Source organism: Ochotona princeps, chromosome 5 (genome assembly GCF_030435755.1).
Source record: "Ochotona princeps isolate mOchPri1 chromosome 5, mOchPri1.hap1, whole genome shotgun sequence".
NCBI lineage: Eukaryota > Metazoa > Chordata > Mammalia > Lagomorpha > Ochotonidae > Ochotona > Ochotona princeps.
In genome coordinates, this window is record NC_080836.1 from 78182849 (window position 1) to 78327027 (window position 144179).

Consider the following 144179-nt stretch of genomic DNA (forward strand, 5'->3'; position numbering starts at 1 on the left):
TCTTGGTGGAGGTGGTCCACAGGGCACCGCTGCTGTGGCCAGCAGGGAACAGGCCGAGTGGGCTCTGTGCAGCTGTCAGCCAGGATGTCCTGAAAAGAGTGCCCGAGGTGGTTCTGAGCAGGAACCCTTGCCTGAGGTGCTGTTGAGGGGAATCAGCTGAGAGGGTTCCCCTGTGAGCACTGGGCCGTCTTATCACCATCTAGAAGAGCACTGTAGTGGTCATCTCCCAGCCTCTTGGTGGCCCCCGGGATTCACAGCAGTGCCAGCTGTGGCTCAGCCAGCCAGGAGCCCCAGGACATGTAGAGCCTCTCCTGTGATTGTACTCTGTGGGGGTCCCGGGTCCACCTGAACCCTGCATCCAGACTCAGAATGTGGTAGTTGGATATCACAGAGGCCCCAACACTTCTCTAGTCTGTTACCAGTCAGTAGGACTTGGAATGGTAGCAAAGCAATTTTCTAGCCCTTCTGTTGCACAGTGAGAGCTCCAGGGTCAGTGGAGGCTGTAGGCAGCTTTATTCACCAAACCTGTCACCACTGTAGGAAACGCTGCAATATCCCTGGGAGAGCTGGCTGCCCCAGAGCAAGCGGCGGCACTGGCTCACCCTGGCCCGTCTGCTGCATGGCTGCCTCGTGGAGCGTTGAGCCCTGAGGATCTCAAGTGTGTAGGCCTTGCGCATAAAGAGTTGTTCAGGCAGGAGGAACTCAATTGCAGAATGGTCTGGCATAAGTTAATATTCCAATTGTAAAACATATGTGAGTGTGACATTTCATCACTGTATAACGGCCCCAGATATGGAAATTCCTATCAAGACTTCATGTTTGAACTTGTAACTTAAAAGATCGTAACATAGCTTAACTGTTCTGCTTTTTTTTAGGTTTCCCCAGACTTGATTCTAGCTTTACTAACTTGCCTCCAGGCCACATTCCACTCTGTTTTTCTTAAATCATCTTGACATCCCTTGGTGTCTCTCTTTACAGTCCTTAATGTCCTCTGAGCTTTGAACTCCATCCCAGTCCCAGACTAGACTGTATTTGGATGTTAGATTCTTAGCACTGGTAATAACTAGAGAAGTGATTTTGGACTTGTTCCAACTATGAGGGTTTTTTTGTTTGCTGAGAGCGTTCATTGGGTTAATGAGGCAGAGGGTGTTTTGAAATCCAAAAAGGTTCCCCAGCTCATCCCCAGCAGGCACAGCTATGCAAACAGGAGCTGGGCTGCTCGGCAGGAAGGTGTCCTCCCTGCGGGCCCTTGCTGGATGGAAACGTGTCAGACACTTGGGGTTGACCCTGGCAGGCGGCCAGGAGCTGAGTTTTCAGTATTATTATGTGTGTTAAGTGACTCCCGTTTTGCAAATGATCATAAATGGGTTTTCTGCATACCTTTTTTTGCAGGGGAGGGGTTTACAATTTTGGATTCCACAGATTGTTTCAGAAGGATGGTATGTAATGATCATGGGCCAGGCCTGCATTGGAGACTTCGGTGTATGTAATATTTCATAGATTGCATGCTATTAATAGTCTGAGGGTAGTATTTCCTGTTGTGTTTTCCCCTTTATCCTCTTGTACACTAAAAGATGGTGGGTATTAGGAATTCCAAAATAATGCAGAAAGTTTGACATGCTGTTAATATCACAGCAAAGCTGAGAACAGATCTCAAATGTGCCAGTTGACAAGCAGTTTTCCCGTAAGGATGGAATCCGATGGGATGGGAGAAGACGCTTCCCCTTGAAGTTTGTGTTCACTCCCATTTGTTAAAACATTTAAAACAAGTGACTGAATAGCCCCGCCCACCCGCCCCCTTTGGTGGTAACATTCCAAAGCCCATGAAGATAGGAGAATGTGCTGTTCTGTCACCTTTGACCTTATGGCCACGGCAGTAAATTGGAAACAGTGCTAGTGTGTCCGAATCTAGACCTCAGGAATCCAGACGAGTGTGTTCAGAATAAATACAAACCTCCAAGATGGCTTATTCAGTATTTTCTGTTTCTTGGCCTATTTGTCTTCCTCAGACAGGTGCTGTTCTCATTTCCTGTTGCACAAGAAGTTAACTTCGTGTATCCCTGAAGGTTGGGGGGAGCAGACCTCCTCCTCGTCCTCCTTGGCTGTTGTGCTTCCCCTTGGTGGCTGGGCTACACAGCTGTGCTTTCTATGGAGTAAATTAAGATTTTTTTCTGTTTGGGAGGCATCAAAATGGAGATTGTTTTTCATTTTATTTTAGCAGGTGACCTCTCTGCACTAAGAACAATCTTTTTTCCTCTATCTTTTCCATGGGCCTGTTTTCACACCTTACATTTGAAAGGGTTTCATGGAATTGGCAGGTGACTGCTCAGTCTTCGGGAAGAGTGGGCACCTGTTCACTTACGGACTTCACTGGCCAGGAGCTCTTGAGTGGTGTGCAAGTGATTGTTGAGCCCCACCCCCACCCACCTCGAATCTTTTAGAGCAGGTGAGATTTTAGCACTGGGTTGTCTGGTTTGATGATATTTTGTTTCTGAGGAACTGCGGACAGTAACAGAGCACCTGGTCAGAACCCAGTATTCTTCCCTGCACAACTGTCTTAAGTAAACGTGCACTTAAGTTTTCTTTAAAAATAATTCTTGATGTTTTTAGGAATATACTTGAAAAGATATGCCATGTTTGATAAATGCCCTCCAACTATTCAGACTACTTAAAGGACTGTATTAAGTGCAACTTAGTGAAAGTTATCATTTACTCCTTCCAGAACTACTCCAACTTTTGCATAAGGTCTGTGTAGCAAAACTATCCCATGAGTTGAGCAGGAGCGCAGGAAGCAGCCTTCGAGAGCCTTACTGAAGTTATTACATGCAGGCATGGAGCCCATTCATCTTTTAAGTTGGCTTTATGCTGATCTTTGTTCCTATTGAGTATCATAATTCTAAAATTATGAAACTACAGGGCCTAGCTGTGAATAAGTGATCCTTGCTAAATAAGGTTTTTGTAAAAAAAGAAAACAAAACTTATTTTCACATTAAACTGAAACCTCTTTTGCAACTTCAGGATTCTACAGAAAAGCAGTTTTTAATCATATTTCTGTCCATGTACCTTTTTTTTTTTTTTTTTTAAGAAAACGGTTTACAAAAAGGAATGTCAGTTGTGACCTGGCCAGTTGTGCTTTCTAGCTCCCGGGAGAGTTCACTGTCCAAATCATTCAGGAAGGCCGAGGGAGCAGCCGCCAGTCATGTTTCTCTTGTGTGCCATTGAGCCACCTCCAGATGAGTGGGGCAACATTCACTTTTTAATTTTTTAATTGTATTTGGGATTGGTTATTGCTGTGTACTAAAATGACCTAAATAAAAATCCCAGAAAGTATATTTAGATGTCTAGCGAAGTTATTCACATAAGCCACCTTGTCATGCCCACCTCCTCTGTGCGTCTTACCTCTCGGAGCTCCCTCAGTCAGGTAACCGGGATACTGTGGTGTGTGTGAACACTGCCATTCAGGTTTTAAAGGAAGGCTGAGAGGGATTTTTCTCCAACTTCCAAACACGAAAGTTTTAGACATAAGAACAGCCTGGGTTCAGAGACGCTGACTATCTAGTCTTCTGTTGGCCTTTGCTTGGCCCCCTTTGGGTTACTTTGGAATTTACACCTCCAGAGGAAATGTTCTGTGGGTTTCTGGTGGGGTGAAGGTAAGAGCTCTGATTCCATGCTTTTGTCGGCCTGTGCTCACAGTACAGACCCTTCCTCCAGCTTTCACAACCAGAAAGGACTGGCGGATGGTTTCCATGGATGGAAATGGAGTATGCAAGCACACATACCATGACACTGGCAACTCAGTGCATGTTTTGACCCCAGAACACGGAAACAAAGCATCCCTTTTTTTCTGCTACTTTTTACTAGTTGTACTTTATTTGAAGAAAAAACTCCTTAGTGTATCATTTCTGAATCACTAATAAATATTTAGTAGCCTAAGCTCCCCAGTTTGTTGGCATTAACTAAACTATCCTTCAAAGTTAACAAGTAGAACACATCAAACTAGTTTATTCATGTTTACACTTGATTTGTTCTTATTGTACAGTTTATACTTAGGTACCCGAACATAAACAAAATTATAAATGGTGCCGATCCACACACACCCTCCTCAAAGTCCCCGCGTTTGAATGAATTCTATTGTTTGGTGTTTATTATTAGTTAAGGACTGGGCAAGCTGACATAATGCAAACATGTAACCGGAAAACAAACTTAGGCTGACTGTACGACCACTGTCCCAAGTCATTACAATAGTTTACTGACAGGAACTGGCAAGAGTCACTTGAAAAATAACTTCATTCAGCAGAACAAAAACATGGTCAGTAGTACTGAATTTCTCATATATTTCTCTCTCTATTTATATATTGGTATCTGTTAGCTCTGCACAATAGGGAGCAAGGCACATAATGAAATGAGAGCATACATCTATGCGAGGAAAACAGTGGAGCCGAGAAAAACGCGAGCTGCTTCACTGAGCTGCGCACGAGCCTTTGAGCCACGTCCTCTCTGTGACAGAGTCCCAGTTATCTTTCTCATGCTTTAGAAGTCTCCTACACTGTTTATGGCAAAGCTACCACATCCAGGAAGTCAGGGTGAGCCTGGACACTCTTTAAAAAGAACAAACAAAACAATTAGGGCAGGAATGGAGGCAGGAGCAACCCCAGTTAATGTGCAATTTTCCTTTAAAAACAGTAAACAGGGTTTTTACAATGCTTAGCACGAGCTAATAATCTTTTACCTTAAATGTAAGTAAAATCATTTGAAACATTCCAGTCGATGCTTATTTTCTAGGATTATTTACAAGAAAAAAATTCAGGAGCTGGGCAGTCATGATAAATGGCAATTTTTGGTATTAGGTTACAACAAACTTAACAGAGGACAGTCTCCAAAAGGTAGGCTTTGTTTCATTTCATTTTCCCCTTAAGTGCTGTAAACATGCTTTTCCAAAGCCCAGGAAGACGCCAAGCCTTCACTAATCCAGAGCCTGGCGTTGGAAGCCACCGCTGTGACAGTCACTTCTCAACTCAGCTGGGACTGCGCAGTGCCCACAGTCACCGGGCCGAGTCTCTCCTCAGCGTCTTTGGTTAAAAGCAGCCAGCCCGCCGCCCCCACGTCCTAGCAGGAACACTCTCCTTCCTTTGCCTCCATTAGCACCTCAAAGTGTGTGTGTGCGTGTGCATGTTTAATGCTATTCCTCTGAGAGTTCAAGGCACTGGGGATTACAGCAAAGGGTTTCTGTTGAAAACTATTAAAATTAAGCCAGTTAGAATCCTCTCCCCTTCAAATATTATTAAGTACATTTTGCTTATTTAGGAACAGATTCTACAGCTGGATTGCAGATTTCTTTTATAGACAAGGACAGGCAAGAACTAAGCACCTTTTTTTTTGAGTGTCAGACTAAGCAAGGTGCTGAAATGTTCTCACTAGATCTTACGTTCACCTTAAGTCTGTGCCATGTTTAATGTTCTGCCTGAGCGTGTCTGGCTCAGCTCCAGCTTTGTGGGAGGTCACACACTGCACAGGGACCGGGATACCCTGCTTTGTTTATACAACTGATGTAAAGGATACAAAACACAGTGCCAAAAGTTACCTGTAGGCTGAGGGGATTACTGTGGTAGAGAAACAGGCGTCTTCTCAAGTGTTAAGCCCGTGTAATCGCCCATGGTCACCACGCAGTCATACAGGGTCACTGGGGTCAGCCTAACCTTGAATAAAGTCTGAGGGCATCTGTTACGTATCTGTTAGCTCTGAGGGTATTTGCCAAAATCTGATCCTCTACTAAAATGGCAATGGTTTTTTTCACTTAGGAAGAACTACCTTGCTTTTGCAACATCAAACTGCTTTTAGTTGAGCAACAGGTGACAGGAGCCTGCCCTACGCCATCACCTGAAGCACTGCGCAGGCTAACAGCACGCGCCTGCTGGACCAGCGCAGCAGAGTCTGAAGCTTCACCTGGACACACAGTCCCTATTTTCCTCTTCATAGCTGTCACTCTACTGAAACTACTGTAACCCCCAATTTTGTTTCTAGTGACAAGCAGGGCCACAGCAGGTGGCCCAGGATGACCGTGGATGACCGTGGGCGAGCACAGCACCTTGATTTAGCGGGGAGTACTGCAGCCTCGGTGCTGCATACTTTATCTGACATCCTGAGGACAGTCTAGTAACTTTCTCTTGGTTGGGCATATTCCTCACTTTACACATTTCCGGGAACTATTAAAAACATTCTTGATAGTTGTGTGGATAAGTGTATAAACTTTAAGAACACTGAGAATTACAGCCGCTAAGGAAAAGTGTTGGAATTTGAGTAGCAAAAGCCAGGCCACTACAGTGAATTCTGTAGTCTTTTACCACCGAGAACCTGAAGTGAGCTGTTCTATTAACCAAGAGCAGGTTCAGAATTGGTACCAAAACTTTTAAGCATAGAGTGGTCCAATTTCTGAATTATCTCTGGTAAAAATCAGAGGTGTCACTAAGCAGATTGCTAGCTCCAGTAGGCCGCTGCTGGTACTGCTCTCAGCAGCACGAACTGGTCCGCACCATTCACCTGTCACCACAGCCATGCTGGCTGTCCTGCTTTGCTGCTGGGGCCTGCAGCAGCCGGGCAGGGCGGCAGCGACAGAAGGCACAGTGCCGGGGATTTCTGGCAGTGGGTTTTCCAGAGTAGAAAAGTTACAGAAATTCAGATAATTCTGACTGCATCCCAGGTGGCATGGTACAGCAGGCTGGCATCGCGTATCTGAGGGCTGTTTTGGATCCGGCTGCTCTGCTGCTGATCCAGCTCCCTGCTAGGGCACCCGACGAGGCAAGAAGTGATGGTGCAGGTGGGCCACCTAGATGGAGTTCCCGGCCCTCACTTCAACCCGCACAGCCCTGGCACTTGGGGAGTGAACCAGCAACTGGAAGATCTTTGTCTCTGCTTTTCAAACAAAATCTTTCAAAAAAAATTTTTTTTTTATTGGAAAGTCAGATATATAGGGAGGAGAGACGGAGAAGATCTTCCATCGGTTGAGTTCACTCCCCAAGTGGCCTCAATGGCTAAAGCTACGCTGATCTGAAGCCAGGAGCTGCTTCTGGGTCTCCAATGTGGTTGCAGGGTCCCAAGGCTTTGGGCCGTCCTCAACTGCTTTCCCAGGCCACAAGCATGGAGGTAAATGGTAAGCAGGCCACCAGGATTAGAACCAGTGACCATATGGGATCCTGGCATGTGCAAGGCAAGGACTTTAGCCACTCGGCTACTGCGCCAGGCCCAAAAGATCTTAAAACACATACACATACTCCAGCAGCCACCCAAATTACAAACCACTAGGAAGTAAAACATCAGAAGCATAATGTAAGATCTCATTTTGATTTTGGGTTCCGTTTGACATATAATAAAACAGTTCTTTCCATCTCTGCTGAAACAAAGGTACAGCGCACTCCCAGACAAGGCCCGAGACTCCGATTAAGCGTCTCTGGCCCTGCTGTCCCTTTGAGCAGCACTAATGCTCACAGCCTGCCAGCTCTTCCCGGGAAAATGTACCAGAGGCATCAGTTCAGGTGCTGGTCACCAGAATTGGCATAAGCAAGAACTTCCACTGTACCAGAAACTCACATCGTGCGTGAAAGGTGGGGGGCACACGAGTGTTCTCCCCTCAAGGAAAGCTCAGGCTATCTGGCTACACGTGAAGAAAAAGCCCCGCATCAAACTGGTAAGCCCAGATCCCTAGAAGAGAGCTGGATATCTAAGAAGCAGGCTTCATGCTGGCACCCACTCCTACCTTGCAGACACGGGCGACCCCCAGAACCGGGAAGCTGCAGGCAGGCTTTGAGCTCGGCAGTCCACTCAAGGTCACTCGTGCGGCTGCGCGTGTGCAAGTGGACAAGCAGGCATGCTCCAGGTGACCTCCTGAGGGTATCAGCACAGTGCATGACAGTTCTGTGCCCAACCTGAGAGCCTGAGCGAACAGACCCGAAGCAGCAGAGCTTTCAGCGGCCGCCCAGTGGCGTCTCCTGCTCCTCACACACATCTTGCCCAGCAGCTGAGGTGCCACGTGTACCCTGTGGTGGGCTTCCTTGGGCAAGAGTGCCAGGGACTGGCACAACCTGCAACTATTCCCACCCACCAGCCCCTGCCTCTCCGGCATTCCTTTTCCAAAGAGTGATCCTTCACACAGGCACAGGTTTTAGCACCAGCTGTGCCCGTCCCTAGCAGGTGGGGCAGCCAGTTTTTAGTTTCCCGTTTAAGAGCTGCTCCAAGATCGCATTTTATTCCTGTCGGTTTATTACAAGCTGAAAAGACTGCACATTTCTTTCATGTACCAAGGAAAATTCATAGGAAGAAAAAAAAAGAATGAATATGGCATGAAGCAGAGTGTCACTGGTGCCCTGGAGCCCTTGCCTGCCCGCCTGCAGCATCACCCACTGCCCCCAGACAAGCGGGCGCTGTTGTCACAGCATCAGTAACCTGGACAAGCTGGTAACCAGCCTGCAGCCAGCAGAGGGCCTGGTAGCCCTGCAGTTACAGACCTATGGCTGCAGCTGTTACAAATGCCTGTTCTTTAAACCCTGCCAGTCCAATAATGAATCACTTTGTATTACATATTCCACCCCATACCTGTTTGATTAGCAGCTCTTGTACAGAGCCTTCTTTGTAGTCTTTCTTACCTGCTTCTGGAGAGCAACACGGAAAAGCACAGGGATTTCAGAAGGTGACTGTTCTTCCTAATGCTGGGTCACAGATTTGTCTAATTCCTATACCCATTGGCTACAGATTCCTACCCACTGCAACGCCTAGCTAAGGTACACACTGTTAGGACTGCAGCTGGTAACCCCCGGACACGTGAGACACAGCCTAGGAGGGTTACTGTGCATCCAGACGGGGACCATGGCCCGGACCCCGCAGTGCTGCCAGGGAACTGCTGAAGGGCGCGCACTACGCCGGGGATGCAGGCAGCCTCGGCCCGTGGGATCACCTGTAAGCACAACCAACCACACGGGGCTCCCACACTGTGTCCCCATTCTGTGAAGCTGAGTCTTCCTGAATAAAGTGCCCCTTTATGTACACCAATCAAGTGTCAAGTACGTCTAACTTCAGGCAGTGCTGGGGAAAAACACACAAGCCCTGTAGCTACACCAGACTGGTGGCTCTCACAACATGTAACCCTGACTTACAGAACACACGCCATGCACGAGGCTGCACGGACAGACAATGGACAGCAGAAGTAGTTTTTGGTCCAATCCTTATGACAGATCAATGAAATCATCTAGGACAGAACACACCCCCCCCTTTCCATGCCTCTTCAAACCAAAATACACAGAACTCACTTCTCAAACTAGGAGAGAAAAGAAATAAATAGAATCTCTGTGCACGCTCTATATACACATATATGTATACATACATACATACACAGACTATAGTGTGTGTGTACACACACGCACGGCTGGACACTACCTGAATAACATCACAGCAGGAGCCTGTCAACAGCGAAGTCGGGCGCCCAGGTGAGCTCACGGGAGCACTGATGCCAGACGCCCTGGGATGGGGTCCCCGGGCTACCAGTCTCTGGAGAGCTTGGTGTTCTGGTCTCTCTTGGGCGGGGCGGGGGGCGGCCCTCTCCGCAGTGTCGCGTAGCCCGGTATGTGACTGCCCCCGCAGCCCGCCTTCTGTTGCTCGCTCAGCAGCTCGGGGGGCGGCGGGGGCAGCGCCATGTCATCCATGGTGGCTGTGGGTTCTGCTCTGGACACGCGCGAGGACGACAGCGAGCCGTGCCGGGTGATGGACTTCCTCTGCAGTGTCCTGTTGAGGTCCGCCAGGAAGCCAGGCTGCACAGTAAGGCTGGCCTTGGGCGACGTGGGCACTTGGGGGGCAGCTGCGGGAGCCGGCGGGGGCGGCTCCACGGCCTCGGCCTGGGTGAGGCGGGTGCTGTCGTTGCGTTTGGGCCGCGTGGGCGGAGGGGCCTTCTTGACCGATGACTTGGACCACGGCTGTGGCTGGGGGTTGACGACGGCCACTTTGGGGGAGGTACTCCCCGCGAATAACCCAGGGATCTCTATTGGGGGCGGAGGCAGCTCGATTTCAGGGGGTGGCGGTGGGAAGTCGGAGTCGGAGGGAGGAGAAGGAAACTCCACCACGGGGTCCTTGCTGCGCGCACCCGTGGCCGAGGCTCTGGCGGGCGCGCCGCCGGGGTGCAGAGCGCCGGGAAGGTGAACCCCGGCAAGATGGAGTTTGCCCGGCTTTGGGGGCGCTGCTGGAGGCACCCCCGACTCCTTGCCGGGAGGGCCCGGCTCCGCGGCCGAGGCGAACTTGCTGACCAGGCTGTCCACGGAGGGCCGCTTGGGCTCGGCCTGCTCTCCGACAGCGCCGGACTTAATGCTGGAGTTGCGCTGGGGGGTCGGGGGTGGCTTCTTCCCACCGGGGCTGGAGGTCTTACCGGGCTTTTTGCCCGGAGATCCGCTTTTGTCGGGGGTGGGAGAAGCGGCGGGTGGAGGCGGCGGCGTTGGCGCTGGCGGGGGAGGCGGCGGCGGGAACACCAGGCTGCTCTCCGGGGGCGGCGGCGGGAAATCCGGAGACGGGACCGGGGCGGCGCTGGGCTGCCACTTGGGCTTTGCTTTCACAGCAGGAGGGGACTGCGGCCCCGAGGGGGCCTTTCCGGGCTGAGGGTCCGCCGGCGGCGGCGGTGGCGGCGGTGGGAACTGGCTGGCCAGCTGCCTGACCAGCGAGGGCGCGGGCGACAGCGGGGAGGGAGGGGGCTTCCCGCCGAAGCTCTGCTGCTTGGGTAACGTTGGAGGGGGGCCTGGGGCCGGAGGGGTGGGTGGGCAGGGCGGGTGGGGGGCGGGGAAAGGCGGCTGTTTTTTCGCTGGGGGCACTGGGGGCGTCGGGGTAGGTGTTGGGGGCGCGGCTTGCGTGGCAGGGGGTGGCACTGTCTTGGTGCTGTGTGGAGGGATGGTCACCAGGGGCTTGGGGGGCGCTTGAGGAGGGAGGGTCGCTGGCATGACAGGAGCTGGGGGAGGCGTTGGAGGGGCTGCCTGAGCAACGTGTTGGACCTGATGGATCTTCAGTGGAGGAGGTGGGGGGCTGAACTGTGGCAGGGACGGGGGACAGGGGGCCGGCTTGAGCTGGGCCATAGCTGAGCCGGGGGTTGGAGGTGGTGGTGGGGGAGGGGGAGGGGGCACAACTCCACTGGGAGGCACCAGGATCTGGGGCTTGGCTGACTGGGAGGCCAGGGTTTGCAAAGGTTGCATGGCGGGTGGGGGTGGGGGCTTAAACAGGGGCCCTGAATGTTGAGAGGCGTTCTGCAGCCTCGTGATGGTGCTGTACTTGACAAACATCGTGGCTGCAGAGCCAGAGGATGAGGCTGACTGACTGGGGAGTGGTGGAGGAGGCGGGGGCGGAGGAGGGGGCGGAGGAGGGGGCGGGGGTGGGGGAGGAGGCAGAGGGGGGGAAGGCTGAGAAGCAGTGTAGGGGGTCACCATCTTGGGTTGTGGGGATAAAGGGGGCATAAGTGAAGTGTAGGGCCGATTCGCAGACTCCATTCTGGCCTACAGGGTGGGGTGGGGAGGGGTTAGGGAGAGAAACAATACACAGGACAGTTACCAAGGTAAGCTTTGACTGTCTGAAGGCAAAGTAAGGCATCTGAGACATGCAGGACCCGACGTGAGGTTGCTGATCAGAGGGACAGGGTCTGAAGGCTGAAACCTGAGGCCTTGGGCAAGATGCACACGGGGACGTTCTGCTACATCCACAAGCCTCCTAGGAAACGGGCCTGCCTCACCCTCCAGGACAACGTCCTGCTCTAAGCTCCTCCTGGGTCCCTGCTGCCCTCCGGCTGGGGGAGCTGTGACCGCCCCAGTCCACCTTCCAGTCAGGTCGTGAGTGGTCGTGGTCGGGCAGACCAAGGCGCTGGGTTAGGAGCAGGCAGAGCAGAGGCCTCACCAACAGCAAGGACGGTGTGCAGTCACACGGAGACAAACGAGGTCCCTGTCCACCCATGGGGCAGTGATACTCGCATCACCGTGCATGAAAACTGGCAGTGCAAGTACGGGTGGTGGGGGGAGGGCTAGTTTACGTTTGTTTTACTGGAAAACACATAAAGGAATGCTTTGTCAACACTATAGCAGTGGATCGTAAAATACAGAAAAAGCCAGAAGATGAGAGGAAACTAGAGCATGAGAGATCTGGCAGACAGCAGAGCGCTCATCGACCCCAGGTGCCCTGGCACTGCCGAAATGCCCCGTGGTGATGAGGTTCATGCACAACTGTAGTCCAAGGACCTTCAAAGAATGGAAAGGGAGGACCGGTTCTTTCAGGATTTCTGAACAAACTTCAGGGAACCCGAGGAAACCATTTGTTTAAAAAGAGAATGGCATCTGATTAGCAAGGAAAACACTGAGGTTAGTAAACTAGGAGGCTCAGGATGGGGCTAGGCCCGGATGCCCACCAGGACACTCACATTTCCTTAAAGAGACACAGCAAGGTAAAAGCATTAGTCTGTAAGATCCGGTTAAGGGAGTCACCCAGGTTAATGTGTTTCCAGAGAAGAGCCCCTGACCTTAACTTGACCCTGTCTTGGCTGCTTCGGGGGTGCGGACCTTAGCTGTGCTGGCCTTCTCACTTGACACCTGAGCCTGAGGTAATGGGAGAAACAGAGGAGTCAGGACACAACCACACAACAGCGCTGCACCCAGCGGGGCCGCGCATCCCAACTCCGTGCCGCTGGGCGGCACCCCTGCGCACGGAGGGCCCTGTGTGCCTCGGCCTTGGCAGTAACAGGTGTGCAGCTCCATGCTTTAAAGGGCACGGATCTCACCCACAAATACTTTGCTAAGCCAGAGATTTTCTTTAGGCAAAACAATGAGTAAACCAGCTTCTCCAAGTATGTCCTTGGAATATTGGCTCCATCCCACCTGATTCCACGGGAGGAGAGGGAGACAGCTAGCTGTCTGAAGTCCTGAGTATCAGGCAGTTGAAATGCCAGCCCTGTGAGAACTGAGGTCATCAGAAGCAATTCTCAGATACTCGCTTCTGAATGAACCGCAACTGAGGGCTCTCCAGCCTCTGCAGGCCCAGGCCAATCAACCTCTGCAGAATGAAAGGACACATTTATTTAATAAAGAAGTTTAAGTGTCCCTTCCATTCTCATTTGTTAATGTATCTGTATAAGTGACTTGGACCAAAAGTATTTGTATAAGTGACTTGGACTTGGACCAATCAAGACAATTACTGGGGAGAAGAAATCACCCTACCAGGCCAGGGGTGCTCTTGCATAATGCAATGGCGACTGCGGCCAGGACAGACAGCGTTTCTCAAGAAACAGATTAAAGCTCAGCTTATTTTGTTGCAAAAAAAAAAAAAGGAAAGAAAGAAATGCATACATAGAAGGGGTCTTTCAAAGTTTTAAGATAAAACTGGATATTATGAAAAAATGTAATTTCAAATATTTTTGCAACAAAATAAACTACCTTTTAATTCTGTTTTGCATGAACCTGAAGACTCACTGCACTGAACCAATGACTGCCATTTCTCAATGAGCCTCAGAAAGCTGGAGCTGTCACACAGCAATACAGTCCTACACTAATTACCTTCATCCTTCAACGTCACTGAAGTTCTGGATTCCAACATAGTAAGTGTTCTGATTTGAATTTAGTTTTTTCCATACAACATACCGAAAACCCATCAAAAGGGATGTAATGCCACAAAAAAGATAAAAGGAAGAATATGTCTGAATAAATTAAAGTAATTATGAATAAAAATTTAGGCAGCTTCTCCAGTGCGTATTTAGGTCACTGGCACTACCCATCTAAATAAGGGAGTTAGGCTTGCTAGAGAGAGCTCAGGGCATTTGGGTCCACAGGCAAAGGTTCACTTCCCAGGGGAAGTCAGCTCAGCAGGCCTCTCACACATTTCACTGAGAAAACTTAAGGTTTAACTGAAATGGATTCAAAAACAAAACAAAGAAAGAAGAAGGTAGCCAATTAAATGCTGGATGTGTAATGTGCCAGGTCTGTCTAGGTGAAGAAAAGACAGGCTACCTTGCTGGACTCCTCCAGCTGCGTGCCCCGCTTCCAGGCCTCGGAGAAGATGGAGCTCACAGTGCTCTGCGACCGCACGTGTCCTGCGGGCTGCGTGTCAGAGACTCCACTGTCCGACTGGTTGGAGTGGTTTGACTGCGACTCTGTGGACAAGAGTTTTCAAAAATATAATGGAGTCTGTCAGCATTCTAACAGTATGAATACAGACGTGCAGCGCTCTTACCAAGGACAAATGCCATTTACAACAATAACAGACTCATTTTACTCAATACATTCCTGATCAACACAGCCAGTATTTTCCACTAGAAAATGACAAACCTCAGATGCTTTTTACATAGTTCACCACAAAAGGCTGACAGTTACAATAAAGGAGTCACTTTACTGGTATCCTGTTGCACAAAATAACTTCTAACAAGTTAGGAAATTTATGAACCATCAATGGAGGAGGAAATGTTTTCAATCGCAAGGCTTTGGGCCGTCCTCGACTGCTTTCCCAGGCCACAAGCACAGAGCTGAGAGAAGTGGGGCCGTTGGGATTAGAACCAGCACCCATATGGATCGCAGCACGTTCAAGGCGAGGACTTTAGCCGGGCCCCTGATTTACACTGAGTCTGCCCCACACTTCATCCCAGGATATGAATGATGCTCTAATGGGAAAAGGCATTATTCCACTTTATAAAAATGGGGACATACTTTAGTTGGTAATTGCCATGTATGTGTACAGATTTTCTCAATCTCTGTCCCTTCAATTTCTTTTTCTACAACCCCGCTTATGGGAAGAGGGTGCAGCAGTTAAGAGGGTGCCGGAAGCCCAGGTGCTGCCCTGGGGGGCCTTGGTCCAAGTTAATGGCTCCACTCCCAGGTCCAGCCTCCTGCTCAGGTGCTCTCCACCTGGGAGACCTGCACGGAGCCTGCTTAAGAGCCCCGCAGTGGATAGAACTCGGGTATGTATGCAAGTATACACTAAGCTGGGTATCTACACTGTACCCCAACTCTTCTCTGAATGCTCAAGATCATGTGCCCGCTAACAAGTAACAACTTTAAAAAGCATCTACTAACTACAATTTAGAAATTGGGAATGGCTTCAAGACCTGAAATGACCAGGCGTGCTCTTAGTCTCTGTGGTGACTTTTGTAAGGTTAAAGTGAAGTGATGCTGCCAAGCATGTGAACTACCTGGGATGCTGGAGGAACTGGATCCTGATTTGATGCTGGAGCTGGATAAGGAAGTCCAGTCATAAGCAGACTCCGTCCTCTTCAGGGCTTCTTGATAGTTCACGTACAGCTGTTTCCCATACTAAAGTGAGGACAGGCAACAATAATTACAGTTGAACTCCACTAGGTAGGTGTGCCACAGAGGGATCAAGTGTGAGGAGGGGACACTGTGCTTGCAGACCGCAAAACATTTTTTATAAGTTATTTTTATTGGAAAGCATTTTTAAATCAATAAATAATAACCTACTTTCATTTTTGCCATTTTGGGAAGTTAACAACACTTGATTCTGATTAGGTTTGTTAAACTTTTTTTTCACCCCAAATTCTTTATCCTCAACTATTCTGGATATTGCACCCCATTGGGTTGGTGAATGATAACTGTTCCAAGTAGTTAATTGAAAAAATTATTTCTCTCTGGCTAAACTTTGTGCAGCACCTCCCTCAAAGAAAAAGAAATCATTATGATGTTATTCAAGCTTTTATCAATAGTATTATTCCACAGATAGTACTGAAGGTTTAATCCTATTACCGAGAAAATCAGACGGCAAACATGAAACTTAGAAAACCAGGCATAATCAGGAAAATTATTACAATAAGCAAAACCTTATCACTAAACATATCTTGGTTCATCAATGAACCAAAAGGAAACTGACCTTGGCAATGCGAATGCCATTGACCCACTGATGCAGTGTTCTCATGTCATCACAGCACAGGTATTTGATATACTGAGATTTCTTCTGGATCTGTGGGTGCTACAGGAGTAAAAGCAAAGTCCAACTAAATCCTTTGGAGAACAAAAGGAAAAAACAGTATCTATCAAAGCTTAATATAACCCTAAAAGGGATTGGGATTGTGGTCTAACAGGTTAAGCTACCACCTCAATGCCAGCAATTCCATATGCTGAACTTTCCAGCTTCCTGCTAATGTGCCAAGGAAAGCAGCAAAGGATGGCCCAAGTCCTTGGGCCCCTGCGGTACGCAGGAGGCCCCAAAGAAGCTCCTGGATCCTGCTCCTAGCCCCAACCACTGCAATCATCTGGGGAGTAAAGCAATGAACGCGAAGGCCTTTTTCTATCTTTCCTCCCCTCTCTTTGCAACTCATTTTTAAAACAGAACCCTTAAATACATACATGCCGTGACAAATCTGTACAGTTTCTTGAGTAATTTTATAAAGTGAACAAGACAGAAATATGTTAAAATTTAGGTCACAACATCCAAGTTACCTTCACATCATGGAAAATCCCTAAATATTCCTTCTGCATTTTAAAGAAAACAAAGTTTATTCCAGTGGATAGTCAGTAGAATTCTCAATCCCTAACACTACAAAAGAGAATGTTTGGTTTTGCTCTGAAAACTCTAGATGAGACAAGATTTTCGGTAAAGTTTCCATGCTTCCTTGGAGCTGAATGACTGGAGCCCGTGGCCACACACACACACGGGCGTGGCTCTACAGTACCCGCTCACTGCCAAACAGCAGGACCACAGCCGGTGCTCTCAGGGGAACAAGCAGCTTCTCAACGGCATCATCTTATTTATTCCAGAATCTACTGTGCTTTTCAGGTGAGGCTCACTTGATCATGGCTACAAAATTCATGTATTAAGAACCAATTTTAGGGTTTCCCCTTGTCCAGTTTTCCGCTGCAAGCATAAAGCTGAGGTGGTTGATTCATCTACTCCATTTTCCATCTTTTTTTGATTAATGCTTTGATTCCTCCATTTTGTTCAGGGGAATCCCCCTTAAACCCTAAGACGGACTATGTCAATCAGTGGACTCTGCACCAGCCTCATCATACCTGGACTGTTGCTGATGATATGTTGGTGCTTCTAATTGATCGAGGTGACGCTCTGCTGGCTCTGCCTACAAACCTGAGAGGGCCTCCCTAAGAGGCGGTTGAACTTGAACTGGACAAGTGGGATGCTGGACTCTGTATGGTGTAAACTTTTAATTAGGGAATCTCAACGGAACTTGAGCTGTGGTTATGCATCAAGGTGAAGGAATTCATGATGGGGGAAGGGTTTGGGGTGAAGGGGGGGGAATCCCAGTACCTATGAAATTGTGTCATGTAATGCAATGTAATTAATGAATAAATGAATATTTAAAAAAATAATAATAAATATATAAAAAAAAAAGAAAAAAAAAAAGAAAAAAAAAAAAAAAAAAAAAAGAACCAATTTTAGGTATTTTAACTTGATGGGGCCTCAACCTTAGGAAGGAAAACACACTTGATTCTCGGTAATGACATGATCACTTCTCTTCTCCCTCTCAAAATTTCTTAGATGGATTTGTTCTACCTGGAACAATTCTTCATTATGTTCAATTATTTTTAAAAAGGAAACTTTAGGGCCCAATGTGTTGACCTAGTGGCTAAAGTCCTTGCCTTGAAAACACCAGGATCCCATATGGGCGCCGGTTCTAATACCTGCAGCCCCGCTTCCCATCCAGCTCCCTGCTTGTGGCCTGGGGAAGCAGTCCAGGACAGCCCAAAGTCTTGGGACCCTGCACCTGCGTGGGAGACCCAGGTGAAGCTCCTGGCTGCTGGCTTCGGATTGGCTCAGCTCCAGCCATTGCGGCCCCTTGGGGAGTGAATCATCAGATTGAAGATCTTCCTCTCTGTCTCTCCTCCTCTCTGTATATCTGACTTTGCAATAAAAAAATAAAATAAATCTTTAAAAAAACACGCTTTAAGAGAATTTAGTTTTCCCAAAACTTTACAACCACATTCTGTTGTTGTGGAAGTCCTAAATGTTCTCAATGCAGCAGGATTAGATGGTCACCAACAGAAGTGAGTAATCACAGATCTCTCACCCTGGTCTATAGTGAGATGGAAAATGTAGCTGCGTTGTCCTGTTCATAGCCTTACAGAGCTCAGCTCTTGTAATAATATCAAAACCATGATCAAAGTCTCACAGAATAGGTCACTAACGAGATCAACAAGTCAATACCGACTAGCTCTCTCTCTTGACAATATAAAGGTCTGCTAGTGGAGTATGTTCTTTGTTCATATAATAAATCTAAATCATCTCAATATAATAAACCAGTGTAGCAATCTTCAAAGGGCACAGGAGTCTAGGGACAGCAGTATGCACCTCTTGATCCAAACAGGAAGGGGATTTTTGCATCACTAAATTTATTCAACAGTTATTCAATATTCTGTGAACATTTTGTCATTTTTATTTAAAGTGGCATTTATTGATCACTTACTCTGTATCAGACACTATTTGCAATATTCCAGTTCCCTCAGACTCCATGAAAATCCTCTGGGTTACATGGTATTATCTCTAGATTCTGAGAAGCAAGGCGTAGGACAGTACTTCAAGTTGCTCTCAATAAGTCAGAGAACTGGGATTTGAAACTAGGCAATTTCACTCGCAGGCTCCCAAACTTTACTATTCAACTGCTGTAGTACTTTCTCTTTCCCTACAATATTACACTACCAGCTCCAAAATCATTCAAGGTCTCAGAGCAAGCATGGAGGAGACCTGCACTGCTGGCCTCCAGAAGCCCAACATTTAGATTCTTAAAAATCCCAACAAGAATATTTAGTAACCCTTTGATTACTTTTGTGCACTCAGGCTACTTTTCTGTGTTTATGTGAAACACTAGTTTTGACAGGAACTCCTGTCACAAAGGCAGTGCTCTGCAGCCATAGTCCAAGAAGGGACAAGTGAGTGTATTCACACCTGTTACCTGATACATAGAATTTGGAAATCAGTTTTCACAACTGGCATACAAAAGCTAAAAGAAAGAACTAGTTATCCCACCCTGTTTCTTCTGTGGTTATTATACACAGCAATCTCTGTTACAAACTGCACTTTGCATTTCATTTTAGGAGTGAGGGTTGTTGTACAGTGTGTAAAGCAGCTACCGGCAATGTTGGAATCCCATACAAGTGCCAGTTCAAGTCCCAGCTGCTCCACTTCCAGTGCAGCTCCCTGAATGTGCCCGGGAAATCAGTGCACAATGACTTAAACACTTTGACCCCTCCCACTCACTTTGGAGACTTGGCTGGAGTTCCAGATTCCTTCAGCCTGACCCAGTCCTGGCTGTGCATTCCTTTGGCAAATGATCCTGCGAATGGGCATCTCTGTCTCTCTCACCATCTATAACTCTGCCTTTCAAATATATAAATCTCCATAAGCGTTCACACTCCATTGCTTAGTGTAAATTACTTTCCATTTTTACCTACTATGTTAACATAAATTATTTTACAAATGAGGTATTAAGAAGCTCCTTTCCACACTGGTGGGCTTGAGTTCCAGGCCTGGATACTCCTTCTATTTCAGCCTTCAAGTGACAGCTCAAGTACTTGGGTCCCTCGCACCTACAAAGGAGACCTGAGCTCAATCCTGGCTTTGGTATGTCCTAACCCTGGCTGGCAGACATATTGGGAATGAATCTATTAAAACATATAAACAAACTGGGCCACTACTGCAGTGCAGCACATTTGGCCTCCACCTGCAGCATCAGTGCCCAGTTATGGTTGCTGGTTCAAGTTCCAGCTTCTCCACCTCTGATCCAACTCCCTGCTAATGTGCCTGGAAAGCAGCAGAAGATGGCCTAAGTCCTTAGGTCCCTGCACCCATGTGGGAGACCTGGGAGAAGCTCCAGACCCCTAGTTTAAGACCTGCCCAGCTTCAGCCACTGTGGCCACATGGCAGAGTGAACCAGTAGATGGAAGATCTCTTTCTGTGTCTCTCCTTTCTGTGTAAATCTGTTTCTCAAACCAAAACAAACAGATAAAAAATTTTAAAAGAATACAAACGATTTAAACAAAAAGAGAGAAAAAGGCAAAGACACAAAGATACAGAGATCCCCCATCTGCTGGCTCAATCCTCACATGCCTGCAGCAGCTGGGGCAGAGCCGGCTCTGAGCTGGGAGCCTGGGGACCTGCAGCTCGACACGGGGCTCACACATAGGTGGCGGGAACTTGAGCCATGACTGCTTCCTCCCAGAAGTCACTGCGAGTCAGGCAATCAGGACGTTCCAGGAAGCTGGAGCCAGACTGTGTATCAAACCAGGTGCTTTGATGTGGAATGTGTGTGTCTTAACAGCTAGGCGACACATTCACCTGCCCCTATTTTCTTTTATACCAAAATAAACATATTTTAATCTTATTATTCTATAAACTTTCAACAATATTCTCATGAAATTACATAATTCTCCCACTAATGCTTTGATTATTAATCTTTTAGAAACTGCATTTTCTAGATTTACCCTCTGCAAATTTGTATATTTCTCCAATCCTGGATTTCACTGGAAAGACTCAGAGAAAAAAAGATGTCATTTTTTTTTGGTGTTTTGTTTACTTATATGAAAGGCAAAGGGGGACAGACAAGGTCTCCCATCTTCTAGTTCCTTCCACAAACACCTGCAACTGCCAGGGTGGGCAAGTCAAGCTCAGGGGCCAGGAGCTGGATCAGATGCTCCTGGGTGGGTGGCATCACTAGTTGCTTCCCACGTTGTGAGAGAGAACTCAGGACTCAGGAGCGAGCGGGCATTGGGAAGCAACACTGTTAGCAACAAGACATCAGAGTCCGTCCCCAGCCACGCCTTTACATCCTCACGTGTGTGAGGCTCTGGGTGGAAGGATCCATCTACTTGAGCTTCTGAATCTGGGAACAGGGACAGACTCGAGACCAATTTGTCTTCGTGCTTTTAGTGCAGGCCCATTATCTGAAGGCTCTTTAGTAAGTGGTAGTTCTTATTTCTACCATTTGTATCCAGCAGTATGTTTCCAATTTAATACACCGAATATTCCTCATTTTAAAAAAATACAAGCTTACCTTTACTAAAAGCAAATATGAATTACACAAAATATTACAAAAGAAAAAAAAATCCTTGCGTAAAAAATATTCTTAATGTAAGAATTCTACAGGCTGAAAAACAGATTAAATAGCAGCTTGGCTTGCTGGTTAAGATACCAGGAAGGAAGCTTGCGTCTCCACCCCAGTGCCTGGCCCAATACCCAGCTCTCATTCCAAAACCCAGCTTGCTGCTAATGGAAATCCGGGGCAGGGGTGTAAGTCACATAGCAGGGCTTCTGTGAAAGCCTCCAAGGCGAGGATTAGTGGGCAGCTTCTAGGAAACAATTCCTTCTCAGCAGAAAAGACAATCACACAGAGCAATCCCTTTCCGACTGGTTTTAGTGTGATGCCAGAGCTACAGGAGTTTCTTTGGGAGGTGAGCATCCCTTGCACTGAGAGAACAGGACAGGGAAAGATGGAAGGAAGCTGGGTTCTCAAGGACAACACAGAGCCCCCGAAGTGACTCTTGTTACGAGGTCCCTGGCTTCAGATTGGCTCAGCTCCAGCTGTGGTGCCGTATGGGGAGGGAACCAGCGTCTGGAAGATCTTTCTCTTTGTCCTTCCTTCTCTTCATAAATCCGATCTGCCTGTCAATAAACAAAACTATCTTCTAGGCCTGCTAAAACAGTTTTGATGCCTCTTCACGATGTACTATTCTTTGTCCAACCCATTATACGATTGACTCTAGCCTCTTTACTGGGCCTTCGTTTTCCTGCAGGGCTCCTGAGCTATGTAAGAGCTACATCACACTTTTCTCCTTGCACTCTGGAACCTTATCAGGACGGAGGTTGTGTTTTTCATCTTCCAAAACATTTTCCTTATTAAAGATTAAAATGTAAATATACTAGTACACATCATAATAGAGAAAACGCTCTCACATATCACATAATCTCTTAGAAAATTTAACAATACATTTGTGAGACACACGAATACTAAGCAAGCAATATCTCAGAAAAGTAATCTTGATATCACAGTCTTAGAGACTCCCAGGGAAATTGGACTTTGTTTTAGACACTTGGGAGATTAAGCAACTCCATACTGACTTTTTAGAAGGCATTTGCTCCTAAGGGTGGAGATGCGGCAGTGGGTAAGTGAATTCAAATGTGATTACATAGGCATCTAGACCTAGTCATTATCAAGGGCTAAGATGGAGCCAATAAAAAATATTATCTCAATAATTTCCCTGAGTTCGTGTATGCTGTCTTTACCAACATTCCCACAGATTCACTAAAAATATGCTTGAAGTTATCAGTTCTTTTCAAAAGAACAGAAATAGTAACTGTGAGAAGCTCGCAAGCCTGGATGAAGGAGAAGAAAACAGTGTGCCCCATACAGTTCAGAGAGGCCATGACCATGCCTGAGTTCTCACGGTTTGCTGCCAGAAGATGAGACCAGGCTCTGGATGCTGGGTGCCCTGATGGTCCTGCTCAGTAAGGACACAAGGGGAAACAAAGCTGTTCCACAGCTGGCTCTAAGTTTTCCTAAAGTAAGCCTGCTTTTAAAAATGAGTCTCAAATTCATAATCAAACACATTTTACAGATATGACTCCAAGCGTGCACCCCAGCGACCATCCCTTGTTAACATTAACCTAATTAAAGGCGCACTGGCTTGAGACTGGCTGTGACAGCACACCCTGCTTCTTCTTATCATCCTTCACTCTTCCTTTTGAAACCTAGAGTACAGCAAAAATAGCAGATTTGGGAGAGTCCTAAACTATTGTAAAATTGTAGTAAATTGTTCTCCATCTACCACCAATTAAAATTCCTAAAAAGAGACTTATATTTACCTTCAGCACCAAACAGTAGTCTGTAGGCGCTTTGTACTTGCTCCGGTAGTCCTGGCCATAGTAAACATTGACGTGATCCAGCTGGAGAAAGCACACCAGCTCGCGAGAGACCTGTGACAAAACACCCGAGAGGCTGAGTGGACAAGGGACAAGCAAGCAGGTGTCCTACCTGCTAGCCATTTCTAGCTGACTACCAAAACTATGCTAGGCAGAAATGACTGCTACTTAACATGTTCTTTCGTTAGCCTGGAATGTAGCTACAAAGGCAATCCATTTCCCTGTCTTGTCACTCAAGAGAGAACACTGACTTGTTTGTAAATATGGGAAAGTATATTAACTGTGAAAGAGTAGAGTCAACCTCTGCAAAAACAAACAAAAAACAAGAAAATAGCCAAGTCAGTCCCTAAAATGCAAGTACAGGGATGCTCAACATAAACAATATTCTGCATGTTCTATATGAGTCGAACCAGTTAATAACCTAGATTCAACCTGCCAGCATAGAGACGTCAAGCTAAAGGCAGGCAGCGTAACAAAGAGGCTCCACAGCCAGGCACCTCCACACACCTTTGCTTTTCCTTTGGGGACATAGTAGATGCCAGATGCTCGCAGGAGAAAATAACGTTTTTTCCAGGACTTCTTGCCATCATCTTTCAACCACAGAACTCCTTCAATCTCTGGTACAGTTACAGAGCTTCCACAGAAACATTCCTAAAATAACAAGATGATTTTGGAAACACACAAATCTTGGATTTGCAGAAAAGAATTAACGTGTACCCCTACAAAATGGCTGGCTCTATAACAAGATTAGTAAGGATGGCATCAGGTTTATTTTACCTTAGACAAAACTTTCCATCCTAAATAGGAATTCATTTTAGAACTACTAAAGCAATACTAAAATGTTAAGTAAAATGCTTGTCTTAAGTGTAATAATGAATTCCTACCTAAAAACTTAATGTAATGAAGAAAAACTAACTTGAACATCACCGAGCATGATATAAATTAATTATGTGTAAACCAGTTATCAAACTTATCAAGAATCAGGGTTAATAAAGTATTAAACCTTATTTTTCTGCAAATTAAAAATATATTTACATTCACCATTAAGTTGAGTAGGAATATATTTTAAAATAAAGCTGAGTAGGGGCCCAGTGCCATGGCCTAGTGGCTAAAGTCCTTGCCTTGAACACACCGGGATCCCATATGGGCGCCGGTTCTAATCCCGACAGTTCCACTTCCCATCTAGCTCCCTGCTTGTGGCCTGGGAAAGCAGTTGAGGACGGCCCAAAGCTTTGGGACCCTGCACCCACGTGGGAAACCCGGAAGAGGTTCCAGGTTCCTGGCTTTGGATTGGCACAGCACCGGCTGTTGCCGCCACTTGGGGAGTGAATCATCAGACAGAAGATCTTCCTCTCTGTCTCTCCTCCTCTTTGTATATCTGACTTTGTAATAATAAATAAATAATTCTTTAAAAAAAAAATAAAGCTGAGTAAATGACTCATGCCGAGTAAATGATTAGCAAATTTTAAAAAACTTATGCAATGCCAAGATAGAGGACATTTATTTTTAAAATATTTAATACAAGAGTGAAAGGAATGTAAATATTTGAAAATTTGAATTCCATCCCTATGCTTAGTCTAACGAGTATTTTTACTTAAGTGTAGCTGCCGTCACTGGAAAACTAAGTGCTGGTCATTTCCCGAACTACCTGTTGTCAAATAAGAGTCTTTTCAGATGTTTCTTTATTAAAAATTAGCAAAAGCAAAAAGTGCAATTGTGTTAAATTTATTTTAAAAATAAGAGTATCAAATAATGGTCATTATTAAAAAAATTTTTTTTGAATAATTTAAGGATAAGGTTTGAAGTATCTGTAAACAGGTAGGACCCATTCGAATTGCCCTTTGTGTGGGCATGTAAAAGCAATACAACCAAATCCTTCATCAACTAGCTGTTTTTCCCACTCAGCAGCCCCTTTGTTGGCTGCTAGGCTTGGTAAAAATACTAGTTTTTTAAAACATTCTTCAGTGGCTTAATGTGGTCATACAGTTAATTTCTTCCTCACGGTATCAAAGACAAGAGGTGTCTCTCCCTTACAACTGGGACTCTACACAGCACTGACACACCCGACTGCAATAGGTACTGGATATTTTAGTTTTATAAGAATACAGATGAGGGGATCATACCTCCAATAGCACCTCTTTGTTTCTGTCTGCCATCTCAACAGTCTCCTTTTTCCCCAGAAGATAGTTCTGGAAAAACAATGAAAGTTAAATACTGGTATGATTCTTTAAGTTGACTGCTGCCAATCCCGAGTGAGAACATTCTTTTGACAAGTTCCATCATCACAACATGCTTGACTCCAGCCTTCTCCTTGTCTACCCATTTGCCATGAATTGTTCCATAAACTTCCCTCTCGCAAATCCCCAAATGCTGACACATATGCTCTGAGATACCTAATGAAAGCTGTATTTAAAGGAGCTGGAAGGTTTACAATTTACTGAGTACAACAAATAAGGTCAATTAGCTTAAAATGTGGTGGACTTAACAGATGCAGAAAATTTATGTTCTAGGGTTTGGATTCTCTGAGGCTATAATGATCTTATTTGCTCGATTCAACTGATGTATAAAATCTGTTAGTATAATTATCTTAATTGTTCAAAACATAAAATTTGTTGCTACAATAATTATGTAGGTTTCACCAACATAACCAGGAAAAACATGTGCCACAATTAAGCCACATGAAAAATAACTACTCCATATCTTTAGCACTGCTTTTCTTTCTTAAGAGTACTTTTTTCCTGTGGAATTCTTTTTTCTTCCCTTACTCCCCGGGAAATACCAACTCAAACACTATTCTGGAATATGGAACAATACTAAACAAATTGAGGTAACATACCCTAGAATGCGAAGCCACTTACAATCAAGGTTACTGTGACTTTTTTAATCTCTGGGGGGGCAATCAAAGTGACTGCTGAACAAAGGGACTGGAGCGGTCAAGCATTTTGCTTTACTGAAATGTGAAACTCAGCAGACCAGCATGTGGCTTCAACATACTGCAACATTACAGGGCAGAGAAAATGAGCCGCTCCTGTTGCCACAAAGCGACGCTCTGTCCGCCGCTGCCAGACTGACCCCGGGCCGCGTAGCTACCCCTGTGCAGCAGGAGGCTCCTGCAAGCTCTGCAGCTATTATACGCCAATCAGGTGGCTGCCTATCTCTTCATTCTATCAACCTGGCAGTTACAGACTAAAAGACGACACACATTTAAAGATCCTGAGCTCTGTAAGTTATTCAGTCTTACCTGTGGGTTTTTGAAAAGTGCGTATTTTTCTATACGTTCCATAAATATAAGTTTGTTTTGGCTATCTCTTGTCCAGTTAAGAAGATTTTCAACCAGGTTTTCATGGTCTTCGAAGATTCTCTCTGGCTCAAAATGAGACATCAGTATTTTGTCAGTATTTATTAAAAGTGTATGGAGGACATGAAACCTTATGGGGTAATTCCCATTACAACCACAGAATCCTGACACTTGGGCCCTTGGCCCTCAGGTGATTAGGAAACACGTCCCAGTGATGTGAAGTGATTCTAGCAAGGCCACACCAAGTGACAGGGAGGAATGAGGGCTAGACTAGAGTCTTGTCACTTGCAGGGCATCTTCAGGCTTTAGCCTACTCTCATTTCACCTCCTCCCGCTCCAGTAAGATTTATTTATTTTTATTTGAAGGGCAGAGTTACACAGAGAAAATGAGAAGCAGAGAGAGATCTTCCATCCTCTGGTTCACTCTCCAGATGGCTATAGTAGCAGGAGGTTAGCCATTCCAAAGCCAGAAGCTTCTTCTGGGTCTCCCAAATGAATGCAGGGACCTAAGGATTTGAATTTTCCTAAGCACATCAGCCAAAAGCTGAATTGGAAACACAGCAGCCAAGACTCAAACCTGCACCCTTATGGGATGCCAGCACTGGAAGTGGAGGCTTAACTTACTATGCCACCGTGCTGGTCCCTCATTCCACCCGCAAAGATAAAGCACATCAGCTATGTTTTATACATCATGGCATTAAGTATTTCCAATGGTATGTAGTTCTGGGCATTTAGGACATTTCCACAACTGCTATGCTTTGATTCATAAGTGTGGTTTAATTTTAAACACAGAAATATTGTCTAATTTCTGAATTCAAAGAACATATTTTATATATTAAATATACATTGTTCTAGATACTAGTTCCTTAAAAATGCTCTTATGAAGACTTCAGTACAAATGAAAATAAACCTAAAAGTCTTCAATAAATCTGTCAATCTATGCAATTCTTATAAAGGAACAAATAGTTTTCTTAAAAACAAAACAAACTTTGTTTTAACGATTATGAAAGCTGAGGTGAACTAGACATATCAAAGAACTACAATAATTGAGAAAAAAATAAAATCATGCCTCAAAATGCTTTTATCATCATAAAAATTACTGGACTCTCATGGACATTAAAGCAATGCTGTTACTGACCCATTTGTAGCTCAGACACAGTCTCCACCAGTGACCAGTCTAAACTGTAGCCGCAGTGAGATTTATCCATCAGGTTGTCCAACACCTGTCTCACCGTCTGCCTCTCATCCACCATCATGGTTTTAGAACTGTCATCAGACATGTGGACTCTGATCACCAGCTGCCAACAGGCGAAAAGGAAATTAAGATACAAACTAAAATCTGTCCTCAAGAAAAGCAATCTTCCATTATTATTTAATATACTGACATGTTTTAAATTAAAAGGTAAAATACAAAGAAAGACAAGGTAAAAAAAATTAGATACCAAATAACCTAACTAAATAAAAGCCTTTTAAATTCTAACAACAGGTAATATCATAATTATTAAAACAATTTGGTCCTATTCTTTCAGGAGAATTTAGAGTATTTCTTAAAAGTGCATTTTACCCACAAGAAATACTCCAAGTAAAAAAAAATTATTACCAGAAATAAATACACTTTCAGCTCCCCACATCTTGCAGGTATGTCATATAAAGAAAATTCTTAACAAATCCCTAAAACGATTATGACCTTCCCCCGCAAACCAAACACAAAACCAAGACCCCACAACTCGCCTTCTTCACTTGTGCCTCTTTAATTTTCTCGAGGGCGACTCGGATCTTCTCCGCTTTCACCTTCGCTGCCTGTTCTTCCTGTGAACACAAACCATTCCAGGCATATCAGTGCTAAGGCAATGGGAATACCTGAGGAGTCTTTTTCATTCTTAAGGATGTTTCCAGCATGGAATTTTATTATAACTTCACATACTTGATACAGAGCACATTTTTGAAATAACTCAGTTTATAAAGAATACACACTGTAAGGAAAGAACATTTTGTATAAGGATATAGACAACTTACACTAGAATGTTTTGCAATACAATCAAATTCTGTAAATCTGATTCTGTCAACTCGAAGCAGACAGACGTCAGGTTTGGGGGCAGGGAAAACCTGAGCTGCCCTCTGAGGGCCTGTTGACTTGTCACGCCTGAAGGGTCGCTCAGTCTTGCCTAAATGACCCCTTCCCCGCCAGGAAGGAACGGGCAAGTGCTTGCACACTGTAGCATCGCTATAGAAAGTATTAACAGTAAGAACAAAACACAGCCTCCTTCTTTGCACTATTTGAAAGTCCTCAATAAATAAAAATTGTAGAATGTTCTCATTAGCATAATGTAAGAGGCTGTCCTGAATGTCTAAATTTGCACCGCTTTCAAAAAACTATAATTGTCTCCTTGTCCACGAGCTTAAACTTCTATTAATTCATAAAATTTTTAAATGCTAAATGCAATTTTCAATAATGTAATTTCTAGTAACAGATTATGAACGATGAAAAACTAAAAATACAGTTAAGCATTTGGCTTTCTGTATAACAGCAAATAGTATTTTAACAGCAGTACTTACCTGTAATTTCCAGCAATAGGCCATAACATATACTGTAGCACTAAACTCCAATTGAAAACAAAAATGACATTAAGTAATCCTTTGTTTACGAAGAAATATTTTCTATTTCTAAGTCACTGAATATTCTAGAAAAGGTCTAAGAAAAATATAAAGGGCCATCTTACATATCGCTTTATTTAATGGCTTTCAAAAACAAGACCAGCTTCACACTTGTCTTCCCCAGCTCACGGCAATCCCAGTGTTCACTACCCTGTGGGACACTGAGGAAAACACTGGCTTGGAAGGCACTGGGCTGGTCTGCAAGAAACCTGATCCCTTTCAGTGAAAGCAGCTACCAAATTAACACAAAGAGCACAGTCCGGAAATACTACCTGAAAACACAATTAGCAGAGAACAAGACATGTTATTTTAAGAGAAAGCAAGACTTCCTTACACAAATGAACAAATGGCAGAATTATAACACGTTGATTACATTTTAACCTAACACATCTTTTTCTTCCGAACAGCAGGTTATAAATGAATCTTAGAGAAACAAAATTTCTTTCTCTATTAAAGAGAGAATTCACCTGTACGTGTTTGCAAATTTCACTTCCCTGTCCCTAAGAACTGATTTTTAAGACTGATTAGGAAAAAAGGAATTAACGCTTTGTGTATTTGAAATATAAACATGAGCTCCTCAACGGACAAATTCTTTAAAATATTACAATTAATTTGTAGACATAAGAATGTCTTCAAAGCTGAGAACATCTTTAAGAAAGGGAATATTCAAGAGAATGAAAGGACAAGTCAGAATTTCTGAGAAAAATATTCATACAGGATGTCTCTGATAAAGGACTTATCTAAAACGTACAAAGAACTCTGAAAACTCAAGAAAATGAACAGCTCAATTGGGAAGAAAGGCAAAAGACCCAGATACTTCAGCAAAGAAAACATACAGGTAGCAAATAAGTACATGAAAAGAGGTTCCACATTATCTGCCACAAGGGAAACTGCAAATTACAACAGATGGCAACAACCACCAAGCACCTATCAGAATGGCCACATTCCAAACTCTGACATCCTCACCAAGTGCTGGTTAGGGCAAGGACAATAGGACCTCATCCATCACCGGTAACAATGCAAAATGGCAAACTCACTTGGGCAGTTTCTTAGAAAACTGACCATCCTCTTACCATATGTTCCAATAACTGTTCTCCTTGACTCAAAGGAACAGAAAACTCAGGTCCACACAAAAACCTGTGCACAGATGTTTGCAGCACCTTTATTCATAATTCATAATTTCCAAAACTTGGATCAGACACACTGTAGTTCATTCTGACAGTAGGACATAATTTGACATTAAAAAGAGGGAAGTTATCAAGACACAAAAAGATAGAGGGAAACTTCGAATACATATTACCAAGTCAAAGAAACTAATCTAAACAAGCTACACACTTACTTCTAAGTATATGATACTTTGGAAAGATCAAAGCCATGGAGACAGTAAAATGCTAGTAGTTAAAAAATTAACATCAGCTGCCAGTTGTACACTGCAGTAGTATATACACATCGGTATTTGTAAAATGCCAATACCAGGGGAGAACTCCAACGTAAATTATGGACTGTGGGCGGTAATGCCATGTGGGGGCAGTGTGAATGAGTACAGCAAATGCGGGTACCACTGTGGTGCAGCATGTCCACAGCAGAACGTTATGTGTTTTGGATGTTCACACTGGGGAAAGGGTATGTGTGTGTGCCTTGAAATTAGAAAGGGTCTAAAAAATACTTATTTAAAAAATAGAATATTAAAATCTTTACATTTTGATATTGCTTAAATACAAAAATAGCATTTCATGCTTCTATTTAAATTTATCAAATACAATGGAATATAATCAGTGCTAATTTTTAAGCATTGATACAAACTTTCTATTATAGTGTTAGCTTAAATTGAAATATTTTCTACCCCACAGGCTGGAAAAAAGGACTAAATAAACCAGAGCCAGGAACAAGCAGCTAACATATTAAACAAATTATATTGTCCAACCATCAATCAGAAATAATTTTTACACCAAGCATCTATTTGGGGCTATTTTAACAATTTCAAATTTAGCTGTCAGATTTACTTACAATGTTCCTTTAATGCGTACATAAATTGACCTGTTGAAACTTCATCAAACTCAAATTTAAGAACTAATTCCTTAATTTCAACATTGGGAAATTTTAGTTTATTCTCTCCAAGTTTATTACAGAGATAATCCTTACTAGAAACTTTTTGAGGAGCCAACTGACCATGGAGCTTTTGGAGCAAAACTAGAAATGAAAATACTTCATCAGACTCCAGGGTTTACGATATTTAATGCTTCCTCTAGGCGGTAAGATCTTCTGTGGCAGACTCTATTTCCATCTGCTTTGTATGGTTAGGCCACAACCATGTCTTTTAACCTGAACTTGGAGAAAAAAAGTCTTAGCTTACAGAACACTGTGCAATATGTGAACAATCAATCAATCTTTGTTGATGGACTTAGATGATACACTTAGAAGACTTCCAACAGTTTATAACAGCAAGGTGTATTTATGTTTAGTGTTTGTAGTCCAGGTTTAATACAAAGGACAAAACTTTCCTTAGCTCATATTCTGCTGAAACATGCCTTTTGCCCTATTTTTTTTTTTCAATTGGAAAGTCAGATATACAGAGAGGAAGAGAGACAGAGAGGAAGATCTTCAGTCTGCTGATTCATTCCCAAGCAGCCACAATGGCCAGAGCCACGCTGATCCAAAGTCAGGAGCCTGGAGCCTCTTCTGAGTCTCCCACAGGAGTGCAGGGTCCAAAGACTTTGGGCTGTCCTCAACTGCTTTCCCAGGCATCAAGCAGGGAGCTGGATGGGGAATGGGGCTGCTGGGATTAGAACCGGCTCCCAAATGGGATCCTGGCACGTGCAAGGTGAGGATTTGTGCTGCTAGGCTACTGTGCCGGGCCTCTGCCCTATATATTTCAACTATCTTTCTTCACAACTTTCCTAAACATGAATAAAAGATATCTCACACATAGGAAATTTAAATTTTCTTCCTCCCTTTTAAGATTTTAATTTATTAGGCAGATACACAGAAAGAGGAAACACAGAAAAAAGATCTTCCGTCTGCTGATTGACTTGCCATGTGGCCACAAGTGCTGGAGCTGAGCTGATCCAAAGCCAGGAGCCAGGAACCTCCTCAAGCCTTCTGTGCGGGTGGAGGGTCCCAAGGTTTTGGGTCTTCCTTTGACTGCTTTACGTGCAGAACCACAAGCAGGGAGCTGGACAGGAAGTGGGGCAGCCAGGACATGAAATGGCACCCATATGGGATGCTAGCACCTGTAAGGTGAGGACTTTAGCTGCTAGCCTACCACGCTGGGTCTCCCTTTCTCTTAACACAGCAAGAGACAACCTGTTTGCTACTGAAAAACTCCAGTGTGGCTATCAACTACCATCAAATGTCAAGTCTCCTCAAATTTACATAAAGGACAAAAACTGAGTGAAGATCGTATGATTAAATGAAAGCCAACACTGTGGTTACAAAATGTTAGAACACTCCGTAGTGTAAAGTCAGACCACGTGTATTTTGAGAACGTTACCAGTTGCTAAGAGACGGTTAATGAATTCCTTCCACTGAGAAATTAAGTCTCTGAGTTCAGAACAAAGTCAATTGATATTAAAAGGCTAACAGTGGTCAACAGTTTCTTCAGCATCTAGTTTATTTCATTGATGCAGCAGGTTTAAAAGGTTGTGTGAAATAAGCAATTCAAAGATAACTTGGGCTGATAAACAGTTTAGTATCTATGAAACACTATTTTATAATGCAACTCAAAGTCAAATAACTAGCTTCTTTCTCCTGAAGAAGCCATGAAATTGAGACTTTAATTTCCAACAGCACAAAGCCAGTATTATTATGAAATTCACTGTACAAAACGAAGTGCAGAAAGCCTTTTACCTTTCCAAGCCCATGTAGATGGCTGCCGGCTGACCGCCTGCTCCTCCTGCTATAATGTGCAGCTTATTTGTGCTTAAAGGTTATAGCTTAAACTTCTGGAGTATAAGTGAATACAACTGCTTGTCAAAAATAAAGGACATTTAGTCATGTTAGCAGTAATTTAATAAGTTCTCTGAAGGAAAAAAGGGGGAGGGCAGGTCACAATTAGAGCAATTCTTCAACTTTGATAGTCACTAAATGACCATTCTATCATTTGGCAGGTGTGTGCAGTCTATGTGCCAGGCTTGTCTATTTGCAGGAATAAAGTTTAGCCTTCCATGGAACTCAGATGTATTTAGCAAGAGAGATAAGACATAAAGGAACGGATATGTGTCATCCATGACAGAGCTACAGGAGGAAGGGTAAAAGAGGGACATCGCTGTGTCACGTGAACTCTCCAGGTCAAAGGAACTCTGCAGAACAGCACCAGAGATAAAAGGGCATCAGACCAGCTGTCTGGACTTTGCCCACTGATGGTACACTGTTCTGGTGCTACTGCCACTCAAAGAGGAAACTGCACGATATGGTTTATGCAGAGGCTCCTGGGTCAGAACTCTACATGCGATGTTATTTCACTTGCAGTAGAACAGAGATAACTGGATTAATGATAGAAGAAGACCCACTCTCTTTGCTGATCAGGCCTGACGCACAGTACTCCTGGGCTCACTCTATTGGGTACTAACTAATGATTATTACAGGGTCTCAACATGTGAGAGGGCAGGCCCCACTATGTTCACCAGAGGCCTCGGTGCTGCGTTAGGAACCATGGCACCAGGCTCTTCAGTAAGGAAAGCCAGAGTGAACTGCATTCCCATCTTAAATTCCAAATAGCCAGGTACTCTGATGGAAAGAGAACGGACATCAGCTCACCTAAGAGGCGCCATGGCTTGACTTGCTCAGGAATTGTTCCCTCTCCTCCCACTTCACTATTTAGCTACTCTTCACACTGCTGCTCAAATTTCTGGTTGTGTATAAGCAGGGCAACATACAGGAAGTAGTTAACAGCAGATGATGGAAGAAGATAAGCTGTAGCAGCCATTGCTCATTGTCAATGGAACTAATTCTTGGGCAGATGAGAAGCTCCTGATTGTACTGACCCTAACCTTACCTGACAGCTCTCTCTGCGGCAGAGCAAGCAACTTTCCCTCGTGACTGTCGTATTCTTGCGACTGTAAGCACTCACCTGCCTGCAGAAACTGCTCAGAAAACTGGGTTGAACTGGTGAATTAAGTCATTCTTTTCAGTAGGTTTACACCGCATTTAAAGAAAATGTGCTTTTGCATGGCTTGAATGATGTGACCGCTGCCTACTGCTCCAAATCAAGACAGCTGCACCTTCCCTCAACCACATGGCCGTTTCCAGCTCCTCCCCTCACTCCCTCTGCTTCCAGCTTCTTCTAATCCCACAGGCAAGGGAAATGGACGGCTACCCCTCCCCTCCATCTGCCCCACTCCTTCACCCTGATTCCTTCCTCCCACTGGGCATGGTTCAAAGGGTTTTCTCACACTTGCTTGTCAATGTTTATCATCCATTTTCATAAGCAAACAGTTCCCGAGAATGAGAAACACGCACAGTTTATAGGATGTATCTCAGCACAGAGCACAGTATACAGTTCAATAAATATTGCTGAATAGCTCAGCAAAGGAAATGGGAAGATGTGAACCAATCTGAGAGGAGTGTACAAAGTTATGAAGGGGTAACTTAGTATTTCAGTAACAGCCTTTATCAAGGTGGTGGCAATGGGAATAAAATGAATTGGCAAACTCAATAAACCCTGAAGTCTAAGAAAGGTTTCCCTGAACTGGAGACAGTCAAGGAGAGGAAAGGTGCCAAGGATGGCGAGAGGGCTCAATCTGGAGTCAGAGAGGATGGCAGCAGCCTGCACGGGAGCAGAAATGTCAGGGGAGAAGACTGACCTCTGTTCATATCGTGGGGCCTCAAGGAGAGTGTGGGTAAGGAAGCCAAACATGTCTGGGGTTTAAGGTGGTAGTAACATGCTGATGATCTTCCAGAAAACCCCTAGCAGCTATCAGTGGAGGGAGTTGATACAGAACAGAAGCTATGATGTACGAGTTAAAGGTGTGAGGTGTGGACTCCAGGAAAACAATACAGAGACACAGAACTGCTGCTGTTGTTACAAAGTACACAGCTAGACTGCTTGCTTAGCCTTCTGTACTTCCCTGGTGGGAACTCAGGCAAGAGAACAGTGTCTGTCCTTTCAGCTGTTCCTTGTAGAGATTTTAATTTCCTACATTCATCTTCTTTCCTAAATTTGACAAGGTTAGGAAAAAATGAATTTAAAAATACCTTCTTAGACACAGTAATAATAACTTCAAGGCATTTTCTATGGTATTATCCATTACTTGCCAGAAACCATATACAAGCGTGACATTCTTGAATTTACTATTACAGTACTTAAAGAAGATAATGCAACATAGACACATAGACTTGATAGTAGACAGAAACATATTCAATTCTCTGCCCTATTATTTCCCAATTAAAGGTGGCCATACTGAAAGATTTTAGGCTGATGTAAAATACCAGCCATATGAACACCCAGCCGGATGGATGGAAAACACTCGATGAAGTGAAAGGTAAAAGCTGCAGCTTTCCCTTATAGTTTGACAAAGTTGGCATAAATCAAGATTCTGTTTATACAGGTAAATGTTTTAATTAAATGAGATGATAATATAAACACAAATTAGAAAGCAAAGTTTGCTCAGGAAACTCACAGTATGGATTAAAGACTAGAAGTCAAACGTAAAGCATTTTTTTTACAATATAATAAATGTACAACATAATTAAGATTCTACTGCATTAAAGTTTAAAAACTAGTGAACACTACTGAAAATATTTTCCATTCTCAATATTGTCTGCTAATCATTAAGATCAGTAGGTGATTACCCTAGGCAAAAGAAAAAGTACCTCTATTAAGGACAAAGGTGCTAAGAAAGCAATAACCAGACAGTGCAATCAAAAAACAGAAATCATACTCTACCTATAAGGCAGTAAATAGTTACATGCATGTGCAAAGGAGGATCACCTTGGTCAGCAAATGAGAAGGCTTTCCTGCAATGTTTCTCAGAAGAAGGGAGGTTTCCCTGTCCAGATAGGAATGCTTGTGAGGAGAGAGAGAGAAACAAAACAAAACAAAAGGCAATAACAGAAGTCAGTGTAGGCTTAATGTGCTTATAAAACAAACAAAGTAAGAATGATACTCTACAATTAATCTCGTGAATTTTTCTTAAGCTAAATGAAGTATGCCCACGAAGAAAATTTAGAAAGAAAAGAAAAGGAGGGTTGAGGGAGAGCTGCCATCTATCCACAGATATCCTGGGTACTACCTGGACTCGCAGACACCACGGAGGTGCTTGGTCTGGTAGGTAGTGCTCCTAGGCACCACGCACATAGCATAAATATGCCAGAGACCGAAGATTAATCACACATCCTTTCTCGTGCTAAAGCTTTTCTCTTGTTACAGAGCTAGCATTTTCTGATGAGAACAGAGTAAGACTATATCACTTAAAAAAAAAAAAAAACCTTCTGCAAGTTATTTCTGGTCAATTCAGTGATAGTCACCCATAAATATTTTGCCTGACATACAAATTCACATAGTATATGTGAATACTAACAGCACTATGGTGCACACTAAAGAACTCACACAATAAATCAACTGAACAAAATAGTAAATACAAGTCACATATGGTCACTGTCATTTTCATTCTTACTGACTTTTCAGTAACGAGTTTTAGGGTAAAAGTTTATGTCATTCATTTTATTTATCCTCAAACTACAGCTGCTTTGATGTCTGTAGTTTAGATTTGCGTATCCCTAAATAATACTGATCTGCCATTTTATAAACACTATGTAGTTACTAGTCATTACTTAAAGCAATGTGTAGAATAGCTTACAGAAAATGTAGTATTTAATAAAATTATATCAAGTTGTTTATATAACCAAAAATTCAGAAAGAAGCATGCAAACAAATATGCAGCAGCATTCTCTCAGAAAAGCTTAAGGGGTCGGGGAGGGGTGACATCCCAGCTCAGAGTGCCAAGATCTGAGTCCTGGCTCAGCTTCCCTCTGCACCTTCCTGCTAACGCATGTCATGGAAGCTTTGGGTGATTGCCCAGGCACAACTGGTGATTGCCCTTTGGGTGACTGCCCTGCCACAAACCGATTTTACTTCCCAGGTTTTGCCTACCCCAGCCCGAGTTATTACAGTCCTTTAAGAGCAAAACAGTGGATGGGAAAGCACTTTCATATAAAAGTTTTTAAATTTCTTAAAAAGGTATGTGGTCATAAATGATAAAACACACCATTTCAAGAGTAGAAACATCAGAAGTAAATATGAATTTAATCTTTGCTCAGATTACTATGCTGAATTTACTATAGCGATTTCATCGCCTACAAGTATACCCAATTCCCTCATCTCCTCTGCAAAAACAAAACAGACATCTATCAAGATATGCATTAACAAAGTTTTGTTTTGTTTTGCTTTTTTAAAGACAAAAACAGGAAACCATCACTAAGTCCTTGATTACCTAGATGGTACAGCCTCTTAAAGACAAGGCTCTTCCATCTACTTCAGGGAAACAGAAATGCCTGAAAACTCAACTTAGTTTGCAGCTAATGAGAAAATCCTAACAAAGAATAAAAAGCACAACCAGAAAGAACAACTATGATTTTCATTGCTTCTACTCCCATTTGTGTTTTTGCCGTTTACCTGTAATAGGGAAAAACGTATTCCCACAAAATTACTACATAAAACATAAAACAGATATTTCAAAAACTAATTTCTTATAATCTACTGCTAAGTATCTTACTCATAATACTTATAATTTCTGGGGAAAAAATCTCCATATGAATAGACTATCTATGTCCAGATAATTACTTTCAAATTTTAGGCAATGAAATGTGTCCACGCCATTAAAGCAAAAGTATGATTAGAAAATGTAATTTCAAACACTAAATTAAAAGTTTAAAAGTTCATATGATTTATTCAAACTCTTATCACGTCAAGACTTCTATTAGAAAATGTATAACTTGATTAGTGAGAGGCAATAATATTTAACTATTGGTTTAAAGATTCAGAATACCTCCATTTCCAAATGCAAAATTTAAATAGATTAAAATGAAAACAGGTAATTATTATGTTTGGGGGTCTCCCAAATATGCCACACCTAAAAGAGGAGACCACCAACAATGGCTAAACATGATGGTAAATGACACTGTGGTTGGTAAATGACATAGCTGTTCACTGCACTGGCAGGCAGGGGAATCAGGTCTTCATGTTCCTTTCAATAGTTGGTAGCATTAATAAATATCTGCAACTAGAAGCAGTAAATGCTTCCCTTTCAACAATTATCTATCTTACCCCCACTGATACTGTTCAGATAATAATCTTGCAATTTCCTGATCTTTTGAAAGAAATGGCAGAGGGAAGGGACACTGGCTGCTGGAGAAGGATGCAGGAGGCATGAGGGGTACATCAGCATTCCAGCCTTGCCACAAGCTATTTAGGCAACCAAAGTGCAGCTTCACAAAAAGGGTCCTTCTTGTATCCTATATCTTGGTTACCACTATAAACAGAGTCAGGGGCTTATTTTTAATCCATTTTACTATTTTACTTTCTTGTTTTTTTCCCTCTTCAATTTATTCAACTAGTTAGTGGGTTCCTACTTTGAGCCTGGACTCGAAGCTGGGCACCAGCAAGGCAAGGCCACCGTGGCAGGTGTTCCCTTCCCTCACAGCATCTAGAGTTCTTGAGACAGAAACAGACCAACTGGAAACTACAATGGTAGGGAAACTAGCAGGTGGTGGGGACTTCCAATTCTGGCGGATGAGTAGAGGCTGCTGTTGAGTAGGACAGGAAGATGGGAGTAGAGAAAGGAAGGAACATTTGAAGCCAGCTGTTCCACAGGAGGGCAGTGCCCTCACTGAGGCATTTCAGAAAACAGTGAGGATGTTTGGGGTGCCAGGATGACGTGAAAGGGAGAGTTACTGGTATATATTGGTAAGCAAGCGAGAAACAGTTGCCTGGCAGACATAAAAAAGAAAAAGAAAAAAACACTATAGAACAACAAATCCTCATATCCCATTTGATTTTTAAGTGCTTGTACATAGAAAATCATAAAGATGGGAAATCTTATTTGGAACCTAACTCAAATTTACCTGTGAAAACAAGTTATTTTAAGTAATTTTAATATTTGGTATATGACCCTGTAAAATAAACTGAAGTGTATAACTTTGATTCAGAATTTACAAAGACTATTTCAGAATGTGGCAAAATTACGTCACTAAAGGAAACCTAGCTTTAAGTAAAAGTGGCCGGTGGCTTTAAGTAAGCTGAACAACGATCTGGTGGTTGAGATAGTAGTGAAGCTCACATGTCCCACAATGGAGCCTGGGTTTGATGCAGCTGCAGTGCCTGGCTTCCTGCTGGTAACATTCTGGGGGAGGGAGTGCAGTAGTGATATCTCAATGCTTGATTGCCTGCCACCCATGTGGGAAATCGGGATTAAGCCCCTTGGTTGGGCTACAGTCCCCAGCCAGGCTACTGAGTACCTGGGGAGATAACCAGTGCAAGGGTGAAAAATCAAGTATGGAAATCATTTCATCAGCACCTCATCCCAGACTGTAACACTGGCAATGATTTTGTCACTACTGTTGTAAATGATACTCATCTCACTTGCAAGAATTCTGTACTTTCCCATTTTCTCTACTTGGAAAAGTGTCTTAGTATGTTATCCCCAAAGATTTCCCTTTTCCTCCAATGGCACACAGGTACGCTATGAATGTCACTCACAAAAGACTTCCAATTATGGGGTCAATTGTTTCTGCTTTTTCCTGTACTGCTTGTAAAAAAAGAAAACCGTTCATCTTCTCACATATCTTAAATTCAATGCTGACTCTAAGACGGTATATGGGTTTTTATTAAAAGGGCTTGCCTTTGCATAGAGGTAGCCAAGTATTTCCATACTTACAAACTTCATTATACTCTTCAGTTATTTTTCCTTAATATTTATTGTCAGAATATTTCATTTGTTTGATTAAAAACAAGTGGCAGGCAGATTATTTGTGAATTTCATTTGGAATAAAATGATCTTATAGATTATTTGTTAGATAAAGGAATCTTGGGTCTGGAGAGAATTAAGAACTGCTTGAGCAGAAGAAACAGATGACAATGCAAGGATTATCGATTCAGTGAGACTGGCAGGAATGCTGGAACTAGAAGCGAGCTTTTACAAGTAGTTTTCATTCTTTGTGATAAACTTATTAGTGAGTTAAGAAATCAACTGACTGGGTTACTGCTAGTATTTTCAGTGTGTTTAATGGATAGGAAGGAAGGGAGGGACCGTGAGAGGAAACATGATTCAGGGATTCAGGCTTTGCTTTATTTTATGTTAACAGAGGACTCTGAGGCAGCACTGCCCAAGGGAAGCATATCATAGGCCACAGATGTTAACTTAAAATTTAACAGTAGCCACACTTATTTTAAAAAGCAGAACATTGAAATATTTATATTTACTTAACCAAAAAAAATCTAAAACATTAGGATTTTAACAATCAAAATATATTGAGATAGATTAATTTTTATACTAAATCTTTGAAATCCAAGGTGTATTATCTTTAGAGCACATTTCAATTCAGATTAACTTAATAGCCATTGTGGTAAGTGGCCTCCACATCAGAGCAGCTCTGATATATCAGGATCTGTTAACCATGGACCAGAAAATATATTTCTTGAATAGGGAAATTAAGTTTTCAGGTAAGTATCAGTGTAGGAATTATTCCACTTAATATCCCCTTCTGAAGAATGGCCAGATCTGCTAACATCATACTAATTTCAGAATAAAAAGGAAAGCAAACACATGGTTTCAGGTTCCAAAACAAAAATTCTCTGTATCAGATATACCACCACCTACATAATCTTACCACGTGTGTTCATATTCTATGGCACCACATCAGAGTTGCTTGTCTCTGCTTTTTCTTTTTTTGGTGGGGGCTGTTCACTTTTCATTTAAAATACCAAGACTGTAGGACCAAGTTTCATCACTGGAATCTAATGAATACATTTTTTTTCCCCTGATAATTAAGTAGTCTCAAGATAGGTTTACAGAACTTACAGGTGTCAGCTCAGCCTGTTCTTCTGTGAAGTCAGTATGACGCTTGGCCTGCTTGCTGGGACATCTCAGAGAAATAGCATGCTGTGAAAATGCAGGAAGGAAGAAAATGATAGGTAAAGGAGGTGAGAAGGGGGTTTTCATCATGCAGGAAGAGAAAAAGATCGCTGAAATGAAATAAAAATAGGAATGAAAAATGGCATGCAATTTTCTTTCATTTATGTAAAAATCAGAAAGGTAAGAACTAGATGATCCTAACCTTGATAATTTCAAGATAACTTCTCTCTACTTGCAAACAGTGGAGCTCTATGGGAGAACAATGCAGAAACCCTGTGTCCAAAACGAGTCCACGCTGAGGGAATCTCAACCTTCCACAATGTTTGGCAGTACTCTTAATATTTCCTCTCACTTCACTAACAGTCATTCCTCAAAGTCTGCTCTAGATTCTCCAAGGCCTGGCTTTTCTTTTCTCATCTTCATATAACTACATATTCCCCTCTAGACTAAGAAAATTACATACATCTGTCATGCTGAACCATATCATTGAAATATACCCCATAACTATCCCCATATTCTCACCTTGCCCTACATGCCCCCCTTCCAAAGCTAAGCACTTCCAATAATCCACTCATTCTCACTTTACTAACTGCGTATCTGCCACTCAACTAGGCAAGGCCACTGGCAGTAGGGGAACACAGAGAAACAGTGACTTCTTCTGAATACATTCCTCCTGTTAAATTACTGTTTGCCCCTCTCTGCTGGTATCTAAGTTCATGCCATAGTGTACATCGTCAGTTTCCCTGCCACTCATTTACCACTTAGATCCCTGCAATCTTTAATTCCAAAGGCTACATCCTTTTGAGTGGAAATGCATTCTGTAATTCCTTCTCAAAGTCATCACTGATCTTTTAACCAGAAAGTCTTTCTTCTTTTCTATCACAGTATTCACTACACTATACTGAAATTTTATCTTTAAAATCATCTCAACCATTCACTGAATTATAACCTCTTGAGGACACTTGTGTCATTCATATTCTATCTGTCATTGTCCACTGCAGTGCTCAGCCACTCAGATATTCTTAAAATACAGAAATGAATTTCTCCTTGGCCTTCAAGGGACATGAGCGGCCAGTCAAGGCTATTCTTACTTTTTCCTTCCTACTATCTTATTAAATACATTCCAGAGTACTGTCCAATATCACATTAAAATGAGGCCTATTAAATTTATGTTGCCAATACCCTCACTCTCAGCAAGTAGACACTGAAATATTAAGGAGTAAAAGGGTCAGATAAGCACAACTGTTGAGGAGGAAAATGCATATACAGAAAGAATTAAAGTGGCAAAATGTTAAAAATTGTGAAAATGGTTAATTAATGTCATGAATTATTTGTACTATTCTTCCAAGTTTTTATAACTTTGATATTATTTCAAAATAAAGAGTCTAAAAACTATAAATTTCCTCCAGGTTCAATCTTCTACAGACCCTTAATGTTTCCAAAAGCTTTTTGGTCAAATTTTCAAAACACCAAAATCCAAAGCATTCAACAATAGACAACTGGCTGGGTACCACGTGAAACAGTATAAAAGAATGCTATAAAGTTTTAAAAACTTAATATTATAACCAAAATGGATGTATGTACAAAAAGCAAAAGAAAGCAACATAAAAAAGCACACACATAAACGATTGAAAATATCTGTAGTTGGGCCTGGTGCAAACGACTCAGCTGGTTAATCCTCTCCCTAGGAGTGCCAGGATCTTATATGGGCATTCATGTCCAGCTGCTCCACTTCCATCCAGCCCCGTGTGTGGCCTGGGAAGGCTGCAGAAGACTCACAGCCTTGGGACCCTGCACCCACGTGGGAGACCTGGAGGAAACTCTCGATTCTTGGCTCCTGGCTCTAGCCACTGTGACCACTTGGGCAGTGAACCAGTGAATGGAGGATTTTTCTCTCGGTCTCTCCTTCTCTCTGTAAATTTGCCTTTTCAATAAAAAGGATGATAAGCCTTTAAATATATATGTATATATATTGTCACATTAGCAAAGATAAAGAGACTAAGGAATACAAGTTCATTTAATGTTAATTAAATCATGTTTCCGGGAAATATGTAAGCATCCCTAACAAAAATTTTTATCTGCCCCAAGTGTGGTTTTTACATACTCTTTATTACTACCATAAATGGACAAAGTGGTGCCTAAAGACATATAAAAAAATGAATTTGAGAGTGAATTCTCCAAATAAATTTTGCTCTAGGCTTTCTCAGTTCTAAATACTTTCATTTGTTTATTAAACTGTCCTTCAATCTTTCAAAAACTCTTTGCAAACCTCTGTAATTAAGTTATCGATCACCACTTACATTACACTGGTTGATGTGCCAAAATGAAGTATGACTTACCACCAAAGCCCATGGGTTGGGAATGGAGAGGGCACATATTGAAAAACATTGATCTGAATATAGGAACCAAACCATTATCAATAAATGTTTGCGTGCCAAAATAGTGGTTACAAATAAAACACTTCCTTATGAAAAGTAACCTTTTAAACAAAAACTAGAAAGTAGTAGTAGAGATTTATTACCATCCAGTGTTCAGTAAAATCTTAATTTATGTACTTTAGAGCTAGCTTGGAGCTGTTAAATATTCAAAAATATACGAAACCACCACAAGATGGGGATGTTAGTGCAGAAGTCGTTGCTGGTTTTATTTATCTTTCTTCCCTGAGCTATGCACTACTACTTTGGGATCTAACTCGAAACAGTTGGTCAATCTACCTGACTCTCCCTAAACATCAACAATTTAATGTGATGGAACAAGCTGTAAACCAGATGTTCAAGTTCTGAGTCAACCATTTAGTAACTTTCTGCCCAAACCCCAAGGCACTGTGGCAGAGTCGCCATGAGACAGCATGTAAAGCCCAGTGCCAACCCCATCACAGCATAAGCAATTAAGATACTAGTTGATGTTTTCCATTTTCCCCTTTTTCCTTTATTCCGCTCCTTATGAGCTATTACATTTGTGTAGTCAGTAACTACTTGAATGTCTTTCATATTTTTAAGTATATTACTTTTTAAAAAGATTTATTTTTACTGGAAAGGCAGATTTACAGAGAAAAGGAGAAACAGAGAGAAAGATTTCCCATTTGCTGGTTCATTTCCCAAATGGCCACAATGGCTGGAGTTGAGCCAACCTGAACCCAGGAGCTTCTTCCAGGTCTCCAAAGTGGTTGGAATGTCCCACACCTTTGGGCCAACCTCCAGTTTTTCCGAGGCCACAAGCAAGAGGTGCATCAGAAATGAAGCAGCCAGACATGAACTGGTGCTTGCAGGTGGAGGATTAACCTATTGAGCTACTGTGCCAGCCCCCAAAATAATTAATTTTGAATGGATGAACATAATATTTCTTATCAGTAAAAAAGAGGTCCTTTATAAACCATCCCTAGTCCCTGATCAAATCCCAAACAAAATAGGCCTACAGCCAAATCAAGATGTTTTTGGCTTCTGCTGAGAAAGGTAACCAATTTCTAAGAAATAGAGAAAGATTTCTAGCACCCAGTTGTTACATGTGAATAAACCTCAGTGAAAAATGAAGCCATTAGAATTTTAAAAGAAATGTAGTTACAATAACTGGGAAATCAGTAATACTCCCAAACATTCAGGTATGCAAGACTCTGAAGTTTCAGAAAGCCCTAGACACTTCGTTGCTTCAGCACAGAAGGGTTTTGCTTGCAAGAATAATGAGAGGCTTGGCTGCCACTCGTGGCCTACTCCCACACTACATGCTACAAGAAGCAAAACTGCTGTATGACCCTCTTAATATCTTGACTTTTTTGCACAAATTTACTTTGAAATAGTTCTGGCAGGTAAAGAAAATGAAGGGATTGCTCTGAAGCTATAATATGCCTGTTACATACCATAAGTTTAACAGTATGTCCATTAAAAGCTTCATTTAAAAATCTTTTACTTATGAAGAAAGCTACAAATGTTTCAAGTTGTAATAACTCAGCTATCATTTTTTTCTGCATAATATTCATAACGCAATTAAAATTGTCTTAAGATGCAGAAAAATCTTTTGAGTCTGTGATTACAGTGACAATTTTATGTTCAACTATTTTTAAAATAAAAATGATCTTTAATTGAAAGGAATTCCTGTACTTTAAATTCCAATAGAAAAATACAAAAAAATACAAAACCACATTTTAGCCAGTAAATTCTGCATGAAATTATAATGTAATTGCTAATTAACTTTGCAAACTGTTATATTACTGAATAAAGTATTTGGTCAATGAGTTAACACAAATAAAAGTACCATAATGACATATAAACCAGCTATAACATGCATTTCGTCTTGGTTGAGGAATAAAAAACCTTTACTAGAATTTTTTTCAACTACACAAACAATTTTAAAAACCCCACAAATGGAACATAGTGCGGTAGCCTAATGGCTAAAGTCCTCGCCTTGCATGTGCCAGGATCCAAATGGACTCTGGTTCATCACCCGGCTGCTCCACTTCCCATCCAGTGCCATGCTTGTGACCTGGGAAAGCCGTGGAAGATGGCCCAAAGTCTTAAGACACTGCACTCATGTGGGAGTACTGGAGGAAGCTCTTGGCTTCTAGCTGCAGCTGCTTAGGGAGTGAACTGGTGTATGGAAGATCTTTCTCTCTGTATTTTCTTCTCTCTTTAAATCTGACTTTACAATAAAAATTAGTAAATCTTTAAAAATATAAAACAAAACACCTCACAAATGATCACTATTGCTGCTGGGCTTCAGTGCACTACTGTCTGAAATCATTCTACAAATAATTTTATATACTGTAGAATGGATTTTATGGAGAATGGTTTTATGTTCAAAATTATTTAACGTTTGGGAAATGATCACTTAATACTAGCTACACTTAAAGATTTGAATGAAAACTGGGAAGCAAATGTGCTTTTTGGAATCCAAATACAGATTTCATAGTTATTTGGTCAACTTAATTTCTTTAGTCTTGGCTTCTGCAGAATAATACACCTAATCAAAGGAACAACAGAAGGCTTTTACATGAGACATTGTATGTTGGTGCTTGAACAGACAGTATCCTGACGAAAGGCAGGAAATACAGGCAAACTGCTTCTGATGGCAAGTCATCCTAAATTATGTTTGGTACAAGGAAGGATAACCCATGGTATTACTCTAATGAGGGGCAGTTTGAATATCCACATTAGCAACAGGAAGCAGCATTAACTTCAAACTGAATTTTCCCATATTTGTCTTACCAACCTCTAGCAGAACTATGCCATTCTGTGTTTTTCTGAAACAGGTGCAACCACTGCCTCCTGAGAAACCAGCTATGGAAAAACCACAGTTCCACTACTGAAGTCTTTCACATGTTGCCAACCACCATCCCGAAAAAAGCAACTGCTGTCCAAGTCAGAGTGCAGACTTCAAAGATAAAGACAATGAATTCAACACATGTGTACACTTCTTTGTTCAAATGTCTGAGTGCTTCTTGTTGGCTAAGTATTGTTCTATGTGTTAAAGGTACATCAGGAATCAAAGAAATGAAAAAACTCCCCTTCTTGATAAAGTTTCTATTTAAGTTGGATAAGATAACAAACAAAAACATAATAAATAGCATGTTAAATGGTAATTAGAGCAGAAAAGAGGGATTTAAACACACACACACAGAGGACGGAAGAAAAGGAGTTCAATTTTTTCAACAGCAAAGAAGGACTCCTTGGAATATGAAGCTTGAGTGAATCGCAAAGGTGGTAAGCGGGTACCTTGCAGGTAACTGGACAGGGCATCCACGAAAAGATTCAGACGCAGGCTCTCATTGCTGCCAAACATGGCAAGGCAAGGAAGGGAGGGAAGAAAAACCGAGGGAGTCAGAAGCAATGGGAAAGCAGGTCAGGTATGGTTCTCCAAGACTACTCTAAGAGCTGATCTTTCACCAAGATTGCCATAGCTTTAGTGTGGATAACAGACTGTAAAGGGGAGGGTGGGTCCAGGCAGGACCAGTTTGGTGGCTACTGCAAAAATCTAGATCAAGACGGTGGTGGCTTGGTGGCAGTGAAAACCTGAGCTGTCCGTTGGACATCCAAATGAAGACAATGATTACACATACCTGGAGCTCAGGGGACAAAAAGCTGGATAAAGATACTCATGTTTCCTAAAACTGTGAGTGTATGACACTGGTATTTTCATCTTTATCAGCAACTGTCTTCAGAAGATGCCACACGGCGTGCTACACCTGCCTGTGTGCTGACAGTAACTGACAGATGCCACCTGATTTTAGGGTGTTGGTTCTCAACCTTGGCAGTGTTTGGGGCTGCGTGGGCTGTCCTCAAGGGTGTTCTAGAGCACTTCCGGCCTCTATCCTCTGGCTGCCAACTGCACTCTCCCATCACACCACAATGCTGTTCCTCTACATAAACCCTGGGGTACAAAATAGCTCTGAGTTGTAAACCACTGTTTAATAGGGAACATAAAGGGCTTAGGGGAAGCAAATGTGTCTTAAGTACAGGAAATAAGGCATTATATTTTGGCAGTGCTTAACGATGAGACCACAAAGATGAGGCATATGTGAAAAGATAATGACAAAATTTCAGACACCAGACAGCATATAATTATTTGAGTGTTAACTAACTTAGCATACCCAAGAAAAGTTGAGTGCTGGGCCCAGAGTGATGGCTCAGTAGCTAAGTCTTAATCTGATATGCCTAGGATGCCATATGGGTGATAGTTCATGTCCTGACTGTTCCACTTCCCACCCAGCTCCCTGCTTATGGTCTGGGAAAGCAGTGGAGGATAGAACAAAGCCTTGGGACCCTGGACTCACATGGAAGACTTGGAAGAAGTTCCTGGCTCTTGGCTTCAGATTGGCTCAGCTCCAGCCACTGCAGCCACTTGGGGAGTAAACCAGTGAATGGAAGATCTTTCTGTCTCTCCTTTTCCCTGTAAATCTGCCTTTCCAATAAAGAAAAGATTTTTATTTTTTTAAATCAGCAAATTCAGGAGTCCTACCTTTACATGTCCCTTAACAGTGCTCCTGTTCAGAGGGGTAGTCACTCAAAGGACTTAACAGAGCTGCCTGGCATGAGGCTCACTAAATTCCACAGAAAGACAAAGACAGCATGTGGGCATATTAGCTATACAGCTGCCATTTCCAAGGAAGTCCATGCATCTCTTCAGGGGCATTGCTGGGAACCCCACATGACCACCAGAGCTCCTTTTAGGGAAAGAAATTATGTGGAGAGACATGTGCAGGCTATGCACAGGCAGGAACTGCCTTCGTTTTAAGCAAACTTTATGTAAGGAAGGAATTAGTGTTACATTGTAACAGCTTGCGGTAAATCCCAGGGACCCTCAACAGACAAGTTCACATTCATTTCAAGAGTTACACTGTATACTATGAGATCAAGCTGTTTTCTCCTAGTATTCAATGGTTCCTGATGGACAGTCTTTCTTGTTCATACAAACTCACAGATCAGGAGTAAATTTTACAATAAAAAAATTACTTACAGATATGCTGTATTTTTAATCCAGCATGTTTTCATGAAAAGAATGCCAGGAAATGAAAACTTGACAAAAAAGGGCTCCAGCAAGCTGTCAACATTTTCTGCCTGGAACAGTGAGCATCTAATGGAGAAGGAGTCGCAGCTAGAGGCGACCACCGAGTGCACAGAGGCCAGGTGAGGAGCTGAATGCGTGGGACACCTCCTCCACGACAGAAAGTCAGCTCACAATGTCAACAGTGCCGACGCTTGAGAAATTCCAACCTAGGATTGGATGAAAACCCAAACACTAAACACTGATGACCACGTCCCACACTGACCCATCTTTCTCAAACGGGCTGCTAAGACCACTACTGGTAACCAAGCTCCAGTTCTCTCTGCAGATGTGAAGGATCTTCCCTGAAGAAGCTCATTAGCATCAGAGAAAAGCCCTAACAGTAATATTCATATTTGCTTCTCCAATATTTCATATATTTGTATGAAAGGCAGAGGAACAGAGAGCCATCTACTGGTTCATTCCCCAAAATGATTCTATAGCAAGGTCTAGACCAGGCTGATACCAGGAACCAGAGCTCCATCGTGGTCTCCCACATGGAAGGCAAGAGCTTAAGAACCCGGCCATCTTCCCCTGCCTTCCAGGTACAGCAGCAGAAAGCTGGCTTGGAAGGGGAATAGCCAGTACTTGAACTGGCACTCCAATATGGGATACCAGCTTCAAGGATGGTAGCAATAGCCCTCTCAGAACAATATTATGGAGCACCTAAACAGAAAAGAATTTTAAGATAAAATTAACACCATTTTATTTTAACCAAATGATACATTTAATAACCTGGAGGAAAGTTGATAGAGTTGAAATAATGATAAATACACAAAAAAATGAATCTTTTTTTAAACTGATGATAATATCCTAGGAAAACAAGATGATGTCCCCAAAAGGAAATACAGTACAAGTCTAGCAGAAAATTCCAAACATACAGCCACCCTCACACTGAAGACTAACTCAATCAAAATATACTGAGGGTGAGGCAACAGCAGGGGAGAAGGGTGGGGGAACCACTGCAAGACAGAAACAGTCTATTGACCAGAGTCAGAAGTCATCAAGTGGGGGAAAAAATAAACAGTTACATGAGCATGGGTTTAACGATCTGGAGATAAATGCCAGAAGAATCAGCTGATGAGTAGAAAATACTTCACCTGTGGGAGAATACAACCCCTGCCGGGGACAGGCAAGTATTTTTGTAAAGGAGTTTCACAGAACTATTAATACCATGCATAAGAAGTTGAAAATATCCTCCTTTTTAGAAGACTTATTCACTTATTTATTTTAGGCAGAGCAGGTGTAAACAACAGATGAAGAGATCACCCATCTGTTAGTTCACTCCCCACATGGCCACAAGGGCCAGAGCCGGGCCAGGCAGCCGCCAGGAGTTTGATCCAGATCCTTCATACGGGTGGCACTCAGGCCATCCTCTGCTGCTTTTTCAGGAGTTGGATCAGAGGTGGAGCAGCTGAGACTAGATCCAGTGCCCATGTGGGGTGCTGGCATCATGAGTGGAGGCTTTAACCATTGTGCCACAACCCTGGCCCCTAAAATATTCTTTAAGTTGAATCTGATTTTAAGGATAATTTGATATATGGGTTTGAGAGCTATTAACCATATCATAGCTTTGTATAGTTTGAACCAGAACATACTAGACTCAGAAAAGTACTAAAGCAAGTTCTAGGTTTGTTAAAACACACCTCTGAGTAAGGAAAAAGCAGATAGACACGAGTCCTTTCCTTGCTTTATTTCTTGTTTACTTACCACACCATAGATTTTCACAATAAACGACATCCCTGAATGCTGATAGCCTTGCACACGGAATTGCTAGATACTACCAGAGTGTGTTTGTGGAGAAAATATATTCTATTATACTTGTCCTCAAATTTTTAAAACTTTTAAGACAAGCATATTTTTACAAAGACAGACACACACACCTAAAGATGAAAACATCCTTAGTGAGGTGTTTATAATCTGTCCTTAGGTATCTTAACCTAACTCAAAACAATCTGACTGGAAAAAAGTAGTATCATCGTGCAAAACAAGATCAAGAAAATATCTCCTATAAAATCTCACTTATTTATCTCAGCAGATAAATCTAAAAGACAAAAAAAAATGGCATACTCCAGAAATCTGTTTTAACTTTAAAACAGATTTATCATAAAGTAGAAAAATTTCACTGAAACAAAAAAACCTGAAGGTTTATTACTTTTAATTCTCGACCACCCTTACGGAAGGCAGACTGAGCACTACTAACTCGACTTTTCTAATGAGAAAGTCATGTTCAGAGAGGAAGAATAATTCCAAGTTTCATCAGCAGTGAGCAGTAATGAGAAGACCTTGAGTCAAGTTTTCTGCTTCCAATCAGGTAGTTCTTTTCAGTACACACACTGACCCTGACAATAAAGCAGCAAAGCCCGAAAGCTACCATCTCAACGGATGGCAATGGCAACATGAGTGCTTGCAGGTTTTACCTTACAACAAGTACACATGAAAAAGTCACTATTAGCTTACTGAATCGCTTTGCAAATCACATTTCAATCTTTAAAATAATGTGAAACAACCAGTATTAACTAATTCAAGGATTTCCAAACAGTCATAAGAAGAAACTAAATTTCTTCTGAATCATCTTTATGGCATCTCTGTATCTTGTAACATATTCCTTCTGAAGTCTGATTGCAAAACTTAGCTCAGAAATCTCCTTGAAAACATTTAAATGTAGAAAAACTAAGAAAATTAATTAAAACTATCTTTACTACTATTTTACTACTGAAATACCACAGGAAGAAAGTGCCATCAATTTACCTCAGTGATGGGTTGCCCCTGAGGAGTCAAATCCAGTTCCTGAGGGCGTGTTACTTTCTCAATATCCAGAGAGTCCATGCTGGAGGCTGCAGAGGTGATGCTTGACCGGGAGGAGTTGCTAACAGAGCGCACGTCAGCGTCGCTCACGGTGCCCGCCGAGGCGGTTCTCCGGTGCTGACCGGTGACAAGGGGCTTGGAATCTTCCAGAGCAGACTGCTGTGCAGCCTCATCCATGCTGAGGGAGGCCTGTTCTAACTGTGCAGTGATGTCATCTAGGGAGTAGTTAGCTTGAGCAGGTTTGGTTATCCTATTAGATGAGGAAGACGATACTTTCAAAGTGCCATGTTTTGAGGCATGGCAGCCAGCAGGTAGTTTCTGAGTAGCCTTTGTTTCCGTGATTGGACGCTTGCTATTTCCTGAACCAATGCTGCTGAGCTCCTGCTCAATAGAGCAGAGGTCGGCCATCAGGGCGTCCAGGTCCACAGTCTCTCCCTGATTAAGAGCTTCTGCAATGGACAACACAGGTGATGGGGCCAGAGCACACAGGTGAGCACATACAGATTCTATTACAAATCAGTTACTGCACCAAGCAAAAGAAATCATCTCACTGGGCTTTAAAAAACTGAACTAGGTATTGGAGGTAAATAATCCATCTTTTCAGTTTTGTGGCAATCAGAGGAGAATAAAATGAATTCAAAGACAAAAAATGCTTCCAAAATCCCACACTGTTCCATGGCTTTTACCAACTCCTGGGAAATTTTTTCACCAGAGACTTCAGTATATCTAAAGATACATTTAGTATATAGGTTAGTATAATAAGCGAGCTTGTGGAGACAACATGAAAAGAGCTGAGGGCTTAAAAACAGAAGTGAAAGGTCTAAAAAGTTATAGCCTACAACGTCAGTTCCAATTACCTTAGAAATAATTAAAGGCCAAAGAGGCCGATTTCACTGAACCTTCAAAATCCAGCTTAAAAACAACAGTGCCATTAAGTTTGCTATGGGGTTCCATCTAAGTATATACTTTGTCAATTACTAAATTGACCAGGAAATTATTTTAATTACGTTACAGTTTGCGTTTTTTCTGTGATAATATAAAGTAGTAACATTTAGACAAATTAAAAAACATAAGAACTCAGGTCTAAGTTTTTGTAAAATTTGCAACTTTAGCTACATTCTTCCTATATAACATTAAGAATATTATTTTATATTTTATTTCCAGGAACACCTTACCATTCAAGTTATATATGGAGAAGCGATAAGAAAAATTGGCCATGTTTGTTTCTTGGCGAAGAGGAGATCTTTTCACAGGCTGTATGGGCTTATCAGAGTCCAAACTCTTCAAAAAAAGAAAATTTAATATGCAACATTACATTCAGGTTCTGATTATATGAAAAGATGAATAAAATCTGCTTTATGATAATGTGAACTACCACACAGTAATAAATAAAACCAAAGTTCTTAAGTAACAAGCCTTAACGAAAAATATAACTGATGTTCACGTTATTTTTATAATTATTTCAATTCTTAGATATAGTCTTAATTTTATTTTTATTTATTTCAGAAGCAGGCAGACAGAGCTTTTATCCAGTGGTTCACTTGGTGAATATCCACCTCAGCTAGGGCCAGACCAGACTAAACGCAGGAGCTGGAAACTCACTCCAGTCTCCCACGTGGGGCAGAAACCCAAACTACTTAAGCCATGCACTGCTTCCCAGGGTGTTCACCAGCAGCAAGCTAGACTTGGAGTAAGAACCAGGACTCAAACCCTACTTCCTGGAGAAGGGATGCAGGTGATCCAAACAGGGTCTGAACGGCTAGACTAAGCGCTCACGCCTGCATGTTTACCTTCAAACCCCTGAGATTTGAGACATCACAGCTTGGAGCAATGATCTTCTGAAACACATTAAGTACACTGACCTCATCTGTCATAAATCCACTAGAAAATCAGCTTAGCATGTAATAGGGACATGCGAGACAAGAAACAGGAAGCGTGCAGAGTTCTGTCATCTTCCCTCAAGCACACTGGCTTCTGGTTCATCACGGTCTCATTGGCATCAAGGATTCCCAGACAAGGGCAAGTAGGAACTCAGTTTTCATCCTCTCAGACCCAAGACACATCAAAGATGAAATACCCCTGGTTCTTTTCAAACTCCATCAAGGTGAAGGAAGACTGTAATTCAGTTGCAGGGCCTGAGACAAAACTACAGTTATTCTGCACTGTGGTTACTGTTGCTCATAAGTGATCACATTACCTTTTTGAATAGTATTTTCTCCCCCAAACCCTCTACCTCTTTAGCAGTAAGGAAAAAAAGATATTTAAAACAGAGGAGTTTAGAGCAAGTGGAAAGAAAATTGTTATTGCTTATTTTATAGTCGCAAATATTAAATTGACCTCTTCAAACTTTAATGTGTACCTTAAATAAGTATGAAGCAAGCTTCAACTCTGAGAATGAGTGCCAGATTTTATATTTGTAGAACTATGGTTTTACAGTAGAAGGCTATCTTTTTATCATTTATTTCAAAGTAAGATGAATTCATAGTGTTCACCCATTTCTACAGCTATCAAATGAGGCACATCTATAACCTCTTCATCACCTCTTTTTTTTTTCAAAGTTTCATCCAGCAATTTCTTTTAACCTGAAACCTAATTCTTTTGCAGCAATTTAAGACCTAACTCTTCTCAGAGTAGAGAAACACAGCATAAGAAGTAGGCAAGGTTTCCTGTGAAATAATTTGAATGTATTTGAGTATACACTGAAAGTCATTTAGCAGCTCAAACAAGAATATTTATTATGATGGTTTTCTCTGTCTATGACACTAGACTAGGGCAATAAGGGAAATAAGGAGGAATACTCTTTAGGTCAAGAAATTGGTAATCCGGGGCTAGCGATATGTCTACGTGTGAAGCTGACACCTGAGAAACCAGCCTGCTTTATCCTGCTGCTCTGAGTTCTGGCTGCCGTATTTCTGATCCAGCTGCTGGTAACATGCCTCGCCCCTGCACCCATGGGAGACCCAAACCAAGTTCCTGGCTTTAGTCAGGCCCAGCTCTGGCCAATGCAACTATCTGAAGAGTGAACCAGTGGATGGAATCATTCAATCAATCTCTCCCCTCTCTACTCTGCCACTAAAATATACAAAATACATTTTATTTAAAAAAAAATTGAAAATCTAGCAGAGTAGCTCTTAATTTTTTTGGAACGTCACCAAGAATTTCATTTAAAAACAATGCCAACACTATGAATCCTATCTGGAGATACATGCAAAACTTTACAAACTACTTCAGAAGATGCACTAACTGCTGAAAATTTTAAGTCTGATTCAATACAAAGCTAAAAATAGCATTAATATTGAAACATGAACAGATGACACTGTAGTGAATGAACTAAAGCAATGAAGTTAACAAACTTATATTTAGCCACTAACATAGTATATCAAATTACTTCTTGAAAAAATTTAAATATTAAAAAGAACATATTGCTGGGGTCAGCACAGAGGCATAGCACACTAATCCTCTGCCTGCAGTGCTGGAATCCCATATGGGCACCGGTTCGTGTCCCAGCTGCTGCACTTCCCATCCAGTTCCCTGCTTATGGCCTGGAAAAGCAGAGGAGGATGGCCCAAGTACTTGAGTTTACTGTGCTCCCACAGAAGACCCAGAAAAAACTCCTGGCTCCTGACTTGAGATTGGATCGGCTCAGCTCCGGCTGCTGTGGCTACTGGGGAAGGTACCAGTGGATAGAAGATATCTCTGTGAATTTGCCTTTCAAATAAAAATACCATGCTGGGACAGGCATTGTGGTGCAGAGGCGGAGCTGGCATATCCCACGTTTTGAATTCCAGTCACTTTGTTTCTGATTCAGTTCCCAAATGATGTGTCAAGGAAAAGTAGCCAAAGATGGTTCCAAATCCTGGGCTCCTGCCACCCACGTGAGACCCAAATAGAGTCCCAGGCTCCTGGCTTCAGACTGTCCCAGCTGCAGCTTTTACAGCCAAATCTGCCTGTATAATTCTGCCTTTCAAATAAGATAAATCTTAAACAATTTTTTTTTACTGTAACACATTGATATTAAGCATATTATATAATTGGGGTTTTTTTTTTTTTTTCACCCAAACTAGATTCACATAGTGAAAACAGCCACAGTATTAGCTTGGGAGTCAACTTTTTGGAGAAAGACTATTCATGTTTATCTCGGGCTATTTGAAATAGAAGGAAGAATACAAGGTATCAAGCCAGTGGAAATGCCACCTGCAGTGGAGCAGGGTGGAACTGAACTCCATCCACAGAGGCTGGAGGCACACTTACCTGCCTTTTCTCTTTACGGCACCACCCAACCCTCAAATGGACAATGAAATCAAATGGTCAAGGGCACCCCACATGTCAGCACATTCTTCATGGACTATCATTTTCTATTTCTCCTGCATTACTTCCTCTTTCTTCCTCAGTTATTATCTCTATGCCACAATTACAACTTTTTTTAATCAAGACTTAAACGGGGACAAGGCATTTGGCCTAGTGGTCAAGATGCTCACATCTCATACTGGTGTGTCTGGGTTCAAAACCTGGTTCTTTTGAATCATTCACTTATCAAGTACTCGCAAGGACAGAGTTTACAGCCAGGCCAAAGCAATGAGCTGAGAAATGTAAAAATTCTGGGATCAAAGAGCAGAAAATATCTAGAAGTGAGGAAAAATATTTACGTTGTAAAATGTATTCAAATTTACTATGTTATAGAATAGAATTTGCTGAAATTTTGTTTTAAATTTTAAAGCTAGCAATCTCAAAAATATGATACAGATTATAACTAACCGCACTGGAGAAATAGAATCTTATTAAAAAAAACCTGTAGAACAAAATAAACAAAAAACACTCTATATTGTGTTCTACAGTAACTACTCATTTAATCTTCTATCTAATTCCTTATGCAAGCATGACTGCCAAGTTTCTAAGCACCACCTCTTACCTGAGTGAGCTTGTCCAGTTCCCCAAGCCAGGCTCCAAACATTTTATCCAAGTCCTGATCTTCCTTGTCACTGTCTTCTTCAGCACCATGGTCAATTTCTTCATCGGACAGCTGCTCCATCTGAAATACAGACACGTGCAGAATGAGCAGTTAGAGGTTTAACTGAAAAAAAAATTCATTCAATGTTCTGATACACACTGCAACTTTCTGGAGTCAAGTGTTCAAAACTGGAAACAATATTGTAAAAGAAAACTAGAAGCCACAGTGTATGGTGAGTAGAGACAGATACAAGTCTCAAATTTTTAGGAAATTGTGAAGTGAAGCAAATTATGCCCAGAGCCAAGAATAACAAAAAATTATAAAACATTTTCAATTGGCAGAGAATACAACCACAATTCATTCTCTCTACTAAAAATCCTGTAATACTCCAATAGCACAAAGAAACAATTTTAGAAGATGTTAAGACAGGTTATTCTGCTTATTCTGTAAAAACAGACATAAATATGTATCCTAGAAAAATTTAAGTTAAAACAAAGTTTCTAATATTCAGTCTATTGAGTAAGTTTCTCCTTTTGTTTCCATCGTACTTTCAATCTCACTTACCTTCTTCCTCATGTCCTCATCAGGTTCAAGCACAAAACAGAACTAAAAACTTTCTAACTTTTACACACAATTTTTCATATGGGGTGACCTTTCAAACATAAAGGAGGTATTTCCTTTCTCCACGTGAATGTGACATGAACCTTGTACATTGTTCTGTGATGAGAGGAAAAGATTACACAAAATAGAATGAGATCAAGGACTCGATTAATTTCATTAAAATATTTTAATAGTACCTGCTCTAGAAAATTCAAATAAAGCTTAGCGCTGCTTAATTCAGCATACTGCAAATTCATTTGATCACAAACCTTTTCGTTCAACCTTAGGTAACATTGATTAATTTTCTCAAGAACATGAGGAATGTAACCTTATGTTACATTCTATTCACTTACATTTCTAAAATATGTATTTTGTTCCAACAGATCCAGGGAATGTTTGGAATATAACCTATACATTATTTTTAAACAATTTCCCAGGATTTACAGTCCATGTGGTTTCCTATTACAAAAGATGTCATGGGCCTGGCATGATAGCCTAGTAGCTAAAGTCATCACCCTGCATGTGCCCATGTGCCAGGATTCCATATGTGTGCCAGTTCCTGTCCCAGCTGCTCTACTTCCCACTCAGCTCCCTGCTTGTGGCCTGGGAAAACAGTGCAGGACAGCCCAAAGCCTTGGGACCCTGCATCCACGTGGGAGGCCCCAGAAGAGGTTCTAGGCTCCTGGATTCAAATGTGCTCAGCTTTGAACTTGGGGAGTGGCCACTTGGGGAGTGAACCAGCAGACAGAAGATCTTCTTTTCTCTCCTCCTCTCTGTAAATCTGCTTTCCCAATAAAAATTAATATTAAAAAGAAAAAGATGCCCCTGATCTCCTAACAATCTGATGGAAGGGCAGGCGTGTGGAGTCACTGAGACACCTGAATCTCCTACAGAGTGTCTAAGTCATGAGGTCTGGCTGCTCTGCTTCCAATTCGACCTCCTGCTGATGTGCACCCTGGAGGCAGCAGGTGATGGTTCCAGCACTGTGTCCCTGCCACCCTTGTCAGAGACCTAGACTGAGGTCCAAAATACTGATTTAGGTCTGGCCTGGCTCAGGTTGCTGGAGCATCTGGGGAATGAACTAGTGGGTGGAAGATCTCTGTCTTCAAACAAAATAGAAATTAAAAGTTTACAGAAGAAACTGAAGGATGGTAAGAGAGAGAAGTCATCCCCCTAATGCCTACCACAGCACGAGCTGGGCCAAGCCAAGGCTGGAGCGGAACTCCATCTGAATCTCCCACTGGGGTGGCAGAGTCCCCAGACACTGAGCCATTACGCACTACTTCTCATGATGTGCTAGTAGGAAGCAGGACTGGCATGGGAGGAGCTAGGACTTGAACCGGCACTCTGACATGGGATGTGGACACCCTAAGCAGTAGCCACACCCACTGACCAAGATGCCTACCCACACACTTATTTTAAATTCCATTTTCCCAATCATTTCTTGAAGTACTTTGGCACTTTTGTTACAGTTTAAATGTGTCTCCTCTAAAATTCTGGTGCTACAGCTTGACAGTGCTAACGGGAGGCCTTCAGGCGGTGATAAAGGCAATGTGGGTTCCTTCTGTATTAGCAGGATTAAAACTCAGGAAACAGGCTAAGGGCAGCAATGGCTAGCTTGCTCTTCTGCCCTTCTGCCACGTGAGGGCAGCGTTTCTCACCTAGCGAGAAGATCCCCCACTAGATGCCAAAAGCAGTTGTCTTGTTCTGAGACTTCCCAACTTTCAGAATTGTATGAAAATTTATTTCTATTCTTTCTAAATTATGTCATCCCTGAAGTTTTGTTTTTAGAGATTTATTCATTTTATTACAGCCAGATATACACAGAGGAGGAGAGAGAGAGGAAGATCTTCCGTCCAATGATTCACTCCCCAAGTGACTGCAATGGGCCGATGCGCACAGATCTGAAGCAGGGAACCAGGAACCTCTTCCGGGTCTCCCACGCGGGTGCAGTGTCCCAATGCATTGGGCCGTCCTCAACTGCTTTCCCAGGCCACAAGCAGGGAGCTGGATGGGAAGTGGAGCTGCCGGGATTAGAACCGGCACCCATATGGGATCCAGGGCTTTCAAGGCGAGGACTTTAGCCACCGGCCCGTCTCTGAAGTTTTGTTGCAACGTCACAAAACTAAGACAAAATCTTACAACTCCAAAGCAGCAATCAATAAAACCTAACCTCTGTAATCCTTAAAGGGCATAGAATATTTAAGGAATCTAATTACCTGATGAGGCATCATGAAATTCAATTTCAAAACTTATTTACTACATATATTTTACAGAAAAAGTCAAATATTGTTGCAAAATCAAACATCTTGGTTCTAAGGACACTGAAAATCACAGCATTTATGTTGGTGGTCATAGGCAGCTAATTCAAGTCCTAAGCTTGAAAGCCACCCCCCTCATCTATGTGGACCTTTGAAAGACCCACCTGTGACACTCACACATCCTCACGTGGAACCTGAGCGGGGGCAGTGTTGCACTGTTGCATAACATCGCCCCTTAAAAGTCCCATAGAGGCCCACAATGGGGAGGGGCTTTCTCTTGGCTGAGTGACCTGCTTGCTCTCTGGCTTCCCCTGGACAGACTCCAGGGACAGGTAGTCCCTGAGCATGGCCCCTGTATGTCTGTGTTCCTCACCCTTTGTTCACTACTTTGGTGATTTAGTGAACATGTTAATGCTAAGATGCTTTGTATTTCTAATTTGTGGACTTTCAAGAGTTCCAGGAGAGGTGAGGCCTAGCAATAATGGAACGTGGACAGAGAAGCCATTAAGAAGTGAATGTTTACAGCTTTGTAAGTATGTCCAACTTGTTCGTTGCATGTCTCTTAGGATAATTTATATTGCTGAGTCTAATGGACAGACCTCATGGTAATGACCACTTGTTCCTCTCAGCGCTTCTATTCAGAGTGGATTGCCATGCTCACTTGTCATCTGGTAATTTCTATTGGATCCTGCTATCACCAAGCTTGGTAATAAAGACTCCTTAATACGCCCTAGACTTGTCTGGTGTGATCTCTCTCAAACGCTCAACAGAAATTACATGCTTAAGTCTTGTTACTGGGAAGCAATACAGCTCACTAGCATCCCTATTATAAACTGATGACCTCCAATGCTTAATCTTGCATCACCTTAATCATGCAAAAAAACAGGTATTCTACCCGGGCAAACAGAAAATGGATCTAGCAATTCTAATTTGTAAAAATGACTCTTACAGAAATTTGTTTGTTAAAATTGTGACAGTACTATTTCTAAGATTTTTTTACTCATTACCATATAACATCAATCTCCATAGAAACCTGGTATAGTATATCTGAACTAATTGCTTAACTCCCAAATAATAACTACAGCTTGGACAAAATTTAGGAGCAGCAGTATACATATTCTTCCAAACAAAGGTCAACAAGCAACAGACGCTGGAATAAAAGTCTAACTTCTCTCCCCTACCAATCATCAAAATGAAAAACACTGAAACAGCTCAGAAGCTCAAACCTTTTAGGAAGAATTCTGCTTTAAGATAATGATATTTATGCTAGTTACATTATCTCCAAGTACATTTCAACAACTGTGCCTGCTTTTGGCAGAACCACAGCCATAGCAACTTTAATGAATGTTTCAGGCAGTGACACGCAAAGCACTATATTTATGGCAACCAATTTTGCACAGTAAAATGCTCTCCTGACAGAGGACTGTCCAGGTGACTTACCATGTGGAACATCTGATTTATGCACAGTGTATACAGTGTGAGCAAGTTACAATGAAAGAGGACAGGGCAAGAACAGTAGTTGCAGTCCCCTATGAAGCAAAAACTGTGATGTCGGCCAATATTTTCATCCCGTTTTATAAATGAGGAAAGCAGGTTGTAGTGAATATTAGATGTTCTGACGCACGGAGGGGACAGTACTACGGGTCCCCTGTGCAAACACTGGCACTGATTTTAGACAAGGCTGAAGTCCACATACAACTTCACTTCAATAAAAATTCACATTGAAAAGAAAAGGGATTAAATTAGCCTGTACTTTTTTCTGAACATACCATATTTGCCTATGAGGAAAATTACATACGTACATAGAGACTTACACACAATACAGATATACACGTGGGAAAGTGAAACAAGAAAAATAATTTTACAAAGCAAATATACAATAGTTCAAAATTACTGCAATCACAGAGTCAAACAGAACCACATACTCCATCAGTCTAGCACCTTCAGTGTATTTTACTATTACTCGAACAAGCTGTTTGGGCTACAAATTTCGTTAAATATTTTAACTAACAGTTTTGCTTTTAGCTGGACTACACAGAGCATGAAATAGATGGAAATTGTGAGGTAACTACTGAACATTTACCACTCCACTTTTGCCATTTTTTCCTTAATCTGTTGCCACATGGATTATCCTGTCCCCTCCCCCCACCAAGAAAAAACCTAAACACATTCAAGAGATTTTTCCACAAAAATGTAGGTCCTATGTCATTTCTCAATGAATTTATACTTTAGGAGTAGGCATTTAGCAGAGGGATTAGTTACGCCACTCCTTGCTCCAGCTACCCTCCCAATTCTTGCTTCCTGACAGCATCAAAGAAGGTTCAAATACTTAGGTCCCTGTGACCAAATGGGAGCACCAGACTTAGCCCCTGGTTCCTGACTTGAGGTTGGTGCCATCCTAGCAATTGCAGACCTTTGAGCAGTAAACCAACAGATAAGCAAGCTCACTCTTCCTTTGGAGTAAATTAGCAAAAAATCATTCAGAGAACTTCATTCAAGCTAGCATATGACCTCTATCATAGTGCCTGAGTTTGATTCCCCATTCTGGCTCCTGATCCAGCTTTCCTGCCCATGAAATCCCTGGAGGGAAGCTGCAATGGCTCAAATTATTGGGATCCTGCCTCCCATACAAGAGACCTGAATTGCAGTACTGGCTTCTGGCGTCAGCCTCAACCCACCTCTGCCGTTGCAAGAAGTGAACTAGTGGATGAGGAAGCTTGCGTGTGTTCTCGTCCTCTCCCAAAATAGTAAAATTTAAAAATTAACACATAGTTTCTATTTTCTGGAAGCTGGTATTAATGATATTTTATCTGACACCCCATACAGCATCAATTCTACTTTATTACCCATGTTAAATGGGGAGCCACAGGAAGCTTTATTTAGAAAGGTTTCCTTCAATCTAGACACTAGTCAGAAGATATAGCAAGGCAATTAATTCTTGTTTTTGCTCACCAATTCTTTGACATCTATAACTCTTCCATTGTAAAATTCAGCTGTATTATATACAAACTAAATTACAATTTTAAACTAGACTGCAATTTTAAACATCAAGTTTATTTATATAATTCCCAATCGGAAACAGTGACACTGGGAAACTGTTAATTGTCCATCCAAGAGAAAAGTTCAAGAAAATTAAAAAAAAAACCTTACAAATATGCATTTAAAATGGGTAATTTCTAATATAATTTCCTTGAATGATATCCAAACAGGCTTTAGCAAACCATAACACATAACAAATTCTATCATTCTCTGATTATTAGATTAGGTACTTTGGTACATGCAGGACAAATTATGTCCTGAAAGATTAAACATACCCTACCCTAAGTGAGAAGGTTTTCACTCCCAAGTGCAGACTTCCTGAAGATAGAATGAAATCCAAAGTCACCCCGAGTGAGTCTAGCTTTCAGCAACCTGGTTCCCAACCTCCCCTGCTCCTCCTGTCTTCTGACTACTCTGTCCTAAATGCTCCAACCTCCAGCCTTCACAAGCAAGTTCTCTGCCTGAAACTCTTCCAGACACTTCTGTGGCTTACTCTCTTGGTTCATTTAGGGTTCTGGCCCGGAACCCTCCCTCTCCGTCCTTTGTATAAACTTCTTATCATTGAACTTATCACCATCTATCACACTGTCTCTTCTCTACTAGAGAAGGAAAGCTCCACAGTGAACAATCTGGTTTTCTGTTACATTTACAATGCTTGGAAAGATGCTCCCCCCACCTTTTTTTTTTTTTTAACAGCAGGGTCACTTAATATCCACTGAATGAATAGCCAACTGTAGTCATACACAGAAGTGTGTGTGTATATATAAAAGATGTAAGATTTTTAAAAAGGTCCCTAAAGAGCCAACTGAAGCCAAGGGGCACAGACACTCAAATAATGAAAGGTTGCAATGAACATTAAACAGAGTGCTATTCTTTAGGGTCAGGTGCTTCCTGAGGAACTCCATTCAATCTCGCACTATTTGAGACAGTTCTACTTATTTATAGAAGAAGTTGGCTAACAGAGATTATGTAACTTTTACAAAGGCACACATCTAGTAAACAGCAGTGTTAGAATTTAAACCTGTGTGTATGACTTACCTGACTACTGGCTCTGAAACTGTCTTTGGAGGAGGTGCTTTCTGTGACTGCCATGGGCACAGATGTTTGAGAAGAGTACACTAAAACTCTCACTTTATTCAATCAATATTTACTGAGCAGCTCTTACTGGAGGCACTATTCTACCCGTTGAAAGTAGAGCAGTGAAATAAGCTAGCTAAAGTGCCTTTCCTAGTGGCTTCTTACCCTGTTGGCATGAAGAGTGAAGAGAGGCAGCTGTAGAAGCTCTAGGGGAAGACCGAGCAAAGGAAACCAAACTAAGACCAAGGTGCACTCAACAGAAACACTGTGCTGAGGCCAGAGTCCAATGACCTAGTCAGAGTGGCAGAATCTACAGTCACAGATACAGAGAGGGAACAGAGCCTCTACTGCCTGATCAGCTTCATTAAAAAAAAAGAATCAGTACAATGGCACCAATGCTTTTGAAAAAGTTTTATTGAAAAAGAAAACAAAAAAGTTCAATTGCTCTCTGAACTGACAGTAGGGTGGAAGCAGAATGCTTACTGAGTAAACATGAGTCAGGCACTTTTCCTAGTTTTTAAAAATATTTATTTAATTTTATTGTAAGTCAGATTTCCAGAGAGAAGGAGAGACAGAAAGATCTTTCATTCGCTGGTTCACTCCCCAAGTGGCTGCAATGGCTGGAGCTGAGCCAATCTGAAGTCAGAAGCTAGGAGCCTCTTACAGGCCTCTCATGCAGGTGCAGGATTCCAAGGCTTTGGGCCATCCTCTGCTGCTTTCCCAGGCCACAAGCAGGGAGCTGGATGGGAAGTACAGCAGTTGGGACACAAACAGTGCTGCCAGGGCTGCAAGGCAGAAGATTAGCTAGTTCAGCTGTCATGCTGGAATCTTCTGTCTACTCACTCCCAAATGCCCCAACAGTCAGGGCTGTACAAGGTCAAAGGCAGAAATCAGTCTGGGTCTCCCATATGGGTGTCAGGGAACAAAGAACTGGAGCCTTTATCTGATGCTTCCCCTAGGATTAGGATCCCTTAGAACTAAAAACCCATGCGCTCTGATAAGGGATAGTCAGATTTAGCAGAGCCTTAACAACTAAGCTAAACGCTTCACCCATTTATCCAAATTTTAAGTTGCACTCTAAGTCTAGCCTTCCATCAAGAGAAACTAATTCAACAGGAATAACATTGCTTCACTATGGCATACTAAACAGTTTTATTACATGCAGCGGAACTTGACTATGTGCTTACACTGCTGGTTAAAGAGCGGCAAGAAAATCATGACATTTAGCCACGATGACGTATTTACAACTGATCTCTTTACATGCCTTTAACGATGAGGAAAAAATTGCTTTTGTAAAAGTTAAATATTCAGTATTTAAAAACTGTGTGAACACTCTCGGAATATATGAAAGTGGAGGTACTGTAGGAGCATTTCTCTGGGGTTAGCACACTCAATGTTCTAAATAGGCAAGAGAAGATACGATTTCATTTAGCGTTTATGCTATATCTGTTGTCGCAGATAATGAGGAATGGAGCTGAATGTTACACCTTCTGTCCTAAAAGAACACATAACCTAGCAGGAAGGGGGCAGACAAGGAACCGGATGAGGCACCACTTGCTAAGCACTGTCACAGAGACAGGTGAAGTAGCTACAGCTCAACTCAACTTAAAGACATGGAAGAGTAGTAATGCTTGGGCAGATGCACGTGTGATAAGCAAGAGACGAGAGGTTGTTTCAGGCAGCGCACAGCACGCGCTCGGATGGTAAGGCATGAGAGAGTAAGACTGGGTGGCTTAGCATCTCCGAAGCACAGAATGTGAGAAATACACTCAGAAAAAAATGAGGCTAGAAAGGAAAGACTACATTATCAGCCACACTAAATTTGAACTCCATGTTATAGGGTACTATCTTTTCACCTGTGATCTGTTCATGACTTACACATTTTTTAAATCTTTAGTTTTTAACAGATTCAACATAGATAGTTCAAACACAGTTGTCAGAATATAATGATATTCCCTAAAGTAAGTTTTAAAATGGCTTGCCCAAAAACTACTGAATACTAATGTCAAGGAAGTAGGCTTCTTTTTTTAAGATCTGTTTCTTTTTATTGGAAAGATATTTACAGAGAGAAGTAGAGACAGAAAGATCTTTCATCCACTGGTTCATTCCCCAAGTGTCCACAATGGCCAGAGTTGAGCCGATCTGAACCCAGGGGCTTCTTCCTGGTCTCTGATGCAAGTGCAGGGTTCCAAGGCTTTGGACCATCTTCTACTGCTTTCCCACGCCACAAGCAGGGAGCTGCAAGGGGAAGTGGAGCATCTGGGACATGAACCAGCACCCATATGGGACTCCAGCGGATGCAAGGTGAGGATTTAGTCACTAGGCTATTGCTCTGGGCCCAGAAGTGGACATTCTTCCCAAGGTTTTCCCAGATATGGTTATGATCAAATTTTCAACAACCAAACAATAAGCAATTGTGTTATAAGTAGTAGGAGGACCTACAAGACAATAATACAGTTCTGTGTAACTATATATGATTAAAGGCAGAACTATCAAGAATAGCACTCCCTTAAAATCATAGAGGTTAGGCAGCATCAGGATCTCACAAAGAACACACCCCAAACACTCCTCCCTCCATGACGATGGCCCTGAGTTTCTTTTCACGGCTGTTCATTTAAAAGTAAATTTTAGTTCATTTCCAGTTATTTCAGTGGCTTTCCCACAAAAAATGGTTTTTAGAAACTCCATCTACCCTGCTGTAATCTGATAAGCAATTCTAAAGAAAAAGACACTTGCCAGGAACGTTCAAGGGGTACCCCCAACTGTGTAAGATGCAACTGTTTTAAAATAAAGACTAGAGGAAGGAAATCTAAGTCAGACAAAAGAAACAATAAGGCAAAACAACTGGGTTAAATTTAGTAAAGCACAAAAAGAGGAAGAGGGACTATCATAAGCAGGGAGGAAGTCAGAACAGAGGGAAAAAGAGAGGAGGAGGAAGCAGAGCCAAAGAGAACTGGGGGGATGGTGGACCACTGGGGACACCAACCCCCTGCTCTCTGGACCTACAAAGGCATTATTCTAACACAGGAGCTTTGGTCCTATTGTTAATCAAGAGCCAGTTTAAAACCACCCAAATGGGAACATAAATAGTTACATACATTCTAAACCTGAATTTCATAAATGTTCACAAAATCAAGACATTAGTCATGTTGTGGATATAGCAACATGTTCTTCAGGTTTTCAGCTTTTAATTGGTAAAAAAAAGCACACCCTCAGCACCTTTTTTTTTTTAAAGACACTAGAAGCTTTTATTATAGTTCTAATTTTTACTTTCATTTTTAGTTGAAAGGTAGAGAGGAAGCAAGATAGACACAGATGGATCTTCCATCTAGTGATGGAGCTCAAAATGCCCACAACAGCCGGCGTTGGGCCAAAGCCAAGAACCAACAAAGCATTCCACATCTCCTACTGTGGGGACCAAGTACTGGGGCCATGACAGGCTGCATCCTCGCGTGTGCATTAATAGGAAGCCAGAATCAGAAGCAGAACTGGGATTTGAATCTAGGCATGCCAACACAGGATGTGGCATCCCAAACTCTGTCTTAACCACTGAACCAAACACCTGCCCTATTTCTAATTTTTAATTACCATGCACATAGATTCTTTCCCTGGTGAACTTTTCCACTGTTTTGTTCAGAGGAAATTCTTTTCCATCCACAGATCAGATAAACATATAAATAATATAAATGTTTCTTTTTTTAGGTAATTATTAAACTGTACATAAGTTTGGTTTGATGGGAATCTCAACTGGTTTTTCTATAAATTTAAAATTTTCAGTATGTCTTTTTTATTTAAATGTTATTTGCTTGTTTCTTGGGAAAGTAGCAGAGGATGACCCCAAGCTTTGGAACCCTGCACCGCCATGGGAGACCCTTAAGAGGCACCTGCCTTTGGATTGGCTCAGCTCTGGCTGTTGTGGTCAACTGAAGAGTGAACCAGCAGATGGAAGAGCCTTTTCTCTCTCTCTCTTTCTCTTCATAAATCTTTCCAATAAAAATAAACAAATCTTTAAGAAAAAAAAAAAAAAGAAAAAGACAGGAATTTCAGGGGCCTTTGCCGATAAACTCAACAGGTGCAACACCAGCACTTCACATGGGCACCGGCTCTGTCCAGCTGCTCCGCTTCGAACCAGCTCTCTGCTCCTGTCTGGGCTCTTGCCACCCATGTAGGAGACCTGGATGAAGTGCCTGGTTTCAGTTTAGCTGTTGGTGGCCTTTTGGAAGTGAACCAGTGGATAAAAAATTCTGTCTCTTTAACTTTGACATTCAAATAAGTAAATAAGAAATGATTTTGGGGGGAGGTTTTTTTTTTTTTTTTTTAACAGAATGATGAAGTCTATTTTAAGGAGAGTCAGCGGGCCCGGTGGCGTGGCCTAGTGGCTAAAGTTCTCGCCTTGAACGCCCAGGAATCGCATATGGGCGCCGGTTCTAATCCCGGCAGCTCCACTTCCCATCCAGCTCCCTGATTGTGGCCTGGGAGGGTAGTCGAGGACGGCCCAAAGCTTTGGGACCCTGCACCCGTGTGGGAGACCTGGAAGAAGTCCCAGGCTCCTGGCTTCAGACCAGCGCAGCACCGGCCGTTGCAGCTCACTTGGGGAGTGAATCATTGGATGGAAGATCTTCCTCTGTCTCTCCTCCTCTCTGTATATCTGACTTTGTAATAAAAATAAATAAATCTTTAAAAAAAAAAAAGGAGAGTCAGCATTTCTTTATTTACTTTGGATTTTCATAATTCTTAATCTCTTGCACTTCAAACAGGAACTTATCTAAAGTAGGAAAAAGAGTTCAATGATCTGGAAATAAATTCCTAACATTCTGAAAAATAAAAAGTTTTAATGATCCATCTTCTTCCTATTACACAATATACTATGAGCCATTATCTGAAAATAGACAACTAAAAACTGAAACAAAAACACTAAAATTCAATTGTTTATATTTCATCTTTTTCATAGAATTTCAAGAGCTGTAAAAAAGCAAGTTTCTGCTATTCTGAGCCAACTGGTATGTAGCAACTTGTAACAGCAGCCCTAGCAGACTCAGTGTGTGTGTGTGTGTGTGTGTGTGTGTGTGTGTGTAAGCACATTCTTTCTTCTGAAGAAATGGGGTTTTTGTGACTGCTTCCAGACACCCTGCTCCACACCACAAACCTTTTCTGCCCCATTATGCATCTATGTGTAGCTACCTTTACAGACACATGACACTGTGCATGTACTCTATTTATTAATTAGTTAATTAATTAATTATATTAGAAAGTCTTAGAGAGGGAAGGGAATACAAAGATCTTCCATCTGCTGGTTCATTCCCCAAACGGTCACAACGGCCAGAGTTGAGCCTATCTGAGGCCAGGAGTTTCCTCTGGGTCCCCGACATTGTGGGGGTGACTTACCTTGTCCGATGCTTTCCCAGGCTACAAGCAGGCAGCTGGATGGGAGGTGAAGCAGGTGGAACACAACCTGGCACACCCATGTGGGATGCTGGCGCTTGCAGATGGAGGATAATTCCATCACGGCATGACGCAGGCCCTTGTGCATGTAATGGGCTCTCTAGCTGAAAGGGCTCCAACTTCCTTCTAAGGTAGGAGAAACTGTCTTAAAACTCCAGAAGCCTCATAGGGGCTCAGTGGCACCATTATTTTTACCTACTTTTACCCTCAAACTGTACCAGACCACCAAACACACAAGAAATCTGATCCTCAGGGCAACTTACGCCTTGAGGGCAAAGGGAGTTCAGGAAGGTGAAGCCTGGCATTTAGAGAGCTATTTGGATCAATTCTGAGTTAGCTGTATGAACAAAGTTTCACATGGATGGAGGCAAAAGGAGGGACAGAAACAAAGATGCAAGATTTGTGCACCTGTGTTTATAGCACCTCCACTGAGAGTCCAGCAGTGTGACACTCCTGTAACAACTGGCACTTAGTGCCCAAATTCTGTTCACATCCTGTCACAAAATGCTGAACCAATGGCCTCTGTCACCTGGAGAGAGGAGTCAGCCCGAAGGGGTGTTCAGAAGCCTAATTGGTGACAGTCTGAAAATCAAGATACAATATGGTGGAAGTATAAAATAAAATCCATGAATCCACACAAACGTAAGCAAAATTATGTGAGTAAGAAAGTTCCACAGGTAGCAAAACAAAACAACACTATATAGTGTAATTTAAAAAACTGGGCAACTGGGGCCCAGCACTGTAACCTAGCAGCTAAAGTCCTTGCCTTGATCATGAGGGAACATATACGGGCACCAGTTCGTGTCCCAGGAGGCCCACTTCCCATTCCTGCTTGTGGCATGGAAAAGCAGTTGAGGACGGCCCAAAGCCTTGGGACTCTGGCACCCATGTGGGAGACCTGGAGGAGGCTCCTGGCTCCTGGCTCCTGGCTCCTGACTTTCGATCAGCTCAGATCTGGTCGTGGCAGTCACTTGGGAAGTGAATCATTGGACGGAAGATCTTCCTCTGTCTCTCCTCCTCTCTGTAAATCTGAATTTCCAGTAAAAATTAAATAAATCTTTAAATAAATAAGTGTATACAATTACAGAATAGAACAAAGTCATTACGAATTGAGAGCAGGAGCTGATGCGGTGGGGTAGCAGGCTCAGCCTTCAGCCTTCGATGACAGCATCCCATGTGCACACTGGTTCGTGTCCTAGCTGCTCTGCTTCTGATCTGGCTCCCTGCTAATGTGCTGGGAAAGCAGTGGAGAGCAGCACTTGGGCTCTTAAACTCACATGAGAGACCCAGAGGAAGCTCGCAGCCCCTGGCTTCGGCTTGGTCCTGTCCCAGCCATTGAGGCTATTTGGAAAATGAACCAAAGATGGAAGAGTTATCTTTCTCTTCTCTCTCTCTGTAACTCTACCTTTCAAATAAATTTAAATATATATATATTTAATATATAAAGGCAAATATATATATATATATATAATAAATATATATGTATTTAAAGGCAAACAGGAGATGGTAAAGACATCAACAGATTGAAGCTCTTGGCACATTTCTAGAAGATAGTAACAGCTGGAATCAAACAGACGTACCAGAGCAGCGGTGACTATGGCTCAGAGCATGTATTTTTACTCAACATTTACTCAATGAATACACACTTAGTATACACTCTGGTGCTACTTATTTACTGTTCTAGGAGCCTGGGACACAGCTCTATGTATGAAAAATGAGGAAACAGATTAACACTGAATTTACATTCCAGTCAAGGGAAAAATCCATTAAGCAAGTCAACAAAATCAGATCGGGGCAAGCACAGTATAACTGAGAGTTTCAAGGAGACTGACCTGGTAGCTAGCTGCGTTGTGTTTAATGAACAGGTAAGATCTCTAGCAGTGATGTTGAAGCTGAGACATGAATGACAAGCAGGAATCAAGCACATAAAGATCAGAGAGAAGTGCATTTCGGGTAGAGGGCTCAAGCTCGGGGGGCACAGAACAGAAGATGGGTTCGATGGGAAGAGATGAGTGAGCGGTAACAAGATTAGGTTGGTGGTCAAGTGCCAAATCATACAAGGTTTTCAAACCAAGAAACAGTTTGCATTTTATTCTAAAATGCCCCACTGATGTTAGCCAGGAAATCACAAAAGGCTGTGCTGAGATGGGGAAGGGGGCGATTCCGTGCAGAATGGCTGCTGGTGCTCGCCACTCTGATATCTAGACAGTTTAAGTATGTTAGCAAAACTGGAAGAAAGGAAGAAAAAAAAAAAAACAACAAACTTCTCAACTCTGGGTGGCAAACTCAAACACCTTCAGCAATGAGCCAGTCATTATAAATACTGGTGGCAGCCAGATGTATACCAATAAGGAGTGGTGGGGCCCAAGAACTGTGAAGTCGAGCTAAAAAGAACAGAAGCTCATTTGGGGACATACAGAGTGGAGCAAGTTGTGTAGCCCTGTGACTACACTAACTTCCATTCAATTAAACACTTTTGAAAGGAAAAATGTTATGCATTATATCCCAACTAAAAACAAAAACATTTAAGTCTTCTACTAGGTAAGCAAAAGAAGAGTTTATACCACTTTTTCTTTTTTTTTAAAGATTTATTTATTTTTATTAGAAAGGCGGGTATACAGAGAGGAGGAGAGACAGAGGAAGATCCTCCGTCCAACGGTTTATTCCCCAATGACTGCAACAGCTGGAGCATAGCCGATCTGAAGCCAGGAGCCAGGAGTTCTTCCGGGTCTCCCACGCGGGTGCAGGGTCCCAAGGCCCTGGGCCGTCCTCAACTGCTTTCCCAGGACACAAGCAGAGAGCTGGATGGGAAGCAGGGCTGCCGAGATTAGAACCGGCGCCCATATGGGATGCTGGCACGTGCAAGGTGAGGACTTTAACCACCACACTGTTGCGCCAGGCCCTATACCACTTTTTCTTAGAGGCCCGTGAACTTTGTAACTCTATGGCATTTATACCTAATCAGCTTTGTAGGTGGTGGTTACTCATGTACTTGCCTTATCACCCTCCACACCCTACTAAGATCCAAGCTCCAGCAATACAGAGATCATACGGTTCTCATTTTAACCCTGGCGTAATTAGCACAGTTTCACATACATTCTTGATCTGATATGATCCATCTTTTTTTTTTGTATTAAATATTCCAGTATGAGTTAGCTTGAAGCTGGGGCCAGCATTGTGGCTATAGATTAGCCCAGCTTCAGCTGTCGTGACCATGTGGCGAATAAACAAGGCGGATGGAAGGCCTCTCTGCCTCCCTCTTTCTCTCTGCAACTGTCTTTTTTTTTTTTTTTAAAGATTTATTTTATTTTATTACAAAGTCAGATATACTGAGAGGAGGAGAGATAGAGAGGAAGTGGAGCTGCCGGGATTAGAACCAGCGGCCATATGGGATCAAGGCGAGGACCTTAGCCACTAGGCCACGCTGCCGAGCCCTCTGCAACTGTCTTTTAAATAAATACATCTTAAAATTAAAAAAATGATAGCTCAAACTAAAGTTACATTTCGGAGGGAAGGGAGGAAGTGGGAGTAGCCAGCTGACCTGGATTTAAATAAACATAATTTAAAGAGATGGACACATTTTAAAATAAATTTCTCTTATAGAAGAATGGTTTAGAAAATCAGAAAACTCTACAAAGCACTTTAAGGCCATGTGTTTCCAGACACAGGAGTTGCTAACTCTCCAAGGCAGGCATTGGGCAGTGGTTGAGGGACTGCTTTGGGACATTCCAGGTCTGAGAGCCCACGTTCAAACCCAACTTGAGCTCCTGACTCCCTCAGTTTGGAACCTGCTACCCACACAGGAGACCCAGATGGAGCTCTGGCTCCCAGCTCCAATGTAGGTCAGCCCTGAGTGTTTTAGGAACTGAAATATCAGCTGAAGATAATCCTCCATCTATCTCTCTTTCTCTCCCTTCCTCCCTCTAAAATACAACTGACAAAACAAAAACAAAGAAAGAAAGAAAGGACTATTAGTAAGGTTCTTACATCCGATAGAATTCTAATTCAAATTAGTTTTAAGCAAAGATATTAAAATTCAAAGTATGAGAAAGCCTATCAGAACATTTGTTATTTCTTCTCTCCACTTCCTCACTTTCTTTTCCTTCCAAAATTCCCTAATTCCTGCTCTACAAGCTCTTTTGCATCTCCATGGTTTTGGATTCATATTCTCTCCCATCATCCCCCATTTCTGTCTCTCCCCACCCAAAGTTCTACTCCCAATTCTGGCATATAAAAAACCAAAGCCCACTGTTTCTGAAGACGATGTTAAACATCAGCCACAGGGTCCACACTGTGGCCTAGTAGATTAAGCTATCACCTAGAGTACCTGAATCCTACACGGGCCCCAGTTAATGACCCACTTCCAATCGAGCTCCCTACTAATGTGCCTGGGAAAAGCAGCGGAAGATAGCCCAAGTACTGGGTTTCCTGCACCCATGTGGGAGACCTGGAGGACTTATAAGAAGCTTCTGGCTTCCACCGTTCCTGCTGGGTCAGGAGGTGAACTGAGTAGGGCTGGCTCATGGACTCCCTGGTATGCGCAAAATCTGGCATTGGGAGAGGTTCTGAAGGAGGAGCCTGGACAACTCCTCTGGCAGGACACAGACCCGGCAGGTAAGCACAAGAAGCATGATAGGAAACAGCCCAGAACAGGCATGAAAAGTTTCCCACTGGCTTACATTTGGCATGGGTCAGGGACAGACCAGGCTGAATCAGTTCACGTCAGCCACTGGCAAATCCGAACACCAGAACAGAGTGTGGGTCGAGCCGGGTTCAGTCATGACAAAAACCAGTGCACAATACGGAATGCTAAGGTAAGGTTGCCTGTACCGGATGTGACCGCAGCAACCAACCAGCACCTGTGAGAACCAGGAAGGGAGGGGGAAGAGCTGGCAGGGGGAATAAGTGGGAGTTCCCTTGCTGGACAGCTACACCCACTGGTGAGCATGAGCTGGGATGGGGCAGACCAGACTAAGTAGGGCTACAACATCTGTGGGCCTCATGTGGCCTAGATTAGGGAAAAGCCAGGATGGGCTGATTGTTCCTACTGGTGCAAACAAAATTAGAGTGGGTGAGGGTTGTTTGGGCTTAGCCAAAGCATCAGCTGGCAGAAGCTGGCACTGGGGGCTAATTCTGTCAAGTCAACCCACAGAACTACCTGGAGAGTGCATAATCGGGGAGTGGGAGAGGCCTGGGAGGGAAATAGTGGGCTCCTCCCTCTTGGGTTACCACTTCCCCCTCAACGGGAGGGCATGAAAACTAGGACAGGGGCTGGGATGGCTAGACAGAGAGACACCCAACAGCATCTGTGTGGGCTGCATAGTGGAGCTGGTTAGATGGAACTAAGCTTTAATACCCATTGACATGTACGAGAGCCGAATGGGGTGTGGGACAGACTGGACTAGTCTGCTACACATACTGGCAAACCAGGGGAGGGGGCGGGCCTGGTGGGGGTTATTGTGGGTCGCCCCGACTAGGCTGCAGCTCCCACTGCTTTATGCGAGGGTCGAGTATGTGCTGGGCAGAACCAGGCTGGACTGCAACACCCATTGGTTCCAGTGGAAGTCGGGGCTGAAAACAGAACCAACCCAGCAATTTGCAACCACCAGCTGATCGGGGTGATGGACTGTGCCGGGCCCTGTGCTTGCTAGAACATACAAGAATCTGGTCTGGGAACACCTCAGACAAAGTTTCTTTGGGGATCCCCCCAGTCGAAATGCTGGACTCAGAACCCTAACCAAGAAAAGACAGAAGACAGAACAGGTCAATCAACCACTTCAGCTATATGTTGGTAGCAAAATACTGGGCAAATGGACACTGTATGATGGACTATGTTAATCAGTAGATTCTTCAAAGAGCTCATCGTGCCTGGAGTGGCGAGACTGGCAGCGATTCATAACTGGTGAACTATCAAAACCACCTGAGCAAGAACCTCAGAGCATGCCCTACATCCAGGACCTGGGGGGGGAGGGAAACTGGGTCGGGCTTCTCCCTCAATATCCCCCTTTAAACATGAAGGAAACAATATGGAAATAATAGTCTTACCCACTTTCCTATAGCCCTTGAACCTTTTTACCCTAGTTAACCATGTAAAGATTGTCAAAAATATAATAAAATAAATAAATAAATAAATAAATAAATAAATAAATAAATAAATAAAGCTTCTGGCTTCAGCCTGGCCTGGTGCTGGTCATTGCGTCTATTTAGGCAGTGAACCAGAGGATGAAGAGTGCTATCTCTTTTCTCTATATATAACTCTGCCTTTCAAACAAAGACATAAACACTTTTTTTTCTGAAAAGAATTAGCTAGAATTCTAAATAGATACTCAAGGTTAGGGAGAAATTAACTTGCTAGAAAATAAATCCCATGGGCCCGGTGGCGTGGCCTAGCAGCTAAAGTCCTCAGCTTGAACGCGCCTGGGATCCCATATGGATGCCGGTTCGTATCCCGGCAGCTCCACTTCCCATCCATCTCCCTGCTTGTGGCCTGGGAAAGCAGTCGAGGACGGCCCAAGGCTTTGGGACCCTGCACCCGTGTGGGAGACCTAGAGGAAGTTCCTGGCTCCTGGCTCCGGATTGGCGCAGCACCGGCCTTTGCACTCACTTGGGGAGTAAATCATCGGACGGAAGATCTTCCTCTCTGTCTCTCCTCCTATGTGTATATCTGACTTTGTAATAAAAATAAATCTTAAAAAAAGAAAAAAGAAAAGAAATCCCACATCCAGTAGTCCTCTTCTACCCTTTCATGTTTCGGTCCTTTATTGAAATCCAACCAGAGATGAATTGTCGTGCTGGACATAAACCATACAGAAATGGAACCAGGTAAAATTTAACAATCCAGATTGTTTTGAATAAAAGAACAGAGTCTAAATAAAGCTATTGAAATTTCCAAATGAGTTTTCCGAGTGTTTAAATAATACATGCTGAACAAGAAATCTCAAATAAGTGAATCATTAATTTTTATGTTCTATCTGATTTCATCAGGTGAGTGTTGTGGAGTAGCAGATAAAGCAATGCTGGCATCACATACGGGTATCATATTGTGTCTTGGCTACTCCACTTCCTACCCATCTCCCTGCTAATGACCTTGAGAATGAAGTAGAAGACAGCCCAAGTGTTTGGGTTCCTGTCACCCAGTTGGGAGAAAAGATGAAGTTCGGGATTTGGTTTGGCCCAGGGATGGTCACTGCAGACATCAAGGAAACCGGTGGATGGAAGATTTCTCTCCTTCTCTCTTTCAAAATGTACAAACCATTTTTTCTTTTTGAAGGAAAAAAACAAAACAAAACAAAACAAAAAAAAAAGACCATCATTGCCTTAAGGAGAGGTTCAGCTCAAGGAAAGTGTCTACAAGAGCTCTTCATCTTCAACTACCAAGGATCAAACAGGGGGCCATGAAATGTAAGTATCTTGCTCTGCCACTAACTGGTGGAACTGTGAGCTATTTAAATCCTTAGCTTTCCTGTGCATGATCAAAAAACAAAAGGATAGAAAAACATGATCTAGTTGATTCCAGAGGCCTCTGCCAGCCCTAACTCATTCTTGTCGGAAGTTCTACTGCTTAATTACTGATATCACACTAAATTCCTGCCAATTTGTAAACCTTCTCTCACTAACTTTAGTTCCAGAGTAAAGGTGTCTGTGGCCTGGTACATTCACAGTTACTGCTCAAGGGAGGAGACACTTAGGCAGCGGCCTTCCCACTTTCTTCAGAGTCTGAATTCTCAACCACAGCTGCCTGTGATACGCCCTGGTTCAGTCTCAGCAAGAGTCTAGACCTTGTTGAGTATACTTTACTTCTATTTAATTTGATGCTTTTAGTTTTTTTTTCTCCTGTTTTTTTGTTTTACTCTCAGAGGAATCCAGTCACAGACTGGGAGCCCACTAAAGAGAGCTAGCTGGGAGACCAGTGTAGCAGCACAACAGACTAATCCAGTTGGTGCCCCAGCTGCTCCACTTCTGATCAAACTCTTTGCTTACAGAGTAGGAAAGCAGCAAAGGATGGCTCAAGTCCTTCAGGGCCTGTCCTTGCATGGAAGACCTATAGGATGCTCTTGGCTCCTGGCTTTGGATCAGCTAAGCTGCAATCGTTATGGCCATTTGGGGAGTAAACCAGCGGATAGAAGATCTCTGTCTCTATCCTCTCTCTGTAAAATCTGCCTTTCAAATGAAAGTAAACAAAACCTTAAAAAAAAAAAAAAAAAAAGAGCTACCTGGAACTCTCAGGGCCACTTTTTGTCAGACAAAGAACCTGTACTGTTCTCCCCTCAATCCACAGAACACAGGTGTTCTGCCATCTTGAAAGAGAAGTCACTGTCTGAATCCATGATGCCCTAGGGAAGAGAACCTCCACAGGTTCCCACCTCTGGGGCCCCCAAGATACTCCCACCACACCAGCAAAGACGAAGACAATCTAGCAGAGCAAGGGTGACAACAGCACCCTAGCCCACACAGAATTCTGCACTAGGCATGAGAGACGGGAACAGACAGCAGCAGCTTCCTCACTGTGGGACCCTAGATGTAGCAGGTCCTGTTCCCACAGCAAGTACATCCACTGCTGCTACTGGGACCTGGGTGCGGAGACTTCCACGATCCTGGCCTGACTGCTCACGAGTGTTGCTCAGCACTGTGCAGAGTGCCTGGTTTGCTCTGAGAGCCAGCAGCACTGTCACACCTCTTGCTCTCTGGGAGCAGGCAGGGTACTGTGGAATTGCTGGCACAGGATCTGAGCAACATAATTCTGCTACTCTGTCCTAATACTGGATATAGCAGAAAGTACAGGGAGCCTTATACTATGGTTGTAAAGTAGGGGGAGAAAGATAGCTTAACTGAATTGACACCTGTAGACATATCTTTAGGAAAAAGGCTTTTAGCACACATACACACAGTTAATGAAGGTGACTGATACAGACAATGGATCCATCACATGAACAAATATAAGTATAGAAACACAGTATGAAAAAGCAAGAGAAAAAAGTCAGTATAATGAAATCAACACATGATACGAAAAAGAAACTCAACAAGGAGTTAGAGATCTTAAAAAAAGAAAAAAGAATGAACAAAAAAGAAATCCTGGCAATAATGAACTCAATTAAGACAAATTAAAAATACAGTCCAAAGGGTCTGGCATTGTAGCATAACAGGTAAATCCACTGCCTGTTTCACCAGCATCCCACATGGGTTCCAGAGGGAGATCTGACTGCTTTACATTCGATCTAGCTTCCTGCCAATGTACCTTGGAAAGTGGGGGAGATGGTTCAAATGCATGGGCTCCTGCACCCATGAAAAAGACCGAGAAAAAGCTCCTGGTCCCTGGCTTCAACCTGGACAAGCTCCAGTCATTGTGACTATTTAAGGAATGACCCAGTGGATGGAAGATATCTCTCTTCTTCTCTCTCAGTAACTCAGTCTTTCAAATAAATCATATTTTATATATAAATGTACATATATGTAAATGTGTATCTATATATCAGCAACAGATTAAAGTAGAGCAAAATATATCTGAAATGAAGAAAGATCTTGTGAAATAATCTCACTCAAACAAAAAAATATTAGTAGAAGAATAAAGACAGTCTCTAAAGTACTGTGGCACCATTGAATGAACAAAAACTCCAATGCTGGGAATCCTTGAGGGAGAAGAGAGAAGTAAAGGTATAGAAAACCTCATCACTGGAATGAGTGATAACTTCCCCACTGTGCAAAAAGATATGGACCTGGAACTAGATTGGACTATAAGATGTTGGACTCTATGTTTAGTTTATGCTGCAAAGAGGGAATCTCAACTGTACTTGATCAGTGGATATGCAACAAGGTGGAATATTCCACATGGGGGGAGGGTGGGGGGAGGGGTAGGGTGATTCCCAGTTCCAACAAAACTGTATCACATAATACAATGTAATCAATGAATTAAAAAAAATATATATATATATATAAAAAGATATGGAACTCAATGTATACGAAGCTCACAGAACCGTAAGTAGATACACGCAGAAAAGACCCTCACCATGACACATTATGGTCAAACTCTGAAAAGTACAACACAGAGAGAACACTCAAATATGTAAGACAGGAATGACAACTCACGTTGTCATACAAGACATTCTTCCAACAGAAATCTAAGAAGCCAGCAGGGAATGGAATAATGTATTCCAAATTCAGGGGGGAAAAGTGCCAACCAATAATACTATACCCAGCAAAACTATCCTTCATAAACAAAGGTGAAATAAAGACTTTGTGAGATAAGAAGAAAAAAAATTTCGCACCACCAGATTTACTTTATAAAAGATGCTTAAAGGAGTCTCAGGTAAAGAAGCAAAGAAAAAAATTACTACCAACATAAAAACAGAAGAATAAAATCAAGCAGAAAAAGAGTGAAAGATATGCAGAATAAAGAAAAAACAGTAATAGGTCTAAATTCCTATCAATTACAACTTCGAATGCAAATGGATTAGATTCTCAAAGGCCTAAAGACTAGTTTAATGGATAAAACCAGATCCAGGGCCCAGTGTGGTGGCCTAGCGGCTGAAGTTCTCACCTTGCACATCCAGGATCCCATACGGGTGCTGGTTCATGTACTGGCTGCTACACTTCCCATCCTGATCCTTGCTTGTGGTCCAAAGCCTTGGGATCCTGCACCCACGTGGGAGACCCAGAAGAAACTCCTGGCTCCTGGTTTTGGATCAGCTCAGATCTGGCCTTTACAGCCTCTTGGAGAGTGAATCAGTGGACGGTAGATTTTTCTGTCTCTCCTCCTCTCTGTATATCTGACTTTTCAATAAAAATAAAAATCTTTAAAACCAGACCCAACAATATATGGCTTTAGAAGACTCTCACTTCATCACTAAAGACACGCACAGACTGAAGGGGACACTGTGACTCAATAGGTTGCACCTCTACTTGGGACACCTGTATCCCACATCTTAGTCCTGCCGCAAGTTCAACTACTTGACTACTTCCAATTCACTTCTTGTTAATGTGCCTGGGAAGGCAATGAACGATAGCTCAAGCATATCAGTTCCTATTATCCATGAGGGAGACCTAGATGCGGTTCTGTGATCTTGATTTCATTCTGGTTCAACACTGGTTGTGGAAGGTATGTGAGGAGTAAATTAGTGGAGAGAAAGTCTCTAACTACTTCCCCGTCACTCAGCCTTTAAGTAAACAAATATTTAAAGAAAAAAGACAGACTGAACATGAAGATGGAAAAAAGATGTCCCATGTAAGTGGAAACCAAAAGCAAGCACAATTAGACTTATATCAGATAAAAGCAAGCAGGAGTAGATACACTTAACTCAGACAAAAATAGACTTTAAGACAAAGCGAAACACCCAAAGAAGGTTATTATATGAAGATCAATTCAGAAACCAGCATTGCGGCACAGTCAGTTGAACTACAGCTGGTATCCCATATGAGTGCTGGTTCAACTTACAGCTATTCCACTTTTAAGCCAGCTCACTGATAAAGTGCCAGGGAAAGCAGAAGATAATATTCCAGGTACTGCAGTTCCTGCTACCTACCTGTGTGGGAGACCCAGATAGAGTTCCAGGCTCCTGGCTTTGGCCTGACTCATTCCCAGCTGCTGTAGCAATTTTGGCAATCAATCAGTGGATAGAAAATTTTTCTCTTTCCCCTAACTCTACCTTTCAAACCAGCAAATCTTTTCTTAAAAAATCAATTCAAGAAGATCTAATGGTTTTAAGTATACATACACCTAATGCTAGAGCACCTGATTTGTAAAATATTAATGAGAGAAATAGACACCAATATAAAACTCCACTTTCTTCAAAGAACAAATCAACCAAAAAATTCCACATTAAAACAGCAGACTACGCTGTAGATCCAACTGATCTAATCAAAATGTAGGGAAAATTCCATGTAATGACAGAATGCACTTTTTTAGATGAATATACAGAATATTCTCTAGAACAAAGCCTGAAATATCACAATATTTGATTTCAAGACATACTACAGAGCTACAGTAACCAAAAACACATGGCACTGGTACTAAAAACAATACCAATGAAACAGAAGAGAGATTTCAAAAATGAGTCCACACCTATGACAAAGTGATTCTCAACAAAGGAGTCAGAAAAAATACACTGAAGTCAGTCTCTCCAATAATACTAGAACACTTGAAACACTTGCAGATGACTAAAACTAATCCCCCTCATTCTATACAAATTAACTCAAAATGGATTAAACATCTAAATGTAAGATTCAAAATCCTGAAATCATCAGGAGAAAACAAACTTTGAGATGTCCCAATACACTAACCTTTTGGATATGATCAAAAGGCATTGGCAACAAGAGCAAAATTAGACAAAATGGGATTATACCAAACCAAGAAGTTCCTGCATAGCAAAGGAAACAAAAGCAGGACAGGTTACAGAATGGGGAAAACATAAGCAAACTGTGTATTTGGCAAATATATTAGAATACAAGAAACTAAAAAAGCAAAAACATGTAATAAAACAAAAAAATCAGTTGAGAAGCAAGCAAGCAATCTGGAGAGCATTTCTTCAAAAGAAGAAATGCAAAAGAGCAACAAATACATGAAAATGCTCACTATCACAAGCCACTGGGGAAAGGCAGATCAAATGAACTCCAGCTAGAAGAGACAAAAAACAGGCTGGCCAGGCTTGCCACGCTGAAGAGACAAAAGCAGACACCTTAGACACTTATAGTGAGGATGGAAATTAGCAGACATTATGAAGAACAGTGTGGAAATTTCTCAAATATAGACCTATCATATGACCCAGCTATCCCATCTCTGGGGATATAGCCAAAAGAAACTGGGCCCAGTACCATAGCCTAGAGGCTGTCTTCCCTTGCAAGTGCCAGGATCCCATATGGGTGCTGGTTCATTTACCAGCTGTTACGCTTCCCATCCAGGTTCCTGCTTGTGGCCTGGGAAAGCAGTCGATGAGGGGCCAAAGCCTTGGGACCCTGCACCCATGTAGGAAACCAGAGAAAAACTCCTGGCTCCTGGTTTCCGATCAGCTCAGATCTGGCCATTACAGCCTCTTGGAGAGTGAATCAGAGGATGGAAGATCTTTCTGTGTCTCCTCTCTGTAGATCTGACTTTCCAATAGAAATAAATAAATCTTAAAACAAAACAAAACAAAAACACCTGTAATCAATAGTTTAGAATTCAGGGGGAAAAAACCAGAGTGGGGATGTAAGCAAACAGAGCTTGCTTTTCAGTTCATGTTCCCAGAAAACTCATCTTGCACAACTGTGTGCAAAAGAGGACAAAACACCAAAAGTCCATCTGAAATCAGCAGAATTTGGACTACACATTGTATCAAGATGTATATTCCAAGTGTGAAGGGGCCTCCTGTTCTGTCTTTTCTGCATCCTGGCCATATCGCAATCCTAGCTATAAAATCCCTGGCAAACTGCTAGTCAGGGAGGTAATTTCTTCACGGAACTACACCATCCTATTGTCTCCTTTACTGCCATACCCTATTGTCTACTGACACAGGTAAATAAAGCTTTCCTCTGAGAAAATCCCAATGGAGGCAAATTATCTGGCAAAATGTCAAGCAAATGGATACCTTGTGTCAATTAAAATGAAATCACTAAATCATGGCTGTATCTGTACGCCCTTGTTTATTACAACATTAGCTAACATACAGAATCAACCTAAGTGTTCATCAACCAATGAATGGATAAAGAGTGTTGTATAAATACACAATAAAACATGTGACTATGGAAAAAGAATGAAATCCTAACAGCTACTACAAAGCAGACCTGGAAGTGGTCGAGGGAAATAAGCCAAACACAGAAACACAAATACTATGTGTTCTTTTTCCCATACAGAAGTTAAAAATAAAAAGTCAATATGAAATTAGAATAGTGGTAACTAGATACTAGCAAGGGTGGAGGCAGGGAGATTGGATTAAGGATGCCAAAACACTATTAGAAGTTTTAGGTCTGGTGCTGTGAAACACGATGGAACTACAGGTTACCATAATATACTGCATAACAAAGAACTAGAGAGGAGCTCCTGGGCTCCCGACATGAAAAGTGGGGAGGTAGGATGCTGTTTGGATCAACCTACGCTGTACACATTTGCTGAAATACCGCACTGAGCCCACCACAGTGTTCAGGTAATAAAAAATATTCTCTAAGAAAAATTTTAAACACTAAGGATAAAATGGACTTTTTTAACAAATGAGGGAATTTGATGTCTACACAGCTGTCTTTCAATAAATGTTAAACATAGTTCATTAGAGAAAAACAAAATTATACAGACAGGTAAGACACTCAGGTTTATATGAAGAGCATCAAAGATCGTTCCGGACACCCCTCAAAACAAATAACCAAACAAACAAAATATCTAGAATAGACAGACAAGGAACAACAAGGAAAGCTTAGAATCAGACAGGAAACGGTCAGCATGGATTCACTTATACCTTACTAGATTGGACACAAACATTAGTTACTCCTCACTAGGGTACTGAGGATTTCTCCGCACACCCCTCCTAAAACTGTTCTGCACCTAAGCTGTTGACATATGTCTTGTTATAATTATAAGCCAGTCTAGACTACCCCAAAAAAAAGCCAGGTTCAGCAAAATTATGCTTCAATGCTATAAAATGCTAAATATTATAATGAAAATAGAAACAGGACAGCTGAACAGTAATCTATAGCCATTTTAAGATGTACAGAACCCGGTTGTATATAAACTAAAATTGAAATGTCAATGAAGTAGTCACAGGATGTGGTTAAGAACTTGCATTTTTTTTAACACATTGGTTACTCAATACTATGTCAATTCCATAACGTTATAAATTGTTGCTGATGTTATGTTGGGGCTTTTAATTGATCGGGATGATACTCTGCTGGCTCTACCTTCAGACCAGAGAAGGTCTCCCCAGCAAGCCGTTGAACTTATCTGGACAATAAGATGCTGGACTCTATGCTTGGTATATGCTTGCAATGAAAGAATTTCAACTGAACTTGAACTGTGGTAATGCAACAAGGTGGAGGAATCTACCATGGGGGGAGGGGTTTGGGGGGTGGTGGGGGTAATCCCAGTACTTATAAAACTGTCACATAATGCAATGTAATTAATAAAAAAAAAGAGGGAATAAGTGAAGGTGTAATAAAACTTTCACTTTTCTGACCCTGAAGAGGCCCAACAGTGTTCAAAATAACAGCAACAATACATACAATCACATATGCTTAAATACACATACATACACCCACATGTGCCTTGTATGTTCTTAGAACAGATAAGTATTCTGAATGACAGCAACGACCCAAGGGACAGGAGGAATTAGAATTGTCATTATTATTATTTTGAAAGTCAGTTACAGAGAAAGGAGAGCTAGAGACCTACATTTGCTGGTTCACTCTCCCAAATGTCTACCATGGCCAGAACTGAGCAAGTCGCAAGCCAGGAGACTGGGGCTTCCCCCAGGTCTGCCATGTGAGTGCAAGGGTGCAAGGGTCCAAGGACCAAGGCCATCCTTTCCCCTTTCCTAGATCCTAAGCAGGGAGCTAGACTGTAAGTAGAGCAGCTGGGAGGAACTCCAATCAGCTCCCTTATGAGATGTCACTGCCCACTACACCATGGTGCTGGTCCCAGGACTGTTCTTTTAAGGTACTCAACATTGTACCTTGGGCCCGGCAGCGTAGCCTAGCAGCTAAAGTCCTCGCCTTGAACGCCCCGGGATCCCATATGGGTGCTGGTTCTAATCCCGGCAGCTCCACTTCCCATCCATCTCCCTGCTTGTGGCCTGGGAAAGCAGTTGAGGACGGCCCAAGGCTTTGGGACCCTGCACCCGTGTGGGAGACCTAGAGGAAGTTCCTGGCTCCTGGCTCCGGATTGGCGCAGCACCGGCCGTTGCGGTCACTTGGGGAGTGAAACATCGGATGGAAGATCTTCCTCTCTGTCTCTCCTCCTCTCTGTATATCCAACTTTGTAATAAAAATAAATAAATCTTTAAAAACAAAACAAAACAAACAAAAAAAACATTGTACCTGTACAGTGTTATTGTGTTATCTGAAGGTTAAGGATAACTATGAATGTACACTGAAAATAGTATACAAAATGCTCAGTAAAAACCATAAAAAGGGGGCTGGCATCATGGAACATCAGGTTAAGCCACTGCCTGTAATGGCAGCATCCCATATTAAAGTGCGGGTTCCAATCCCAATGGCTCTGCTTCCAATTTAGCTCCCTATTAATGTGCCCAGCAAAGCAGTAAAAAAAAAATCAACTAATTGAACACTCACCACCCAAATTCCTGTCTTGTAGCTCCTGCTCATCCAGTCCTGGCAGGTCATGCTGGTCACTTGAGGAGTAAACTAGCAAATAAAAATCACTCTCCATGTCCTGCTCTCTGTCACCCTACCTTTCAAATAACTAAAAGTAAATCTTAACAAAAGAGCTCAACGTTTATAATCTTTAAAATGTGAGGCGGAAGACAAGGGACAGAGAGAACCATATACTGGCCCTCTCTTTGTGATTGGATTAAAAAAAGATTAGCTGGTAAGTGCAAATGATTTAAGACTAGAAATTACTTACTCTGGTAATATGGGATGTATCATTTATTTGTATATTTTTAATCCTATTTTTCAAAAAAAATGTCTCCCCTCTGTGAATAATGAAAAACATTTAAAATTTAAATTAGCACCATGGGGCCTGGCATGATGGCTCAATGACTAAATCCTCACCTTGCAAGCGCTGGCACCCCATATGGGCCCCAGCTCATGTCTCAGCTGGTCCATGTCCTGTCCAGCTCCCTGCCTGTAGCCTGGTAAAGCAGTACAAGATTACCCAAAGCCTTGGGAGCTTGCACCCTTATGGGAGAACCAGAAGAAGCTCCTGGTTTCAGATCAGCTCATCTCCGGCTGTGGATGGCCATTTGGGGAGTGAACCAGATCTTTTTTTTCTAAATGAGCTGCCTGCTAGTGTGCACCTGGGAGACTGGAGGTAATGAATGGGTCAAGTACCGCAGTCCCTGCTGTCCATGTAAGAGTTCATGGCTCTTAGTGATGACCTGATCCATCCTCCACAATTTCAGACATTTGGTCTGAACCAGAACACAGAGCAGACATCTCTCTCTCCCTCTCTGATATTCAAATAAAATGAAATAAATTTAAATATGTTCCCAAAATAAAGTTCACAGAAAGTAAAGGCAGCTAGGTGTTCTGTTAACCAAGCACTAATCTAACTTACCTACAAAGATGTCACGACCTTTGGAGCTAATGCATTTTAGGCAATTCTCCACTATCTAAATCTACAACCAGAATGTTAACATTTCTAACAGGACAATGTTATCCTACTGTGGAATAAATAAAGACAACTGAGTTTTTATTCAAACTCTTTTAAAAGCTTCAGTTTCTGAAGGACATGACCATTTACAGTATCATTTCCACAAATTAAAAATGCTAAAGAATGCCTTACCCTAACAACTATACTTTCAGAAATGAAGAATGCTATATATCCAACATACTCAATACACATTTTTTAAATGCCTCAAACAGACGAAGTATTAAGTGAGATTAAAAACAGGGGTTGGGGAGGATGTGGAGCAGAGGGAACACCTTGGAAAAGACTCAGTCCAAACCATCATTGAGAGCCATCTGGAGACCACAAATTTTTCAGATCCAATAGTACCACTTCTAACTGTCCAATTAGGAGATAAGCATCATAAGAAATATAAAATGATGTTTCCTGTGGAATCCTATCTCACTGTCTGAAAAAGGGAAATGGAAAATTATTCTGATAAAAAGAATGAACTGGAACTGTGAGAATCAACACAGAAATACCAATCACATAGCAGAGCAAAAACTGCAAATTTTTAAAAAGCATTGTTTGTATAAAATGTAAAAGCAGAGAACACTAACCAGTAAAATTTTATGCATACACACATGTATCAAACATACTAAAACATGTATGAGAACATAAATTACCTGGGGAAGGATCTCTCCTTAAACAAAATTATTTGAAGTAAAACGCAAACAACTGATTATTACTGCTTGTGAACTTGTACATGCCTACCATATTTCTATATGTTGGTTTAAACTATTTCAAGATTTAAACAAATTATTTTTAAAAAATTCAAAACATGCACAGATTGACTACAAGTATGCTCAAAGCCAAATATTAGTTTAAATCAAATATGCCAAACTGAGTTGTGCATAACATGAACTATGCAAATTTGCATAAATATACACTAGTCAATAACAAAATTTTAATTCTAGTGGGAATTTAGCGCAGCAGTTTAAGTTCCTGGAATGAGTATGGGCTATTCTGCTTATGTTCCAGCTTCCTGCTAATGTAAATCCCAGGAGGTATCAGATAATGGTTCAAGTAGTTGGGTCCTTGCCACCCACAACCCAGATGGGAGTTCCAGTCCCCTGGCTTTAGCCTTGTCCAACGGTGCCTGCTGTGGGCACTGGAGCAAGGAGTTAGCAGATGGAAGATCACACAGACACACACACAGACAGACATACACACATTCTCTCTCTCTCTCTCTCTCTCTCTCTCTCTCTCTCGATATATATATATATATGCCCTTAAAAAGAAAAGAAACTAAATTTAAAACATTTTAACTGTTGGGGTGGGTGAGGTGCTGTAACACCAAGGCTCAGCCTGCAGCATGAGTAATCCATATGGCGCTGGTTCATGTCTCAGCTGTTCCACCTCCAACCCAGCTCTCTGTGGCCTGGGAAGGAGTGCAGGCCGGTTCAGATCCTCAGGCCTGCACCAATGTGGGAGGCCCACAGGAAACTGCTGGCTTCTGGCTTCAGATCAGCCCCTCTCTGGCTGTTGCAGCCATTTGGGGAGTAACCCAGAGAAAGGAAGATCTCTGTCTCTTCCCTGTAACACCACTTTTCCAATAAAGATAAATAAATCTTTAAAACATTTTAACTTAGTATTTCTGTGTGCTAAATAATCTCTGCTTATTTTCTTCTTTAAACATGCCTCTGTGATGTATATCTCCACTGACATTACTAGTGAAAAAAAAAAGAAGCAAACTACAAAATGTCAAAACAAAATCCTCTGGTATACATACATGCCCCAATGAGAATGACAGAATGCTATTTATTTCTGATCCTAAAAATACTGGCTCATAGAAATAAAGATAGAATGGTGCCAATAATCCTACAACTTCACATTTCTAAAAGTGTCCATTTCAGTCTCTTCTATTTCTAGCCCTGTCACATCAGGATAGATGGTCCCTTTATGCATTAGATAACATTACCAAATAGAAAACTTCCATAGCAAGTCTTATACCATATCATAATGTATCTGTAAACAATTTTATGGCTGTAAGAGATGACAGAAATAAGACAGCATATAATATTTCTACAACACTTTTTATGACAAATGAAAAATACAAAACATTGCTGAAACTAAAACTCTAAAGAAAAATGGACAGACTGGACTAGAAGATGCAAAATTATTGTTATTTCTCCCTCTACCTGAACCAAGTATTTGATGTGATCATAACCAATAACCCAGCAGGTTTTTTTAAAGTCAAAATTTACAAGTTGATTCTAAAACTTATATGGAAAAGCAAATATCCTAATAGAGTGGAAGACTTCATTCTATTTGACTTTAAGATTCACTGTGAGGCTAAATGATTGAGGCAATGTAGACAAACAAAAAGAAAAGGGAATTACATCGATGTAACAATATGGGAAGTCCAGGAACAGATCCATGATTCAATGATTTTCAACAAGGATATCAAACTAGTTAACGAGAAAGTGTCTTTGAGCCAGGGAACGAAGTGCTGGGTTTGGTGTGGGGGGAACAAATACTCCTGTACCACACCATAAACAAAACTTGGTTCATGGCTCAAAAATTTGAAATGCTGCGGCTAAAATGATAAAGTTCCTAGGAGAAAATATTCTTTTCAATTTTGTGGTAGGTAATTTATTGATATAAAAAAACAAATTAACCTTCGATGGTAATTGTGATAATAGCCAATATAAAACTTCTGTTTAAAGGACATTGTTAATAAATTAGGCAATCCAGATTGAGAACATGTTCATTCAAATATACGATAAAGGACTTATTTATATAATATATAAGGAATTGATGAAACCAAACAGAAGATACGCAACTTATTTTTTTTTTTATATATATTTATTATTTAACTTCAGTAATTACATTGTATTATGTGACACAATTACATAGATACTTGGGTTCTCCTTATTTTTTAAAAGATTTATTTATTTTTGTTGGAAAGGCAGATTTACAAAGAGACGGAGAGACAGAAAGATCTGTCTTCAGGTTCATTCCCCAAGTGGCCGCCGTACAGCTGAAGCTGAGCTGATCCGGAGCCAGGAGTCAGGAGCCTCCTTTGGGTCTCCTACACGGGTGCAGGATCCCAAGGTTTTGGGCCGTCCTCTACTGCTTTCCCAAGCCACAAGCAGAGATCTGGAAGGGAAGTGAGTAGCCGAGATCCTATATACACGCAAGGTGAGGACTTCTACTCACTGAGCTCTCACAATTTTTAAGAGACAAAAAAAGGTCTCCAAAATGACTACTGGTGACATAAAGTCACTCAAGTCTTGGTAAAAATCAAAGAAACACAAATGATACCATTATACATTCATTACAAGGGCCAGAATGAAGAGTAGCAAGACCAAGTGAAAGGATGTGGAGCAGCTGTTACATAATGTTACTTAGAACACACACAAAAAAATGATGCAACTTTGGTAAGATCTGCCCACTTAAAAGTTAAAAATACACTCACTGTATAACTCTGTTGTCCTCACAGCTATTTAATCAAGAGAAATAAAAATGTGTTGACAAATATCCTAACAGCTTTATGTGTAGAAGCCAAAAATCTAAACAACTGGGGCCAGTGCTGAGGCACAGCCAGTCACACCGCTGCCTGCAGTGCAGACATCTCCCACGGCAGGCAGCTCCACCCAGCGTGCTCCATTTCTGATCCTAACGCAATCGGGAAAGCATTGGGAAGTCCAGAGGAAGCTTCAGGCTCCTGCCTTTGGCCTGATGCAGCCCTGGTCGTTGCAGCCATTTGGGGAATAAACCAGCAGATGGAAGACCTGTCTCTTATCTGTGTTTTCATCCTCTCTTTGTACCTTTGCCTTTCCAATTACTAAAATCTTTAAAAACAAAAATCCTCAACATCCTAAGTGTCTATCAAAGGTGAATGGATAAGTGTGGGATATACTCACACACGTCCTGGGACGCCACTCAGCAGTAAAAAGAAACTAATCCAAGTAACATTAAAAAAAATTTAAAAGAATCATTATTTTGCATGAAAATAATTGAGATCTGTGGCACAGGACACTGAGAACACTGATTCCATTCATATGAATTCCAGAAAATGTGAACCAATCAATAATGACAGGTTACAGGAAACAAGAGTTAGAGGGACAAACTCTAACTGAGCTAGATGCAAAAGCATCTACCTCAAAGTACTAAAAAACTACTTAAAAAAATAAGCAAGCCAAAAAGAAAACTTTAGAGTGGACTAGAAGTCAAGGTAGCAGGAAGGCCAGTGCCAGGGTAGTGAGTTAAGGTGCTGTACGGGCGCTGGTTCATGTCCTGGCTGTTCCACTTCTGATCCAGGTCCCTCCTAAAGACCTGGAAAAGGGAGATGAAATGCCTGTGCCCTTGCCACCTGCGTGGCCAACCAGCTAATGCTCTTGGCTTTGGTTTGGCCAGGAGCTGGCCAGTGCATCCAGCTGGAGAGAGAACCAGTGTACAGAAGGGCTCTCACACTCTTTTTGAATCTCCTTCTTTGACTTTCAAGATAAACAAATAAATCTTTAAAAAGTCAAGGTAATTGACTACTCAATTAGGATGCTAGGAAACAGAAGCCAATTATGAGGGAGGTTTCTGGCATGTCAGTAATTTTCTATGTTTTATCTGTGCTGGTTACATGTAAGAGCTGAACAAACTCAGGCATACTCTTTTGAATGTATATTCTTCAAACAAAGGTTTTAAAAGTTTGAAGGTCTAGCTATAGCGTTTGGCAATTCCTTCATCCAACAGAAACAAACGAAAATTGCACAGAAAGATATAAACAAAAATGCTTGGGGCCAGCATTTTGGTGTTGAAGTCAAGTCACCACCTGTGATGCTGGCATGCCCTCTGGGTGCCGGCTTATGTCCTGGCTACTCCATTTCCAGTCCAGCTCTCTGCTAACAGCCTGGGAAAAAGCAGCGGATGATGGCCCAATTATCTGGGCCCCTCCTGTCCACATGGGAGATACAGATGAAGTGTCTGGCTTCTTGCTTCAGCCTTATCACTGCCTCTCCCTGCAGCCACCTGGGAAGTGAACCAGCAAATGGAAGATCCCAGTTTCTCCCTCTTAATATAAAACTCATTCAAATAAACAAACAAATCTTAAAAAAAAAAAACCAAAAGTGCAAGCCATTTTCTTCCAAGCAATCCCAAACTGAAAGCAGCCCTGTGGTCCATCAAAAGAAAATTAGATAAAAAATCTAGGGTATGTGCACATATTTGCAACTGAGTATTAGCAAATATATAGTATAATACAACTGAGTATTACCCAGCAAGAAAAATGAACTACAGATACATACAACACAGATGAATCTAAAAACATCATACTGAGTGCAAGAAACCAGAGACAAAAATGTAAAAGGCTATGATTCAATTACCAGGTGTAACTTAACAGTGACGAAGAAACGGTCAGTGCACTGGCCTCAGGAATGGGGAGAAGAAACAGAAAAGGTGGGACAAGGTAAAGGGGTCACAACACATGTTTTATATTTTGCTGTGTGCACTGAAAAAATATTCTATGGACACAGAAAATGTATGTCTCCTGAATATTAATGAATTACTATATTAAATGTTAAATGGGTGCTTAAGATTTATATTTTTTTAATTGGAAAGGCAAATTTAAAGAGAGAAAGAGAGAAAGAGCTTTCATCCACTGGTTCACTCCCCAAGTGGCCGCCAATGGTCAGAGTTGAGCTGATCCAAAGCCAGGAGCTCTTCCGGGTCTCCCACGCAGGTGCAGGATCTAAGGCTTTGGGCCATCTTCAACTGCCTTTCCAGGCCACAAACAGGGAGCTGGATGGGAAATGGAGCAGCTGGGACATGAATCCCACATGGGATCCTGGCGCATGCCAGCTGAGGACTATAGCCAGTAGGCTACTGCACCAAGCCCTAATGGGTACTTTTGATTCACTGTGAACAGTTCCTGAAAGCATACTGCAAAGTACAAATTTAGGCTTCTGAAATAAACCTATAAATACAACTGTGGTGAACAGTGAGATTTTAAAGTCTCATCTCACTTAAATGTATCTACTTTTCTTCCACTACCATTACTTTCCAATTCAAGAGTGAATTAGACTGTCTTGTCACAGGTGCTTCGTTTTTAAGACACCTTCATGTGAGGCTTGTGTGAGCTATGAGATGGAACTTCATATGAAAGGCTCACTACTAACCGGAGATTTAAGACTTCCAAAATAGAGGTGATCCTACCCCAGAAGTATGACTAATGGGGTAAAAGAATATTGTATTGGAAGTTCTATTTGTATTTAATTTTTATCTTAGTATGTACATGTATTTTAAGTATTATATTTATCTTTAACATACAAAATGGCATTGGTATCTTCCTTGTAGCCATCTCTCAATCACACAAACAACAAAATCCAAAGTCCTGTACTAAGTAAATTCTGAATACTCTGAAAGAATGTAACACTGGCAAGGACTGTTTTAAATAATGAAACTACCTGTTTCGAAAGCTGCTATAATAAACTGACATTTCAGGGTCCAAACCCAGGGGTCCTTAACTCTTGTCTTGAGCAGTCAGAACACAAACTGGCACCCATACGGAACTCATGCTTGAAGGGAGAGGATTAGCCAAATAAGCCACACTGCCAGCCCAAGACATAATTCTCCATTGTGACAGCTGTCTTCATAGAAATAACACTCAATGGGGAAGCCATGTCCTGTAGTCCTTCATCAAACAGCTGCTTTGACCTCTAGAAAGCTGAGAGTAAGCTTTCAGGGCCGGCACTGCAACACATCAGGTTAGGCCACTGCCTGCAATGCCAGCATCCCATATGGGTGCCGGTTCCAGTTCTGCCTGTTCCACTTCTGTTCCAGCTTCCTTCTAACGTGCTGGTCAGGCAGCATAGCATGGCCTGAGTGCTTGGGCTTCTGACACCCATGTGGGAGTACTGCATTTTCAGCTTTGGCTTGGTCTAGTTATTACTGTTATGACCATTTAGTGGGAATGAAACAGGAGATGGAGTATAATCTCTTTCCTCATCTGTTTTTCAGATATATCAATGTCTTAAAAAAAAAAAGGGTAAGCCAAAAATTGAAAACATAATTATGCTGCAATAAAAGAGCAATGGAGCAAGACTAGAGTTAAGTCTTACAGAATATTCTTGACAAGGCTGAAGAACAACCTTTCTACTAAGAGGCAAACAGACATGCTGGTCGTCTCATACGGCAAAGTATATAAAAAGAACCACCCAATTTAAAGACGAAGGAAACAATTATCTTTTATAAAAACACCAGAATGGCAAATCTGCCACTGACAACAAGTGGCTGTAATGGTATGCTATCTAGCTACGGTTCTTAAAAACAAAAACATGGGAGCTTGGGCTGGCGTGTGGTAGAGCACATTAAGCAGCTGCCTCACTTGGCAACCTATGTGTGTCCCCAAGCGTCCAGGCTGTTCCTTGTGATCCAGCTTCATACTAACATACCTAGCAAAGCAGCACAAACCCAGATGGAGTACCAGGTTCCTGGCTTGGGTTCAGCCATTTGAGGTGTGAACCAGAAGGAAGATGATCTCTTTCTGTGTCTCCCTTCCTAACACTTTGCCTTTCAAATAAATCTTGATTTTTTTTTTTTTTCTTTTAGCAACATGGTTGCCAGCATTGTAGCTCTTTAAGCAACTGCCTGCAATATCAGCATCCCATATCCAGAGTGACATTTCAAGTCCCGGCTGCTTGAGTTCCTATCCCACTCCCTGCTAATGCATCTGGGGAAGCAGAAGATGGCCCAAGAGACCCTGATGGAGCCTGGCTCCTGGCTTCAGCCTGGTCCAGTCCCAGCCTTTGTAACCATTTGAGGAGGTAAACCAACAGAGGGAAGGTCTCTGTTTCTATCACTGTGCCTCAAATAAATAAAATCTTCTAAATAAACAAATGCATAAAAATAAAAACATGGTTTGTCTATCAATACCTTAAAGGTAAAGGAGACACTTTAAAACTTAGTAAGAAAAATCACTACATTCCGAAAAAAATAAATACAGTGGGACTCCTTGAAATAGAAATCTAACACACAAAACCCCTTTCTAATGTTCTGAATACTTATGACAGTTTCAATATACTTTGAATTTATTTATTAAAAACAACTAAGTGTGAGTAGGTGTTTAACCTCGGAGGTAAGCCATGAGTGAGAAAGCTCTCCACCCCGTATCTGGGTACCTGGAGTCTGATGCCTGGCTCTGGACTTCAGCTTCCTGCTAATGCAGACTCTTGAAGCCAGTGGCAATTGCGCAAGCAAACAGGTTTCAATGATCCATATGGAAGACCTCAACCAAGTTCTTGCGTCTGACTTAACCCAGCCTCCATCAGTGTGGGAATCTGAGGAGTGGGTCAGCAAATGGAAACTTTCCTTCTCTTCCATGCCTCTTAAGTAAACAAAAATGAAAAGGAAACAACAAATGCTGGCTAACGTGTGTGCTTTGCTAATAGGAATATAAAATGTTCCAGCTGGCGTGGGAAGCATGATGCCAGGAGCAGGCATTAGGCCTAGTGGTTAAGAGGAAGGCCTGGACCCTCACACCCCACAACGAAGTCCCTGGATTCAAGTTCCAGCTCAGCTCCCAATTCCAGCCACCTGCTAAGAAGCACCCCTGAGAAGCAGCAGGTGATGGTGCCAAGACTTGCATTCCTGCTGCTCACAGCTTAGAGCTTGGTCTGACCCAATCCAGCCACTAGGGGTGTTGGGGGAGTTAACCAGCATTAGACAGCTCTATTTCACAAATAAAAATTTTTTTTAAAAAAGATTTTTTAGAGAGAAAACAATGTAGCAATTTAAAAAAAAAAAAAGGTTAATCTAGAATTAACACATGATCCAGAGGCTCTAACCCAAACCAATGAAAGCAGGGATTCACATTCAAATGTACATCCAATTTAAAGATGAGCTAAACATGTACTTTATACAAAAAGACCAAAGTGGCAAGTTTGCCAATTTTCTTTGATGACAGGTGGCTGTGGTGGTATGCTATTATTCACAATAGCCAAAAGATAGAGACAATCTAAATTTCCATTCAGTATTAGAATGAAAATTTGATACATGGTACAACATGGATAAATCCGGAAGACATTATGCTAAGTGATATTAGCCAGACCAAGAACATTAGACAAATTCATCTACATGAAAGCACCTAATGTAGGCAAATTCAGAGACAGAAAGTACAAGTTTTTACTAAGGGTTAAGGGGAGGAGAGGAGAGAAGTTATTGTTTAATGGGCAGAATCAGTTTGGGATGATGAAAAAGTTTTGGAGATGGATAACACGATTGCACAACAGTGTGAATGTCCTAATGTCGCTGAAAACAAAATTAACCACTTAATTTGCCACTGGAAGAACACCAGTCACTTAAAAATGAAATTTGACGTTATGCGCATTTTACCAGAAAAATTTAAGAAGCAGAGATGCATTGTTTATTTCACTAAAGTGGCAATGTGGAAAGGTGGTTAAGAATATAACCCTAAGAGCCCAGCACAGTGGCCTAGCAGCTAAAGTCCTTGCCTTACAAGTTCCTGTCCTGGCCGCTCCACTTCCCATCCAGTTCCCTGCTCGTGGCCTGGGAGCGCAGTCAAGGTTGGTCCAAAGCCTTGGGATCCTGCGCCCACGTGACAGACTGGGAACAAGCTTCTGGCCTTAGATCAGATCAGCTCTAGTCGCTGTGGTCACTTGGAGAGTGAACCAGTGGATGGAAGACCTTCCTGTAAATCTTTCCAAAAAATTAAAAAAAAAAAATACAATCCTAAGCATTAGGTTGTATAGTTTCAAACCCTGCTGGCCACACAACAGCTCTGCTGTCTCTGGCAGCACTGGCTGCTCATTTTCTCAAATAACAGAACTTATTTCAGAGGGTTATGGTGATGATTAAATATTACACAAGAGGTGTCTAAAAAATGCACAGTCTCCTAGAGATTTAAGTCAAACATCAACAGCACCACTTGAAGCTTCTCAAATCCAATGAACTGTGGTTTGAAAACCAGCACTCTAATACAAACTTATTTCACGGGAAAAGAATTAAAGGATCAAGGTAAGTTATTTGCCTGAGTTTTTCCTAAAACAAGGGTCTGAAGCTAGCAACACTAATGTTGACATCCATCTATGTCCCTACCAAGGCAAGGAAAGCCATGACTGTACAATGTGCACCCAAGAATCATTAACCGTGACAGTTACCCACAAGGCTAATGAAGAAGCACTTATTTCTGAGGTAAGAAAAGCCATCAGTGGTTTAAAAAGACTTCTTCAGAAAAAAAACTGGTTTAAAAAGACTTCTTCAGAAAAAAAAGTATTGAATGTTCGTGGAACTACAGCCAACTTGAGCCCACTACATAACTCCTTCCAGCCAGTCACCACAGAATCTCAGGGAGACCTCTGCGTTTGAAAAAAAAAAAAATTAGCTCCTGCTTCCCCAAGATAGAGCTACCATTCCTCACAAGGAAACAGCTACAACTAATTCTCCATTAACGACAGCAGTAACCCAAATAACACAAAATGGTTAGCCCCACCCCCAATCATGTATTAAGCTTTGCAGGCAGTTTTTGTACTTACTTGAATAAGGCTGTATCTGGTTTCTGGGAAACACACGACACAAAAAGCAAACAGAGAGGCAATATTTGAAGGTCAGTCTCAACAAGAGCTAGAAAGCTCTGAGCGTCTCTATTCCGCCCTTCCTCCAGTGGTCTCCCTCCGCGTGGAGCGTCTTCCTCCTCCCCACCCGCTCCCGCCCACATCCCGCAAGGCTCCACTCGGAAGCCCAGGCGGTTTCCCTGAATCTGCACCCTCCTCCCCCGGCCCTGCCCATCGGCAGGTCAATCCGGAATCAACCTTTCCTCTTCCTGTGCTCCTCCAGTCTACACCTGCACCTCAACATTTACACGGCCGACTACACCTTCACTTCCTCGCCCTCCTCCAAGACAACCTCCATACAGCAGCAGGGAAGCCAGCAAAAGGAATTAACATTTGTTAAACACCTCCCAGCCGGGCCAGGTGCTCCGCGTTTTGCATACATTTTATCTTCGTGAACCTAACTGACAACCACCTGGGGAAGTAAACAGGTGGGGCGAGTCCTATTTCGCGGCCGGCGATCTACCGCAGAGGTCACTAGCTTATCCAACCTCCCCTAGCCGGCCAAATGGCTAGGCTCCCGGGACGTCACTTTCCCAGGCCGGGAAACAGCTCCTCCCACCACTCCAGGCTGGAGGTTGGCTCCCCCAAACCTACTGCACGGACTAGGTATTCACAGATGTCTGCTGAATTTAATATTCCCACCCGTTAACAGCCCGATCACGACTCATCGCCAGCCCCCTACCTTTCCCCTGGTTTTGCATACAGACAGCTCTCTTTCCACATTACCATGATAAATGCTGCAGAGACGGAGCGAAGGACCTTTTCGCTCTCCCACACTTGCCCCGATGGCTCTTCCCACGGAATACAAGAAATACACACCCGCAAAAACACGTGCAACATTCACACCACCCTTCCAAAAGAGCTCTCATTTCCCACTCAGCCACGTCTTCAGCAGTGTCCAGCTCACACCGTGGGGCCACCCTAAGGCACTGTCTGAATGAGAAAACCCCATCTTGAAGGCATCCTACCTGACACGACTGCCCTGCCCCCTCCTGCCCTGTGTGTGCGCGCGCACACACACACACACACACACACACACACACACACACACACCCCGCTCACCAAGAATGGCAGTTTGGATTTCCGGCGGGAATGTGCAAGAAAAACGAGCCGGGGCTCAAAAGCCGGGCAGTAATTACTTCGCCTCCTTCATTAGAAGGAAGAAGCAGCAGGCGCGCCCCGCCTTTCTAAATCTCTGCGCTGAAACCAGCTGTGAAAGATGGGGCGGAGGGGCGCTCAGCAATCCCAGCCAGCCGACCTCGGTGCCTAGATTCTGCGGCTGGCCGGGAGGAAGACTCCCTCTCTTCCTCCTCCCGGCCCGGGGCCACTGCCCCCGGCGCCGGGTCCGAGGAGCCCCACCGCACCCCTTCCGAGGCGGCCCCCTCTCCCTCATTGTCTCTCTCTCCGTGGCGGCTCCCAGGGGCGCAGGGTGCAGCCCAGGCCCCGCCGACCCCCGACCCACCCACCGGCCGGCTGCCTCGCCGGGCGCGGTCCAGCTGGCCCCGGCCCCCGACGCGAGCCCGGCAGCGACCCCGCCCCGGGACTGCGGCCGCCCGCACCGTGTCCGGATGGTGGGGCCCGGGGACCGGGAAAAAAATGGAGGCGGGAGCCGGAGAACTGCTTCACCGCCCGCGTCCGCCCGCCTTCCCTTTCCCGCGGCCGCGAGGGCGAGGTGGAGTACTCACCGCGGCTGCCGCTCGGCCCTCCGGCGCTCCCCGGCTACCGTGGGCGGCCCCGGGCAGGACACCCGCCGCTCGCGCTCCTCCAGCCTCCGCCCCAGACGCGGCGCTCCTTTCCCCGGAGGCGCAGCGAATGCCGGCAGCTCCCGCGCCGTGCGCTCCGTGACTGACTGACAGACCGCCTGACGGACTGACCGGCCCACGGCGACGGCGGCAGCGGCGGGGCCGGCGGGCGGCCGCAGGCGGGGCGGGGGCGGGCCGGCCGCAGCGCCCCACGGCGGCCGGAGCGAGCGTGGCCGCCGCCGCCGCCGGCCGAGACGCAGAAGGCGGCGCTGAGGGCCGGGCGGCCGGAGGGCGGACCCACTCGCGCCGGGCCGCGGGCGCCCTCCCCCGCGCCTCCGCCCCGCCGACGACCACTCACTTCCGGCTCAGGCGGCTCCGCCCGGCCCCGGCCCGAGCCCCCAGAGCCCGCGGCCGCCCGGCTCTGCCCTCTTTCTCTCTCTTCCCCTTGGGGGCGCCGGAGCGGCCGCACCCAGCCGGGGCGGTCCTCGGGAACCCCGCCTTTCCTCCGCTCGTCCCTGAGAACCGCCTCCGGGAATGAGTGAATCAGAGAATGAATGAGTGGGGAGGAAAATCCCGGTGCGGCCCCACCCCCTGCTCGCCGCTCCTTGGGAGCCTGCCGGGGGGCCTGTGTCCGAGGGCGCTGGGAGTCGCCGAGGCTCTGGGAGTCGCCAGGGCTCGAGCCGCCTCGCTGCAGAGCTGCCGGCTTCCCCTCCTCCGACGCCACCCATGCCTCAGAGGTGCTCTCGGGGCACCTGCGGGGGTCGTTGTCGCTGGAATCTCTGTGATGCCTTTCTCTAGGAAACCCCGTTTCGGCCCAAAACTGCAGTTTCATGCAGTGTGTTACTGATGGGAAGCTTTTGGAAACGGATCATTTCACTACTGTGGAACTTCGAAACCTTTCTGCCTTGTGTTCTGGATTTCTGAGTAGAAATTTTCTAGGGGTAGATACTGGCATTTTCCTGATCAAGGTCTAAATTTCTTAGATCCTCATGTTTTGGTGCAGGCTTGACTTACACCTTTAGATTTTAACCCACGTCCTTATTCTGACCTTCACCTAAACGTGATCAAAGGAAGGGGAGGAAAATGGAATTGAACCATTATTGCTTAGCTACGTGCAACTTGGTGGACAACATTAAAACAACTGACACATTGGAAATGCAATGTGGAACTGGTTGCAATGAACATCCCTATTTTCTGCCTTCCCATCTGCTTGCTGGGAGTTTTCAGTGTCATGAGTTTTCACAAATAAAGAATTGACTATACATTTCTAAAATCTTAGCTCCCTTTCCAAGAACCGGAATGCGCATTTCCCTGTCCTGGGGCCAAATCCTGGCTTGGTTAATTGCATTCTTACTTCCTGATATTCTTGAGGACTTTCAAGTGGTTTGAGTCTTTTTTGCACAATCTCTTTCAACGTGGTATTTAGAACCTCACACAATACACTTACTGGCTGTAGCTCACCCTAGGGGATATAGCTATACTTCCGAAACATAAAAACACTTTTGTTCTTGAAGTTTTCTTGGTGTTTCAGTCATCTGTAAAGTCGTACTATTCCTTCTTAGTGTGGCTGACCAACTCCTAGCTCCTTCTCTTCCTTTCTTGTGGAACTCATTTGTTGCCTCTCATTAATTTATTTCAGTAAGCTGTGATCTTTCCTAAAAAATGTAATACAATGTATTTATTGGCCTGCCTGCCACAGTATCTGGCATGGTAACTAACTTTGCACAATAAATATGTATCAGTGCTTTTTAAAAAGTGATGATATCGTCCCAATCTGTCTCAACCTCATCTTCCTTTGGACCAGGTCCATTGAGACTAGAAATTTCTGGGTGGTAAGCTTAATATGTAACTATTGTTATCAAGTGCTAACACCAGTCTGTGTGACACCTTACAAACAAGAATCTCACTTCATGGAAACCTCCTTTAAAAAGTAGACCTGTAGGGGCTAGCAATTTGGCTCAGTTGGCTAAACCACCTCCAAGAACCGGCATCCCATATAGGCGCTGGTTCATGTCCCAGCTGCTCCACTTCCCATTCAGCTCCCTGCTTGTGGCCTGGAAAAGCAGTAGAGGCTGGCCCAAGTCCTGCACCCACATGGCTTTGGATGGCTCAGCTCCAAGCCGTTTTTGGTCATTTGGAGTATGATCCAGGGGCTAGAAGATCTTTCTCTCTGTCTCTCCTCTCTCTGTATATCTGTATTTCCAAGAAAAAAAATTCATATATATATGATTATATATATATATAAAGTAGACCTGTTGTACTTCTTAGATTGCTCTTGGTCAACTCTGCCACCTCTAGGTGCTTAGGTCTGTCCAGACTAATCAGAAGAAAAAGAGGAACTTTCAGCTGCTGAGAAAAGTAAGCAGGCTCCTTTAAGATGATTCATTTGTTTGCTCAGAGCTGATGGCCATCTAAGGCCTAGGGATACACAAGATAAGAAGGACCTGGCACAATTCTTCCTGCCTTCAAAGAACATTCAATCGCCATGAGAATGTTAAGTCTGTTCCCAGGTCAATAGGGAAATCGTTCAAGTAGTGGGGAGAGCTACCAAGATGAAGGGAGGAGCAGGCATTCCAAACAGAGCAACAAATCTTGGGAGGCCCCAACAGCATGATGACATAGCAGCCTAGCATATAAATTCATTCTGTCTGCACAGGTATAGGACAGAGGCAGAACAAAGGGTGGGAAGGACCTCTTTAACAAAACAGCTTGTGGGCTAACCTAAGAAGTTTGAACTTGACACTTGGGGTATGATAATAATTAGAAAGATTTTAGGAAAAGGTATTTGGTGCCACTATTAAGATGGCTCTGCAGATACTGGCATCCCCATGTTTATAGAGTAGGGTTCAAGTCCCAGATTGGTTCTCTATTCCAGCTTCCTAAGAATGCAAACTCTGAGATGCAGCAAGTGCTGGCTCCCACATGGGAGACTCAGACTGAGTTTCCAGCACTTGGTTCTAGCCTGGCCCAACCCTGCTATTGCTGGTATTTGAGGAATGAATCAATGGATGGGATGAGATTTTACTCTCCCTTCCCCTCACCCTGCCTAGAGCTTTTCAAGCAAATAAATAACTTTTAAAGCGGGTCTTTAAAATACTTTAGCCTCAAAACAAGTGGATTTGTGTTTTGGAGAGCAGACTGGAGGAAGAAAAATTAGGATGAGCAGGTGAAATATGCTGCCAGTTTGAGTATGAACAGAGGCAGTAGAATGGGAAGAAGGGACTGACAGGTGGGAGCCATGTTAAGGAAGTGGAATCTACAGGATTGGATGTAGCAGGGAGTGTAAGAAGAGATAGTTGGTATGACCTACAGGATTCTGGTGTGGAGGATTGGATTCAGATTTGGTGGTGACTGCTGAATGAAGAAGGAATTGGTTTCAGGGAACTGGCCAGATAGTATAGGAAGAATAGCGCCTTAGATCTAGATGTGTCAAAGGAGCTTAGTCCAGCATTTCCCAAAGTTTGTTCCACAGAATTCCAGTTACATAGGATTTTAGCAGGTTGATTCAAAAAATGTTTTACACTTCCTTTAATCGCTTAAGTAAGAAATGTTAGGTTAAATAAAATTCGGCGGGTTTCCAAAGTGAACAGGCTTTTGGTGGTTTGAATGTGATAATGTACACTATGAATTTCTGAGGTTGATATTTTATCTAGCACTTCCCAAATGTACTAAACTATGAAATCCCTTTTTCCAGTGGAACAACTCATAAGACATGTGTTCCATAGAACACACATTGGGAAATGCTGATCTAAACCATATATTTGGGTGAGAGTAGAAAATTACAGCCCCAACATCTGAAGTGACTTACCTAAAGTTACATAGGTACTATTGGCAGGTACTAGACTAGAATCTACACCTTCTGACCCCAGTCACATTCTCTTTCTACTATAGATAAGAGTCATGAAATATACCTTTTTGAATGAGGTTTCAAATCAGTAATTTTTAAAGCTGTACTACCAATAATTGCTTCTTTAGGTAAAAGATTTCTACATTAGAAAAATTGACTCAATTATTACCTGGATATAAGCTTTCTGATAATTCTGTGCAGAATTCATTGGCTTATCTGACTAAATAGGACTTTTATCCAGTCATCCCTGAGGTTTCTTTAATTAGAATAAACTTTCAGAAATGGATGGAAACATTGACATTCTCCCCAGAAATGTCATTGTTGATTTTTATTTCTCTTTCACACTAAAGAAAATGTTCAGAGCTATGAAAATCCACACCAGATTTTGTCTCCTTCTTTGTCACAATTCTCCTAGTTCTGACGACTCTAATAGCTAATAAGCCAGAGGGTTCTCTTATCCTACATTCATAGCCCTAATCCCCAGAGGAGAAGTTTCAGTACTTCCTATTCTTAGAAAAATGAGACAAACTGTTTGTTCTCAAGAGAGGTCTTGGGACTCTGGTACAATTTGCATTTTAAGAATAGCATCATCTATGCCGTGTGAAACTGGCTATCAGTGTTATAATTTATGTTGCAAAAACTCATAAAACATTTGCTATATTTCTGGTTTATATTCACTTTTAATAGACAGATCAGGGACTATCATATGTTGACTGAATAATTGGTTAGACATTTCCAGTAGTTACAAATTATGGAGAAAAAAATTAACTATAGATTAATTTCTCAAAACCATTTCTTCAGTATCCACTGTGTCCTCAACCTGTCTAGACTTACTAAAGGAATATAAGAAATAGTCTCTAGTCTTTAAAATGATACTACCCATTGGTAGCAAAAATGGAAAGAAACAGGTACTAACACACCCTGCAGGTGGAAATATACATTCTTACAGTGCAGTTTGACATTAAAAGGACAAAACATTATCTCTGATATTGTGGGGGGGGAAAGCAAATAAGTAGAAATTCCATAAATGTCTACATATTAGAGTTTCACTTAGAAACAGATGAATTATAAAATAATATTTATTGGTAAGGGAAGTTTTCAGATTATGTAAATTAATAAAATAAACAATTCATACAGTGTGATCTCATGAGAAGACATTGTGTATAGGGAAAAGCTGGAAGAAAATAGAAGACCCAGTGTTTATTACTGAATGGTATGATTAGAATACTTCATCATTAATAGTGGATTTGTATTCTTTCATTTGCAAGAATGAGTAAGTCAACCTTTATGATGGTAAATCTCTTTAAAAATGCTAAGGCAGCAACACAAAACATGTACTACTTCATAGAAAAGTAAAGCTAATTTTAACTTAAAAGATGACCTTCACATTCAAAGCTTCTGGTTCATGAGACAGGAACATATGAAATTATCAGAGAGTAACTGAATCCTAACCTCTAACACAGACTATAAGTATAATAAGAGTAAATCAAAGAGAGAATTCAAGTGGGATCCAAGTAGGTTCAATGACTTCATGGAAGGAACAAGAGTCAGCTGGCACTCAGAAGCTGAATGAAAGGAGGAGGAACAGAACCGGGGTAGAAACGTAGGGTAATTTCCTTGAGGTGAGGATTTCACATGGCTCATGCTGCCAACATCCGCCTCAGTGTACAAAGCCACGGCGCACTGTTTGATACTGACTACAATGTGTTTCTCTTCCTTCCATATATGTGGGATTTATGCTTCAATAAAATATGCAATAGGTGGAGTACCACATATCTTTTATTATCTGTTAAAAGTTAATCTGTTAAAAGTTTCTTTGGTGTAGCCTTTTGTAGGAGTCATTATTTATTGACAAAAATCTGTAGAACTGGACATTCCCAGATGTTTACTTAGGACGAATAGAAACTATTATGCAAGAGCAGTTATCACAGCGACCTAAACTCTCGTGAATGCTCTGACGTCTGTGTCAGACCACAAATGAATTTAGCCAATCAGAACTCAGTGACTCTCTTGATTATGCACATGTTAGAGTGCTATTTTAAAGCCAGCTTGGCATGTGATAACTAAATTGCTAGTAATAATATTAGCCACACATATTAAAGTTGCTTTAATTTATTAGAAAGAGACTCTCCAAATCCCCTCTACAGCCAGGGCTGGGCTAGGTCAAAGCCGGGAACTGAGGAATTCAATAGGGTCCCCTACTCGTGTGGCGAGGAACCAGGTATTTGAACCATTAGCTGCTGCCTCACAGGGCACACATTAGCAAGAAGCTTAGCCACAAATACCATTTGAAAGAGTGGATGATTTGTGTTTAGTGCCTAATAATAAAGTGAAAAGTTTATGGCCATTTCAAAAATGTCTGCAACGGGAAGGGAGGGGTGGAGCATGAATTTCCACCAAGTATTCTTGTAGTGCAGGGTATTGCTGGGTCTAGAGTTGCCTCTATAAAGAGGGGGGACCATTCTAGATGGGAAGATGGCATAGCAGACACTGGGGAACATTGTTTCACTCAAGCCAAAGAGGAAGGTTAAGTAACAGTGAAATGGAAGGAAGACAAATTATTAGGACCTTTGGAGTTCAAGCAAAAGGCTTGGGAAGTGGTGCAGTAGGGTAAATGATCAAGATCATATTTGAATGTGTCAGTCACTTCCCCAGATCAAAGCCTGTCATTCTGTCTGGAATGCGCTTTTCTCCTTCTTGGCCTCTACTCATTACAGTTCATCTCTCTCTTTATAGCTGGTTTCCCTAGATTCCTCTGTTTGTTGCATCCTAATACTTGCACAATAGTATAAGAACTTTCTGTGCCTGTGCTTGATTCCACCGAAGATCGAAAGTTCTTCAAAAGGCAGAGACATAGTTTACTCCAGCACCTGTCATGATGTCGGGAACAGAAAAATTCAGCAATCATTGGCAAATAAAAGCATGGTGAAAGACAGAAAAGGAAAGATTGGGAAGCTGGTTGTATTAATCCAGGCATGAAGTGTTGAGCAATGAGAAGGGAGAGAAACTAAATTATATTTGGAAAAACTGACAGGCACAGGGAACAGAGTGGACAAGGGCAAGAAGGAATAGAAAAATCCCTGACCTTAGGATTCCTAGAGTGGAAGAATGCTGAATGTGGAGAACTGATATCATTGCTAAGTCAACAGACAGATATTGAGTTCTTGTCAAATTCAAGCCATTATCCAATAATGTGGAGCCATAAGGAAGAATTAGAGCCTTTCAGTATCCTACAAAGTAAAGTCTGTCAGCCAAAAAGGAAGCTTAGGGCACGAGTCTGTTTGGGACAAGTTGCATGTGAAGTGATCGTGGGACATTCTATCAAGGGACTTGATTTTTAGGATACTTGAAATAAGTAATTGGATGATCATCAAGGTCAAGTACTGTGCCTTTTATATTGTTGAATATCTAGTCTGTATCCTCTGACATAATGCCTCGTATATAGTAGATTGCTATATTATTTTCCCACAGATACCATTACAAAATAACACAGAGAGAGGTGCTTAAACAACACAAATGTGTTTTCTCACAGTTCAGAAGCCTGGAGGTCCAAGTTCAAAGTGTTCACAAACTGTGTTCTATCATCTACTGCTTAAGATGGATATCAGTCATATTGGTCTAGGACCAATCTAACCGTTCATATTTTAACTTAAATATGTTATCGGAGAACTTACAGCAAAATAAAGTCACATTCTGAAATACTAAAAGTTACGATTTCAGCAAATGAATTTTTGGGGAACAGCATTCAATCTTTAATAGTTGTTCAGTAGGGCCTGGAATGATAGCCTAGTGGCTGAGGTCCTTGCCTAGCTTGCGCCATGATCCCATGTGGGCACTGGTTCTGGTCCCAGCTGCCCCGCTTTCCATCCAGCTCCCTGCTTGTGGCCTGGGAAGGCAGTAGAGGACAACTCAAAGTCTTGAGACCCTGCACCCACGTGGAAGACCCAGAAAAGGCTCTGGGCTCCTGGCTTTGAATGGGCACAGCTCAGCCATTGTGGCTGCTTGGGGAGTGAATCAGAGGATGGAGGATCTTCCACTCTGTCTCTCCTCCTCTCTGTATATCTGAGTTTCCAATAAAAATAAATAAATCTTTCAAAAAATAGTTGTTCAATAAATATATTTTGAGGAGACTTCAGTCATAGTGGGAAATCAGGGCTGAATAAGAAAATACACACATTCATACATATGGAGGCATACATGTGCATACACTGGCCATCAGGGCTGTGGACACATGTAAATATATTTCTAAATTATTTCTTATAAATTACCTATTGATATTAAATATATTACATATTTGACAATGTTTCACGCTATGTTTAGTGTGTCATTCATTAACAATGTGTAATTCAGTGTACTGTGCGGAGTGGCAGCAAACATGGTGCGGTAATGCGCTTTTTTCATCAACCCCACTATATAATGAATCCACCTGTGATTCTTTGCTTCAAATAATCTGTGTCCCAGATGTTCATTAAATATGTGTGCATACTGTATCTCAAATGAATTCATCAAGGGAGTTTAATTTATGAAAAACCAAACTATCATCTAGGGGTGGGTGTTTGACATAGTAGCTGACTCCGGTTTGGTTATCTGCATCCCCTATTCAAGTACCTGGATTTGAGGCTCATCTCTGTTCCACATTCCAGCTGCCTTCTAATATGTACCCTGAGAGGCAGCAGTGATGACCCAAGTATCTGGGTTCCTGCCATTCACATAGGATTGAGTTCCATCTTCCAGCTTATGGCCCTAGCTCAATCTCAGCCACTGTAGACATCTGCAGAGTGAACCAGTGGATAGTTTTCCCTCTATCTGGCCCTCTACTTCTCTCATACATGAATCAATTTTTGAAAACAAAGAAAAAATCTTGTTATCATTTTGAAAATGCATAGCATGAAATATCATGCATAGTATGATTTTTATATAATTGAAAATAAAAAAACCTAAATCCACAAGCATGCATGATGTATAAATATATCTATTGTGTTAATTTACTATTTCTAGAGTAACAAATTATCCTAAACTTACTTAAAACAACACAAAGTTATTGCAGTTCTATACTCAGATGTCTAATATTGGTGTCAGTGGGCTAAAATCAAGGTATTGTCAGAGCTGAGTTCTTTCTGGAGGCTCGGGAGGAGAACCCGCATCTTTGCTTTTCCAGCTTCTAGTAGCGTTCTCTGGCTTATAGCCACATCTTCCATATTCAATGCAAGCAGCAGGGCATGTTTCAATTTCTTTCTGGCTCAGACTCTTCTGCCTTCTTCTTATACTGTGATTACAAAAGACCCATCTGAATAATTCAGAATAATTGTTGTGGTTTGAAGGTAATCCTCCAGATTCTTCTTTGGAAACTTAATCCCCAATGCAATGTTGGGAGGTGGGGCTGAAGGCTTCGTGTCTAGGTCATGAGCGGCTTATGATCATGAGTAATGACATTCTAAAATCGGCTGCCAATGTAGTAGGTGTTTTACCTAACCAGTAGGATGTCATGTCCCATCCTGGAGTATTAGGTTCAATCCCAGTTTCTAGTTCCTAATTCCAGCTTTCCTGCTAATGCACTCCTTGGGAAACCATAATGACTCAAGTAATTAAATCCATGACCCTTCTGTGGCAGACTTGGATGAATTCTGGCTCCGGGCTTTGGGTTCACCCAGCCACAGCCATGGTGGGCTTTTGGGAAGTTAACTAGCAGATGGCAGTTCTCTCTCTCCCTCTTTCTCTCTCTCTCTCCCCCTTCCCCCTTTCTCTCTCAAATAAATTGTTTGGAAAAAAAAAATCTTACAGACACTCTTCTGCTGTCTGCCCTTCTGCCTTCCTCCTTGTGATGATGCAGCAGAGGCCCTCACCAGGGACCAGCAGCTTGAAATAGGACTTTCTAGCTTCTAGAACTATGAACCGTCACATTTCTTTCCATTAGAGTTTACCCAGCCTGAGACTTTCTATCATGACGGCATAAAACAGACCAAGACAGCATTCTTTCCAGCTCAAGATCCTTAACTTAATAATCACAACCCCAAATCTACTTTTGCTACAAACAGCAGCATATCCATATTTTCCAAGAATTAGGATATGGATATCTTTGTGTATGGGTGTCTGGGCAGGAAAGAGGGCATTAGTCTATCGCAGACAAATACATAAACACAAACAGATAAAATTGAAAGGAAGTATATTAAAAAAAAAGGATCCATTATCTCGAGCTTACAGATTTTTGGTGTTTTAAGGTTTATTCTTTGTGGTTGATCAATAGTTCCATTTTCAAAATGATTTTTTTCCTTTTTTCACTTTATGATTACTGTCATACTCCATGTTATTTAATAATAACATCCCTGTTTTCTAGAAAAAAAAATGCATCGTATAGATATGTATAATGTCTGCCAATTAAGTGAATATTGAAAATTGTTAAGCATGGTTAAGATATATTTTTTTACAGATTTATTTTTTTTTTATTGGAAAGTCAAATCTATAGAGAGAGGAAGAGAGACAGAGAGGAAGATCTTGCATCCAATGATCCACTCCCCAAGCAACCGCAATGGCTGGTGCTGCGCCGATCCAAAGCCAGGAGCCAGGAGCTCTTCCAGGTCTCCCACGCGGGTGCAGGGTCCCAAGGCTTTGGGCCGTCCTTGACTGCCTTCCCAGACCACAAGCAGAGAGCTGGATGGGAAGTGGAGCAGCCTAGACATGAACCAGGGCCCATATGTGTTCCTGGTGTAGGCAAGGTGAAGACTTTAGCCACTAGGCTACCGTGCTAGGCCTGGTTAAGATATTTATTTTTTTAAGAAGCCAAACTGATTTTGCATTAGTTTGGCTTTCACAGAGAATGCTAATGAGAACAATTCCATGCATGCTACCATAAGGGCATCTACTCTTTCATTTCCTCTGTTCTGTCTTCCTCTCTTCTGCAGACAGCATGTTTCTTTCAAAGTTAGTCTCTCCTGCCAGCCCAGCCCCCAGCAGCAGTGGAGCTCTAAGTGCTGCTGCCAATCTCAGCACTGCTTTGCTGGTCACAGAGGACAGGGTGTGACCTGTGCTGGGATAACCAGAGCCACTCCAGCATTCCCCCCTCCCCCCGCCCCGCTCCCCACCCTTTTTCTTCCTCTCAACTGCAATTGAGAGAAAAATCTGTTTTTTTTTTTTTTGCTACGGCATTCAGGAAACAAACCAGAAAATGTCAGTGACCATGATTGCAGTGTCACAGAAAACAGCAGAGCAACGTAAGGTGAGGAAAACGGGGCGGGGGAGCAGGGAGAATCCTAGTGGTGTCTGTATCCTTGACTTTGGGTGTCTGATGACCAGTTCTACTCCTCTCCTTCCATCCATTGGGACATATAAATCAATAGATTCCTCTTCTGTGGAGTAGACAGTTTCCATCATTCGCACTATTTGGATTCGGGTTAAAATAGCTAGAAAATTTTCTAAGCCTGCCACAAATCCCTATTGCCTGTAACTCAAATTAACTCCTCTGACTGGCTGCAAAGCTGTTCACGAGCACCATCTTTCTCTGCCTCCACATCACTCCAGCTGGTTTCTCATCTTCTCTTACTCAGCTGACGGAGCTCACTTTTTTGGCGTTGCTCTATCAATTCTCATTGTCTGGACAATCTCCCCGCCCATTCCTGCCCATCCAAATCCTGGCTGACCTTCCCAGCCACTTCCAGTTCACCTCCATAAAGCATTCTCAAATCAGAAAGTGAAAGCTTCCTTCTCTAAACATTTATAATATGCAAGGCCTACACTATGTATTCCATGCCCATATCCACCTCTGCATGGTCTGAGATCATTCCAAATAAATTGCAGTCACCATGTGCTCAAAGAACTGTTCATGCAAGTTAATTGTCAATTTAATTCATGCATTTGATCTTTTTGCTGGGTAAAACTCAGAAATGCTAGGGTACAGTCATGTACACAAAAACGCACATTGTGAATATGTTTAAGTGGTCATGATGGTCATTGTGAATACTTCTAATTTATAAATAGCCTGTTACATCGGAGAATAGCATCAGGATGTTACATTGCCATACAGATTTTCCCATCCTTTCCACAAAGATCATTCAAGAATGGGAAGTAAGAGGGCAAGTGTCACAGCATAGTGGATGAGGCTTCTGTTTCCCCAGCATCCCATATCGGTGCTGGTTCAAGACTGGGCTGCTCCAGTTCCAATCCAGCTCCCTGTTGATGGCCTGGGGAAAGATGGCCCAAGTGTTGGGGCGCTGCCTTCCTACATGGAAGTAGCTCCTGGATTCAGCCTAGCCCAGTTCAGCTCATTTCAGCCAATTAGGAAGTGAACCAGCAAATAGATTTCTCTCTTTTTCTCTCTCTGCCAATTTCTCTGTACCTCTGATTTTCAAATAGATAAAATAAATTTAAAACAATAACAACAATACTGGTTGGGAAAAGACAGGAAGAAGTCACTGCGTTTTTCGCTGTGAGAGAAAAAGTGAGACAGAACCTAACAATTTTAACATTTATGAAAATTAACTATTCAAGAGCTAGTGTCCTTCCTCCCTAGAAATAGAGACCACGATGGGGAATATGCATACAGTGAAAATCCAATGTGTCCAGATAGATTCTTTTCCACATGCAGGTCAAATGGTGGGATGAATTCTGAACTTCATCTACTCTTTCATGGTTTTCTCATAAAAGTCTTTTGAAATGGTTGAAGTCCGATTTTGCCTACAGGGAAGGATTTGAATGAGATGAGTGCAAAAAGAATTTTTACAAACTCTAAAAATCTATTTTATAAAATGTTGATTTTATTCAGAGGGGAGAAATACTTTAAATGGTATTTAAATGTTATAGCCCCAGTCTCAAATGCTTTGTATCATTTTCTCCATGAAAGGAAAATCTGGTATTCCAGTCACACTCAGGGATAAATTAAAACCTTTGCCTGAACTATTTATCCACTTTCTTCCAAGGGCAAACTTAGCCATGCTTAGATGTAATTATCTTTTTTTTTTTTTGCATTGAGTAAAAGTATAAAATTTTAAGTCAAAATCAAATATTTAAAATGCTTATTAATATTCCCTCCTTAGAGACCGATAATCTTTTCCAGATAATTTTAACATGGACACAAAACAGAGGACTCCCCACCCTGTCCCACCCTGCCACATCCTTGCATGGCACAGTGCGTCAAGACCAGTCAAACAACAACATGGGCAAAGAACTAGTAGCAGACAGCACAGAGCCCTCCTAGGGCACTAACACTACACTCTATGGTATGTTCAAGGTGGATCCATTTCATCAGGTACTTCTCAAAATTCACAGGACATACAGCACAAACCTTGAACCCACATGTCAGCTACAGAAGTCAACAGCAGCATGCTAACAAAGAATGCCAACTTCTTTTTCTATGTTTTGAGCATCTATATTCCAGTAGTTTGGGCTATGATTAAAACTCTCATGGATGAAAGAAAAATAATATTCCTGTTGTGGTTTTCTTTAACTTATCTCAACTCTGAACCTCCCCCTGCCACGATGTAAGCCAAAAATTCAACCTCAGTTGTGGCTGGGATTTTTCTCCCGTATTGTTTCTGAGTTGCCACCAAGCAAGTGCAGAGGCTGTTCCCAGCCCCAGAGCACGGGACACTGTCCCTTTGCCTTCTGCCCACGCTGAACTCCAATGAGGTGCTTGCTGCCTTGGTCCTGCCACCCTTCAACACCCTACCAGATAAGAGCGGGCAGAGAATGTTAGAAGTGAGCAGACCTTTCTCAGTTTCAAGGCACACTCACCCTCTTCTGTAGGCAAACCCAGTTCTCTCTGTCTTCCATGGAAGTTGGCATAAACTTCTCTGTGGACTCCGGATGTTGAAAAGAAAAACCACCAAGGGAAATATTTTGTTGGCAAGTTCTGCTTTCCTTTTTGTGACATATTAATACTTCCATGAGGCAAAAAGGCCAGGGCATACTACCTCCCTGTGTATGGAACAAGAAAGAGGAAAGGCATGGAGGGGGCCATGGATGCATGCCTGGAAAGTTGGGTGCTTCCACACAGTAAGGTTGTCTCAGCTGGTTAAACCAAGTGGATATGGAGTCTGTAAGTCCAAAGGGTTAACTGCTAGTCAGCTACCTGCTACAAATCACTTAGAACTTCTGATAGGAAAGAAAAAGGTCAAAGGTCAGAGAATAAAAATGAAATTGTTTTGATACCACATTTATTTGAATATAATTCTCAAAGATAAAATGCCACAAATATGAAATCCTATGTTCTGGGTCAGTTGACAAAGTTAGAGGAATTTAGAAGCGGCTGTCTTTTGATTCTCCCTTTAAAACTTGCTGGGGGCCCTGGTGCGGTGGCCTAGTGGCTAAAGTCCTCTCCTTGAACATGCCAGGATCCCATATGGGCGCCTGTTCTAATCCTGGCAGCTCCACTTCCCATTCAGCTCCCTGCTTGTGGCCTGGGAAAGCAGTTGAGGACGGCCCACAGCCTTGGGACCCTGTACTCAAGTGGAAGAGCTGCAGGTTCCTGGCTCCTGGCATTGGATTGGCTCAGCTCTGGCCGTTGCAGTCACTTGGGGAGTGAATCATTGGATGCAAGATATTTCTCTCTGTCTCTCCTTCTCTCTGTAGATCTGACATTGCAATAAAAATAAATTCAAAAAAAATAATAAAAAATAAAAAAAAATAAAACTGTTGCTGGGAACGCAGTTTAGAAAGTCACTATTTCATTGGAGGGAGACAAATCTCTCCCCTCCCAAGGTATCTATGTTTGGTGCACCTTCATTGATTTTTATTTTTCCTAAAGTAACATGATAAAGAGCAAAACAAATCATCATCAGCAGTTTCTCCAGTGATGTATTTGCAATTTCTGTAATAACCTTGTCTCTGTAATTACTGTTTTTTTTTTTTTCTAGAAACTCACAGGTGACAAAAGAAAACAGGAGTATCCATTCTGTCTGGTGATTTTTGAATCCTGTATTCTTCTGCTCCAGGTCTGGCTACATTCCTACGTGTGATAGCAGCGCTAAGTAGAAGTTATAATTAGTATATCATGGCAATGTAGCATGAGTAATATATATATATATATATATATATATATATATATATATATATATATATATATATGCATATATATATATGCAGAACTTTGTTGTTACCACAACAAATAATGAGAAACCACAGGTCATCTTATGAAATTTTTCCGTTTGGAAGATCATCCATTTAGAATACTGGTCAAAGCTCTACCCTGCATTAAGTAAAATGATTTTTTTTTCCTAAGCATTTTTCCTATCTTTCTTATTTATGCTTTATGTTTTTATTTGTGTAACAAAAATTCTTTCCTTTAAGTGTTATCCCAAAGGGACTTTCACTAAATTTCAGTGTTCATTTAAACCATTCATTAGATCGTATTTCACATTTATTTTGGAGAAGATAAGGGCATCTGCCACCAATTATTAACATCCATATATCATGGTTTGCACAAACAGGGGCAAAAACCACACACATGAAAGGCCAACCCAAAAAAGCCGTTTGCATTCTGTGTAATATGAACGTGTGTGTATGATTCTTTCCTTAAGGCTCCAAGAAGGTAGAGAAAAATCTTTTTCCTCCAGCTTTCGTTAAGCAGCATAGCAACTGAAGAACAAATGATCTACATGTGAGTGTCTATCATATAGAAATATGAACTCCAAGGGAGTCATATGGGATAAAGAATTATCATCGACTACTTCTGTATTTTTGGTGTTACTAAATGTTCCCTCACTCTATCCTACGTCTGGCATTCATTCAGAGTAACTTTTTTTTCCAGGCTTACCATGTGTTAGGTATAGTCTTCAAAACAGAAGAGTAGCTACAGGCTAGGTTGAAATGCTGAGTTGTGTTCAGGTTCATGGTGGGAGCTCAGCTCCAGTGACTAGCTAGTCTTGGCACCGAGTCAGTATTTGAGGATGAGGTCAACGCAGGCATTGGGAAGGTTTTCAGCTAGATGGTCTCCCGGGAGTAAAGGCCATGCAGTCATGTTAGAGCAATGAGCAGAATCTTGGCAGGCGGTCAGGAGCAGGCAGGCCTGAAGCGGGTTCTATGGTTTGGAATGTCATTCCAGTCCAAGAGAAACGGGAGACAGGTGGGTCCCAGGCCTAGTACAATTTGAATGGGGGATGCAATATAGACTATTGTTGGCCACCCAAAAGCCTTCTCATCTTCACTTGACATCAAGGTTAACCATGTGACCTAGTTCTAACCTGAGAGACATTAAGAGAAATCTTTTGGGAGTAGAGCAGGCTTTTGCGGAAGTCTTTTGCTAACCTGATATAAAGGGTTAAGGATAACTGGCAAGACCTTTTCTCCTTTGTTTTGTTTTCTGGCCTTGTGAATGAGCATGCTGAATCAGTATATAATGATCAGAGCAACACGCTAAGGATGGTGGAACAAGAAGAGAGAAGCAAGCTGGGTCTTTTATTATTTTATTATATTTTACTTACTTTTTTTTTTTTTTTACAAATTCTAGTATGAAATTTTTGAATATTTATTTAATTTTTTTTATTGCCAAGTCAGATCTACAGAGAAGAGGATAGACAGAGATGAAGATCTTGCATCAATGTTCCATTCCCCAAGTGACCGCAACAGCCAGAGCTGAGCTGATCCAAAGCCAGGAGCCAGGAGCCTCTTTTGGTTCTCCCACACAGGTGCAGGGTCCCAAGGCTTTCAGCTGTCCTCGACTGCTTTCTCAGGCCACAAGCAAGGAGTTGGATGGGAAGTGGAGCTGCCAGGATTAGAACTGGTGCCTATATGGGATCCAGGTGCGAGAAGGGCAAGGACTTTAGCCGCTAGGTTACCATGCCGGGCCCAAGATCTTTCCTTTGTATAGCCATTGCCTCAGCCCTGGATGGCCTGCCTCCAGACTTCAGTGAAAAACATAAAATGAACATTTGTTTCATTAAGCTCTAGGAATTTAGCTACTCAAGTGGGAGCAAAGGTGGAAGACACCAGGAACCAGATGGAAACTCAATGATTAGGATGAGGGAAAGTGTCCACATATAGTATAATTGGTAGAAGGCTAAAATCCAATTTTCTTAAATTCCACATGGTCAGAAATAAGTTTGGACTCAGCCCCTGGGAGAGTGATAAGGAATCCAGTTTAGGGCAGGGGGAATTTTGAGGGAAGAAAAGCAGCAAAGTCTGTATCTTGCTGCACCAAATTCCTCTTGAATTTTCATCTCTTGTTTGAAAATCTCAAGTTGACTAAACTCTTTCTTTTTTTTGGATAAGGAGGAATTAATTTTTTTTATTAAAGATTTCATTATTATTGGAAAGCCAGATATACAGAGAGGAGGAGAGACAGAGAGGAAGACCTTCCATCCGATGTTTCACTCCCCAAGCGAGCCGCAACGGGCCGGTGCTGCGCCGATCCGAAGCCGGGAACCAGGAACCTCTTCCGGGTCTCGCACGCAGGTGCAGGGTCCCAAGGCTTTGGGCCGTCCTTGACTGCTTTCCCAGGCCACATGCAGGGAGCTGGATGGGAAGTGGAGCTGCCGGGATTAGAACCGGCGCCCATATGGGATCCCGGGGCTTTCAAGGCGAGGACCTTAGCCGCTAGGCCACGCCGCTGGGCCCTCACGTGCACATTTAAGGATCTTTTCCTTTTGTTCAATTGAAGAGAGCTTGAAGATCATATGTCGTGGTGAAGATTGTTTTTGATCAAGCCTGTTGGGAGTTCTGTGCCCCTCTTGGATCTTGTTTCCCAATTCTTCCTCTAGATTAGGGAAATTTTCCTTTATTATTTCATTAAATACATTTGCAAACTCAGCTTCTCTTTCTGCACCTTCTGGGACTCCCATAACTCTTACATTTGGCCTCGTAATAGTGTCTTTCAATTCTTGAATACTTTTTTTGGCCTGATCCAGCTCGGCTTCCAGCTTTTCGTTTGCTTCCCCCTGGTGATAGGAAATATCTTCCAATTCTGAGATTCTTTCTTCTGCTTTCTTCATTCTGTTTTGGAGACTCTCCACTGTACTCTTAATTTGCTCCACTGTGTTCTTCATTTCTGATATATCAGCCTTGATTTGCTTTATTGCTTCCTTAAATTCTTTGAACTCTTGCATGAGCTTCTCATTGTTAATCAGAATCTTTAAAATGAGTCTTATGGATTCTGTGTGCCCCATTTTCTTGATGTCTTCCTCAGTTAACTCTGAGGTTGACATAGGGTTTTGCTCCCTTGCAGGGGAGTTTTCGGCAATATTCATTGTGCCTTTGTCTCTTCTTTTGCTCTTGATCATTGTACTTCTGGTTAGCAGAGTCTTCTCCTTGGGGTAGGTTTCTGATTTGTGTCACCCACAGGTCTACAATGCGATTTTACTTGTTGCAGTTGGTACACACTTTGTGCTTGCAGCCACTTGTGCTACAACCTCCAGTGAGTTCCAGGTTTGGGTGCTTACGTCAGATTTCCACTGTGGCTCACCACTCTCCACCTCCTGTGATACTGTGCTGAGGCTGCACTGTTGTCTCTGCAACTTTTCTCCCACTTTCAGTTGGAGCAGGTCTCAGGATTAGAGGCACCAGGTGTCCTATATAATTAGGTTGTTGGTGTTGGATGTTAGGTCTGGGTGCCACACGGACCTATTTTGGCCGGTACGATGCCACAGTCGGTATTATTTTCCTGCGGGACCAGTGTAATCACGGACCTCAGCAAGTTCTCGCGAGATCAGCACATGCGCAGTTCACTTTTGTCCCCTTCAGTCCCAAAGCTATTGCCACAGTGCCCAAAATGGTGCCTGACGTACCACCACTAAGGTTCTTGATATGCTGGCCGTCAGATCCGAGGGCTATTCCAGACCTGTCCTGGGTGGAACCCGTAGAATGCCACGTCGTTGCAGTTCACTGAGACAGAAATGAGCTCACTCCCAGCTCAGCGCATGCTCCGTCCTCTCCCTTGCCCTTTCCTCTTTACACAAAATGGCGCCCAATTCAGCTCTAGGGGGCTGACTGGGCTGTGAAATCCACTCTGTTCTCGCACTGCCCATCTGAGATCTGCTGCTCTGTCTCTGCTCCTGGTCAAATCAAATGGAGCAGCAGAATGGACAGTTCTTTGTCTGGGTTCACCTCCCAAGCTCCCAGTGAAAGTCCCTTCCCACCTGGTTGCTGGTGGAGTTATGGCTGCTGTGGAGTTCAGATCGCCATGCTGGAGTATCAGTCTCTGCAACACCACACCGTTGTGTCTGCTGCTTTCCTGTGTCGGTCAGTCTCTAGATACCCCTCTGCTGTTGTTCTGTCCTTTCCTACAACCTGAAATATGTCCTCTCTGCTTCATCCTGGTTAAATGTTTTTCCGTCTGTATAAACGTGTCCTTACCCTATTCCGCCATCTTGATTCTCCCTAAACTCTTTCTTGATATTAGTAATCTAAACTATAAAAATCAGAGTTGGGAGATAAGAGGAGACTAAAATGAATGAAGCCTTATAACTCTGTCCAAGAAAGCATGACTATGTAAGTTTAGTATTTTTTATTAGCAAAGAGAGTGAACTGCATTTAGAGTGTTGGATCTTGAGTGTGAAGTGTGGAAATGATGGGAAGCATAATATGTAGGAGAGTATGGTTTATCATTTGTTGTAAATCCTCACTATGGTTAACATTCTGAGTCATCATCTATATCTTGGAGTCTTGGGCAAAGAACCAAAAGTAACGGTTGAGAGGTGAGGACACAGATGGAGCTGGAGGGTGTAGATGAAGGTCTAGGACACAGGTTCTCCAGGGACAATCTGTGTTTTATCTTGGACAGATGATCACACCTTTGATTTGGATTCTTTCTACTGTCTAAATTCCAGGCCCACCCAAAGGAAGTTGCCATCTACAGTGTTCATAGAGCTCTGTCAAGAAAGAGCTACATCCACTGCACATAGGTTGGGTTGTGAATTTTCCCTAATAAAGTTTGAGTAGTACTGAGACTTCATTCCTAGAAAACCTGGTTGCTTGATTTGTCACCGTGGTAGAGCCATTGAATTGCTGCCAAGATCCTCCTGCTACTCCTCCATTCTAAACGTGGTTTTCAAACCGAGTTTTCTTGAAAGTCAATGTTCAGTCGTGGACTGAAGGGTTGTCGCCAACAAGATATCTGATCAGGAACATGGATAAGGAAGGAGACCTTAGTTTTTTCCTTGATTTGGAGCTAGAATACAGAAGTGACTATTTTCTCAGGGAGATGGAATACAGTGAGGAGGCTTACACTCGACCTAGCACAGGTATTCTAAGCTTGGTAGAGACAATAACCATAGAGGAAAATAGTTAATTCTTCATTCACCATGGTCATAAGCCATTCCAGAGTCTCCTGTCCCCACAAAAATCATATTACTAGCTTGAATATACCTGAAATTCCTTTCTTTAACATCTGTTTTCATTGAATGCCTAGGAAAAAATGCCTAGCTGAAACTCATTTGCACCAGGGTAATGGACTAACTAATCAGCAAGACTAATCTACTGATTTGGGGATCCTTGAAGTAGATAAGGAGGTGGAGGGACGCATACATGCAGCAGGAAACTTTGATGCATCTTATTAAATGATGGGATTTGAGAACTCTAAAGGAAAATGTCATTCCACTCAAAATATTGCTTTTGAGACTGGTATTGTGGTACTGTGGGTAAAAGGCCAGTTCAAGTCCTGGTTGCTCCCCTTCTGATCCAGCTCCCTTCTAATGTGCCTGAGAAAGCAGCAGATGGTCGTCCACATGCATGGACTCCTGCCACACATGAGAGATACCCAGAGGAAGCTTGTGGCTCTTGGCTTTGACGTAACCCAGCCCAAGCCCTTGTTACCATCTGAATGGAAGTGAACCACTCAACCATTGAATGAACCACTTAATGGAAGAAATTGTCTCTCTCCCTGTGTTCCTCCCTCTGTGCAACTCTGCCTTTCAAATAAATAAATAAACGCATCTTTAAAAAAGGAATATTAATGATTTATTCATTGAGAGAGAGAGAGAGAGAGAGAGAGAGAAACAGAGAGAGAGAGAGAGAGTCTTACATTCGCTGACATAGTCCCCAAATGGTTGGAATGGTCAGAGTTGGGCTGGTCTGCATCCAGGAATCTGGAACTTCTTCCAGGCCTCCCACATTGGTCCAGGGGCCCACGAACTGAGCCATCTTCCACTGATTTCTCAGGCACATAAGCAAGGAGATGGATTGGAAGTAGAACAGTTGGGACTCGAATTGGCACCCATAGGAGATGTTGATGCTGCAAATGGGGGCTTAACCTACTATGCCATGGCGCCAGCCTCATAGTTATTTTTGTGGAAGGGTGTGTGTGTGTGTTTACATGTCTGCATGTAATCTAAACATGACCAATTTCACTATAAAGCAGTTTCATTACAGACAGAATAGGTTTCAGCTTATATAGTAAGTAACCATTATAGATCAATACTTATATTAATTAAAAATAAAGTTGACAATACAAATGCACATAAGACAGCATGTTATGAAAGAAACACACGAAGTTTATAAATTCAGATAATTTACCCAAATTGTTGCTCAGTCTCTCTTGCAAATGGGAAGAAGTTAAATATTATTATCTCTCCTCTCATTTAGGATGTCTTATTTTTATTCATATTTAATTCTGAGGAACTCATCTCTTATACCAACTCATGAACTTTGTTTTGCACTTTGATCCTCAAGTAAATGAAATTTTTCTGTATCGTTTAAAGTATATTTCTGCTCAGAAAATTATTATATTTAATGTGAGGGGTAAACGCAGAAGTTTAAATAAATGAGCACACCTATGAATGACACTGAAATTTGACCAGCATTTCTCTTGTACATTCAACATGCTGTGGGCATGGCATTAAATAATGTATTTTGTTACTAGAAAAGTGTAGGCTGTTTCTATCAACATTGTGGGCTCTCTATTTCTTGGAGTCTAGAAAAGTTTTTTGTGATCATTGAATCATTTTAAATAACATCTAAAGTCTGATACATGAAAATTCAGGACATGACAAAAATAAATTAAAAATTATGATAAAAGAGAATCCTGAAATAATTTTGTAGGGTTTTGCCATTCAAGTACATTTAGACTATTGAAGAAAATAGCAGTTCAGTTTTATGAGAAGTCTTAAATTCAAATTGCACAAGTTTTTAGATATTCTCATCCAGTGTTGTGGCAGAAATGGCCACTGTTCATTGAAACTCACTCTCCCTCTCATGGTGAAAGCTGTTTCTAGAGCATAACTGTGGAGTTAGGGCCTAGATTTCCCACCGTTGTTTGTACTTATGTGTGACCATATGATGGTTCTGTCAATGGAATGTGAGCAGAAGTAACCACCATCACTGTGGGCCAAGACTTCTCAGAAACAGGTCCATCCTTTCCATGTGCAACCTCTCCATCCATCTTCTTTTCCTCCTCCTCCGTGTGGCAGGAGGCACATAGCATTGGGGTTCTCAGAGAGCTGGAGCCACAGATGCATTGAACCTGGGTTCTGTTATTATCATCTGGAAGAAAGCTGGCTGTCAGCCATAAATCCTACATGAACAAAAGATGGGCCCCTAATTGTAAAACAGCTAAAAGACATTACTAACAATAGCAGTTAGTCTTTGCCAGCAATTTCTGATAGTGTCTTTTACTGTCATTCATTGGGAATTATCGGAAATTTCCAAGATGAAACCTCACAGGACTTATTCTAATAAATAAACAAGACTCATTTGCATGAATAGCATCCTTTGGGCACATAATTGTATTGGTATAATTGTGACAAAAACTGTATAAACAGAGGCTTGCTCTCAACAATTTCTAAGTGGATATTATGATATCATCAACTACCTAGATCTCTAGATCTTTTCGATCTTGGATGGCTGAAATCAACTCCTGAACAACTAGAATCAGATTAAAAACAGTGTTTACTTGGATGGGTGTTTACATGGAGGGTTAAGCCGCTACTTGCAACCCTGGCATACCATATAGAGCACTGGTTCAAGTTCTGCCTATTCTGTTTCCTATCCAGCTACGTGCTATGGGACTGGGAAAGCAGCTTAGAAGATGGCCCAAGTATTTGGACTCCTGTATCCATGTGGGAGACCCAGATGAAGGCTGTCTCTACTTCTCCCTCTGTCACCTGGCCTTTCAAAATGTAATTCATCTGAAAGGGAGAGAATAAGAGTATGCATGCTCCCATCTGCTGGCTCACTTCTTTTTTTATTTTGAAGATTGATCTTACTTATTTGAAAGGCAGAGAGAGAATGAGGGAGGGTAGGTAGTGGGAGGAAGGGGAAAATAGGAAGTAGGAGGTAGGAGAGAGAGGGGGAGAGAAAGAGAGATTGACATTTTCCATCAGCTGGTTCATTCTTCAAATGGTTACACTGGCTAGGGCTGGGGAGCCATGCCAAAGCCAGGAACCAGGAGTTTCTTCCAGGTCTTCCAGATTGGTACAGTGCTGTTTTCCTGTTTTCCCATACTTATTAACAGGGAGCTGGTCCATAGCTAAAGAGCAACTGGTTTGGAAGTGGAGCAGGCAGGACACTTGTGTCCATATAGGATGCCCGCATTGCAGGTGGCAGCTTAGCCTGTTAAGCCACAATGAACCCCTTGCCCCATGCCCACCAATGTTTACTTTCTAAATGACTATAATAACTGGGGATGGAATTGCAAGCCAGGAACTCAATCCAAAACTCCTATGTAGTTTGGAAGGATCCAATTATTTGAGTCATCACTACTATCTTCCAGGATCTACATCAGCAAGAAATCAGAGCTGAGCATCAAACCCAGAGACTCTAACATGTCTTGACTGCTAGACTAAGTACGCACCCATGGACATGAATTAAAAAAAAAACTTAACAAAAACTTCATGGCTATAGGGGAACAAAAACGTTTCTTGGCATGTTGATTTCAGTACAAGCAAATCACAATATTTAGCACTGTGTGACTCTCACTATGACTTGCATATGATCTCTTCCTATGGAATATTCAGCTCTCCATTTGTTGATTCAATCCCCAGTTGCCCCACAACAGTCCAGGCCAAAGCCAACATCTGGGACTGCATCTGTGTCTCCCATGTATTTGGCAGAGATTCAAGTAATTGATCCTTCATCTGCTGCCTGTCAGGATATGCATCAGTAGGAAACTGAATCAGAATGGGATGCGGGACTCCATCCCAGAAACTCTAGTATTTGATGCAGGTGTTCCAAGCAGTGGCTTAACCTGCTGCCCTGCAATGCTTACCCCTAAGTGCTTCTTACATAATATCTTATTTTAGCAATAATAAAAATGTGCAAGATTTTTGTGAGAGGTGAAATGAAAGTGTATTCTATGTAGACTCCCTTTTCTATATTAAATCTAGGATTATTATTATGCACTCTAATGAATCAGACATGAATCTTATTATCACTGATTTCTAATTAATGGAGTATAATATAAAATGCTTAAAGTAACTCCAAGATGTATTATTAATATAAGTGTTCTTGTACATGGACACACATACACGGCATGGTTCTGATAGTTTTCAGCTTATGGAGATGACTGCAACAATTCTCCCCAAGATACTGTCCTAGTCTGTGCTGCCCAAGCACGATAGCAATGTCTGTCATAGCAGAGTCAGGCATTGTATTGTAAGAGCTGGTGAATGAACTGATTATAACCTAAGATCAGTTTTCACCCAAGAAGCAAATAAAAGAGTTGGCAACACACCTTCCACCGGAAGAGTAATTTTATCCTCTGCCATATTGACTCCAAAAGGTACTCTGTGGAGTAGCCAAGAACTGGAGAAAAATACCAGGAATTCCCCCTACTTACAAGAAAGAAATAGTCACAAACTATTGAGCACATGTCAAATAATACAGAAATGTTAACTCTCAGTGCACTGTGACTGCTGACTTGTGTGCGTTTTCCAAGTCATTTGTGTGGGACGAACAATCTTAAACTCTCTAGTTTAAATTTAGATTGAATGCCCATATCAAATTCCCACTCTCTTCCTCCTTTCAATTTTACCCTCCCGGAATAATATTCTCTATAATCCTTTGCTCTCCTATCTGCTTTCATTGGTTCTTATGTTCCAATCCTCTTTACAAGATCTGTTCATGTTCCTATCAAGGATAAACCTTTAGTCTCTTCCGGGCTCTCTGAAATTTTCTCTTTTTAGTTCCAACAGCTGGGATCATGAAGCTTTCACTGACAGACTCATTCCACATTCATATTTGGGAATGACTCTCGGTCAGATCTGAGAGAATTTAAAGAGCCCCAGGAAGTATCTGGATGAGGTAGCCTCCAGTCAGCATGTCTGATGTCATATTTTAACACTTTGTGTTTACTCAGCAGCTACCACCTTGCCATCATTCTCTACCAAATGCCTGATGTCACGTGAATCATTGGAGATATAGTGTTCCAAAACTTTATCTTTATCTTGAGGACCTTTCAGTTTAGAATGTGTGTTAGCTTCTCATCATATCAGCCAAAATATCTGATGGGAGCCACTTAGGAAGAAAGAAGGTTTATTTTGATTTACAGTTTGGAGATTTGCAGTGAAAGATTGAGAGGCCCCATTAGTTTGGTGTTTGATGAAGGCTGGCAATGGCAGAGCACATGTGGAGGAAGAACTGCAGGGCAATCCAGAAAGCAGGAAGACACAAGGAGCTCACTGTTCCTCTATCCCCTTGTGATCTCTCCCTATAAAGCCATCAATGGCTTAATCCATCCCAGCAACCTAATCCAATCCAATCACTTCCCCAAAGCACCACCTTCTGACACCATAATCAGATCAAATTTTCATCGTAATCTATTAACTGTTAAAATTCATCCATTAATTGCTAAAACTTTGGAGTTTAAACATTGGTTTGAGTTTGGGGAGCCAAATCTTATTTAATCAATAACATAAAGACAGATGCACAAATCAATCATCTTATTATGTACTTCAGTGGTATTATTACCACTTAGTAGGGTGATAAGTACTGAGACGGGGCAGGCACAGGTCACCAACTTTGGGAGTGTGTGGATGGAGTGATGGTCAAAGGCTTCCAAGAAGAGCTGATTTCTGTATAAACTTCTAATGGATGAATACAAGTTACCAGTGCACACAGAGGAGTATGTGTAAAGCTGGAGGATGAGAAAAATGTTCCATGTTCCTAGAATTCTAAGTAGGTCTCTTTGGCTGCCGCATAAGGTAGTAGATAAGATCATGCTCTCAAACTAGGTTTGAACTCTGAGTCTGCTGCCCTATGACGTATGGCATGTCTTTGGCCTCAATTTCCCCACTTGTAGAATAGAAATGAGAATAGAATCTATTGTGAAATAGAACCTGTGAGAAATAAATCTAATAGCTGTAACTGTTTAACGTATGACATGATAACAAGAGATTATTATTACTTACAACAAATAAAACACAGAAAATGAAAAGCCTCAAATGACCAAAGATGGCATTTTGTGTACCCTGGTAAGAAATCTGTACTTTACAATCATTTACTGAATCCTTGTTGCTCTCAGGCTAAACAGGGGAAATATGTTGCCCAATTACCACTTTCAATAACCCACTCTGCTTCAGAGTAGATACTTGTTGGAGGAAAATATGTTCTGTCTATAGCAATTTCTGGGAAGATGATGGGCTTCTTGGTCCATTCTCTATTCCACCGAGTGGCCACTGGGTAAACAGTGCCTAGGGCCGCAGGGTAGATTGGGAAAATGAGAAACCATATAGGGTTTCTGAGGTGTCTGTGGAAGCAAGTGTATATGTCTCATAAGCAAGTGGATATTTTGTTCTAAAGACAAGAGTTGGAAGTAGTTAGCACTCGGAGACTACTTGAAGGCCCTAGAGTCAGTGTAGATTGAGAAAGGAGAGAATCCAAGTGTGCTGAGAAAGATTACTGTTGAAGAAACAGAATAAAAGAGCTCTTACAGGTTCTTGAGAAGGAGCAACTGGAGAGGCAGGAGAAAACCCAGAAGCATTAGTGTTGTGAAATCCAGGGGATATCAACTCAGAAGGGATGAATAACCAGCAATGTTATGTGCTGCTTTGGAAGTACATAATGGGATAGGAATGAAAATGGTCTGTTTGTCTTACAGAAGACTGACAAGAAGAGTTTTAGTGGACTATTTGCTGGAAACTGGTTGCAACAGGATAGGAGTGAACAGGAAGTGAGGGAAGGGGAAAGTGCTAGAAATGTAAAAGAGTTCAGGTGGGTAGATTCAAGAAGACATGAACAGTGAATTCCAGAAATGTAGAGGCAGAAAGGAAGAGATGGAAGAAAAGAGGGGAAGAGTACAGATGTTGGAAGCAGCATGTAATGGAAAGAAGGTGAAGACCGTTTAAATGTTGGAAGTAAAGAACCCAAAGAGCAAAGATGAGAAGGTGATGACTGGGGAGAAAAAAATGTCTCTAAGGTGGGTGGGGATGAGGTGGAGAGATTAACTTTGGGTAGGAGGAGGGACAGTTAAAAATGTAGGGCGGAAGAACAAGAAACAGAGATGGGTATAAGAAGCCTGAAGCTGAAGAAGTTACCTTCCTGGTGATTGTTTGAAGAAGTAGGAGGTTAAATCTTTTGGTTCAGAGGGAGGAGTCAGGGACAGATTGGAAAGCTGGAGGAGAGAGAGAAATGCAAAAACAGAGCATTCCTTGTAAGAATGTTTGATGTCCCAGTATTTTTCTGGAGACCATGTTTTTCCCAATGGTTTAACACAGTAGAAAGTCTATTCATGATTATATACTTTCCAAAATGGTAAGGCAAGGGCTACTAACATCCAGGATGGATACCCATGGATTTTGAAAAATATTTGTTCATTTATTTATTTGAATGACATTGATAGACAGTGATGAGGAAGAGGAGGAATAAGGGAAGGAAATGAAGGAAAGAGAGCAAGTGAACAAGTGAGTGAATGAGCTTCTATTTGCCAATTCAAATGCCTACAACAGCCATGGCTGGACCAACAACCAAAGCTAGGAACCAGGAACTCCGTCCACTTATTCCATATGGGTGGTAGGGGTTTAAGAACTTGAGGCATTATCCACTGCCTTTCTGGACACATTAGCAGAAAGCTGTATTGGAAATGAAGCAATTGGAACTTAAAAGCCAACACTCCAAGGGGAGATACTGGTATTGTAAACAATTGCTTTGCTCTCTGAGCCAACATCTTGAGCCATTTTCTTGTGTTTTTAACACTAGCAGTGTTTGATAGCCTCATAACCTGTAAATAGGAAGTGGGTGAAGGGAGGAGCTCCAGCACTCTCTCGCACTCACTAATGGGAACCACAGTCCAGCAGGGGTATCCTCTTAGTTCCCCAACAAAGCTTACTCCCAGCTACAGATCCTGCACATGCCAGTGTTTGCTCTGACTCAGCCCATCACTCAACTTGGCCTTTGCCATCAGATGCTGTAGCCTGGCCTAACCTGGACTGTCCCCAGTCCCAACTCTCTCTGGTGGGTGCTGTAGCCTAGCTTTGCAGAGCCTGTCCCCATCCCTGGCTCTAATGCAAACTGGTAGGTGTGATAGCTTAGCCTAGCCTAGCCCAGCATGGCTAGCCACAACCCATCCTGCTATGGTTTTGCCTGGTTCTGCCTGGTCCACACATCTGCCAACAAGTGAAGCAGCCCTGCCCTGGCTGACCAAAACCAGCCCTTACTCATGTGCTCACTAGTGGGAGCAACAGCCTATCAGGGCAGTTCTTCAAGTTCCTTCACCAGGCCCACTCCCAGACCCAGATCCCATGTGTCCCAGCAGGTGCTAAGACCTTACCTGGCAGTCTGACCCTCAGTGTCAGCCTTTGTTAGTGGATACTGAGGCCTGGTCTGCCACACACCCAATTCATAGGTGTGTTTGCAGGTGCTATAGCATGGACCAGCCTGCTCTATTCCCATGAGTATGGTTGAGTTCCCCATCACCACCCCAGTCCTCAAACAAACCAGCTGGTTTGGCAGTCCCACAGGGTTGAACCCATGATGTTCCATACAATCTACTCACAGACCACGTTCTCTGAGCTCTCATGAGCTGGTTAATGTCATGGCCAAGACTGACATGGTCCATCCTCTGCCCCAACACCCACTGGTGGGTACTGTGGTTGAACTCAGCAGGCAGGCTCCCCAGCTGTGGCTTTTTTTTTTTCTAATTGAAAAGTCAGATATACAGAGGAGTAGAGAAAGAGCGGAAGAGATTTTGTCTGCTGATTCACTCTCCAAGTGGCCACAATGGCTGTAGCTGTGCCTATCTGAAGCCAGGAGCCAGGAACCTTTTCCAGGTCTCCCACGTGGGTGCAGAGTCTCAAGGCTCTGGGCTGTCCTCAATTGCTTTCCCAGGCCACGAGCAGAGAACTAGATGGAAAGTGGGGCTGCTGGGATGAGAATCGGCATTCATATGGGATCCAGGTGCGTGCAAAGTGAGGACTTTAGCTGCCAGGCTACTGTATCAGGCCCCAGCTGTGGCTTTTGTGTGCACCAGTAGGAGGTGGCTGAAAGCAACAATTCCAGCTCAGGTCTCCCACATGGGCGGGTATATTGGTTTGGCCCCAAGAGATCCTCCGGTTTCCCTCCTCTGAATCACCCAGTCTCAGCCCTCCTTTTTATCTGCAAGTGTAGTAGCCAGATTGGTTGAAGACCCCCAGAAGTCACTCCTCACCTGTCATGTTCTCAGCAGTCCTCCCTCCCACACATCTCTGGACCTGCTTCCCTGAGCAAGCCATAGTTTCCCAAGCTTGGTCCCCTGGTGGTGTGCTGTGCCAGCCTGGGGCCCTGCCTGCCTACCTAGGGCCCATGCATACTTGCATGCGGGTCCCCAGATGTTGTCTGTTGGCATACCAGTGTCTGCTCCCATTCCCCACATATTTAACAAAAATGAATAGGCAACTATGCTGGCACACTGGTATAGTTAATACAAATTTCGCATTAACCAGGCCCAGGAGACCTGGCAGCTATTAGCTGCTTTTCTCCCAGCAGTGTAACACTTGCTGAGGTATAATGCAGTCTAGGTCATTGCCCAAAGTCTGGGTCAGCCGCAGTTCTGTAGCAGAGATGGTTCTTGATAAAACCTCTCTCTTTCTAATGGAGATCCAGCTCCATCTCAGCTTCCAGCCTGCTCCCAGGTTTCTCTCTCGCTTGGGTTTCTCTTTTCTGACACAGGATTTTTGCAATATTGGACCTTTCTTGATCTAGGCCTATGCCCCATACCTCTACTTCAAATGGTCTCAGAATTCCTGGTTCACAGGAGCTTTCTATTGGGTCTTTGCATCTTCAATTCTCTGCTCCTTCCAGGTCTTGTCCATCTTGTATCAACTGACTTTCAGTTACGTGGTTCTACTTCTATCTTTCCACTTTTCCAAAATAGTGCTCCTGTGCCCAGAACATTTTTTTTTCCTCTTTTGTGGTGTCATTCTGCCAGTATTATCTTTTGTGTTTTCTTTTAAAGGTTTCTTTTTGAAACAATATCCCATGAACACTGGTGTTTGGAGGGATGTTAAAGTAATTCTGTAAAAGGAGAGAAGGGCGGTTTCTGCAAGCAAATGTTTGGCTAAAGAAAATTAAACAAACTTTTCTGTCATAGAACCTCTCAGAATCTCTAGGAATCTAACATGAGTTGTGAATTCTCTGGAAAAGTCTAAAATAAATATTTCCCAAACTCTGTTACCAGCACAACACACTCTTATAGCATGTCTGGTAATATCTTTTGGGACTTTCTGAGTTGCACAGCTTGGAAAACACTGTTTTAGTGCAATAAACAAAAGTTAGGGCTCTGTTTTAATTACAAATCAGGTGTCCTTTCAATTGTTTTTCATTTCAACCAAGGTATCCAGGAAAGCCTATAATCTGAGGTTGTGTACTAGAGTCACTGCGATGGTTTGAACTCAGAGAAATGTAAGCATGGTCATGTCCTCTGAACTCATACTCACTAATTCTAGTGATTGCTGGTCGTCAACATGTCTTACTCACTGACAAACCTCATGCAAGACTTGATACTTTTTAAAAAGATTTATTTATTTATTTATTGGAAATTCATATATACAGAGAGGAGGAGAGAGAGGAAGCTCTTCTATCTGATGATTCACCCTCCAAGTGGCTGCAACGGCTAGAGCTGAGCTGATCAGAAGTCAGGAGCCAGAAGCCAGGAGCCAGGAGCCAGGAGCCTTTTCCAGGTCTCCCACGTGGATGCAGGGTCCCAAGGCTTTGGGCTGTCCTTCACTGCTTTCCCAGGCCACAAAGTGGGAGCTGGATGGGAAGCAGGGCCTCCAGGGTTAGAATAAGCGCTCATATGGGATCCTGGTGCGTGCAAGGCGAGGACTTTAGCCGCTAAGTTACTTCACCAGGCCCCAAACTTGATAATTTTAACAACTTAAAGCAGTTGTTGCAGTGGATCGATCATTGGGCTCACAGAAGGACTGCTTTGAATGTCACCCTCCTGGACTTGTGTTCTCATCTGTGAATCAGGGATAGTTGTGTATTTGGTGAAGTTAGCCATACATGAGAGACTATGTAGGAAAATTTTTTGCAAAGGGCTAGAAAATATAATTTATTTTCAGAAGGGATGACTTATTGAGTGAAAGAAAACTATAATGTTAGCCTTAACTAAGTAGTCAAGGCATTGCAGTCAGAGATTCAAGTTTGCTTTCCATTTTTCAAAAAAAATTATTTATTTATTGGAAAGGTAAAAGTATCAGGGGAGAAAAGAGAAAGAGAGAGAGAGAGAGAGAGGTCAATATTCCATTTGCTACTCCCTAAGTAGCTACAACAGCCAGGTCTGGGTAAATCAGACATGGACTCCATCCTGGTCTCACTCATGGACAGCAGAGGCTTAGCCATCTACGTCATCATCCACTGCTCATTGACAGGAAGATGGATCAGAAGCAGAGCAGCCAGGAATGGAACCTGCTCTCTGATACAGGATGCAGGTGTCACTTGTGGTATCTTAACCCAGTGTGTCACAACCTTGTCCATTTAAAAAAACAATGCTCCTTTTTACACAGGAAACATTAATGTTGATACAAATTCAAGTAATAAACCAATCTCACACTTTCAAATTAAAATTTTTAGAAAGTTCTAATGCACTATTTAGTTTCTGTGCTCTACTACATTAGCATTATAATTGCATTTGCAATCAAAGTTTAGGGTGGTAGTGGTAAGTTTCCTTCCAATTAAGATACACATTTAATTGGGTAGGAGGCATCTTAAGCAAACAAAAGTTCTCCAATACTTTTTTGGAAAGCAAATGCGTGTAAAAATTAATTGATGTGTATTAGATACTAAAATGCTTACAGGATCAATTTAGTTGTGCTATACAGTCAGTTTAAAAGTTAAGCGGAGGCCTATGGCTGTGACCACAGAGGGTTAAGTTGATTTCTGCAATACCAGCATTGTGCATGGGTACTCTACTTCTGATCCTGCAGCCCTCAGGGAGACCTGGGTGGAATTCTGGGCTTTTGGCTTTGATCTGGCCTGGACCCAGCCATTTCAGGCATTTGGGGAATGAAGCGTCTTTTTCTTTCTACGATTTTTTCTTTATCAAATAAATAGGTAAATTTAAAAAAGGCAAGCATAATAGAAAGGAAAAAGAAAATGATCAGAAGAATGCAACACTCTGAATTAATAGATCTAATTTTCCACAGGAAGAGAATTTGCGTATAATTCTGAGAGCAGTATTCTTACCAACAGTGATGGCATATGTTGCTTCAACACTGTGAGATCCACCAGGGACTCCATCTTGTGACAGTACCTTATTGAATAATAGCTAATAAGTTTCAACACAATGGAAGGTATGAGAATAATATGAAAGGATCTGGAAGTATTCTCAGCTCTTTTGAGGTGGATGGTTTGTTGTAAGAAAAATACCTTGTTCCTATTTCTTAAGTTACAAATTAAACCATCTGGATTTTCATTTAAGTCCAGGGACTTTATTAATATGGCAAGACAGAATCGCCTAAGGTAAAAGTCATATTGCCATCGATTCATTGCAATTAGCTAATTTGATGAATTCTTTTTGTCCCTATGGAGAGGAGAGATGCTTATGAGTTAGAAAAAACTGAAGAGATCATCTTTTTATAGATAAGAAACTTGAGTAATTTTTGCTGTTTTAGAATGATGGGCTTGTCTATTTATTATACCTCACTCCATGCTATTATTGTACAGATGGAAAGAAAAGTATTTTAAATATGCTTTTGTAGGACTTATCTAGAGTCAACCACTATTTGTATAGATTATTCTAATTATGGTAAAGAACAGCCCCAATATTTAGTCATTTTTCTCCACATGTAAATAACTCTTAATCCTTGCTTTGAAAAAATAGCTCTTTCCTGCTCTGTTTGAAAATGCTGATATCCAATGCTTGTTTCTTTTCCGCAGTTGTTTTTGAACATTCTCCTAAACATCTGAATTTAAAATGATCTGTTGGGGAGTGAAAATACTTCTTTCATTTGCTTTCCAAATAATAAAACTGACTCCAAAAAATCAGACTGGCGTCCGTTGGAAGCCCCACTAATTGCAAAGTCATACCTAATTTGTACAGCCTTGAAGTTTGGAGCTGCTTGTGGAAACTCATGCCATCAACTCTCTGAATCCATTAACTCCAAGCAGGTTAACCTCCTTGCTGGCTGTGGAGTCTCAGTGAAGCAGGCAAAGAGAGAGAGAGGGAAAAAAAAAAAAGAGGAAGCACTCGTAAGAGACAGCTCTGCTGCCTGTAATTCCCATCATTCCAGATTCACTTTTGAAGTAAAAATTTTTTTCCAAGAGGCAGAATAAAACACAGCAGTCTTTGGGTGAAATGCAACATTGGACATAACTGTCTGCTGTTAGCAATGCGGGGATCAGCACCATTTTGGGAGACACTAGATCTTTGAATAGGAGGTTACTGAGCAAGTACCAAGAACTGACCAGGGGACTAAGGACGTACCACTCTGCTAATAACTGCGGGGTGATTTTGCACACATCGTTCCTTTTAGCCAACCTGCCTTTAGGCATCAGTAGAGTGAGGAAATTGTCCCACAGCATGTTTCCATGATTTGGCCAAGGAAGAGCAGGCAGAATGAGGTATGAGTCTTGTTGTCCTTGGTATTTCTGTCTCTACAAAGGGAAAGAGCTTGAAAATCACATCCCAAGCAGTTTTCTAATCCATGCTGAGCTTTGCGCTTGTGTTGCTGTCTTGGTCTTGTGTTGTTGTTTCAGCTTAATGGCAGTTCCTGATCAGGGAGCAAAATCCAAAGAGATTTGCCTCATGTTGAACCCCACCAAACCTTGTAGTCAGCCAGCCAGTCTTCCTTCCTTTCCTTTCCTTTCCTTCCTTCCTTCCTTTCCTTTCTCCTCTCCTCTCCTCTCCTCTCCTCTCCTCTCCTCTCCTCTCCTCTCCTCTCCTCTCCTCTCCTCTCCTCTCCTCTCCTCTCCTCTCCTCTCCTTTCCTTTCCTTTCCTTTCTCTCTCTTCTTTCTTTCTAAGATTTATTTATTTTTAATTGGAAACACAGATCAAATCTACTGAGAGAAGGAGAGACAGAAAGAACTTCTGTCTGCTGATTCACTCCGCAAGTGACCACAATGGCTGGAGATGAGCTGATCTGAAGTCAGGAACCAGGAGTCTCCTCTGGGTCTCCCATGTGGTTGCAGTGTCCCAAGGTTTTGGTCCGCCCTTGATTGATTTCGCAGGCTATAAGCTGGAAGCTGGATGGAAGTGGAGCTGCCGGGACATGAACCAGCACTCATATGGGATATTGGCACATGAAAGGCAAGGACTGCACTGGACCGGTACTTAATTTTCTAACAACAACAACAACAACAACAACAACAACAAAAGACCATGTGTTACTCCTCAATGATACTTTGCTTTGAACATGAAACACCTTTTGTCATTCTTCTGATCACAGTCGGAGAGAGGTCACACCCATTGGCCAGTTCTCTTCAGCTGCATTTTCTTCTTTAAAAGAATCCTACACTTGGAACTCAGACTGGACTGGAGTTATTGTTCTTGATCCAAACAGTGTCAGGGTAAAACTGATTTGCAGAGCTAGCTGAGCTATGGACCCAAGCTGCTGTTCTTTTTAACCAATTAGAAACATAGTAAGAGAAGCAGACAATAATACAAATGGATGAAGTGACTCTACAAAGATCCTTCTGAGCATTATTCCGCAAGTTTTCAATACAAGCACACACATGTATATTCACATTCTCTTTCTACATAAAGGAGCTTGAACTGGCCATCCACTTCTGCTCTCTTTCCGTGGCTAAGTGGTGTTTCATTGTTGAGTGTGCTGTAATTATTGGAACTGATCCTCCACTGAAGAGCATTTCAGCTCCACCCTTCAGTTTGTTAGAAGGGTTAGAGAACCTTGATAGAGAATCCACATGGGTACCAATTTGAGTCCTAATTGCTCTAATTTCAATCCAGATCCCTGTGAATGTGCCTGGGAAAACAGCAGAGGATGACCCCAAGCTTGCACACCTGCACCTATTTGGGAAACCTGGAAGAAACTCCTGGTTCTTGGATTTAGACCAGCCCAGTTTTGGCCATTGTGGCCATTTAGGGAGTGAACTAGTCAATGGAAGATTCTCTCTCTATATATATATCTGTCTTTCAAACAAATAATTTTTTTGAGGAAAAAAAATCGTGTTTTTAAGAAAGTCTGCTTTTTTGGATTAATTTGCAGGAGACTAGCTATATCCATAGAGCTGAGAACGCTGTTGCTTACACATAGCCTCTACAGGGAAAGTTTTTTTTTTTTTCCATGCAGTGAAATCTACGTGCTACCTGGCACAGTTACGTGTCTTACCTTAGTTGGCATTTGGTAATATTGAAGATAATTAGTGTGTTTCAGATTAGAGGAAAGAAGTGAGTTACTGAGAGATCAAGCCTCAGAAGCATGGAGGCAAGCCTCAGAAGAACCAGTACTTGGTTGTTGAACTTGCTTTTTACTCATTAACTGCATCTCATTATTTCAGGCAGAATTATTACCATTACCAGTAAAATAGCTGGTTTAACGTTGACAGGTATAAATGCAGACTGGAAGACTGATAAGACACAGGTAAGTCTAAAACACAAGAGTTGAAAAGAGGTCCATGTCAGAAAGTCAAAAGTGAACTCTTATTATTATTGGTATTTTGGTGCTTCAACTGGAATGAAACGATAACAATCACGATCACATTGTCATTAATTTATATACTAAAAATAACTGCTTTATAGGATTGTTTCTCAGGACGAGCAAAGCTACAATTTTCTGGGAGATAATTCTCTACTCCTAAGTGCTTCTTCTGTAATTCTAGGATGACGTGATCTGCAGTGCAGTGAGGAATAGCAATTACCAAATCTCTCCTGTGGGCAGGAGCTAATGCTCATTCTCACCTTGCTTCCCATAAGATGTGCAGCAGGCATCAATCATGACTGCACAGCCTGTCTGCATTCTTAATTAGGAAATCACACACAGGAGAGCTTAGTGACAGAGTATGCAGTATTATGCCTTTTTATTGTTTGTAGTAAGAAGCAATCCCAGGGCCCGGCGCAGTAGCCTAGTGGCTAAAGTCCTCGCCTTGCATGCGCTGGGATTGGCTCAGCTCCAACCATTGTAGCCACTTGGGGAGCAAATCATTGGATGGAAGATCTTCCTCTCTTCCTCTCCTTCTCTCTATATCTGCCTTTCCAATAGAAGCAAATAAATCTTTTTAAAAAAATCCTAAATACATTGCGCAATGGTTTGGGCAGTGTGAACCCAGGATACCACAAAGACTCAGAGAAAGCCAAAACCTTTTGATAACACTTAAGAAATTGACTTGAATATATCTTGATTGCCTAAGGCATTTGCAATTCTTTGTTGTTGTTGGTTTTTTTTTTTTGAATGAATTTAGAGTAACCCAAGAATAATGCTTTTTTTAAGATTTATTTTTAATTTTTTTTTTATCAGAAAGTCAGATAACGGAGAGGAGGAGAGACAGAGAGGAAAATCTTTCATTAGCTGATTCACTCCCCAAGTGGCCACAATGGCCAGAGCTCAGCTGATCCGAAACCAGGAGCCAGGAGGTTCTTCCATGTCTCCATGGTAGGTGCTGGGTCCTGAGGCCTTCGGCCATCCTCGACTGCTTTCCCAGGCCACAAGCAGGGAGCTGGATGGGAAGCGGGGCTGCCAGGATTAGAACTGGTGCCCATAGGGGATCCTGGCCCATGCAAGGCAAGGACTTTAGCCACTAGGCTACCAGGCCAGGCCCAATACTTCTATTTTTATTGTCAATTTCTGGGTTGCTTGACCTTGCTGTGGTTGCTTCATGCTGGGTTTTTTTTTTTTTTTTTGGCTGTTTATGCGGCATTTGATGTGATGTGCTATTAATGGCTCCAGCACAATAAAAGATGATAATCTTTTATGGATGGGAAGACACCATGACCTGTACCTGATTGATTCATTGCTTTGCTGTTTCATTAGTTGTCATGATTCATCTTGGTTAGTATTTGGCAAATAACATGAGTTATTCTGCATTAAGGAAAATCAAGGCATTTACAATGGCAGCAGGATGGGGAATGGAGCTAACATGTACGGAGTGCCGACTGCACTCCAGATGGTGCTCCAGAGATATTTTCTAGTGTTAGCCTCAAAACACACCCATGAGAAAGTGAAGAAATTGAAGTTTGGATTATATAATTGCTTAATTTTGCCTCTTAAACAATAGTACTTTATTTTCGGCCAGAGCGGTTAAGGTGCTGCATGGGACACCTGCATCCTATGTGGGAGTACCTAGGTTTGTCCTCCAGCTCTGCTTATGGTTTTAGCTCTTAGCTAATGAACCCACTGAGAGGAAGTCGATAATAACTCAAGTGCTTAAGTCCTTGCCACTCTTGTGGGAGACCAAGATTCTTATCTCAGCTCCTGCCTTCGGCATGTCTCTGCCCCAGATGACATTTGGGGGTGAATCAGTGGATGAAAGATCTCACTCTCATTTAAAAAAAAAAAAGAAAGAAAAAATTTGAATTAGCACCTTACATTTGTATAGAACTCTATAGCTTTTCATATTTTATCACTTTTTTTTCAACAATACTGTGGGGGGTACAAAATACTAGAAAATGTTACAATTGAGGAGTCTGAATATGAAGCTGAAGGAAGCTGTGACGCACCCAGAGTTAGACCATGAGAGATAGCATGTGACGGCTTAAGACTCTAGGATCATCACTCTCCCCATGACATTACTTAAGTCTCAGAGCCAGCCAATCTTGCTGAAAAGTATACATTGTTTTGCGCTAAGTTTTGCATTTATCCGTACTTATCTACATCTCTAGCCCATGTACTTGCAAAAATAGTTTGTGAGAATCTCAGCTTTAGACTTAGATATGGCTACATAATTAAAGCAAAAGTTTCAGTCTCTTTTCCTTCTTCTATCCTTTATTTCTCTCTTACCTCCATTACTCCTCCTCCTTCCCTCCCTCTCTCCTGCTGTTTTCTCCTAAGCTCTCAATATACTGAAATGGATTTGCAGAAATTAGACTCTGGCAAAGACATTTTGGATCTCTCAAACAACACAGAGCTTGTTCATATTTTTCACTGCAGCTTTCAGATGTAGAACTTTACCTTTGTAACATTTGAGGTGCTTTCTTAAGCTATTATGTGTGGAATGGTATTTATAAATAGCAAGTTTACCTATTTCCAATTGCAGCATATTACTTTCTGGATGTTTCTTCAGCATGTTCATAGTTTGGATTATTTTGATCATCCTAGGTAGGTTCTTATATTCCATTAGATCAGCTAAGTAGTTGAAAATGCATTGTATTACACAGAATGCTTGAAAACTAGATGCTTTACAAGGCATGAGAAACTTGATCTATTTCTCTATGGCTCTTGGTAGGTTTTTCTCCTGCGCCGCAGTAAATGTGGTCGAAGGATGTGTGACTCAGTGTGCTGTCTCCGTACTCTCAGAGTGCAGGGGTACAGGTGGGGCTAGATTTTCTGCTGAGGTACCAGGTATGCAGAGTATAAGCAGAGAGACAAAGCATCCATGTTAGAGGCACTAATTAATGAAATATTTGGCATGATATAGAAAAACAGCGAAGGATTCTGTGGTCCCCAAACTCCAATAAAACTGTGTCAGGAGAAACAGCTAACATTTGTCGCCATTCTTCAACAGTGACACAACTGTGTTTATTTGAAGATTTTGCTGGATCTGGGTAGCCCTCCTAGCCAGTGTTTTGGCTTCTATATAAGTTAAATTTCATGAAAAAGGCATTTTACTAGTTGAATATCTTCTCTAAAAGTTGTTGTGTGGGATCAGCCTTGTGGCGAAGGGGATTAAGCTGCCAACTGCAACACCAGCATCCCATAGAGGCTCTGGTTTGTGTCCTGGTTCTTTCACTTCCAATCCAGCTCCTGTTAATGCATATGGAAAAGCAGAGGAAGGTGGCTCAAGTGCTTGGGCCCAGAACTCATGTAGGAGCCCTGAATGGAATTCCTGGCTCCCAGCTTCGACCTGGATCAGCCCCAGCCATAACAGTCACTTGGAGAGTGAACTAGTGAGTGGAAAACCTTTCTCTATCTGCCTCTCTCGGTCTCTTGTAACTCTGCCTTTCAAAATAAATAAAATAAAAATTTAAAGTAAATGAAAATTGTTATGTGCCTTTTCACCAGATTTAGTTTAGAAGTAAGTTCTGGAGATATGATATACAGCATGGATATGATAAAGTGAGGTAACAAAAACCTGAAATTTGCTGAGAGTAAATATTGTGTATTCTTACCACACACATATAGGAAAGTATGTGGATGATCTATATTGTAATTAAATTGATCGTGGTAGTCATTTCATAGTGCATACAAATAGTAAACCATTACCTTATATACATTAGTGATTTGTACATAATTCTTATTTGTCAACTACCTTTAACAAACTTGAAAAAAGCAATTCATAATACAATGGAAATAATAAGTAATAAAGGCAATAAAAATTCTGAAATGCCTTTTAAATTTGCCTTTGTTGTTCTTTTTGGAAATACACTTGGGGTGACTATAAAGTAAATATTTCTAAAAACAGACTTTGTAAGTTTTTTCTTCCTTTTTCTAATAAGATTGTATACCTACTCAAATAATGCTGTTACTCTTTAAAACATTTTTATATTAACCTGAAGGGGCTTTGTTATGGGTAATTCCACCTGAGATTAAATCAAGATATGATAAAAGATTTATGATGTCTTTTATCATATAAGAGGCATAAGATATGGTAAAAGAATGATAATCTTGGTGCATAAGCTGGCTTTAAAAATAAATGAAAAGAGAATTTTAAAATAACTTTATGTGATTCCAGCATCACTGGAATTACATTGCCCTCCAAGGTGACTGAAAATGTAACACAAATTGATAGCCTTAGTATACAAACAACTGCATGGTTCAAAAAGAACTTGTAAGATTAGTCCTATCCAAACTAGCAGAAAGGAATGTTAAACACCTCGGAATAAACCTAACCAAATGTGAAGCACCTCTATGATGAAAACTACAGAACATTAAAAAAATAGAATAAGACATTGAATGATGGAGAAATCTGCCATGCTCATGGAATGGTAAAATCAACATAATCAAAATATTTATATTACTGAAAAAAATCTACAGATTCAATGCAATTCCAATTAAAATGTCAGCAACATCCTTCCCAGAGCTAGAAAAGATGATACAAAAATTCACGTGGAAACACAAGAGATCCTGAATAGCCCAAGCCATCTTCAACAATAAAAACAGTGCTGGCTAGAAGAATCACAATACCAGATTCCAAGATGTACTTACTACATGGCAGTGGTAAACAGAACAGTTTGGTGATGGTACAAAGACAGAGAAAACATCAATGGAGCAGAATAAAGACTTCATAAATGAGCCTACACATCTATAGTCAACTCATCTTCAACAAGAGAACTAAAAACAACCTAGGGAGAAAGGACAGTTTAATGAAAAAATGCTGCCGGCAAAATCAGATATCCACTTGGAGAAGTAAGGAATAAGACTCCTACCTTACACAAAAATCAGCTCTAAATGGATCAAGGATCTACATCTACACTCAGACACCATCAAACTGCTTGAGGGGAACAGGGGAGACTCTATAAGGAATAGTTGTAGGCAAAGATTGTTCGGAAAAGAGCACAAAGTACTGGCAGTTAAAGCAAAATTAAACATATGAAAGTACATCAAACTAGGAAGCTTCTGTACAGCAAGAGAATTGGTCAATAAAGTGAGGACACAATCAATAGGATGGAAGAAAAGTTTTGCACTCAACACAATAGAGAGGGGACTAATATTCGAGGTCTATAACGAGCAGCAGAAACTGAACAAGAACAAAACAACCCTGTCAAGAAATGGGCAAAGAACATGCATAGATATTTCTCAAAAGATGAAATTCAAAATGCTAATAACCACATGAAAAAAATGTTTAGATTCCCTTGCAGCTAGTGAAATGTAAATAAAAACTGGAATGAGGTTCTGCTTAACTCCAGTAAGAATTGCCTACATATAGAAATGAGCAAACAATTGTTGACAAGTATGAGGCGGGTAAAAGCACTCTGATTCACTGTTGGTGGGAAATTAAAACTAGTACAACCACTTTGGAAGTCAGTATGGAGTGTGCACAGACAACTGAGAGTTGGTCCACCATATGGCATAGCCATTCCACTCCTGGGAATATATCCAAAGGAAATAAAATCTATATTTAAAAGAGAGACTCACAACCCTATATTTATGGCAGCACAAGTCACAACAGTGAAAACTTGGAATCAACCCAGATGCCCACCAACAGAAGAATGGATAAAGAAATTGTGGTGAATCTACTGTATGAAATACTACTCAGTCATAAACAGGAATGAAATCTTGTGTTTTTTTCTTAATTGTATAAATTTTATTTTTGATAGTTTTTGCATATTTGATTAGGGTGTGACGGGTCAAGGGCTGGAGGAAAATGTGTGAGACCATTGCTTTCACATTCTCTTTTTGTCTTTCCTGTAGCTAGAGTGTGGGAGAGATAAGGGAAGAAGCCACATTCAACCTCCCAACCATCCCAGGGTCTATTTGTTCTGTCCTCCGACCTCTGTTATGGTACCAGGGTAGGTCCCTTCAGCTCCCCTACCGGGTTTGCCCATTCTCCCCTGGGTCTCCTGTGTACTTGTTGGGCACTACAGTCCAGTCTGGCATGGCTTGCCTTACCTCAGGATTTGCCAGTGGGTATTGTAGCCTGGCCAGGCCCGGCACAGCCCTCAGTTCCAGTTCATGCTGGTAGGGGTTACAACCTAGCCAGTGGAACCAGCTCCCAGTCCTGGCCCTAATGTGAATTGGCTAATGTTGTGGCCTGACCTGCCATGATGCACACACCATTCTGGTTCTCAGACTTGCCAGCAGGTGATATGAACTGGCTTAGCCTATCTTGCCCCAGACCTGAGTCAAATGTATGCTGGTGGGCCTGATCTGGGCTGCTCCCATTCTTGGTGCTTTCTCTCAACTGCAAGGGACTGTGTGCTGGTAGAGGAGTTCTCCAAACTTCTCCATCAGAACCTCTCCCAGTGCCAGATCTCATGCACACTGGTGGGTCCATGGGTCAGCTCTACTTAGTTCACCTCCTGTCCTAGCAGGAATAGTAGCCTTTCCTGACTGGCCCTCACCTATTCCAGTTCTTACTCTTAGGTGTTACAGCCCAGCCAAGCCTACCTACTCCACACCCAGACACAGTTCACACACGGCTCGGCAGGGGCAGAGACCTAACCCAGTCCATCCTATACCCACCCTGGTTCTCATGATCACCAGTGGGTACTGGAGTCTAGCCCAGTCTGGCACACCCCAGACCTAGTCTACACCTGCTTGGAAGGATACTACAGCCATGTCCAAACTAGCCCACAGCCCCCACTCTGACCCTTGTATTCACCAGTGAGACCCACAACCCAGCCAGGGTGTGTGCTTAGCTCCCCAACCGAGCCTGATCCCAGCCACAGATTTTGCACTTGCCAGTAGTTGCTTTGACCCAACTTGGCATAGCCCCTCACCTGTCTTGGCCTTTGCCTTTGAATGCTGCAACCTGGCCTGGCCCAGCTGGCCTCTAATCCTAACTCTTATTGGTGGGTGCTACAACCTGGTCCTGCTTATTCTGCTTTCATCCCTGGTTCATATAAACCAGTGGGTATGACAGTCTAGCCCAGCATGACCTGCACTCCATCCTGTTTTCTGCATTTGCTGGTGGACTATGGTTTGCTCGGCCCTCCCTGCCCAGTCTGTCCCTTTCCAAAACTAACTCACACCCTTGCCGACGGATGGAACTACCCTGCCCAGGCTGCCTAACACCCAGGCCTGGATCATGAGCTCATCAACAAGAGCCATGACCTATTAGGAGAGTTTCCCAGGTTCCCCTGCTTGGGTTACTCCCAGACTCAGATTTCACGCATGCTAGCAGTTGCTTGGTCCTTACCCAGTATGGCCTGCCCCACCAATCCTGGCCTTTGTATGAGCTGGTGAGGCCCGGCTATCCCACACCCTGTTTTAGAGTGCTCATGAGGGTGCTGCAGCCTGGACCTGCCCTGCTTGTTCCCAGTCCCAATACAGCTGAGCATCAGTGAGTTCTATGATCAAGCCCTTGCTCAGCCCATCACCATCCCAACTCTCAAACTAACTTGCAGGACTTGTAGTTCCATAAGGTTGAACCCACATATCCCCCACAGAATCCACCCCAGACTTGATTCTCTTGCATGCTGTTGATGTCATGGCCCAGTCTAATGTGACCTACCTCCTGATCCAACACTCACTGTGAGGTACTGGGATCTAGCCTTGAAAGACAGGCCCCCAGTCATAGCTTGCATGTGTGCTAGTGTGTAGTGGTCAGCCATGTTCCAAGCTAACAAGTCCAACCCAGGACTTCCATGTGGGCTGGTGCATCAGTTTGACCCATAAAGATCTTCAGATCTCTCCCCTCCAAACCACCAGGTCTTAGTCTCCTCACTTACCTGCTAGTACAGTGGCCCTATCATTGGGTGTCCCTCAGGATTCATTCTTCACCTACACATACAGTGGCCTTATCCATGAATGTTCCTAGGCAGTAACTCCATACCCCCAAGACCCCAGAGCTTGCTGCTGGGTGGTCAGCAGGTGAAACCCGGGGTTAGGGTTAGGGTTAGGGTTAGGGTTAGGTGGTTGGTGCTTTGGCTGCCCACAAGTCTTGCACCCTCCCCCTCAGTAGTGGTAGATGGCGAGGGGGAGGACTATTTTCCCCAGCAGGAAGCCTGGCCAGCCTGGACCAGACACCAGTGCCACTTTACCTGGACTCTGCCCACCAACATTGTAGTGGGTGGAGCCATGGCCCTGAGCATGTCCAGAGCTGTCTGAGATCTGTCCCCAACATGGTTGTTGTGGATGGAGGAAATTCTTGGACCTTGAGCTTGAACGAGCCCAGCAGCAGTGGGTGGGGTGCCAGGATCCCCAGCAAGAAACCTGGCCTGACATGGGTTCTCCCAGCCATAGCTACATGGTGGGGGGATCTAGACACCCGTGCCACTGCTCAGACTTATCTGGATTCTGCCCATCAACATGAAATCTTGCTTTTTTCAACAAAATGGTCTTAGCTGAAAAGCATTATGACTTAGTGAACTAAACCAGTCTGAAAAAGACAAATCTCATATTTTTTTTTTATATAGGACAACCAATACACAAAGTACAGCATACATACACACACACACATATATAAACGTATATATATATATATATATATACATACCACACACACACTAATATACAGCAATTGTGCAAGGGAAACTAGCATACTTGGAGGTAAAGGCAATTTGCAGTATGCATCTCTCCCAGCTAAAAGCAGGACTCCCGATGAGACGTTTTATATATGAATGAAACTTTACAATGAGACTTGTAAAATGCCATGCCAGGTTTTTTTTTTTTTTTTTTTTTTACCTTTGCCTGTTCTTATCACATCATGATACATTTAAATATCAGAAAGTTAAACCTAGAACTTGTGCCAAGGGACTATACTTTGTGATAATATGGTGGAGGGATGATGGGAGAGGAAAAAGAGGGAGAAGCAAAGGGAGGGGAAGAGATAAATTCCTACACCTACAAAAATATATTGTGGAATACAATAAAAATGAAAAAATGTAACTTTTGAAGCATTTATAAAAATTCAGCCTTGTAACTTATTAGTGGCAGTTTATGTCAGGATGGATTGAGTCAACAGGAAATTCCAAGAATTTAGGAAGTATACTTTCAACAAATAAGGTATTTTTATTCAAGGGCTTAAAATGATGCCAAGAACTCTGGTATCTTGTTAAATAGTGGACACTGATGATGCCTGATTCTGATATTAGTGGAGTTGATTGTGAAAGAAGATTTGGAAAGATACGAGTGATTACAGGATTGCTAGCTACATCAAGGTTGCTGGCATTACTTTAGAAACAAGGATTGAAATTGCTTTTTGCTGATAGCTTTTTTTTTTTTTTGCTGTTTTTCAAGGCAACCTATTAACATATGTGCCATGCTTGCTCTGAGGTAATATAATTGAAATTGTGTGATGAAGCTACTGTATGTGGAAGAACAACCAGTGGCCATGGAGACCAGTACAGAATAAACACAGAGTGGCTCATTAAAAACATTGTTTTTATTTTGCTTGAAAGGCAGAGTCACACAGAGAGAGAGAGGGGAGTTGGGAGAGATAGAAAAGGAGCTCTTCCTTTCACTGGTTCAATCCTCGATGGTCACTATGGCCAGAGCTGGAATGATCTGAGACTGGGAGCCAGGAGCTTCTTCATGGTCTCCCACATGGATGCAGGGGCCCAAGGACTTGGGCCATCTTCTGCTGCTTTCCCAGCCATTATCAGGGAGCTGGATAGGAAATGGAGCAAATAGGACTTGAACCAACACCCATACGGGATATCGATGTTGTCCACAGGTAGAGGATTAACATTCTGTGCCACTATACCAGTCCTGAGTGGTTTATTTTGAGGACAGAAAGTAACCAGAGGCCACAAAAATTACATGAACACCTGTTAGTCCAAGGGGAGGATTCATGGATGGTTGACTTGCAAGTAGAATCAAGCCACACCAAAGTTTCTATGGTTATTTGTAACTTGGAAAATGTTAGTACTTTCCTTACAAGATGTGTTAATTGATCTTACACTCTTAAGCATACAAGAAGATGTCTCTGGATTTTGGGGGAGTTTGCATGTTAGCAGAGGAAATCAAGACAGATAAAACAATAGCCAAAATGCCAGGTAGAAAGCGGCACAAATCATCTGAAGGTGTAAATGAGTCATTGGTTGGAGGAAAGAGTCCAAGAAAACTGCAAGGGGAAGGTAACATTTGAA

At 42.4% G+C, this 144179-nt stretch overlaps 1 protein-coding gene across 1 annotated transcript; it reads right to left on the reverse strand.

Moving 5' to 3' along the window:
* Positions 1 to 9167: 9167 nt before the first annotated feature.
* On the reverse strand, positions 9168 to 98531 carry RAPH1 (Ras association (RalGDS/AF-6) and pleckstrin homology domains 1). The gene is made up of 14 exons (XM_058664892.1): positions 98145 to 98531; positions 56135 to 56254; positions 52401 to 52506; positions 51169 to 51674; positions 27893 to 27970; positions 27300 to 27459; positions 26105 to 26226; positions 24987 to 25052; positions 23371 to 23514; positions 22807 to 22917; positions 15868 to 15966; positions 15176 to 15296; positions 14001 to 14143; positions 9168 to 11510 (listed from the first exon to the last, which is right to left on the reverse strand). Exons 2-14 carry the CDS (start codon positions 56252 to 56254, stop codon positions 9525 to 9527), a joined length of 3762 nt encoding a protein of 1253 aa, XP_058520875.1. The 5' UTR covers positions 98145 to 98531; the 3' UTR covers positions 9168 to 9524.
* Between the last annotated feature and the right edge of the window lie 45648 nt (positions 98532 to 144179).

Coding starts and splice junctions, on each gene's coding strand:
- RAPH1 (XM_058664892.1), bottom strand. CDS start 56,254: ATGGAGCAGCTGTCCGATGAAGAAATTGACCATGGTGCTGAAGAAGAC. Junction 27,971..51,168: donor AGGGGCAACCCATCACTGAG/GTAAATTGATGG, acceptor TTGTGTTCACAG/GAAGAACAGGCAGCGAAGGT. Junction 23,515..24,986: donor ACAAAGAGGTGCTATTGGAG/GTATGATCCCCT, acceptor TTGTTATTTTAG/GAATGTTTCTGTGGAAGCTC.